The sequence below is a fragment of the Meles meles genome, chromosome 8, assembly GCF_922984935.1.
Source record: "Meles meles chromosome 8, mMelMel3.1 paternal haplotype, whole genome shotgun sequence".
NCBI lineage: Eukaryota > Metazoa > Chordata > Mammalia > Carnivora > Mustelidae > Meles > Meles meles.
The window spans coordinates 111,752,488-111,895,532 of record NC_060073.1 but is presented as its reverse complement, the minus strand read 5'-3'; the positions used below and the strand labels follow the sequence as shown (position 1 = coordinate 111,895,532).

Here is a 143,045-nt window from a genome sequence, read left to right as displayed (position 1 = left end):
TATATGGAGGACAGGTGAAAGACAATTTTCAGAACCACCTTTGAGAAACGGTAAGGAAGTGGCTTTATGGATAGAGAAGAGGGACCAGCTGTGAGAAGTTGGATACACTCAACAGTATTTGAATTTTAAGATTCTGAAGGTGATGAGTGGGAGGAATAAGTCTAAGATGACTCTAAAGCTTCTGGCTTCAGCAACTAGAATAGAGATGACATGCCTTTGACTAAAGTGAGCAATATGGGAGAAAAACAAATAACATGAAAACAAGTTCAGTTTTAGATGATCACAGACATCTAAGTGAACATGTCTACTAGGCACTTTGAAGTTCAGGTCTGGCACGCAAGAGAAAGATCTGGAGATACAAAGTAATATAATATGTCAATATAGATATTAGCATGAAGATAGAAGTTTGAACCCCTGGGAGTAATAAGAGCAACCCAATACATTAATTAAATAGGGCAGATAGCATAAGAAAAGAAGGTAGTCAAATATGGAACCCTAAGGAAGACCAGTATTTAAGGAATGAGCAAAAAAATATGGATACTGGGAGAGAATGCCAGAATGGTTGGAAGACAAGAGAGAATAGTACCTTGAAAGTTTAAGAGATGAACAAGTTCAGGAAGGAGCTGGTCAGAAGTGTGAAATGCTACCAGTCAAGTAAAATGAGTAGAACAAAGACTGAGGGAGAAATGGCCATTGGATTTGGAAATTACATGAGAAAATTGGAAACCTTAGATGATGATTCTCAATAGTGATCCTCTCTTGAAGTGGGGAGTGGATGGGGTGTTTGGATTCTCAATTGTTTGAGTTAATTTCAACATTAGCTTGTTACGTATGACATTTGATAATTAGAGACTTTAGAATTTGTATGCGTGTGTGTGTGTGTGTGTGTGGAAAATGTCACAGAGCAAAAGCCTCAACTTCAATATCTACTATGATGCCAGGCAAGTCCCAGCCCTGTAAGGAGTCCAGTTGGATTGGTGCTAACATCAGGTCTTCAGAGTCAAAAATTCTAAATATAAGGAATAATGACTACCTCTAATGAAAAAAAAAAAAAATGTGGGTGTTATACTAGATGAACTCACTCTTGAAAGGAGAGGAATTGGAACACCACAGCAAGAAGATTGTCCATTTTTAGTCTGAAACAAATGCACATGTCTAACAGGTGAGAAGTAGAGTGGAATATACCAAGAGCAAGTCAAATACAAGACCTCAACAGCCTGGAGACAAATAATAAATTTGTGTGCATGGCTCCAGGAGCAGTGCCCTGAACATCAATGGACAGGAGACTTATCCTTTACATCTGGGTGGCAAGACCCAGAGGAGACTACATCTAGGACACCAAAATCAATGAGAGTAAAAGTCACATGAGACAAGCAGTGTTGACAATGGGGACTAGAAAGTCAGTCACAATGGAGTTACAGTGATACACTGTGAACTCAAAAAGATCTCTGATAAAACTGTGACTCTCCTCTCATGGGCTGTGACAGGAGCAAGTGATTTTTGTGGCGACAACTGTGATTCAGATATACTATGAATATAACTGTCTTCATTAACTCAGCATCAGGCTGCTGTTATCTGGGCAAATGTATGTCATCTGTATAAATATATACTCCTCCACTCAGCGAACTTGAGCCACACGAGGAGCTGAGTGCTGTGGGACAGACTCTGAGTTTTATGAGGCACAAAGCATATCTGTGTTACCTGCCTTACTATTCCAAGGACAGTGCCCTGTATATAGTCTCTGAAGTCAAGGGGCTAAGATTTGGTCAGAAGTAAAGTCTATGTGGATGCAAAGAGAGAGGTAGAAGGAAGTATAATTGGTGGCTCAGATTTTAATTGGAGAGATAAGAATTGGACAATACTGGGGTGCTCAGGTGGCTCAGTGGGTTAAGTGTCAGACACTTGACTTCAGCTCAGGTCATGATCTCAAGGTTGTGAGATGGAGCCTGTGTTGGGCTCTGCATAGAGCATGGAGCCTGCTTAAGACTGACTCTCTCTCTCTCTCTCTCTCTCTCCCCCCCCCCTCTCCTGCTCCTCCTCCCTCTCTTTAATAAAAAAAGGAAAGGAAGAGTTGGACAATGCATGAAAAGAGAGAACATTGAATAAAAAGAGAGAACATCATAAAGCACGTGCTGTACCTGGCACATAGTAAACACTCAGTAAATGATTGCTCTTCCTAACATTAGACAGCAGGCTCATTTTAGGCAACTCCTCTGAAAGTAAGGTATCTTGGCGAAATCCTAAAGCTTTCAGATAGATTTGTAACCAGCCATGAATTTGGCTTTGAGTACAGTTTCAACCTCCCTAATATTATAGTCTCTTCAGATGAGCAGAGTGTTTTTAAGACAGATGGTTTAGATCAGTTACCTTATTATTCAAAAGTCTGCCCCTCAACAGGAATCCACAGAAGTTTAAACTGAAGATGAGTGGTCATTCTCAGCTAGAGTTATCCCCCGTCTTGAGAAATACCTCTTCCCGTATGTTTTGGTTACACTTTCCTTTGATGGACAAATAGCTCCAGCTGTTTCAACCCTTCAAGTGCCTCAAGCCGTTCTGGGCAGGCTTTGTATCCCACTCTTCCTATGGAGACAAGGGGATCTGCATTCCGCCCCTGAGGAGTAGAAAGGACTCACGTTTTCCCTCTGATCTTAGCCTAATTATTTTTGTAAATATAAATACTACCCCTTGGACTGTATGCTGTGGCTCTCATTCACCCAGCACAAGGAAACACCCTGGATTGCACTGAGTACAGTCCTGAGGAGAAAAAAATCGGGAATTTTAACACTCTAGTTGTTGAATATGCAAGCATTCTCAGGTGAATAGAGGAAAGTTTGCTAATAGCTGGGGCTTTTTCTAAGTTAATACTGACAGACATTCCAGGATATGACCAAATCATTAATGTCAGTTTCATTTGATTTTCTTTCACACACAGTGTTCTGGGTTTTTAAGGTCGTTATGCTTTTTTTTTATTTTTAACCTTCTGGCCTTGGTTTGTGTAAGATCAGGACCAGTTTGTAACCCAAAAAGCAGGTGAGAATTGATTCCCACCTCAGTGAAGGACAGTATGTTTGGAACATCATAATAAAGACAGATCTGATGTGACAAACAGCAGAACAAAGCTACCTTCGAATGAAAAGCCAGTCACTGCAGTTCTCATCCTATGGAATGTGGTAGCCTCCATTTTGTAGTTGGATCCTTATATTCCATTCACCCATTTGATATTTAAGATTGAAAGACTCAAGATTGAAAAGTATATTGTCCATTAGCCATGAACCTGATAGACAGACCTTGGTTCCTTTTATTCAGGTGGAGCTATGTGCTGCCTCCTAAGATGTCCAGCAGCTTGTACCAACTGTGTCAGTGACATCCCTGGAGAAAAGTGCATTTTTCTTGCCAACAGCAGTTCTACCGGAGCTAGCTTTCTGGCTTGGGTAAAAATAGCTGTTTTCATCAGTCATCACACTTCCTGCTCAGCTTTTTTATACATACAATTTCTACAAATGGAAAGAATGTGGGGAAGTGGGGCTTTCGATGTTATGAAATTCATAGGCTGCATCTGTATTGAAGTAGAGTTTATGGCAGAAATTGTAAGGGAATAAAAAAGAGCAAGGACTTGTCAAAAATGTCAAAAAGACTGCCAATTGCAGATGCTTCCCCTGATTGAGGAAGAGACCAGCTCTTACAAGTGCAATGAAATATGTACATCCCAGCTCATCACCACCTTGTGATCTCCACCAAGAGACATCACTGTTAGGGAAAGAATATGTAGAAATAAAGTATGTTGAGTTCTGATAGCTGCTTTGAGACAGCTAATGAGAATAAAAACAAAAGTGAGAACTCTAGGATGTTACTCAGGATTATCCCCTCACCCCACCAGGGAAAACACTTCTATACTGAAGATATTTCTCCTTGGTACATCCCATAAAGTTACCAAGATGTCATTGTTTTTAGATAACCTTTTTATTGAGATATGATTTAAATATAGAGCAATGCATGAACCTTAAGTGTACAGTTGAAAGAGTTTTGTTGTTTTAATTGAATACATACAGTATTACATTAGTTTCAGGTGTATAACATGGAAATTCGATATTAATGTATATTATGAAGTGCTCACCACTATAAGTGTGGTTACCATATGTCACCATACAAAATTATTGCAATGTTATCAACTAAATTCCCTTGCTGTACTTTACCTCTCCGTGACTTATTTCTTTTACACCTGGAAGTGTGTAACTCTTAATCCTTTTCCCCTATTTTGCCCATCCCCCCCACTCCAACCACCAGTTTTTTCCCTGTATCTATGAGTCTGTTTCTGTTTCGTTTCTTTTCCTTCCTTTGTTTTCTTTTTTAGATTCCACATATAACTGAAATCATATGGTATTTATCTTTCTTCTTCTGACTTATTTCACTTAGCATAATAACCTCTAGGTCCATCATTGTTGCAAATGGCAAGATCTCATTATTTTTATGGCTGTTTTTCACAGTGGCTGCATCAGTCTGCATTCTCACCAACAGCCCACGTGGAGGTTCCCTTTTCTCCACATCCTCACCAACATGTGTTGTTTCTTACCTTTTTTATACTAGCCAGTCAGACAGATGTGAAGAAGCATCTCACTGTAGTTTTGATTTGCATTCCCCTGATGATGAGTGATGTTGAGCATCTTTTCATGGAGTCAAGATGTCCTTTTTTAATGTCCTAAAATTACCTAGATATAGAATAAGGGTAGTAAAGGTAGTTCACACATTTCTAAAACATAGACCTCCTTTACCATCTAGTTTACTTGTCAACCTTTGGCTTAAAAAAAAAAAAACCGAACAGTTCAGGACTAAATGATCAAACTAGTTGTGTAGTTAACATAAACATATTTCACCCCCAGTTCATGAGGCTAGATGTTAAAATCATGGGACATCAGAGCTGGGAAGGACCTCTTAAGGTTTGAAAAGACTTAAGGTTTGAGAAGCACAGATGATTTCAACCAGCATCCGAGTTTGAGAAAGTGTTCCAAATTAGATCTCAAATTTTAATGGGCAAATAAATTACTTGAGGATCTTGTTGAGGTGCAGATTCTGACTCAGTAGGTCTGGATTAAGGCCAAAATTCTATATTTCTAACAAGTTCCAAGGTGAAGCTGATGTTATTATCCATGATCACACTCTGGGCAGTGGAGTCTTGGAGATCTCCCAGCCTAGGGTTTGCCAAACTGTGTTCTCAGAACTCTAGGACACTGTGGAGAGTGCTGGGCAATTTCTGCAATCTCAGATCTGCATTTGCTAGATGAGGCTCATCTGAGCTCAAATCTCTCATCCATTCTCCACCATCACCATTCGCGTCTCTCATCTGTTCTCCACCATCACCTCTTCCAGTTTAAATTGTCTTTTAATGTCATTGTCTTTGAATGACTTTATAATGTGTAAATGTTATAAATGTCAACAGAAAATATATAGAGACCTATTTTACATATAACTTTTTGTTTGACAAGAGTGCACACTGCTAAAAAGTACTTCTCTGGTTCCTTCCATTATACAGATAAGGAAACTGAGACCCAGAGGAGACAACCAACCTCATGGAAATCACACCACCCTTACATATAGCCAGCACAATTCCCTGCCTCAGCACACAGTTTCCTTGTATAATTTAAGAGAGACCCATCCAACTGAGGCCAAAGCAATGGGAATGCAATCTGAGTTGCATGTCTGCCCGTTTATATGTCAGTGTTTGTGCCAAGAAAGCAAAGAAACTCAGGAATGCCAACATAGCCCTTGGGCATGCTGGGTACAGTTTGAAGGTTGGTTCCAACCAGGGCTGTGTTGAAAATGGAAGGAAAACATAGAGATGCATCTATTCTTTGGAATTAGTGTTTTTGTATTCTTTGGGTAAATACCAGTAGCGTGATTACTGGACCATACAGTAATTTTAATTTTAATTTTTTAAGGAACCATCATACTGTTTTCCACAATGGCTCCAACAGTTTGCGTTCCCATCAACAGTGCAAGAGGATTCCTTTCTCCATGAGCTCGCCAACACCTGTTGTTTCTTGTGTTTTTGATACTAGCCATTCTGACAAGTGTGAAGTGTTATCTCATTGTGGTTTTGATTTGCATTTCCCTGATGATGAGTGATGTTGAGCATCTTTTCATGTGTCTATTGGCCATCTGGATGTCTTCTTTGAAAAAATGTCTATTCGAGTACTCTGCCCATTTTTTAATTGAATGATTTAGAGGATTTTGGTGTTGAGTTGTATAAATTCTTTATACATTTTGGATACCAACCCTTTATCAGATATGTTGTCTGCAAATATCTTCTCCCATTCAGTAGGCTGCCTTTTAGTTTTGTTGATAGTTTTCTTTGCTGTGCAGAAGCTTTTTATTTTGATTTAGTCCTGACATTTTATTTTTACTTTTGTTTCCCTTGCTTCCAGAGACATATCTAGAAAAATGTTGTTATAGCCTATGTCAGAGAAATTAATGCCTGCATTCTCTTCTAGGATCTTTATGATTTCATGTCTCACATTTAGACCTTTAATCCATCTTGAGTTTATTTTTGTGTATGGTGTAAGAAAGTGGTCCAATTTCATTCTCTTGTGGTAGCTGTCCAGTTTTTCCAACACGATTTGTTGAAGATACTATCTTTTCCCCATGGCATATTCTTGCCTCTTGTCAAAGATTAACTGACCCTAAAGATGGGTTTATTTCTGGACTTTCTTTTCTGTCTTATTATCTATGTGTCTTTTTTTTTTTTTTTTCTAGTAACACACTGTTTTGATTACTAACGCTTTGTGGTATAACTTGAAATCTGAAATTGTGGTATCCCAAGTTTTGTTTTTCTTTTTCAAGATTGCTTTGGCTATTCAGGGTCTTTTGTGGATCCATACAAGTTTTAAGGTTGTTCTTGTTCTGTGAAAATGCTGTTGGTGTTTTGATAGGGACGGCATTAAATCTGTAGGTTGTTTTGGGTAGTGTAGGCGAAGCACATAAAACACTACTTGGAGAAGATATGCCACACCCTTGATTTTTGCAGCATTATTTACAATAGCCAAATTATTGAAGCAGCCCAAGTGTCTACTTTGGGTAGATGAATGGATAAATGGATAAAAAATTATATATACATATATATTATTTTATTTTTTTTAGAGATTTTATTTATTTATTTGACAGACAGAGATCACAAGTAGGCAGAGAGGCAGGCAGAGAGAAAGGAAGGGAAGCAGGCTCCCCACTGAGCAGAGAGCCTGATGCAGAGCTCAATCCCAGGACCCTGAGATCATGGCCTGAGCCGAATGCAGAGGCTTTAACTGAGTAAGCCACCAAGGCGCCCCCATATATATAATTTTAAAAAGAAAATAGAAGGAAAACCAAGAGTGACTCCTCCAGAGTTCTGTGACAAAGAAGGAATTTGTGGAAGCAGAGGTCTGACTGCTCAGAGAGCTGTAGAGACCACACCTTTGGTTTGGAACCAGACTAGACTTGGGGCTAAGGCCTTGATTATTCAGACATGGAGACAGTGAGGATAGGACTCCAGTTCTCATCTGGTGAATATACTAAAGGTGAATCAAGTTTAAAACCGCAGGTGCCATTAAAGATCTGATTGTTGCATTCGCTTGTGCAAGTTACCATGGTTACATATTACAACTTTATATTCTTTTATCCTAGGATCTACTTAGAGTTAGTTTTTGCATTCTAAGTGGCTGAGTGTGAGTGAGCCATAGCACAAGGACCCCCAGGGACAGGCCGCACATGGCTAGTGAAGTGAAATGCAAAGGCCCAAATAAGGGGGTAGAATTCTAGGAAAGTCCCCTGTCATTTGGCTGATAGCAAAAAGAATCATTTGGGGAACTTTTTATTTGGGAGCTCCTTAGAGGTTTTCGTTGTTCTTACAATGCTAAACATTAAACCTAATGAAAGACATCTTAAGGTCAAAGCATGTGATAGAGATAGAGAGATAGAACATATATGTAACACATATATGTGTGGGGGTGTGCTTCTTTTTCATTTATCTGTTTCCCCAGCAGGAAGCAGATGGCACACTCAAACAGGATAACTGAGGAGACTTTAATGAAGGACTATCCACAAAGAAGGCCACAGGGTCGAGAGAAACCAGGATTAGTGGAGGACCTTGGAGCTAGCAATAGTGGAGAACTGCCCCTAGATCTGATCAGGCAAGGAGAACACGCCTTTACAGAAATTCAGTGAGACCTACAGCTGAAGACGAGGGCTTCCGAGGGCAACAGCAGCCTTGACCTCTGGTCGAGCCACTGCCAACCCACAGCCCAGCAACAGGGGCTTCCGCGGGAATAAATACCTTGATCTTTTTTTCTTCGACCTCAACTTTCTGTTGCGCATTACTGGTACTCTCATTGGGTGAACGTGACCAGATGCCAAAGGACAAGGGAACTTAGTGGATTCAGCCCAGGAAGGCAGCCTCTTGGAACACAGAGTGAGGCAGTAAGTGAATCTGGAGCACCCAGAGACCTTGCTGTTATGTCTGGACACCTGGTCATCACCGTGCCCCTCCCCTCCCTGGCACACACCGCCCCCCCTTGGTCTCCGTGCTGGAGACCTCTTCTGTGGGATCTACATCCTCTCAACCTTAAATGCTCTGGCTACACAGGTGGTTTGCACAGTAAACCTTCCATCTTTGGTACAACTGTGATGTCCCCTCAAATGACAGTAGGGCTTGGGAAGGCCGGGGCCGTGACCATCTCTAGCAGAGAAGGCACCTTCCTTAACAAAAACCATCATGTGACCCTCATGGCCCAGGGCTGATCCTTTGCAGACAATCAGCATACCATGGAATCAGAGAGAGAGACAGCACCCCCATGAGAACCCATAGCTGCCTGTTACATTTTTGTCCTGCCTGCCTGTACCTTATACCCTGCCGCCCCACCCCCACCCCAGTCTCATGATCCTTGACCATCATGGTATCAATCCAGCCTGCATAGGGATTTTTAGTCTCTACAATGCATTAACACTTGTCAATTAGCTGCCATCATTTAAAATTCAGGAGATGCCACATAATCTTGACGTACTGTTTTTTTTAGAAAATGGGACAGTTTGGCAACACTGATTCCCCGTCTCTTGTGATGACAGCCAGCTGGAGTGGCAAAGCGATGCTCCTTCAAAAATGAGCACATGCTGTCCAGTCCATTCATTATATTCCCCATCTAGCCTGCCTTCCTCCCTGACAGTAGCTGACCTTTCCTCCAACTATGCAAGTTTGCAAGCCCTGCTTTATGGGCATCTCTCTGCTGCAATTCCCCCACCCACTCCCAGCCTTCTGCCGAGTCAGCCCTCACAGATCCTCTGCCTAATCCTTTCTGTTTAATTCCATAAAGCCCTCACCCTACTATAAACAAGCTCATCTCTTCCCGCAGCCCCATTTCACAATGTCTCTTCCATTCCCTTCTATCGTGGGTTGAATTTTGTTCCCCCAAAAGATATGTTGCAGTCTGAATCCCCACATATGTGAATGTGACCTTATTTGGAAATAGGGTCTCTGCAAATATAATTATACTAAGATGAGGTCATACTGGATTAGGGTGGCCCTTATAAGGAGAGAGAGGTTTGAAGACATGGAGGATACACAGAGAAGGTCATATGAAGTTGGAGGCAGAGACTGGAGTTATGGTGCCGTGAGCCAAGGAATGCCAAGGATTGTCCACAACCACCAAAAGCTAAAAGAAGCCAAGAAGATTCTTCTGGAGCCTTCAGGGGAATCATGGCCTTGCTGACACATTCAGTATACTTCTCGCCTCCCGAACTTAGAAGGAATAAATTTCTGTTGTTTTAAGCCACTGTGTTCGTAGGTCAGTTGACCCTTAAGCAACACAGGTTTGATCTGCTCGGATCCACTTACACGTGGATGATTTTCATGAACTACAAGATAGTACTATAAATGTATTTATTCTTCTTTATGGTTTTCTTAACGTTTTCTTTAGCTTAATTTATTGTAAGAATACAGTATATAATACATATGATATAACAAAGTATGTGTTAATCTGCTGTTTGTGTTATCAGTAAGTCTCTGGTCAACAGTAGGCTATTAGTAGTTGAGTTATGAGGAAGGTCAAGAGTTATCCACATATTTGCGACTGCATGGGGGTGGGGATCAGTGCTCCCCCATGTTGTTCAAGGTCAACTGTGTTTTGTTGTGGCAGCCCTAAGAAACCATTACTCCTCTTCCTAACTGAAGGTGGGATTTCCTCTTGAGATTCTCACAAGGGTGCTTCAAGGATTGACATTTTGTTGGTGCCAGGGGTCTGAAGGTAAATAATGTGAAAGTATTTCTTGCTCCTTGGTCTCAGACTTTGACCAGGGAAGACAGCTGGAAGCACTAGGGCACTGTGAAAAGACCAGGAAGCAGGTTCTCGGCATAGATACATTTCTGTGTAGAACTTAAGCTTGAAAGCAGACACTCATGAGAGCTGTAGTTCCTGCTGTGTCTCCAGCATTTCTGCAGTGCTGACATAGAGTCCACATATACTGAATGTTTGTTGAATGAATGAATGGGTGTTAGCAATTAGGGCCTTTGAAAAGCACACCATTCTGGCTAAGTCTCTAGGCCTTGCATACTGACCAACTTGACCCAAAAGTGCGAGCTAGATGCATGGTTACTCCAGCTGAAAAATGTCATTTCTTTGAAACATTGTAAAAAGCAGTTTCATGATAGAAATACAGGAAAATTAAAGGGTAGAACTGAAGATTAATTGGACTAAGACCTTCTGTTCCCAAATGATAGTTCTCTAATTTCTTATAATAGTTTTTATTAAACCAAATGTTTGAATATTTAAATAAATATTTAAATACACATTTAAGTATTTAAATAGATGCAGTTACAAAAAATGTGTTATTTCAGTCTGGGGAGAGGCAGTAGACATTCAAGACAAGAGGCCACATGGTGACAGGCAAAATGTGGGAACAAGATGTGCCTTTCCATCACCTGATGTGACTAGGGGCACTGGGCCAAATGGGTTCCAGTCTTAACTCCTTGTCTAAAGTCAATGCTGACTCTTGGCAAATTGGAAGTCTCCACTAATTACCAAGAAATTACGAGTACTCTATTGATTTAGAAGGTTTGTGATTTGGCTATTTTTCAAATGCCTACAACTGCTTTGCTGTTACAAATTTGACACAACACAACAGCAGAAACCTTATTTTTTCACCAGCACCAAATTTTGGTAAAATGTATAAAATTTGATTTTTTTTATAAACATCGAGTAATCCTAGTAACAAATGTTCCCCACATACAGATCTTCAATTGTAGATTACTGTGCGTAAAGTAAACACACTCTACTTAAAGCAATATTCGAAGACAAACAATCTCTGGGTCACTCAGAACTGATGTTTGCATAGAATGTAATCCCAGTGGAAAGCCATGTTTAAATAATAAAAATATTTTCCTGTGAAGTTTCTGATAAAGGCTGAACTCAAAACAAAATAACTCATATTTATATAGCTAAAACAGAAATATTTAAATCCTTTTTGGGGGAGCACCTTAGTGAATTTTATTTCTAAATTCCAAATTCCTTTTGTGAACCCTACTCTAAAAGCAGAGATTATCAAGTGCTTCTGACTGAGGCTCTGGGTGTGGATAGCTGGGTCTCTTGGGGATAAAAAGCATAGGAAGTGTTGGCTCAGCAAAGGCGCCATGTTTCAGGTCCCACATATGAGGAAGAGCAGCAAGCCTACACACTCTCCCAGGAGCTGGGGAGGACCATCAGGGGAGGATCATCCCACCACACAGGCTTCTACCTCCTCTAAAAGAATCCTGCCATGTTTCATACCTATTATCCCCCAAATCTCATCTCCATCCTGTTCCCTCTATGACTAATTCTAACCAAATTCTTTAGCCCAGTCCTTGCACCTTATAATCATCAATCAGCAAACTCCCCTGTGTCTTCCATTTATTTTCTTGCCTTAAATGAGAACCTGGCTCTGTCCTAATGAAACTATCTGGCCCCTCCCCTCTCAGCCCTCCAGAAGTAGACCCACATTCCTCTGGTGGCTGATGCCCCAGTGACCTGGTGCCCCCTCTCAGACCACTTTTTCCATATCCTTGATCCTGAGACGTTCCTGACACCTTCTCCCTCTCCTCACTGTTAACATCTCCTCAACTTGTAGTCACTTCCCTCATTTTTTGAAGAATTCAACTTCTAGCCATGGAAACTTTTGCCATCCCCCACCACAGCTCATTATCATTCCCTGTTGTCTCATATGGGCTTTAACACGCGGAGGAGGCAAGAATATACGGTCAGCTGTTCAATGTGACTAATAGTCAAACAAATGCAAACAAAACCCAACAGTTTCAACACTGTGGGGTTGGCAACATTTTCGACATGATGAGCCTGGTACTATTGAGTGTGTTGAAGATGAGGATACAGGACAATCTTCGCACACTGAGGAGACCATACATTGGTGCAACCACAGTAGGAGCCATTTTGTAGTAAAAGCCAGGTTGGAGATCAACAAACCCAGAAATAATGCCTCTAGATACATGTGCATGGAAACAAACATTGCAAAGTTGATTTCATTGTTGTTTATACCAATATGACAACCCAAATGCCATCAACAGATGGATGGAGGGTTAACTCGGCGTATTCATACACTGGAATAGTACATAGTGATTAAAATACACACACAAAACAATCAACACAGAAATTTGGGTGGAGGTTATCTCTGGGGTAAGAAATGAGATAGTGTTGGCTGGGGAAGCATACAAATGGGTCTTTATCTATACCTATTATATTTTATTCATTATATTAAAAAAGAGGAGAGAAACATGAAACAGCTTAACCTGAGGAATAAGCAATTTTTTTAAAATGGGAGAAAATGTCCAGTCAATTCCTCTTGGCAACAAGATTGGAGACCTTAGATGACTTAAGAATTTAGAATAATCGTTCAGCAATACAAATGCTTTCCACAGAGGAAGAAAGAAAGATGTTTGGCTGTTATTCAGCTAATTGTATTCATGTTAGACATCTAAGCTTAAAATTTGCATGAAATTAATTCATATGAGGAATCACTTATTCTTGGGTATTTAATATTGATCACAATTACCAAAGAGCAGCCAGACCCCCACCACACTTTGTACTATATGGAAACAATCCTATGCAAGTACAAATCTCCAGAAGTGTTCAGGGGGAAAAAAAAAGTAATTTGTTTCTACACCTGGCCTTACTTAAGGAGAGCAATGCTTTATTTATTCAACATCATTGTGAAATGAAGTGTTTCAAATAATTTTACGCCGTTAAGTGCCAAGACTTTTTTTGTTGTTCTTAATAATTTTAACCACTTGGATTGAAATCACTTTTAGAAAGCTGTTACACATGTGGATGATTTTTCTCCCCTTTCTTAATTCAGTAGACAGAATATGCTTAAGGTTTTCATGTTAGCCTAGGGTCAAGATCAGTTAGGCTCCTAATCCCATTTTGTCATATAATCCCAGAGGCCCCTTGTTCACCTTTGTCTCCCAGAAATACACATGGTATTGGCCCTTGGGGATGCCCCATGGTTGGAGCGTGTTTTCTCCAGAAAATTGCTCGTGTTCATAAGCATTGAAGCCATGACTTCAGTCACCTTCGCTGTACCTGAGTCACATCTATTCATAAACACACAGACATCAATACCCCGTTATGCCCTGGATGCTTCTGACTGATCTTGTCCATATTTCATAATTATTGTCGCCAAAATCAATAGCAGTCATCTGTGTGTAAGGACGGTTGATTCCCGGCAGTAAATGACTACAGGGCTGGGGGTTTGAGTTGTTGTATCTGTTTTAAGCTCATGTCCTCCTTTTCTTGCAGGCTGTCAGCCTCCAGCAATGGCTTCTCACTCCCCCTTCCTAATTTGCTGATTGTCATCCATCCAGGACTAAGAAATTAGGTAATGTATTCTAAAAGAACAAAGCCACTCCTGACAGGGTAGAGTCTTTCCTCTGAGGGAAATGTGCAAGCCTGAGTGTGTGTGTGTCTATTTCTCACTGCACGTTATCATTTTGTCTCTGATATTAAAGTGAGAGAAGAGATAGAAAATACCTTTAAAGTACTTGTTCCATTCAGAGTAAGACATAATCGATGTAGTGTTAGAGCCACAATTTGGGAAAATTGCAAGGCCTGAGGAATGGCTGGCAATTAAAAGGCTATAATTTTATTAAGGAAATCTAAAGTATATACTTTTAAAGAGAATAAAACAGAAACATTATTTGGAACTACTCAATTGTATTTGGGTTATATCTTAAAACATTAAGAAAAGGAAATTCAGCATAATTCCTTCCTAAGTGTGGCACCAGAAAATAGAATTAACATTTATAATTTTTTATACTTGATGATACATTTCAAGTATTTACTTGTTAGAAATACTTGCAATGTTTGAGCGTACATGATTTGACCCACGCTAACCCAAGTGCATGAAATAACTATTTCAATGCTATATGAGTTCTAATGTATTTATGTGTTGGATGCACGTGTTTAGTAGGCCCATTTAGTGGGATTTCACTGAAACTCAACTTTATTTTTAACTCCCCGAGGCCCTTTGAAACTATTCAGTGAATGAAGTTTTGCCCCTGCACTAGATAAAAACTCAGCAGGTCACCTGAGTTTTCTATTCATTCTAAGGTAACAGACACTGCCATAGTCACTTTAACAAAATACAGTCAAATTTCAAAAATTAAGAGTCCAGGTCAGGACATTAACCAATACTCAATCTCCACTCAAGCTTACACACGTACCTTATACTCATCTAGTCCCTCCTAAGGACAGGTACTGTGGATTCCACCTAAAAAAGAAAAACTACAATAATCAAAACAGCATGGTGCTAGTGAAGGAACAAGAACACAAAGATCAGAACAGAATGGCAAGTCCAGAAATAGACCCGAACAAATGCAGTCAACTGATCTTTGAAATACAAGCAGCAGTTCAATAGAAAAAGACTAGTCTTCAACAAATGGCACTGGAATCATTAGATACACACACACACGTGCACACACACACACACGTGCACACACACCCACTCACCCGTGCACAATGTGTGCACAGACCTTTTATCTTTTACACAGACCTAGACACAGACGTCTATCTTACAAAAATTGATTCAAGAATAGACCTAAATGTAAAATGGCAAAATACAGAATTTCTGGAAGAAAACAGTAGAAAATCTAGATGACCCTGAGTTTGGCAATGAATTTTTAAGTACTGCATCCAAAGCAAAAATTCATGAAAGAAGAACTTGATGATAAGTTAGAACTTACTAAGCCTAAAAACTTTTGCTCTGTGAAAGACACTCTTAAGAGAATGAAAAGAGAAGACACAGATTGTGGAAAACAAATCTCTGCAAAACACTATCGGATAAAAACTTTGTGTTCAAAATAGAAAAAAAAAATTCTTAAAACTCAACAATAAGAAAACAAACAACCCAAGTAAAAAATGGGCAAAATATCTGAGCAGACACCTCACCAAAGAAGACATATGGATAGAAAATAAGCATATGAGATGTTCAACTCTCTTTGTCATGAGGAAATTGCAAATTAAAATGATGAGATACAAGCAAACATCTATTAAAATGGCTAAAATCCAAAAAACTGACAATACCAATTGCTGGCAAGGATGCAGAACAATAACAACATTTATTCATTGTTGGTGAGAATGCAAAATTGTAGAACCACATGGGAAGACTGTTTGGCAGTTTCTTAGAAAGCTAAATACAGTTTTTTTTTTTCATACACTCTTAAGTATTTACCCAACTGATTTGAGAAATGTACGTCTACACAAAGACCTGCACACAAATGTCTATAGCACTTTTATTTATAATTGTCAAAAACCGGAAGTAACCAAGATGTCCTTCCATAGGTAAATGGATAACTAAACTTTGTAACATCCATACAATGGAATACTAGTCAATGATAAAAAATGAGCTATCAAGACACAAAAAGATATGGGAGATTCTTAAATGCATATTACTAAGTGAAAGAAGCCAGTCTGAAAAGGTTATATTCTGCCTGACTCCAGTTACATATTTTTTTCTCACATCTCATTCTGGCAAACAGCATTTTGTATCTTAATGCCTTCACTGAAACTTCATTGTTAATGTACTGCTATCAATTTATATAAGAACTTATTCAGGCCAAGAAATATTTATCCATAAGATAATTTGAAACATAAACTTACTAACTTTATATGTTTACATGAGCCAGATTACAGTTGATCCTTGAGCAACCCGGTTTGATCTGTATCCACCACGTATCCACTTACACGCAGATTTTTTATGGTACAGTATTATAAATCTATTTTCCTTAAGATTTTCTTAACATTTTCTTTTCTGTAGCTTCACTTATTGTAAAAATGTCATACATAATACATATAACAAAATAGGTGTTAATTGACTGTTTATGTTATCGGTAAGGCTTCTGGTCCACAGTAGGTGATTAGTGGTTAAATCTGGGGGGAGTCAAATTTATACCAAACTCTCTGCTGGGCGGGGTCGATGCCTCTAACCCCGTGTTGTTCAAGGGTCAACTGTAAAAGCTCCTCAAGGGCTGTAATCACATCTTCTACTACTTCGTAGCATACATACATACCCAAACACATTCTTGCATGAAGAAATGTCCTTTTTATCCCAAAATAGACTCAATAAATCCTGGTACCTGACTTGTTGATGATATATCTGTGTATACTTAATTCTGCAAAAGCAATCAAGCCTGAGTCTGTCATTGGGACACATAATTTGAAGCCAGAGCTTGAATTTCTGAGTTTCCAGCAAAATCATGGGTTGATTACTTGAAAAGCTGGTATTGGCTAATACAACCCTCATTAATAGACCCAGATCAGACAGTCAACGCTGAAGATCAACAGGATGACCAATGCCACAGTCAGAGCAAAGTGAAAGTGTGAAGAACTATCATAAGACCCAGGTAGGATATTGTCTGTAAAATATAATCTGTAAAATTACCATTTTTAGTTAAGAGTTTAGCCCCTCTAGAATTAGCAGACGCAGAACTTAAAACTCAGGTGAAATGCATCATTTTCACCCACAAGCTAGCAAACCAGCTCAGCTCATCTTGAAGTATATAACAGTGGGACCTCGGTCTTGGTTTCCTTGGGTCAAAGGGAGCTCCAACAGGTTCTAAACAGTTCCTCTTCCGTGGGGGATGAAGTTTTCCCTTTATAGCCCCTTCTCTCACAAGGTGTCCCAAATTCTTCACCTTCTGTTCACAAGGTTGGCAGGATGCAAGACTGTGGGACCACAGGTTGTGCATAAGCAGTGGGCAGATTCATGGATGACAAGGACCAACCGTTGGCTCCCTCAAGAATGCTCACTGAACCTGGGTGTCTTCCCCTCCCCCTTTCAAACACATCTCTCTAATCTGCCTAGTCCCTCCGCCTCCTCTTCCCTTTCCCCTGCCTCCAGGCTTACTTTGCCTTTGGGAGTGGAAACTCTAGTTAAATATAAGTTTGCAGGGGAGTCTCCTCTTCCTGAAATAGGCCAGCAGCTCTTTTAATCTTTGCTTCTGCTTCTGTGTGGGAGGGGGAGGGGGAGGGGAAGACAGCCCCCAGGGCACCAGTGAGAGAGCAGAGGGAGAAAGATATACTGAACTTACATCAGAAAACACAGATTTAATACTGTGAGATACAGCCCTGCCGTAAATGCTTTCCGACTAGTATCCTTTCCTCTTCCCAAAGTCTGCTGTCCCTAGTCACCTCCCATGTTGTGTTCTTAAACAGCAAAACAGTTTGAAAACAAACCGTGACAGTGTGAAAATATTTCACCAAGGCAGACAGCAGAGCTTAACAGGCAGAGCAAAGGTCTCCACCAAACAGGAGTATTTAGTAAGTTAGACTAAGTTGAGGTTATGGTCAGGGGCAATGAGAAGGGGAATCTTAGTCTAGCAGAACTCGGGTCAAAATTGATGGCCAATGACTAGGCAAGGAAAGCCTCATAGGCTGAGAGAAGGCACAACGAGTGTTCAGGCAAAAGTGATGACCAACACAAGGTTTTTCCTGACTTTTTCCTGACTTGTCTTTCTTTCCTGACTTTTCTTTCTTTCCTGACTTTTTCCTGACTTTTTCCTTTTTCCTGACTTGGTCGCGGGGTTTAAGGGACGGTTACTCAAGTTTCATAGCAATCACTAGTCCTAAGAGAATGAATTGAAGCTCTAGATCCTGAGTATTTGGACTAAACCAATCCAAACGGATGTAGATTCTAGAATAACTCCAGAGATGTTCTGATAATGTAAGCCTGCTCTGAGGAATGTTTAATTGACATGAGTTTCAGAATGCTTGGTGGGTGCTGAGCCTACTCTAAGAAGGCTAACAAGAGAAGTTCAGGCCAATAATCCTTTTTTTTTTTTTTTAATTGCAGTACAGTTGACACACAATCAATAATCCTTAATCCTAACCCTCAGCTCTTACCTCAAAGTGCGTGGAAATCTATTAAGACCTGGGGACTGTCTTCCCCTCCCCAACCAAGTGGCCTTTTATAATTCGCTTTTGATTAAGATATTGATGTTAGGAAAACTTTGTGTCTTATAACAGAAACTTTTGCCGTTTCTTGCTAATAAAGGCATCTCTAAATATTTGTCTTAGAGATGCCTCTATCTCTTTTAGGACAAACCATTTGTAAAGGGCTTGTAATTAGTATAATACTCTGTCTCCTCCACTCTAACCTCAAACTGGATTTGCATATCACATCTCCACCCATCAGCATGGTTTTAACCTGAGACCCAAGGAGCTGAGAAGAGGGCAAGGGCATGGGAAGAGCTAAGCCGCCTTCCCGGGCCCTGCAGGGCTTGGTCTCTCCAGTATGCCGGCAGGAGGGAGGCAGAGAGAGGGGTCTCTCATTGAACTGGTCTCAGTGCTTCCTCCCCCCAAAGGCTGCTCCTTTTCTCGGGGTGACACCCACTAGCTGTAAACACGCCCCATGTGGTTGGCCTTCAAATCCCTGCTCTTCAAAAAGCCCATGTGGGAGCGCTGGCTGCTCTGACTCGGGAGACCCGACCCTGCCTCCCCCTCTCCCTCCCCTTCCCCCTCACCCCCACCCCTGCCACCCACAGCCTGCACCTGCAGAGGACGAGCAGACCCCGTCACAGCGCCATGCCCCCCTCTCAGAGGCAGCTCTTTTAAGTGGCGCAAGCGCACTTACCATCCAGGGTGTTCTCCAGGCCCACTGGAGGCACGTGTGTCCTCACCACGGCTATACCTCTCAGCACCCCCAGTCCTCATTCCGCTGTTCCAGTGAGATCAGATGGGACCAGCCAGCGCATGTCAGCAAGTCACCCGCTTGGAGACCAGGATGCCCGCCTCCCCTTCTCCAGCTTCTACAGGTAATTTCCTGGGCACCTCCGTGTCACTGGGCTTGAGGAGGGGAGTGGCGTACAAGTCCTCCTTCCCTTGCCCAGAGAACAGAGAGGAAATAACTTCTCAACACAAATACTGCACAGCTATGGCTTCTGTTCTCTCTTTCTTCAGTCCTTAGTGCTCTTGTATAGATGTGGGTACAGGGGGTGGGGGGTGCGGGGCGAGTGGCTGGTGGTAGAGGGACTATTCATTACTTCCTAGTAAGCCTCGAGGAGATGGCTTCCAGGGGCTTCCACGAGTTGGTGGCTCTCTCCACAATGGCGGATAGTTCTCACCTGTTGTTGTCAGCTGTGGGCCCTGGCTCGCATGCGGGGTATCAGTATCAGCAAAAAGATCGCTCACAGACCTCAGCAGCCTTCAGCAGAAAAATGCACAAGCTTTAAAACAAACACACTAACAAAACACACCCAATATTTTCACCACCGAATCCAAGGCACAAATCTGTCTGTCAAGGATGAGAGGGACAGTGCGTCTTGTTCGTGTGGCAGAAATCCTCTTATCTGAAAAGTCATTGTCTTGTGAGCCAGTCCGGAAGGAAGGACTGTTTGCCCAGCTGAAGAAGCCAAACAGCTGCTTGTTGACAGGGAACAGACCCCCAGGGCTTCAGGACCCTCCGGTGCCTCCTCTGATACCTGAGGGAGGTCATGCTCAGAATTCCTGAGCCCATGGAGAATTCAGTCTCTTCTCAAACTCCAGTCCCCACTTAAACCCAAATTCGGTGGATAAGCCACTAATTGGAGGACCAATCTGAAGAAGATAAAACACAGACAATTCAGATAAGTCTGAGGTAAGGAGAATCATTATCAATAGAGAGCAGGATATTCCCTCTGTGATTTTCCGAGTAGACCCCTGAGGCGATGTGGGTCTTATCTTACAGCCGGATAGAGAGAAGAAAGGGCTCATGTGTCAGAGGACTGTCCTCTCCCTTCACAGCTCCGTGTCCCCGCGGTCACCCAAGCCCGGATGACACTGATGACGGCTTTCCCCGCTGCTCACTAGGAGCAGAGAGTGGCCAGAAGACACACTCCAGGAGTGGTGTCCCAACAGCTAGAAGACACACTAACCAGTACGTGGCCGAAAGAGCCATTGAGTAAATGTTTTTAAATGAAACTGACTTCAAAAGTTTCATATCAAACAGAGGGTCCAAAAATGTGAAGAAAAATACCAAGCTAGATACACAAAAGTCACAGAGAGAAGTGCCCAGGGCTAGCTGACAGGGGCAGGAGGACCACCCTTGAGTTGGAGTCGTGGCCCATGGTCTGGGCACTCTGCCTCCAAGGGTGCGGACAACTAGAAGCTCAAAAGCAAACGAGCAGGCTCACTGTCTTCCACCAGCCCTGCGCTCAGAAGTAGGGCTCGCCCAGCCCTAGGGGCAGGAGGCTCACCAAAGTTCCCTCTTGGAGAAAAGACTAGAAAATATCTCTCACCAGAGCCAGCAAGTTGGCAGATTGAGGCTACCAAAACCTGCAGTTTGCTTGGTTTGATCTAGTATCTAACCGGTAACCGGACAGTGTTAATAAAGAAAAGCTACAGTACCGCAATGTAACAGTCCTGCAGCAGGTTGCTTTCTTTATCCCCATTTTATAGATGAGCAAACTGAGGCAGGGAGAACTTATGTGACTTGGCTGTGTTTACATTGTTTATAAGTGGAGTCAAGTCTAAATCTGATCCAATAAATGGAGAGCCCGTGCTCTTAACCACTTGGTTTTGCTGTCTCTCCTGAGCATGGGAATAGTTCCCACCCCAGGACCACCCAAAGAAAGAAGCCTCCTCCTGAATGTGCTATTTCCTACTCCTATTGGCCCCAAAGGGCAGGTGGAATGACTCAGGGGGAAAAGACGGAGACGTTGGGAAATGGCCTCCTTCTTCCAGGCAGTCATGGAAGGAATATATAGGTTGACTTCCAGGGTTTTCAGGAAGAAAGGAATAGCATTCCTTCCATCTCCCTGCAGGTACCCACCCCTCCACCCCCCAAAATCCTCGCTCATAAACCCAGCTACAGCCAGCCCTTTGGTGAGTGACTGATAGGGTTGAAGCACCACCTAGTGGCATAAACTGAAAATACCCCCAAAGGCTGTCCCTTGAGAACCCGAGGCAAGGAGGGAAACCGTGATCTGTCCCAGGAAGGAAAAGGGAACTAGAAAGCAAAAACTACCACCGCTCAAAGACTTTCTGCCTTCCCTGTAGCCCATAGCCACACATCATTAAAAGGCAATTTTTTGCCAGCCTGTGCAAGGATTTACCCAACATATTGGGAAAAAAGAAAGAGCTAGAATCCAGGAGACCTAAACCCCAGACCTTGGCCATTTACCGTCCAACAAATGGGAAAACTGAGTCTCCTAAGATCTCTCCCCAGGACCGCGCCCCCCTGCATATCTGTGGGTCGCATTCAGCATCTGGGGGAGACTCAGTAGAGAGGTTAGTGACAACGAAGGTGCTGGGAAAGAAAGGGAACGTGGGAAAGAGAAGTTCTTCCTTCTCAAAGAAGAGTTTCCGCTGAGTTTCTGCAGAAAGCTCCAAGTCACAGATGGAAGAAAAACTCCAAGTCACAGACGGGAGGAGAGCAGAGGGCACGACTGCAGGGGGGATCCCTCCTTCCTTGTCCTTCCAGGAATTGTTAGTGGGTGTCCATCCCTTGTCCCTTCTTTCGTACATGTTAAGGAGCCCTCCAAGGAGACCAGACCAAGTGGGAGCACGGCTGCCCACACGCCCCTGCAGGAGAGGGTTTGGCAGGTCAGCTCAATGCCCCCAGCAGAGCTCTAGTGTAGATCAAGCATGTGGAAAGAAGGGACAACTAGGAGGTCCGGTCTGAGGGAACAGAATATAAAGATATCTTCTAGAGCACTGAGCAGTGTTCATGCCACTTTGGTGCCTGGTACAGCAGAGGCTGATAGCTGGTGAAATCAGTGCAGAGAGGTAGGGCCCTGGCCCAGGAAACCAGCCTGCTGACCGGGCTCCCTCTACCCTGCCTCTAGAAACTCGGGGGATGGACAAATTCGAAGCAAGCAAAGGATCAGACCGGAGAGGTCTGCACAGACCACAGGAAGCAGCCGAGTGCAGTGTCCGTCAATGCCAGGTTCAGCCACGGTCCATCTACACAGATTGGTCCCAAGGCCAAATCATTTAGGATAGCATTGAGCTTGGTGTAATAGACTCTTTGACTCACAGGACCCAAGGTTCTGGTACATTTTCTCAGAATGAGCCTCCAAATGATCATTTTAGTCCCTGGGCTTTATTACATATATATATACATATATATATATATGTATGTATATATATACCTACTCTCAGGTACCCGAGGACAAGCCCAAGACTCACACCAAAGCGGAGGATAATATTTCCCCTATTTGAGCCTTGAAAGTTCTTGCCCTTTGGCACAATTGAACTGGAATCATCCACCCCTTCCCTTCCTGTTAGTCTCTCTGCTTGAGTTCCTGAAGCTCCAGGCTCCCCCGACTCCATTCTCTCTCATCTATTTTGGTTCACCTTTATTTTCATTTTTCAATGTTGTTTCTTTTTTTTTTTTTTTTTAAGATTTTATTTACTGGGTGCCTGGGTAGTTCAGTGGGTTAAGCTGCTGCCTTCGGCTCGGGTCATGGTCTCAGGGTCCTGGGATCGAGTCCCACATTGGGCTCTCTGCTCAGCGGAGAGCCTGCTTCCCTTCCTCTCTCTCTGCCTGCCTCTCTTGTGATTTCTCTCTGTCAAATGAATAAATAAAATCTTTAAAAAATAATAATATTAAAATAAAAAAATTTAAAAAAGATTTTATTTACTTATTTGACAGACAAGTAGGCAGAGAGGCAGGCAGAGACAGAGGAGGAAGAAGGCCTGAGCAGAAAGCCCGATGCGGGGCTCCATCCCAGGACTCTGGGATCATGACCTGAGCTGAAGGCAGAGGCTTTAACCCACTGAGCCACCCAGGTGCCCCTTTAATGTTGTTTCTGTCACTTGGGTGAAGTGTGGCTTCTTCAACTGTTCTAACCTGAGCTCAGGGCTTAGTCTCACCAGTGGTCCTGTGGCCTTACTGGTCAGGGATGTCCCATCAGGAGCCTCTCCCGTCTCCATCTGACCCCTCCCACGGCTGCCAGACCACTGTATCTCCCTATTGCAAAGGCTGAGACAACCAAAGATCTCCCTAAACTCATTCCAACCTGAGAAGTCACCCCAAGGCCATCATCTGTTTGTCTTACAGATCTGATTTGCATGCCCTCAGATCAGCGAATGGATGAGCTTTGCTCTTAGAGGCCAATGGCATCACCTACTTGTATATGTCCCCCACGGGATTTGTGTGAAAGACTGAAGTGCTGTAGAAAAGACCTTGAATTCCAGTGGCTTAAAAATCAAGTTCGCTTCTCTTTCATGTTATAGTTCGGAAAAGTGGCAAGCCGTTTGCTGCACACGGTCATTTGAGGATTCTTCTAATTTATTTCTTCCCCACGTTTTTGGGAATTCTTACATATTCAATAAATATTTGAGCACTTGCTATTTAAAAGGTGCTGGGTTATATTCTGCAGGAGACACAGTGTGAGCCTCCTCGGAACTCATGATCTAATGAGATGACAAAGCCAATCAATGAGGAAGTGTATTCAGAAAAGAGAAACAAGCACAGTAGAAACCGTAGGAATGAAAGGAGCGAGGAATCACTTTCCAGTCAGAGCAACAGGAGATCCTTCACTGAGGAAGCCTACAGGCTTGAGATTAGAAGGACTTACAAAATCTGAGGAGATAAAGAAGAGGAGAACAAAATGTCACCAGGGGAAGAACAGGGAGAGACAAAGCTCGAAGGTAATGAAACTTGGGGAAAACCAGGAAGCAGTGAGCATGAGAGTTTAAGGTTCGAGCCCAACAAGATTCCAAGGGGCAGGGCAGAGCCCTGCAGAGGACCAGATGAGGGACCTGTCCTACATTGGTGGGCTATTGGGTATCTTTTGGGATTTGAGGTTGGGGATGAATGATCATAACTCTGAGGTTGGTTGAAATCGATGGAGTGAAGGGTAAGCTGGGGGTGAAGAAACACCCAGAAAGTCAACACAACAGCCAGGGAGGGGAAAATGGGCTGGAACAGGCTAAAGGTACAGAGAAGGAGCCTGAAGGGAACCCACAAAGGAGGCGGGACTGACAAGACCTGGAAGCTGGTTGAATGCACAGTGCACAGTGTCCATGACACACAAAATCATGGAGTGTCTTATAGTCACTGGCGCTTAGCTTCAGTGAAATAGGACACGTTGTCCAGATAGATGCAAAGACCTTCTCGATGCTACAGGCTACCTATCAGGAACTCCCATGACCCTATCCTTGGATTTACTAATTTGCTAGAAGGGTTCACAGAACCCAGGGAAACCGTGTACATGCCATTCCAGGTTTATTGTAAAGGATGCAACTGGGGAATGGTCAGATGGAACAGATGCATAAGCCAAAAAGTGGGGAGGGTTTATGCCCGCTCTGTGGTCCCCTCTTCCAGGCACCTCGATGTGTTCACCAGCCCTTCAGCTTCCCGGACTACATAAGTTAGGGATTTCCATGGAAACATCATTATGTAGGCAAGATGGATTATTAACTCAGTCTCCAGTCCCTCTCCCCTGCCCAGAGGATGGAGTGTGGAGCTGAAAATTCCAAGCTTCTCATCATGTCTTGGTCTTCCCAGTGACCAGTCCCCATCCTGAGAATATGCAGGAGGCCACCAAGTGTCACCTCGAGTAGAGCAAAAGATGTTCCTGTCATCCAGCAAATTCCAAGGGATTTAGGAGCTCTAGGCCAGGAACTGCAGTCAAAGACCAATATTAGAAAAAGCAAAATGCTCCTAGCACCCCTGTCATTCAGGAAATTACAAAGGTTTGAGGAACTCTGTGTCAGAACTCAGGACAGGGACCAGATACATATTTTGCATTATGTCACAGTACCCATTTTTTTTTCTCCATTTAAGAGGCATGTGTTGCTAGCACGTTTCTCCTCTGTCTCCCAGTAGAAGCCTCCCTGGCCCCTGTAATAAAGGGACCCCTGGGCTCCTATGCATTATGTCAATGGAGCTCGAACACTGACTCACCTGCTCCCTTCAACCAACCCTCAAAGAAAGGGCAGAGAAATAGGGAAGTCCTGGAATAAAGGAAACGGGGTGCCTTGGTCCCCACTTTGGCATGCCTGCTCCGGGGTCCCTCACACCTGCCACATACACCCTTACCCACCAGAGCCACCTTATAGCAAATTTATCAGCAAAGTCCCTGCCAAGTTGTCAGGAGCTACCCAACCACACAGCAGGTGCCCAGCCCTGGAGTGAATAAAAAAGCTGATACAGAAACATTGTGGTTGGAATATCTGAGGGGTGTTCCCGGTACAAGATAAAGGAGACAAATACTAATCGTGCCTGTGCTATGTGGATTTGTGTTTATTCTACCAAAACATACCCTTGTTTCACCCTCCTTAACGGGCCACCCCAGACCATCATCAGACCTCACTTTGACCCAACAACCTGCTTCTGTCCGTGCCATGTTTCTGAAGCCACCAGCAACTGAAGCAAACACAGAAAAAGCTTATCGCCAACCCACACCCTTCCAGCAACAACCATCCACTCCAATCTGCAAAGACTTGTTTCCTCGGAATAAGAAAACAACCTTTCTGGGAACTTTCTAAAAAGTGTGTTTAACTCTATGTAAACAGTTCTGGAGTTGTATGCAAATACAGTAAGCATCCGAAATAAAGGTTATTTTAAAGCAGAAGCAAGTATCTGTTGCGAAAGAAAGCATTCTAGCTTTTCCAATGACATCTAATATCCGAAATGCCACTGCAGGATTCTGGACATTTCTACATGAACTTTGCTCTAGAAAATCATGATGTTGTTGAGTTATGAGTACAGGACCCCCTAAAGGGAGATGGTTACAAACTCCAGTGGTGTGTTCAGCTCATGGAAAAAGAAAGGTATACTCCTAGTGACTTTTCTTTACCATGCAAAACAATGCGATCCCCTCTGATACCCTTTATGTTTTTTGTCTTGCTGCTTGTCCCCAGAAACTGTTGTTTCTGATGGATTTTACAACCGGGTTCTGCGTGGCCGTGACCTACCACAGCAGCAACCTACCCGAGCAACCACTCACCATCTACACAGCTGACTGCCATGGGGATATGGAGAAGAAGAGAAAGACAACCTGGTCGGGGATGAAGGAGGAATATGCAAACCACCGACTAGCGTGGAAAGCAGCATGAAATTAGTGCCATTAGACAGATTCAAGCGAGAAGCACCATGAAATGAGTCGTTAAACCCATCTTGGCAAAGGTAGCCTTGGCATTGAATCTTGAAAAATTTGTAGAATTTCAATCACACAAGGTGAGGGAAGGGTGCTTGGATTTGAGCGAATATACCATGAGCAAAGGTAGACAAATGGAAATCCCCACCACTTATTTGAAAACCAACGATTATAGTGAGAGCCGGGGGCCCCCAACCTTCAGTATTTATTAAGAATCGCATGGAGGCAGGGAGCTCGCTTAACATGAAGATGGCCCGGCGTGATTTCCAACTCAGCAAATCTAGGAGAGACTACATTTTCTAAGCGTTGCAGGTGATTCTGAGGCGGGTGGCCCAGGACCCCCATGGAGCACTGGAGTAGAGACTGGGAGGAATGCAGAGGTGATAGATATAAGAAAAAGTAGGCTGGACCCAGCCCCTAGGGAGCCTCAGATGCTGTGCAGAGAAGGTTGGGCTCCATCAGCAACGCGTGTCATAGCTGTGTTTGAAAACGGTTCCATCCTACTCAAAAGGTTAAAACCTTCCAGTGCAATGTTGACAAGAATCAACGTGCTTGCGGAATTCACTGCAGAAATAGTGAGTTCACTTAAGAGTGTCTCCTTTATTTTACTATGTTACTGTGGAGCTATTCGGTGAGGGGAGTCAGAAAGAATGAGTCGGGGTGACCCCTGCTGGGAAAAGAATGCAAAATCGCGGACCCGTGTGGCAATGGCTCTTCCTCATCTCATTCGCTTAAAGGAGTAAAGGAAACAGGTGCTAGACACTGGGGAATTGAGGTAGATTTTGTCCTTTTGGTTTTGTTTTAGAAATACAGAGACGCTCCCCCTCCCTCTCTGCTTGCCTCTCTGCCTAGTTGTGATTTCTCTCTGTCAAATAAATAAAATGTTAAAAAAAAGAAATACAGAGACCCCAAGAGGTGTATTCTGTCCATAAGAGAAGCACAGATAACAAAGTTCTTATCTCTGCATTAGAACACTCTAGAAAATCATTTATACTACAGGTGCTCTTCCAAAGGATCAGGTCTCAAACCATGTGGTCTCGGAATTCCTTTACTCTCTTATAAATAAGTGAAGACCCTGCTTTTTAAAAATATGACTTGTATCCATATATATGTATGTATATATATATGTATGTATATATATATATATATATATATTCCAATATAAGATATATATATATCTTATATTGGAAATTATATTGGAAATTTAAACTAAGCATTAGGAAAGGATATTTACTATTCATTTAAAATAACAATAATGAACCGTTACATGTTGATGAAAAAAAAAGTTTTAATTAAAAATAACTATGCTAAGGGGCGCCTGGGTGGCTCAGTGGGTTAAAGCCTCTGCCTTCGGCTCAGGTCATGATCTCAGGATCCTGGGATCGAGCCCCGCATCGGGCTCTCTGCTCGGCGGGAAGCCTGCTTCCTCCTCTCTCTCTGCCTGCCTCTCTGCCTGCTTGTGATTTCTGTCTGTCAAATCAATAAAATATTTAAAAAAAAAAATAACTATGCTAAAAAAAATAATAACTATGCTTCCCAAACAAACAAACAAATTTATTGAGAAGAGTGGCATTATCTTATGATTTGGCAAATCCCTCCTGAATGTCTGGCTCCACAGAAAACAGCTAGACTCTCACATCTGCTCCTCCATTCATATATCCCAAGTCACCTCGCCTCTAGAAAACTCCTCTGTACATTCATGAGAGAGTAAAAGGCAAAGAAGTTATTGGTTTCTGAAATTGGCTTATACTTCGCAGACCTCCTCAGTCAGTGTCCCGGACCGCTGGGGACCTCCAGATCCCACTGATCTGAAACGAGGTAAGAGCCTGTGAGGCAGAGCCAGGGTGGAGAACCACCAGGCAATACCAATTTCAAGCCCTGAAATTCCAAGTCCCAAACCAATCCAGACTGAACTGACTGTTCAGGACTGGGAGACGGAACCAAAGTTAGGTTAAGCAGCAATTCTAGGTCCTTGAAGATGAATAAGGGAAATGTTAGAAAGTACCTAAAATTTGGTTGTTTGGGGTTTTTTGCTTTTTTTTTTTTTACTCTAAAGGAGTTCATGACACTGAATATTTCTCAAAAAGACTTTTTAAAAAAGATTAATAAGGTTTTTTTTTAATTTTTAAAGGGGGAGGAGCAGAGTGAGAAGGAAAGGGAGAATCTTTTTTTATTTGAAATTCATTTAATTAACATATCATGTATTATTAGTTTCTGAGGTAGAATTTGGTGATTCATCAGTCGCATGTAACACCCAGAGCTCATTCCATCACGTGCTCTCCTCAATGCCCATCACCCAGTGACCCCATCTCTCCACTACCTCCTCTCCATCAATCTTTAGTTTCTTTCCTATAGTTAAGACTTTCTTATCGTTTATCTCCCTCTCTGATTTCATCTTATGAGAGGGAGAATCTCATGCTGGGCAGGGAGCCTTATGTGGGGCTCAATCCCACGACCCTGAGTTCATGACCTGAGCCAAACCAAGAGTCAGATGCTCAGCTGCCTGAGCCACCCCGGTGTCCCAGTATCTCAGAAACTTCTGAATTAGAATTGGCTGGGGTCGGGCATAGGTATTTTTACCACATCCACTGCTAATTCTGAGGTATTTCCAGGTTTAGGAGCCTCTGGTTTCGATCATATGCTTATGCTTTATATATAACAAGAAGGTTATCCAATTGTATTACAATGTATTCATTTTGATTTTTTTCTTCCTAGAATTCTTTCTATATCTGAGAGATGCATAGCTTTTAAAAATTATACAGTCTACAAATTACAGGCATAGAACCTATGTTTCCTACCAGGACGTAAGAGCTTTCTCATATGCACTATTTTTTTTAACTTACCTCTAAATTAAAGAAATAGAAAATGCCACTGCTATTCACAAAACAAATAATGGATTCCTTGTTTCCATAATAAACTTTTAAGAGAGTCTGTTCCTAATGGAAACTCATTGTTACTAAATAAAAATCTTGGAGAGGAAAAAAGTACCTTATATATAGTCTACATTGAGGATGCAAATTGTAGAAAAACAGACACCAGAGGATTTGCATGTAATCAAATCTAAAGCAAGTCATTGCAGAAGCATCACAACCATGCACAGAAGCCTTTCCCATCAGGATCAGGCTTACCTGACCAGAGACCAGGATCCCTTATCAAGGAGAAAACGACATTCACACCTGACATTGCCGCTGAGAAGGAAATTCACCAGAACCATCCAGAATGGAAAGTGGTGAGTCAATGTCAATTATTACAATGTTTAAAAAAATTTCATAGTCCTAGTGTTTATTTTTGACATCACAAAGTCATAACATGAAGCAAAGAACGAGAACAAATACCCCTAAACTCTGGCTAGAACATACAGAACTATAAAAACACAGACCAGAGACCGACAATTTAGAGCTCTTGGTAACATTTTCATAATTCTAGTCGCATTGAATTACTAATTGTTAGGTTTACCTTTGCTGCCTAGAGTTTGGACAGGTATTTATTTTGAAAGATCAACTCTACGGAATGTTATTTTTATAAAACAGAAACTTGGGTATTGCAGCATTCCTTTCCATGATGGTGAAATGTTGGGTAAAATGGAACAACTTCTGGAAAGCTCTCAATTATAAGGGAAGTGCAGGAGAAGAATCCACGTTTATGTAGAACCTGAAATACCTTTTATTCATGCATCTTGTTTTAGGTTCTTAGTTTAAGAATGTAGGACTTCCCACGTGCATGGGATAAGGAAGAGCCTTGGCTGTCATTTCACAAAATTCATAGAATTTCATGTCTATAGATCTTTTCCAATTTGTTCACTCTGAGGATAAAGATTTTAGTGTGAACATAGAGTAGAACCCACCTCTTCAGGAACAAATTTGAGATAAAGAAAATGAGAATTTTCAGTGTTAATAAATAATGACCGAATATTTCAAAAATGCCTTGTAAAGGAACTTGAAAGAAAAATTAATATTTTTAAAAATGCCCCAGCTCTTCAAAGTCTGATCTCAAAAAATAAGATGATAGAGCCATCACATAAGAGCATCTCTGCACTGCGGCCTGGAGTGGGTAAATGACAGGAGTGCTAAGTTTTAGATCCAGCTGTGATACTTCAGGTGAGGGGAGGGTAACCCTAGCAAGGGGGTTGTGGGTGCCTGCAGCGAGCCAACCAAACCCCTACAGAATCCTAACACACTTAACTAACTTGACCTCACTTTAGAAAGTTCAGTCTTTCCAGTTGAAACTTTCATAAATAGTATATATTATTTCCTGCTTAGTAATTAATATTTGCACATATTACTATTAATCGTGGAGCTTGCCTTTCCCGGTATTCTCCTGGAGGTTTCCCGTACTGAACCTGGTAGGACATCTACCCCACAGGTCAGAAGTGGAACCACAAACACCAAGCCTCTAGCGGGTGCAGATCGAGCAATTTGTATTCCTATGGGGGCATCTGCCTCCCTTCTCATCCCAGCAAGACAGGCTGAGCTGGTCAGCAGGGCAGAGAGGAGCACTTGGGGGACGGGGGGTAAGCCAACACACCGACCGTATTGACACCTGACCATCCGGGACCTCATTCTTGGCCCTTCCTTGACAGGCCAAGACATGGAACAAAGATGGACACTGTCCATCAATAATCCGTCATTCAGGATTTTATTCTAATTTGTCTTGACTGGGAATGTGTGAATCCATACCACGAGGGACTTCACCCATTATCTTACTTTGTCCATTGTCAGATGGTGGGGCTCAAATATGAATTGCTGTTTCCTAAAGTTGTGGGAGAGTTTTCGGTTCTATTCTTTTCTTCTTTCAAGCTCTCTCCATTCCCTCCCCATAGCTAGCAAGCACCCTCTTAGGAAATGCAAGGAAATGTATTCCAGAGAGTGTCATCAAAAATAGTAAAATAAGGGGCACCTGGTGGCTCAGTGGGTTAAAGCCGCTGCCTTCGGCTCAGGTCATGATCTCAGGGTCCTGGGATCGAGCCCCGAATCGGGCTCTCTGCTCAGCGGGGAGCCTGTTTCTGCCTGCCTCTCCATCTACTTGTGATCTCTCTCTCCATCAAATAAATAAATAAAATCTTTTTAAAAAGTAAAATAAGAAAGTGCTTCAAATAAACACCATAAGTGTATTTGAACTAGAAACAGTTGATAAATCACCCACATTTTAAATATTCTATTTCAGAAGATATGGGTTTGTTGTGATGGAGAAAATGTTTAATTTTCAAAAACAATAGAGCAACAGCACTCTTAAGCATACTATGGGCTAAATTCTTTATCAAAATAAACAGCGGAAAGGAGAGGATGTGAATGAGATAGTTTCCTGAGTGTACATAGTCACAATACGGCAGTACAAATTTTTTTCCCAAATTCTAAAGGATAAGTTGATTCTTCTTAATAAATTTGCTTGTGCTTTCTCTCCGGAAACACAGGTCTTTGTTTTCTCAACAACTGATCAGAATGCAAGTTTGTATCTAGAGTATTTGAATAAAAACTCTTAAGCAGCTCCTGGTTTATGCAGGTGTGGGTTCTTCAAATAGACACAATGCACGGGCTGAAAGAAATGTTTGGGAAAAGGAATACTGGTAGAATTTTTAACTCCTCTCTATAAAGGGAGGACAGAACAGGTTAAAGAACTTTCAGATTTCCCAAAGCATAAAGAATACTCTGGGTGATAGTTTAAAGAAATTGTACCAGGTTCCATTGCTTAATTAAAACATACTTGGAATTCATTTTTTCGTGCTGTGTCAAATGTAAGTACTTACTTTTTTGTAGCTTTGTAGCTCTGCTTCAGAGCAGGACACTGATGTCCCTGTGTCCCCGTCTCCCTACCGTCCATACCCCCGTGAAGCCCTAGGGAAAGGATTTCATCCACCCCTCCTATGAAAACGCTGTGTCCCACATTCTGAAAATCTCCACCTTTCCAAACCCTATGGTCTTTCTGTGCCTTCATTTTCCTGTAAGTCATATTATTTACTCCAAAAGTATTTATCAAGCATGTACAAGGTGCTAGATTCTTGACAACACCAATAATTCCTTGTATTATGCTGTCTTTTTTTTGCACTTCCTGATGCTAACGCTCTGATATATTACATACCTCCATTTCTGACCTCTTGTCCCCACTCCCACCTTCCCTGTCCCCTGCCCTCCCCTGGGCATCAGAACTATAGCAGCTTCCAAGGCTCCCTGCTTGGATGTCTAACTTTCTATTGCCACAAAGTCTTCCTTAGAGAACTTTACTTTTATAATTCTATTTACAGTAGTTTAAAAGGAGTTTCTTAGAAGTGCTGGTCAGAGCCCCTATCTTGTCTGTAGGATACTTGAGTCTGATAACGCCCCCACAATCTCAAAGCCAGCACGTTCGATACCGAACTCTTACTTCCCCATGAAAACTGAGTCTCTTCCCTGTCTTGACTTTTTTCTTAATCCTGGAGGTCATTTTTATTGTGTGTATGCATGTGTACGTGTATGTGTGTTTTCTTTCAAAAGTTCTCTTAAATCTGTGCTTTCCTTGTCATTTCCACTGTTTCTGGTTAGCCTCTGTTTTACTTTTCCCGTCCTCCCCGCTGCCTCATCCCCAACCCTTCCTAGGACTCCAGCCTCAGATTAATCTTCCAAAACGGTATTCTAAACCTTCCCCCAAAATGACAAAGACTCAGTACTCTCCTCTTCAAAATGTTTAGTTACAAAATCATAATTTTTACCCTCTGGTTTTCAATCTTCAGCATGTGCCGGAAGATTACCTGCCCCCCACAAAAGGATGCTTTCGACAAATAATTACGAGAGTCGACTACACACCAGGTCCCATTCTAGGCATTGGCACTTGAGATGGTTCAGTGAGTAAAAACAAGCAAGTATTCCCACCCTCGTAGAGCTTACATTCTAGCAAGGAGCAGGCAGACAGCAAGCAAAAAAACTTAAGGAAATTATATAGGTCATTATAAAGTGACAAGCGCTACGTAGAAAGAAAAAGTAAGATGGGGTGAGGGGAATTAGGAATGTTTTATGGGAAAGATGCAACTTTAAATATGTTTGACATTTGAGCCAAGACAGGAAGGGGACAAGGGCACATAGCCCTGTGGATAACTGGGGGCAGAATAATCCAGATGGAGTGGACGGCCAGTGCACAGGTCCGAAGGCAAAAGCGGTGTGCTTGGCGCATTTCAGAGACTGGTGGGAGTACCATGAGCAAGGGGAGATTGTTAGGAGGTGAGCTCGGCAGGATCACGGATCATTCTGGGAGTTTGACTTTTACGCTGAGCGAAATGGGGAGCCATCGTCTTGTTCTGAGAGGAGAAGTGACACAGTTGTGCTGTCCTGTCTGGCTGCTGGGTTGACCATAGACTGGGTCTAGACTGAAGGGGGCTGAGGACTACTGCAGTAATCTACATGACAGATGACCCGAGACTGAGACCCGAAACTAGCAGTGGATGGGGAGGAGTCAGCTGCTTCTGAATCTGTTTTGTAGGTTTGTAGGTAGCCCTGTCACGAATTCCTAAAGAACAGTTCATGAAGAGGGACAGAAAGAGAAGAAGCCAGGATGATGCTTATAGCTTTGTGACCTAGCACCCTAGAAGGGTAGAGATGCCACCAACTGAGAACAGGGAGGTTTCCAGATAAAGCAAATGCGGAGAGGAGATAGAGTTTAGGTTTGGACATGAGGAGTTTTCGATGTCTCCTAGACATCGGAGTGAAGATAAATATCTAAGTCTAAAGTCTGGGCTATAGGATATCAATTTGACATTCATGTACATGGAGATGGCATTCAAGTCCATTAACTCCATTTACACTTGTTCCTTCCCTTTCCGCATGCACCTTGTTCCTTCCCACCTTCTGCATTTGTTCATGCCATGCCCAATGCCTGCAAGACCTTTGTCCCTGCTCCTAACACATCTACATCCTTCTGCGTCCGACCTGAATCCCCTCCCTTCCCACAAAACTGTCATCGACCACCCAAAGTGTACTCTTCCCCTCCCCTCCCCTTTCACACGTGAATATCTCATTTCTTTCCCGAAAATAGGATCTCTTTGAGGACATCTGCTATATGTTCTCATCTTATTTTGCATCCCCTGTGGCATTTGGCCCATACTTTGTACCAAGTCGGTGCCAACTGGTACATAAGACTATTTGTTGATGACAAAACTTCAGAAGTTTTGATCTGGTTATTTGCCGTCTCATAAACTTTATCCCTCTATCAATTACCATGTGGTTATTTGTTAAACTTATTTAAAATAGGTATATTTCTCCTAGGCTTCTTGGCATGCACACAAAGTATGAATTGATGAATCAGATTGAAATCATCAACTCAAAAGCCCTGCAGGGGAAAAGTGAAGCCAAGCCCGTCTGGAGACAGACAAGGGATCTGGGCTGGACCTCTTCAGCTCCCACCCCTTTCTCTCTCTCAGACTTGTACCCATGCCCACCGTCAGTCACCAGCTGTTCCCCCTTTTCACTCCACCAGGAATACCCACATTAGACTTGGCCCCCACCTGAACAGGAACCCTATGAAGTCTTCCCTGTTATGTGTACCTGTGGTTCTCAAACTTCAGAAAACACTAGAATCACCTGGAGGGCTTATTAAACCATGGCTTGCTGAGCCCCAGCCCTGACGATTCTGAGTACATCTGGAGTAGGGCGTGAGACTCTGCCCATCTAGCAAGTTCATCTAGCAAGGGATCACGCTGTGAGGATCACTGGGGTGCCTTCACTCTTTGACCTGTCTCTCTGGCTTTGCCACCTGTCTTATTCTATTAGTGCTTGAGTCACTCTCCCAGTCCAGGCTGCTTCCAGGCACACGGGAGCTGTCTCAGCCATGGATCAGGCTACCTGGCCACCACCGCTCTCTGGTCCTTCTTTATCCTCATCTCAAGGATTGCGAGCCAACCTATGCCCTTGCCCCCAGTTTCTTGCTTTATCTTCAACTTCCTTCCATCAAACTCTCCCCTTTCCTAAATCTTTAATTCCTTCCTCTGACCTGTTCAAATTTCCTCAAATCTCTGCCATCCATAAATTGATAGACATAAAAATATAAGCAAACCTCTCCTTGACCCTGTAGCTCTCTCCAATTATCATCCAATACCTGCTTCCCTTTCTCATTCAAACATCGAGAAGAAATCTCCATCCCTGTCTTGACCCTTGACCTGGCTTCTAGCTACACTTCCAAAGCTTCTCTTGCTAAGGTTGACATCAACCACTGGACTGAAAGCAGTGCAAGTCCTGCTGTCCTTGTCTTCCTGGACCACTCTCTCCTGCCTTTCATGCTTTTCCCTTCTTTCTTGAAATCTCTTCCCCTGAATTCTGTGGAAGCCTTATTCCCCTGGGTTTTCCTGATGCTTCTCCAACTGTTTCTTCTACATTATCTTTTTCATTTCTCTCTTCCTCCTCTGACAATGCTTCAAATGTGGATGTTCCCCAGGCTTTCATCTGTAACTTCCGTCTTTACCCCAGAGCTTCCCCAACCAGTGTGTTGGGAGTTGGCGTTAGAGGAGTTTGCAAGATATTGATCCTCTGGGGCCTTGGGAACCGCCTGGCCTGCTTCTCCCAGTGTACCAGACACCTGGTATTGTTCCTATGTGTGCCATCATGTGACCAACCTTTACTCCCCCAGGTAATTCTATCCTCTTTCCTGGTTTCGTTACCCCCACATCATGTTGGCTCCAAAACTTACATACCCAGACCAATCCCATGGGGGAAAATTCGAGAATCACCCTTGAATCTTCCCTTTTCTTTCTCTCCCACATAGAAATAATTTTCAAATGTCTGCTCCTTGCCCTCCTGTCTCCCACTACTCAGAACCATTATCTCCTGCAGTGGGGAGGGTTCAGTGGCTCAGTCGGTTAAGCATCAGACTCTTGATTTCAGCTCAGGTCATGATTTCAGGGTCATGAGACTGAGCCCCATATTGAGCTCTGTGCTCAGCATGGAGTCTGCTTAAGATTCTCTCTCTCCCTCATCTCCCTTCCCTCCCTCTCTAAAAATCAAAATAAAACAAAGACGACAACAAATATGAACCTATTACCTCTTGGGTGAATTCTTCTAGAACCCTCCTGACTGATCTCCCTGTGGCTTTGTGATTCGTAAATCCACCCCCTACACAGCTGCCAGAAAAGTCTATCTAAAATGCAAATCGAACCATACTAGAGGCTTAAAAGCTTCCAGTGACTCATTGCCCACAGGATGAAGTCCAAACTCCTTTGCCCACCAGAAACTTCACGACTGAGCCTATTTGTTTCCTCTTCCAGCCTTGCTTCCTCCATCACACATCTTGCTTGATTTCTGCCTTCAGGACTTTGCCCCTGAGGTCCTCGATGCCTGGAATGTTCTTGCCCACTTTACCATCAGCCTCCCCAGTCCCTCCCCACCCTCACAGGGAATTGACACGTCTATGTTTTTCAGAATGTCCTAGGCATAATTTTGTTGTTGCCCTGAGAACCTTTGCATTGAAATTATCTTCTAAGTTTCTCTCTCCTCCCACTAGATAGCAAATTCTTTCGTATCCCCAGTTCGGACGCCACGCCTGACACATAGAAAATACTTCGATAAATCACCAATGGATAAATGTGGCCTTAGGCTTCTCCAAAAAGGAAAGTATCCCATACATTCTAGAAGCAACACCTAGATTCCTTCAGAACAACCATAAAGTCCTCAAGCTTTAAACTGGAGGCCAATTTGAAAGAAGTACTCCAAGCCTCTTTCATTAAAAGATATTTAAACCAAAATTAGGTCCTGTTGAACTTAGACCCAAGGGACCATTCAAATAACTTTATTTTGGTGAAATCAGGTTTCTGTGTGGCTTTATTTGAGCTAAAGAATACGTTGCCTTGGAACCTCCATTTCTTTTCCCCTCCTTCATTTTATCCAGGCATCTTGTATAAAACTTGGTAGTTTGGCATATTTTCACATGGCCATCTTACAAAAGGCTGCAGAGAGATTTTATGGACAAAAAAGCTGGGGCTAAGAGGTTGTGGTCCTCTCCCGTCCGTGAGCAGAGGAACACATGGTCACAGAGGCACTGGCTGCTGAGCCAGCAGCCTCCTCCCTCCGATGGGTTCCTCGGCCTCAGGTTTGGGCTGTGGTTCTTTCCTTTCTTCCTACCGTTTATTCTCTTTGTAGTGAGGTTTGACTCAGAAGTCAAATATATCCTAGACTATCCACAAATTTTACCAGATTCGAGAATTTTTTTGGTAATATGCCCACGCATATACGTGTGACTACCTTCCGCCATGCGTACTGATGCTGAATTCTGTACCAGCTGAAATCGCTAGTGAGTGCAACAGCTCAGTTAAAATGAACTGAAACCATGCAACCTACTACAGAACCATGATCTTGGAGTTAGAAAGTATCTTCTAGTTTCTGCCGTTCGGTGCTTGAATGCTTCTATAATTGTCCAAACAGAAGGTTCTCCTGTCGTTGCTTGACTGTCCTCCATGACAAGGAACTCACCATCCCTAAGAGCAGTGTTGCCAGTTTCAGAACCTTGGGGAAAATTTCTTCTCTATAGTCTGTTATCTCTCTGTAATTTCCTCATGGTCAAAATAGCAAATGTTCCCAATTATTAGAGCTACAATCCAACCTAAGTCTGGTTCCCAACTCCATTGCTTATTAGCAGCTATGAGACAATGGCAAATAATTCAGCCCCAGACCTCAGTCTCTTCATTCATAAAATGGATCAAATGAAATAATACAGGTAAATTACCGAGCATACTAATATGTTTGATAAGTGCTCATTAAGTATTTGTTAAGTCATGAATGACTCTTCCCTTATCCTTAGCCTAGTTTCAAAGCAGTAACTCTTCATATTGAAAGACTGTATTTTCGGATGCCTGGGTGGCTCAGTGGGTTAAAGCCTCTGCCTTCAGCTCAGGTCATGATCCCAGGGTCCTGGATCGAGCCCCACATTGGGTTCTCTTCTCAGCAGGGGACCTCCTTCCTCCTCTCTCTCTGCCTGCCTCTCTGCCTACTAGTGATCTCTGTCAAATAAATAAATAAAATCTTTTTAAAAAAAAGAAAGACTGTATTTTCAATAATAAAAACTGCTTAATTTAGTGCAGTAAACAGAAACAGATGACTTTCTTCTTAGGAACATAATCTTAAAGCAGTCTGGTTGACCAGCTCTCCCGCATCAGTCTGGTTGACCAGCTCACCTGCATCAGTCTGGTTGACCAGCTCACCTGCATCAGTCTGGTTGACCAGCTCACCCGCATCAGGTAGGAATATGATATGGCAGGAATGCTGTCACTCTGCAAACTGAATCATGCAAATCAAACTTTTGCATCAGGTCATAAGAAGCATTATTTCAAGGTGCATCCGATTCCTGATCTTGCAACTGAAGCATAAATTGTAAGCCTTCCTGGAATAAATCTTGACAAATCAGGATACAGAAACAGAGACATTCTGAAGAGTTGTTGTGTAGAAGGTGGAAGGGGGTGGGGTGTTCCAGGTAAGTAGAGCTTGGCCAAGTGACTAAGTGACTTCTACTGAAGCCAGTTCAGATTCAAGAAGTCTGTCATTCTAATGGGCAAACCGCTCACAATGACCAGTCCTTGAATACATCTCCTGGGGAGGTTAACCTATCATTTCATCCACCATTCATCACTGGTTCCATTTGCTTAAGTCCCAGGAGACTACAGCAAACGCGTGTATCAAGGCGTACGAGTGAAGCACACAGTCAAAGATCTACTGGCAGAAAAACGATCCAGGCAGACAAGTAACTCAAGATTTAATGTAAGTCTCGATTTAATTCATTCTGAAGTCTTTGCGAGCCGAAGTCCTCTTTCAAGGTTAGTTGTTCCCCTCTCCCTTCTCTAGACACCGGGTCTCACTTCTCCAGTCTGATGTTAAGGGTCATCGACATGTTATTCTAAATCTGGTAGAGACAGCCTAGAAAAAGCCTCTCTGTAGCACGCAAAATCAGATTAAAACATCCTAGTTGCAGACATCTTCCATCTGAAGCCCCTGCCTGCCCTCCTTGTCTTCCTAAATAGCTCTGCCTTGCTTCAAATGTTTCAGGAGTTGCACCCAGATCTCCAAAATTGATTCTAGAGCATGAGTAGTGGTTGGCTACCAAGATGGGTTTGTGATTGCTTAGTCTGTTGGTAACACATAGCCACATGAATGTCATGTGTTGTCGCGTGTTGCTGGGTGCAGGACGCAAGAGCAAACGTGGTAAGCATGTACAGCACCGAGAACAGGGGCTGGCATAGAAGGGGCAATGGTTCTTGGGGGCGGGTGGCTCTGCTCGGAATGTGGGCTCAGGGTTCAACACTGCTCCACAATCAAACTGCCAGGGCACATTTCAAGTGAATCAACTCTAGATTCTATTCCCTCCCACCCAAGAACTTTTATCGCACAGCTTCTGTCTTCCTTTATTTTAAAGCACCTCCTCTCTTCTAGTTCAACAAATGGAGCTTAGTTGATAAAAATACAATTGGAGTAATTTGCTCCTTGGCTATCCCTAGAGCAGTGTTTCTTACTGTCCGCACAGAAGTCATGGGGGTGTGCGTTTCAAATATCCATACCAATTTAGTCTCTTGAGGGAGAGAAAGGAGGGGATTCAATCTTATTTTTTCAGATTTTATTTATTTATTTGAGAGAGAGAGCATGAGCAGGGGGTGGGAAGGGCAGAGGCAGAGGGAGAAGCAGACTCCCTGCTGAGCAGGGAGCCCGTTGCAGGGATTAATCCCAGGACCCTAAGGTCATGACCCAAGCCAAAGGCAGATGCTTAACCACCTGAGCCACCCAGGCACCTGAGAGAGGGAGGGAATTCAGAAGCTATTCCAAATGAACCACAGCTTCGTGGAAGTAACGTGGATTGGGCACAGCTACAGCCAAAATTGTGAGATCTAAGGACGTTCCAGTCATGTTGTCAATGGGGAAGGCGAGAATCACAGATCAAAGTCATAGTCAAGGAACAGATGTTGTATCTGCCCAGTGCGAGTGAGCTCTCACTCACCCCTTGGCATCCTTGTCTATACATCATTCGGTGACAAGGCACGATGCCAAACAGAATTACAGAAAAAGACAAGAAAGCATAGTATTTCCAAATGGGAGCGATAACTATATTCTTCTTTGAAAAATTACCTAACATTTTTTGCTTAAGATCTGTGACTATCACATAATATGTTTTCATTATTTTTTTGACATTTCACTCTTTCAGAGATGTAACAATATAAACATAATTCATAATGGGCCATATTGTTTGATTTTTTTTAAATTGCAGATTCCAGGTCTCTGTCCCATGTCTTATTAATGTAGAGATTTTGAATGGGAGCCAGAGAATGGTCATTTTTAACCAGCTCCTTGGGTGATTCCTTTGCACATCTGAGTTTGAGAACTTGACCAGAGAGCAAAGAACAGAGGTTTAAGCCTCACACAGCCAACGTTCTTATCTCTACCCAGATCACAGTTTGTTGAGCTAATGCTGTTGGCCCAGTGATGCTGACAATGTTATAGTGAAAAGGAGACCAAAATCTACATTCAAAAAATACAAGACCGCATAACAAACCCTAGACTAAAGACAAAGGACCAGGCAGCACAGCCATTTGATATGGAGAGTAGAGTACTATTTGCATAAAGACAGTTTAAAGTGCACTTCCCTGTGTTGTCTCATTGGATGGACACACTAGTCCTATGAAATTGATATTTACATGATTTCCCATTTTACAGATGGAAACATTGAGAAGAAGAAGAGGCAGGAAATGATGGTTCTCAGGTTGCACAGTTAACTGGTGGCAGGTCTTCTGGCTCCGAATTCAATATTCCTTTAAAAGGGACAGATTGATGTGGACTATGTAGAACAATCTATGATTCATGCTACCTTTTGGAAAGACACAAACATTCGGACCATAGCCCATGCAAACAAGGGAAATTAAAACACAGGAAAATATATCATGTGGAAAAGAACTTCCAGAATAAGAAAGGTATAAACCCACCCTAACTATGGTACTCATTCTCGGGAACCGAGTGCATGGGCAGCATGAACTTAGCCTTGTCTACAGGTTCACATATATTTCCTGAGATCTCAACACTCATGCCTTACTCTCAGCCTTGCTCCAATGCCCTGTTAAATTAAGGTAATTAAATGCATATTTTCCCAAAATATGGTTATTTGGGCTTATGGTATCTCCATCATAAATTGATTTTACTGTCCACGTGTTAGCCATTATTCTAGAAGATCTATATATCTCAAGAAGGACACCATATTCCTAGGAAGACCTGTTTCTGTCCTTGTGCAAGTGCAACTGGTCAGCAGAAATCATGGAGAATCAGTTTGCTGGGGGGCACTCGGGGTTCTAATCACATGGGTAATACTGAACCTCCCTTCTCTTTTTCATGCCAGTGTCCAGAGAACAGTGAGTTGAATGTCTTAAACAAGCTCAGATGGGAAGCCATCCTTAGGCATTCAAACTTTGCTACTGACAGCACAGGTAATAACAAATGAGAGGCCAGCTTGAGGAGACTGGAGACCCAGAGCTATATGGTAATACAGTTCTGTCATATAGAGCATTCTAGGCCAAGGGCCCAAATCCTGGAACCTGTTCATGTTCCTTTCTATGGCAAAGTCAGTGATTCAGCTAAGGAACTTCAGAGGAGGGACCTACCCTAGTTTATCCAAGTAGATACTGCCTTGCCTTACTTGAATGCTAGCACCTGCCCCTCATGAGAGAGGCTTTGAGAGAGAGACATACATGGCACAGAGGAGAAGACACACCAAACAGCAAGGGGCAGGGCAGTCAGGAGGCAGAGGTTGGAGTTACGCAGACACGAGCCCAGGAATGCGGGCAGCCACAGAAAGCCGGAAGATGCAAAGGGTAGACACTGCCCTTGAGTCCCGCAGGGAACGCAGCCCTGCCGACACGGTGACTTGGGCTCCCAGCTCCCAGAACCATACAGATAGATATTTTAGTTTCTTTAAGCCTCCTGGGTTGTGGCAATGTCTCACAGAAGACCTAGGAAGTCAACACACATATATGACGGAAAGTAAGTGCCTCCAGATACGTCTCCTTCAGGAAGTATCTACTGATGCCCAAGTTGGTGCTCTACTCTCTGTGACAACACTTCGACAAGCTTACACAGGCTGTGCTAAGGCATCTTTACCACACTTTCCTTCCAGAACATCTGTTCCTGATACCATGAAATATTTTTCACATCTTTGCAGTAGGAATCAAAAGGAAAGAAATTCCTTTCACCAAAGAGATTTTCACCAAAGACTGGACTTAAAACCACTTCTGTACATCCTCACCATGAGACTGTGGTTTCACACTATTACTGTGGACATCTGGTTTTAAATCATGGTTTTTCTCTTTCTTGCTCAGTTTTTTCTGTGTTATTCTTTACCATACTACTCGATCTTCTACCAGAATATTTAAAATATGAGCCATTCACCCACAGCGAGTACCAAAAATACATTATGTGTATACACCTAATTAGACTTTTGATGTAGATTTTTGTTACATGCTTTTTTCAATTACATTATTTCAGTTGGGCTTCATAAAAGCAAATCATTGAAAAAGTCTAATAACATCACAAAATTCAGTGAACTCTCAGTTATCTATAGTAAAGAACAAAAAGGGATAATAAGAGGAAACAATAAGGCTAATAGCCATAATTTTTTCATTTTGCTTTGAAATTGAGTGAATGATTTGCAGGCTCTTGAGCTTTCTAATCAAGTTTTTCTTAAGCTATCATAAAGATTAGTTTAAAATCATTGAGTACACAACAGCTGGCATGAGGGTAGAAATTTTAACTTACAAAGTCGGAAATGGAGATTAGTCTGGAGATAAAAATTACTAGTAGCACAGGGATTTACAGGGCACTGTGGAGGACATACCGATGAGCCTGGGATCAGCGTCTGTTGTTCAGTTTCTTTTATTGGTTTATGGGCATGCTAATAACTATCTTGCCTATTCATCAAAATGCTATAGTGAGGGACAATAAGGAAATAGACAGGAAAGTTATTTTAGATTAATACTCTACATAAACATGAAGGAAAATACATGAAGTTTTCTAGGTTGTTTGGGAAGGCCTGAACTGAAGAACATGTTAAGACGAGACAGCCCAAGTGGGAAATATGTTTGGATTATGTCAGTCTTAAATTATAAATATTATATACACGTACAGACCGAAAGTTAGCCGTTTCTGTTGTCACAATTCTTTTACATCAACCTTGATTGTTTGCTTTCCAAGTCATAACGACTTTCCTCTCCTGTATTTTCCTAAATCATTACACTTAAATTAGCTGCTGAAATCTCCAGGCCAAGAACACATAAGATAGAGCCATATTGTCAGCTGGGTGTCTTGGTTAATAGTATTTCCTAATTATTTCTGGAAGGAAAACATTGTAAACACAGAGAAGTATGACAACAGTAACTATTGATGGAAGAATTTGGAGTAACAGAAGGTAAATGGATGCCATATAGTACATTTATGGCCTAGAGTAATTGAAAGTGTTTGATCTTTGTTGAGAGATGGCGAAACTCTATGAGACAGATGTGTATTGCCGAGCTCCGTCTGTAACTGTCTGCCTCTCTATCAGCACTGCTGGTTACAGGTTTGTTTGGTTACATACCCAGCTGCTGTTTTGCAGCTCCAATCATAGGCACACATCAGTCACCACAGAGTGCAAACATAATGATGTTCGTATCTGCAATTTGCATTTGGATTTCTCATGAAGCGTTTAAAAGAAGTAAGGCAATTGGCAACTGTATATTATAGCAGCTCAAGATGTCTCTGATTCCTCTGAACATTTGAAAAACACATCCAAGACATCTCTTCTGCACCAAAAGTAAAGCTCCTTTCTCAGTCTATTTCAACCCTTCCTTCTGGCTCGAAGTGATCATGGGTAGCTCCTTTCTTCTCACTGGGCCTCAGAGCCCTTGTGAATACAAGGGCTATATTCTCGCCAGAGTAATGTTCTTCCCATCTCAGGGTTCAGTTTGCCTTGATAGCTTTTCCTGACCTCAGAACATGTCCCACCAACTGCCAACACTATCCCCAACTTCCAAGGCCAAGCTGAAGCCCTCTCTATTCTGAGAAAGATGAATCGCCTTTCCTCTAGTTCAAGTTGAACTTTGCAGATTGAGTTTGCGAGGGAAATGAGGAGCAGAGACCGATTATGTGGAGCACAAATGTGCTGACACTAACTTGACGTCTAGTTGAAGATGGTGCGGGTGGCACCATGGAGACGACTTTGAAGCCTAGGTCTCCTCCTGTCACCTCAGTTCTCTCTGGGATAGATAAGAATTCTTACTAACGATTGTTACCACTTATCGTTAAGCTCTGATATAGGGACTTATGAATTTTCATTTATACACTTTACAACACATGCCATTTGTCAACACGAAGCACAACAGACTTGAGAGGGTGGCACTCATAGCTATTTTTCAGATGAGGAAAATAAATATCAGGTAGAAAGCACTGGAGCGGAGATTTGACCCAGGTTTGCTGGATTGTCTTTGTTTTACCTTCTTAATTTACATCTCTGGTCAAGGAAGGACTAACACTGGAATAACCACTTTGTCTCAGGCCCTCCACTCAGTGCTCTTGTGACCCTTCGGTTCCAGGCATGATGGTGGGTCATGACCTTTGCTGCGTCTCAACCCTCCTGTCCCTGCAGTGGTTCTTATAGGTTGTTTATATGATGCCACACCCAGTCTCATTTAGAACCATTACCCTCCGTGTCTGTGATGCCCAGACATCCCCAGAAGAACTAGACACAAAAAGTTCTTGATGTCCTTCTAGAACCTATCTCTAGCTCTGTCCTAGAACTTGCTTCCAGACTGTCGTTCCTCTCCATCATTCCCCACCACTCCTGGACCTCTGATCTCTTGGGCTCACCATAGCACCTGGCCTCTCTATCAAAAGAGGAAAACACTTCCTGAACCAGAGTCATACCACATCACACTGACCTTGTAGACTCTTCTCTGCTGCTCTCCTAGAGATCTCAAGGCCCTACCTACTGCTCACTGACCTTTTCCTCTTGCCTGTAGCTTACTCTCGTGCTGTGCCTTTTGATAAAGTGTGGTTTCATTTTTTAATATTACCTAACTACCTGAGAAGCTGGTATCCCATGGCTCACTCCATGGGAACAGATGCAGGATGTCACTTCACCCTTGAGAAGGCAGAGAGCATATCGACTCCCTTTTGAGGGCTGGAAGAGACAGAACCCTGAGCCCAGGGAATGCAGAGTTTATCAGCTCAGGTGACCTGCTGTCTCTGGTGATTCACCTCTTATATGTTCTCCTAGTCTCCGTGGTGTTCAGCATTCTCTCATAATTTCACACACTAAAGACTCATATGTATATTCCTGGTACATATAACAGCCACTAAGGAAAAGAAGAGTAATTTCCTTATGCTCTTAACTTCTCATGAAATGTTGGGAAAAGATGAAACAAGGTAGACCACCAGTACACTAAGCCAATTTTTAGTGTTCAATGCTAAAGACAGATGGAAGTCTTTACTTCCGATTTTAATCCAATAAAATCCGATTTTAATCAAGGTATTACCCCTCCCCCAAACCTGCTGAAACTTGGACAATATATAGGTTGTGCTACTTCTCTTTGGTATTCTAATGGTGGTGCCACAATAATGAAGAGGCTAAAAGAAGAAGACTACAAAATGATTATCCATACTTTCAATTTAGGGAGTCAGCTATACCTTCCTTTTTCAAGGAAGAAATCCCAGCCATTGTACCCCTGACTGTCTTGTCAAATCGAAAAACAGAGCACTTGTAGGTGAAATTGAATCCACAGTTAGAAGAAGGATAAGATTTGGGCAGTGGTCCCAAGCTCTGAAGACGTACGAGTGCAAAAATGCCTGTACAACTATTACAAGAAATACCCATGCTATTCTCTGATTTCTTAAAATTTACTATAAAAATTACTTTTTGCCTCAACTCTCATAAACTGAACCCACCCTACCATGTGATTTGGCTTTATGAAGATTTTCCTGGTGCCTGGACTCAACAGATGGTCATCGATTGACCCAGTATGTGTCTTCTTGCTTTGCTAGTGTTTTGTTTTTCTTGTTTTTTTAGAAGTAACTGTCCCTCTGTGTTTGATTGCTAAATCTCTTAGGAAAGCTGTTATTTTTCTTTAATAGGTACATGTTACTTTTTTTTCTGAATTGCCAGCAGAAGGACCCTACTTATTTGCAATGTTTTCAAGGGAATCAGTGTCTACCCTGGGAGTGTCTCCCCCACACCTTTTGCTCCCTCTTATATTTCAGGGCTTTGCATATTCTTTTTAAGGTTGCCAGCTACCCCCTTTATGAGCCCAGAAAGAATTAAAAAAGAAAAAAAAATGTTTTCTGAGCAGGCAATGCCTTGTCAACTCAAAATGCCCATGTTTGAATACAGAGGTACATATTATGTCCTTGGCATTCATTTGAATGGATGCTTTATCTATGCCTTTCAAAATAGCCCATTGTCTGACTTTAATTAGCCCACTATCCTGCCTTGTTTATAGAACTGAACCACATTTCCAGGGCTTTCCACGTTCCCCACCCAACCACCTGCTCTTTTACAATTCCAGAAAATTTTTAAAATAATAATAATAAAGGCGAACCTTTTCAAGCAACTTATTTTTTCAGCTGCTCTAGTAGTTCTGTAGGTTTTTTGTTTTTGTTTTTTTTTAATACCACGAAATCTAAAATATTTCCTGGTGGTGAATTCTTTCCCGCAGCTTGCAAAAATCATCATGCTCTGTGGTGAAACAGCCACGGCGAGTCCACGTGGCTGGGCTGAACTTTCTGCATATTCTCTTCCAGCTGCGGTACACAGGACCATTTGTCCCCAAGTAGCCAGGGCTCCTGTTGTCCTTACTTAGCTACAGAAATACAAATAGCATTCCAAAGGCACACCCCGGGTAAAAGAAATGCATTTCACTTTGTAACTTAGGCAACAGAAATCACTTTCTCGCAAAGACAGCTTGGACGTCATTTCATGCCAAGCAGGAGAGTTTTAACAGTAAAATGTCAAGAAACTGTCAGAAAGTTGGAATTCTGTAATCGTGTTAGCTTTCCAAAGGACATAAAATGGTTCATACACCAGAAATGTAAGACACTTGGAATCATAGTTTGTTCTTTTTTTAATTTTGAGATTTACCATAAAGATATGCCCTAAATTCTGGGGCGCCTGGATGGCTCAGTGGGTTAAAGCCTCTGCCTTCAGCTCAGGTCATGATCTCAGGTTCCTGGGATCAAGCCCCGCATCAGGCTCTCTCTCAGCAGAGAGCCTGCTTCCCCCTCTCTCTCTGCCTGCCTCTCTGCCTACTTGTGATTTCTGTCTGTCAAATAAATAAATAAAATCTTAAAAAAAAAAAGATATGCCCTAAATTCTATTTTTTTAACTTTTATTAAGGAGCTGTTTTAATTACCAAAGAATGCACAGTAAAATTCCAAACAGACTAAAGGATATAGAGTAAAAAATAGAAGTCTGCTGACCTCTCCTGCTCACTCATCCCCTTGTCCTACTTTCCCAGGGTCAGAACACTGAGTTCCATGTACGATCTTCCAGAATTTTGCTATGACATTTTATTAAAAAGAAATTATGTTGTTGTACCAACAAGTCAATGAACATCAAAATCTATGTTCAATATTTACCCACACTATTACAAACATGCATAAATTCACGTTCTCGTGGTAAATTCCCTTCCCCCAAGAGAGAGTCTAAAGACTTTAGGTCTTCAGTTCTAGCTCTATACATTTGAAGGCTGTGAGCAAATGATTTTAACCCTTTTACGTCTCTGTTTTCTATCAACTGTGTAGTACTCACTTTACCAGAGGCTGGTGATAATGGAAACCAAGGGCACAGAACCAGATGAGTGATGTCTTTGTGAGATAAATCCTGGGCAATCTAGGGCTTTGTAGACAAAAGGCAAATGTTTTCAAGCATAGATGTGTCAATATTCCTTCCTCACAAATGCTTATTGGACCTATACAATATACTATTAAATCATTTCAGAATGTAGGGTTTTTTTGTTTTGGGGGGATTTTTTGGTAAATAGTACAGTCTGAGGGAGACATGCCAGCCACCTCTTTACACGCAAGCATCAGCGGGGACGTTGGTGATAAAGAAGAAAAGACAGAAAGAGCCCCGGGAATCGGTGCATCTGGGACAGGTAGCCAGCAGCCTTCAGCGGCACTCACACGGCAAGTGTCAGCCCTTGGCAGGCTCTAAAACAAAGCCACCTTGAATTTGATATAAATGTTACATGCTGACCTCCTGACACTCCGCCCCAAGGACAGCCCATCGCACCCCCTCATCGCTGGATCTCTGTTCAGTTGCAGCAGCCCGTACACTCATCCGTCATCCATTCCTGACCCACCATTTTCGGCACCAGATTAAATTTGCTGGAATGCCAATACCACTGTGTCCACATGGCTATTGAGTTTCTAAAAGACCATTGCCTGCTACAGGGCAAAGTCCAAGCTCCTCAGCATGGCTCATAAAAACCCTTTAAAACCCGGCTCCTACACCCTCCACCACTTCTCTTCAGCCTTCTGTCTGCCTGCTTCCTGCCATTTCCATGTCCATGACACACTGGCCACACATTCAAGCCTTTGCTTTTTCTCCTCAAATACAATGGCCCATATCCTGTCTGCTTCCTGATTTCCTCTCGTCCTCCAAAACCAGACTCAGCTCTCTCCCACAATATAGTGTGTTCAGCCACCTTCCCCCAGGAAGGCAGGAACTCACCCCCACTCCCTCCCTGCACTAAATCGGGCTCTGACACTTACTAGCTTTGTGACCTTGGACAGGTTCTTTATACCATCTACTTACTTTCCCAACTTGTAGTCTGGAGGTGATGACTTACAATGTCTTTCATTAGTTAGTAGTGAGGGTGTGATGATGATGCATGTCATTTAGCACAGGGCAGAGTACAGAAAGCACATAAATATGAATCCTTAATAAAAATGATGAAACACACAGATACACGCAAAGTGCCTGACACGGAATCTGGCAGAGAGTGAGTATTCATAAAATGCCAGCCCTCTCCATTTTAAGTCCTCTGTACCTCAGTTTCCCCCTTGTCTGACTTCCAGAGTGTGTAGAGCATGGGCCACACTCTAGTGCATGGGTGCCTGGACTCCCGTATCTCCCCCTGTAGGATGTGCTCAGTTGCCTCCCTCCAGGCAGCAACTCAGTCCACCCCACCCCCACTATACAATCTAGCCTGCGTTGGAATTCGTGAGCTCTGCACCATGAGAGACTTTCTCCTGGGTATGTCTGCACCAGTTACTTGCTGCTGCGTGAGAACCCACCCTATCCTTAGTAGGTGATAATAACTGTTACCTATATTTCTCACAGTTCTGTGGGCTGGCTGGATGTTCGGCCGATGGTTTCCCCGTGGCTCAGTCATGCAGTGGCCCCTAGCTGGAGGTTCATCCGTGCTGGGAGTCCAAGATGGCCTCCTTCACATGTCTGGCAGTTGGTACTTGCCATCAGGAAGAGCACTGGAATTCGCTTCCACGGTCACTCATCCTCCAGAGGTTGAGACTGACTTCATTAAGAGATGATAAGGCAGTATTTCAAGCAGGAGAACGTGAATGTTACACGTCCTCTTGTGACCTAGACTCTGAAGTACACACCACATCACTTCTGTTACATTCTGTTAGAACAAGTGACAAAACCATCCTAGACAGACTTCACTTCTGGGTGGGAGAGGCCGCGAAGCAATGGTGGCCATAGTTAATCTACCACAGACGTCTTATCTCCCAGAGTAGATCCTGATCTGAGCTCTGGAGTTGCATTTTGTCTCCAACTTGCAACACTCAGCCCCACGCCTCGCCCATCAGAGGTGCCCAGGAAGTGACGTTACTTGCTTGTTACATCACTGAGGAGAAGAAATTTGGTAGTCAGAGACTCTGGATTAAATCTGGTTCTGGAATTTACTAGAAGGGCAATATTGAGCATAGTACTTAACTTCTCTGAGGCTTGGCTTTGGTTTCCTTGTTCGTACACCTGAGAAGATAATATCTAGTTTATAATAAGATAACCTCATCGAAAGGACCTGACACATGGTAGATACATGCTTCCAACTGTAGTTCCTATTCCTCATGGATTGTTTTCTTATTTATGGTTAAATTACTATGCAGCTCAGATAAGTGGCCCATAAATCAAAACCTGCCTCAAACATTGCAAAATGAATAAAATTAGAACAGGTTTGGCATAGTTCATTCATAGTATAAGATTTCACAGCAGTCAGAGTGTCCCTGCTTCTGCCACACACTTTAACATTAACAGAGGCGTCTGATTCTCCCTGCCCATTTCCTTCTGGAAGAAGAAGGTATGCCAACCCAACACGAGTAACCAAGGCCTCGCCGGGTTACCTCCAGCATTGACATCACATTCATTTCAAAGTTGCAGGAAAATTACATGACCGATGGTAGGTCTAAATCCAGATCTTAAAACCTGGTTTTAGGGGCGCCGATGTGACTCACTGGTGAAGCGTCTGAACTCTTGGTTTTTGGCTCAGGTCATGATCTTGCACTCAAGGGACCCAGACCCACGGCAGGCTCTGCACTCAGTGTGGAGTCTGCTTCAGATTCTTTCTTCTTTCCCTCCTGCTCATTCTCTCTCTCTCTCTCTCAAATAAATATATAAATCTAAAACAAACAAACATGGTTTTAGAATGTTGAGTATAGTATCACCAGCTTGACCCGTCTCTCGACCATAGGTGTTAATGACAATGAGATATTAAATATATAAAGTGCTACAGATTCCTTTAAAAGGGAGCCCAGCTATTCATAGGGGTCTGTGATTATTATTTTAGCATTAGTAGCAAAAATTAAAGAGACGCTTTTTAAACTATGTCATTAGAATTTAAAAATACACCATATACCAGGGTGAAAAACCTTACGCCAGTCAGGGATCCTTTCCTTAGTACATTTCAAGATATTTCTTTAAATAGGCTGGCACCCAAAATATTATAGGGTCATAAAAATGATGACAAATGTAGTCAAGGTGAAACTCCTAATCTTATCACTTTACTGCCTCGGTGACCCATTAGTTCAAATTAACTCATTTTCATGGAGGGGCTTTGGGGCAGCTGTGAGGCTGCTGTGTTAGCTACAGGAAGTTGCAGACTGGCAAATTTCATTCAAATATAAACCTCTGAATTTGGCTACCTGGCATTGCAGGATCCTGTTGTTTGCAGTATGCAAAATAAAAATTATATACCATCTTGCTTGGTCAAAAGTTATGGGCTCTTCAATACTATTCCTGAAGGATTCATAGGATAAGAGGTAAATGTGTGAACATAATATTTTGAACAGGAAGAAAGGAATGTAAGTTTTCCCTTTGTATGTACAACGACAATTAGTGACATGCTAAAGACTCATATTTTAGGCTCTTCTTTCTCAACCTATAAAATCTGAGAATGAGATGGGGAAATAAGCACCAGCCCTGAAATCTGTCCAGTGAAGTCCTTCCCAGTCCTTACCCAGGGCCTTTAGAACTCAACTCTGTGTTGTTCTCTGAGGCAAACTGACATGGTGCATTATCGTTGCCTTTTATATTTACCCCCCTAAATATTTCCCAGGCCACCGGAGAGAGGGCAGGATGCATTAGAGCTGACTAATTTGATGAAAATATTTTATGTCATAATTATAGTAGTGGGTCATAGGAGTCTGTCAAAATTTGTCAAAATTCATCAAATTGTACGTTTAAAATTTGGGAATTTAATTATATGTAAGTTGTACCTCAATAAAGCTGATCCCCCCAAATAGTATATTCATATATATGTGTGTGTGTGTGTGTCTGTGTCAGAGAGGAGAGTATCAATCTCATCAATTCTTCTTTGTGAGCTTTCATATAATTACATACTCTCTCTGGATGTCCCTAAGTCTCCTGTATACCAAAAAAAATTTTAACTATATATGATATGCTCCTATATTTGTTTTTGAGACATTAAAATGCTTGGGAGGCAGCATGGTGCTTTAGTTAAGAAATGAGTTCTGAAATTCCAAAGATGCTTTTGGATCTCACCCACCACTATCCCTATCAGGTCCACCTACTAAATAACGTGGGGGTATTTCTCTGTTCTCTAGTCCTTCATCATTAAGATGAGAATAATATTACCTATCTTTGGGGATTGTGGTGATTATTAAATGAGATAATATGTATAACACATGTGGGCATGTGGTTAACAGTTTGCTTATGAAATAACAAGTATGGGTTTATGAATTATTTCTGTTATAATTTAAATCCCTATTAGAGAATTCAAAAATTATGAGAAAATAAAATATTTTTTGCTAGAAAGATATCTACATCTAGTTGCAATATTTAGCTATTCAATTGTTTTGGTCAGACTAGATGGTCTGGGGGTGGGGAGATCTCACCCACAACAAAACTGGGTACTGCATAAAACACATTTTAATCAGTTGTTGACCTGGCAGGAAATAAGGGAAATCTCTGAAGCAGGGGGGACACTGGGGGAGAATTGTTGGCATGGGAGTCTGGAGAAAAGTTTGATCAGAAATTAAGCCATTGGGTGATGAGAAGGTGATCACACCAAAAAGGCAAATTCCCCTGAGAACAAGTGTCCAAATCAGCTTTATGCACGAACTGGTCCTTGAACAGTAACCAAGGTTGGGGAGCTGAACTTGGGACTCCAGGATCAACCTGGGGAAACTGGAAAAGAACTGGCTCCCTCGAAATATAAACATAAATCTTCTAGGGGAAGCAGTCTCAAATTAAGACCCCAGATTTTTACAGATTAAGGTTCATCAGATGTAATCTTCAACCAAAGACCACCAAATGCATAAGGAACCAAACCACTATGAGTGAGAGTCAGCATAAACAATAAACAAATTAAAATTCCTAGAACTTTTAGATAGTAGAATTACCAAATACAAAATATACAGTAACTTAATAAATAGCAAACAGTCAACTAGAGACTATCAAAAATTGCCAATCAGGTTTTTTAAAAATCAAATGGAATTTATAGAAATGAAAAAAATATGTATTCATTGATCATTTTTAAAATGCAGTGTATGAGTAAACAACCAACTAACTATATTGAAGAAATAATTAGATAACTGGATGTAGATCTGAAGAAGTCTGTAGTCATTTACACCAAAATACAGAACAGAGACTCATGGATATAGAGAAAAATATTGGGAAGTTTGGGATATAGAGGATAAAGGTAAAAAGTTTAACATACATCTAAACAGAGTCCCGGAAGGAGAGAATCGTGATGATACAGACAAGGCTATATCTAAAGAGAGGACAGTTGAAAATTTGCAGAGGTAAAATGAGGTTAATTTGAAGAAAACTGAAGACAAAAGGGAGTATATGAAAAAGTAGAGATTTTTAAAAATGGGCAGAAGACCTGAATAGAATCTTTTTTCCAAAGAAAATACTACAGATGGCCATTAGACACATGAAAAGATTCTCAACATCACTTATCATCAGAGAAATGTAAATCAAAACCACAATGAGATACCGGCTCACACCTGTCAGAATGGCTACAACCAAAAACACAAAACAAGTTTTGGCGAGGATGTGGAGAGAAAGGAACCGTCGGGCACCATTGGTGGGGATGCAAGCTGGCGCAGCCCCTGTGGAAGACAATATGGAGCTTCCTCAAAAAGTTAGAAATAGAGCTACCCAGTAATTCCATGACTGGATCTTTATCCAAAGAATACAAAAACACTAGTTCAAAGACATACATGCTACAATACTCAGTTTATGACAGGATTATTTACAGTAGTCAACTTATGGAAGCAGCCCAGGTGTCCTTCAGTAGGTGAATGGATAAAGAAGATGTGGTGTATATATATACAATGGACTATTCCTCAGTCATAAGAGAATAAAATCTTGCCATTTCCAGCAACATGGACGGAGCTAGAGGGTATAAAGCTAAGTGAGTAACAAACAGACTCTTAAATACCGAGAACAAACGGGTGGTTGCCATGGGGAACGGGTAAAATGGGTAAAGGAGATTAAGAGGTACAAACCTCCAGCTACAAAATAAATGTCACAGGGATGGAAAGCACAGTACAGGAAACACGGTCAACAATCTCATAGTTACGTTGTATGATGACAGATGGTGACTGCACTCACCACGGTTGAGCACTAAGGGATGTACAGAATTTACAGATCACCAGGTTGTACATCTAACCAGTAATAATATCGTGCATCAACTACACCTCCATAACAATTTTTTTTTAAAAAAGCAGTCAGAAAGGAAAGAAAATTGTCCAAAGTGTAACTGCAAGGTCAACAGCAATCTTGGAAGCTGAAAGACAATGAGGGGGTACCTTTGAAATGGGGAAAGAGGGAGCCCCTGGGTGGCTCAGTGGGTTAAGACTCTGCCTTCGGCTCAGGTCATGATCTCAGGGTCCTGGGATCCAGCCCCGCATCGGGCTCTCTGCTCAGCGGGGAGCCTCCTTCCCCCCCTCTCTCTCTGCCTGCCTCTCTGCCTACCTGTGATCTCTGTCTGTCAAATAAATAAATAAAATCTTAATTAAAAATATTTTAAAAAAAAAAGAAATGGGGAAAGAGGAATAGCCATAAAGTTACAGTTGTGGACCTAGCAGTATTATCTTTCAAGTATAAGAGAAAAAGACACGATATTTTCAGACAAATGGAAACTGAAACATTTTACCACCAACATCACCTACAGGAAAGGAATTTTCTGAAGGATTACTTTAAGAAGATGGAAAATGAATCTTTAAAAAAAAAGTCTCGAAGAAGAGTAAGCGAAGAAAATGATGAACATAAGTAAAGCTAACACAGATTTACTTCGTAAGATGGTGACAATTATGACATCTCAGTTGGGAAGATGTAATACAAAGAAACGAGCTAAAACACAAGAGAACACATTCTCGTGTAGGTTAGGAGATGCACGGTGAGGGTTACCGTTCTAAGGATGTCGTCCGTGTGAAGACTGAATGCCAGTTTAGTGCTATGAACTGAATGCCTGTGCCCCCTCGGAATTCCTATGTTAGGGACCCCTGAGTGGTTCAGTTGATCGACCTTCAGCTCAGGTCCTGATCCCGGGGTCCTGGGATCGAGTATCACATGGGGCCCCCTGCTCAGTGGGAAGCCTGCTTCTCCTTCTGCCTCTGCCTGCTGGTCAACCTGCTTGTGCTCAGTCAAGTAAATAAATAAAATCTTGAAAAAAAAAAAAACAAAAACAACCTTTCTTTAAAAAAAAAAAAAAGCATTCATGTGTAAAGCCCTAAGGCCCAATGTGATGGTGTTTGGAAATGGGGCCTTTAGGAGGGAATTAGGTTGTGAGGGTGGAGCCCTGGTGCATGGGATTAGTGCCCTCCTAGGAGAAGACACAGGAGAGAGATGATCTCTCTTTCTCCCACATGAAGACAGAGTGAGAAGCCAGCCATGTGTAAAGCAGGAAGAGGGCCCCCACCCAGACCCCGACCACACGGGCGCCCTTTCAGCCTCCCGCACTGGGAGAAATGTTTCCTGTTCAAGCCACCCAGTCTATAGTATCCGGCAAAGCAGCCCAAACTGATGAAGACAGTTGGGGAAATAATGGGTTCTCTTCAAATATTTGAAGAGCCATGTATGGAAGAAGGGATGAACCCAATTGTGTATGGACCAGAAAAGATGAGAAAGAAGAAGGTGATTCTTTTCTGCCTGCTTTGTGGCAGTCAGAAGTGCCCAGAGAAGAAGTGGGCTTTCAGAGTGGGCGCTGGGCTCAGCAGCCCTGGAAGCTAGCTGCACCCAGTGTTAATAACGTGGGCTTTGGATTTTGGCCCTGGTGGGAGGTTGCACGAAGCTCTCTATAAAATCTCTTCCAACTTTTGAGAATCTATATCTCTGGGAGGGTCGGGAGCTCAGATCCAAAGAACCAGATGTTGAGGACTCTGAATTTCTGCAACAGCCTTTTTCCCTGTATCACTTTGTTCCTGGGCATCGTGGAGCTAGAATTTGCAACTGTGTATTTTAGGACTCAGCACACCTGGATACCCTTCCTCCAGAGGTCAGCTTCGGCATCATCCCCCCCTTCCCCGCCCCAGGATGTGTTCCCCACCCCACTGATCCCAGCTTAGGTGCCCCCCTCACTCCGTCTTTCCCCAACCCCAACATTTCCCACACAACACTGCCATGACTGCTTCATCGTCAGTAGCTGTAGGTTTCCTAGGGCTGCAGTAACAAGTAACACAAATGGAGGGCGAGGCTCTTAAAGTGATGGAAAGGTATTGTCGCACCATCCGGAGACTAGAAGTCCAAAGTCAAGGTGTCAGCAGGGCCAGCTCTCTCCGAAGGCTCCAGGAGGGCACACCTCCCCCCTCCTCCAGCTGCCTGTGGTTGCTGGTTTGTAGCTGGAGGTCAGATCCCTCAGACCTCTGCCGCTGTCTCCACGTAGCCTTCTCCCCTCTGTGTCTGTGTCTCTGTGTGTCTTTCTCCTCTGCTTAGAAGGACACCAGTCATGTTGGATTTAGGGTCCCCACCAATTCAGTATGACCTCCTCTTAATGTAGTTATATTTTCAAAGGTCCTGTGTTTAAATCACTTGATCTACATTTGATATTGCCGCGAACAATAAAAAACAGAAGACAGACTAGTCCATTTCACCTAGCCTGTGCTTTTTGGCATGTTTACCAGAATCTAACTTTGGTTTCTCTCATCTCTTGTAAAACTCGGTTCCCTAATACTTGAATTTTTTAAAAAGATTTATTTATTTGAGAGAGCGAGCGAGCACGCTAGCAGGAGATGCAGACGGAGGGAGAATCTCGAGCAGACCACCCCCGCCCCCCCCGCCGCCCTCCACCGAGTGCCTGAGATCAGGACCTGAACAGAATTCAAGAGCTGGTCCCTCAACTGAGCCCCCCCGGCACCTCCTGACATTTGAATTCTGAATCTCACTTGCCCTCCCAAGTTAACCCCCAAATAATCTTTCTTAGTATCAGAAAATAAAGCTCATAAAATGTATCCCTGATCTTTTTTATTATTATTATTCAAACTTTCAACTAAAGAAAACACTTGCGTTCTCTTTGCCTTTTGCCTTCCAGAGCGGTGTCGGCAACCCCCAGTCTCCGTTCGCTCAGATGCCCGGTGAGTACTTGAGCTCAAGGAGCAGGTGATTAATTCCCCTTTGCATTCAGGTCAGGCTCTGGGGCTTCTGTTCTCTTATAACTGCCTTACGGCACTTTGGAAATTTTACTTTTTCAAACTAGGCATTTTTAAAATGTAAAATCAGTGAAGACAGACCTAATTCAGAGTTCATTCTGTCTTGAAGGCAGCCTTTCCATCCCTTGCCCAGCAGAAGCTTACTGAGCAGAAACAGTAACCATTAGGTCCTTGATACAGTTTTAAAATGTATAAAATTCCAGCACCATGATCTGATAGATTGTGCACCTGCTTTAAAACAGAAGGAGAGAGGCCAGTGGGCAGATGGAGGAACTACCATTTATTGGGTGCTCTCTAGAGGCCAGGCGCTTAGATAAGCATCTGGTCTTCATTTCAGCGCATATGTCTGGTTACGTCCTCCCGCAGGGATGGGAAAGGGGCATTCTCGTTCTTACTAATAGGGTTGGGGACTCCCATGAACATGCGTGAACACACACACACACACACACACACACACACACACACACACACACTCCTTTCAGAGCCTAAACTCAGAAGTGGCACAGGTTTTCCCAGCAATCTCAGTAAGCTTCGGAGCTGGGTAAGAAGAGGAATGAGAACCAGAGGAGATGCCGCTTATCTGAGTGCCTCGTGCTGTGTTTCCCCATCATGGTTACCATCCCTGGAATCTGCTCCCTGCTATAGAAGGACATTTTTGCAGCTTTTCTCAAATTATCCTTCCCCTTTTTAAGGAGAAAAAAATATATGCTAAAGAGAGCACGGGTTTTGTTTTTGTTTTTTTCTTGGTGATTGTTTTTATTTGGAAACTGGAAGTGAACACGTGAGATCCTGGAAGCCTCGTTTACATCTTCTTCATTCTCTTCTCAGCCTTAATGAGTCCCATAGATATAAATTCATGGCATGAAACATTTTTTCTATTAATTTTCCACGTGCACATGTTTTTTTCTTCTGTGGAAGTATGCTTATGATGAAATCCCTAACCGCAGCTTTCCAATTCACGAGCAAATTAGAAGTTTGGGGTTAGGGAATTTAAGAGGAGAGTAGAGTGAGTAGAATTTGATGTAAGTTTCTACACGGAGTTTTGATTTCCTCTGAATGAATGAATAGATTTACATATAATTATTGAACCCAGTATTATCCTCCTGGACTTACAGCAAATATATGAGACACAAGCTCTGCCCATGGAGGTGGCAGGTGGTTTAGAAAGAGGGTTGTAACTCCGGTGCAGGAGTAGTGAGCATAACATCCAGTACCACACCGCGTGGCACGGGCCAAAGAGCCGTGCGGGTAGAGTGATGTGTGACGGTGTCCCAGCAACCGGGGAGAGGGGTCTCCTCTCGCTGTGGATGAGAGAGCAGAGTGGGCGGGGACAGAGTCCGCAAGTGGCCCGCTCTGTTTGGGGGAAGGTCAGAAAGGCACCTGCATCCTCTCCCAGCTCAGCCTTCCTGTGACCTAGGGGTGTAGATCTTAGCGAATCAGACCACATCCACCAGCAGCTGGAACAATCAAACCATCCACTTGACCGAGCTAGGGTCTACGTCCCTGAACGTGTTCTAAATGGTCATGTGTTTCCTGCTACAGCCGAGCTGCTGGGCCTGGAGGGCTGCGGCCAACACCTCTCTTCCTTTATGGGACAGTTGCCCTGGCCTTGCCATACACGAGATTCTTCTTAGCTTCCGCTTCTTCCCCTCTTTTCCCCAAGGGAACCTTTTCGTGCGAGGTATTCTCTTCCCCAACTCTCCAAGGGCCCAGGTGAACTGAGTCAGGGACTCGGCATGGACACAAGAGGGCAGCAAATAACACGAGACTCTTCGAAGCCAGAAAACACATTTTTTGAAGTCCTCTGATTCGGTGGCACAGACGCTCCACCATCCCAAAGCAGGTGAGCCATTATGCTGCCTGCTGGGTACCAGACACATGTCAGAAGGTCAGTACACCAAGGAGTAGGAGCTACTCTGATGTGGCATGGGGTTACAGCACCACCAGGTTAGACGCCCAGAAGCAGCCTGTTGTTAACAGTCCTGTGATGCCGGCACAGAGCTCGGACGCTGAGAAAAAGACATTTTCTTTTCCCTTTAGGGCCAGACTTTTCCTAGAGCAGTAACTGGAACACAGGGAACGCACAGTGTGTTGAGTGAGTGAGTGAGAAGAGTTTCCGCACCACGCCCAATGAACGCTCTCCGAAGGCAGAGTGAAGCCGAAACACCTTGGTTATTTGTTTGGGCTGAACAGGTTAGAAGAGGCAATGCAGCAATACTTAATGCTTTTCAAGACCTCGCTCTGTTTCAGGGCTTGCCCTGGGATCCAGCCCGCGTTACAAAGACCATTTCCCTCGTGGAGAGTCTCAGCGGCCACAGATAGGCCCAGACTTCCCGTGGGGACATTTTTGCCCATTTGTTTTCCGTTTGGCAACAGGTTCACCGGTAACGTCGGGTTACTACGGGGTCAGAAGATCGTTCCTCTCTGACTCGGACTTCCACAACACCAGACAGCTGGCGAACGAGGTCTGCAGCTCAGGCCCAGCGGGCAAGCCCTTTGCCTGCGAGGCCCCCGCGGGGCAGAGCCACCCGGGCCTCCTGGATTCCTACTTCCCAGAGCCCTATGGAGACCACCGGCCCCCGGGCCTGACCCCCAGCACGGGCTCTCTTTTCGGCGCCTCGCCCCTGCCGCCGCTCCTGCCGCCACCCTTCACTGGGGACCCCAGCACACACTTCGTGCTTGTGAGTATGCCTGTGGTTCACGGTTAGGGAGCAAGGCGCGGCCCGGGATCGCGCGCATCTGGCCAGTCCTTGCGCCTGGGAACCAGGTGGAAGCAAGCTCTGGCTCGCCCTGCGCACCCCTGAGGCTGCTGGGCCAGAACACGCTCGGAGGGGCCTCCCTCAGAGATCCACGCTGGCCGTGATGGCGAGCGGGTCTATCCTGGGGCTCGGGAGGGGACGACTATAGGGTAGGATCTCTACCCATTTTGTTAGTACTCTGCTAATCTTGCCAGATGTTCGCCCATCTTCCTCCCGCACGCAAGGAAAGAGCACTGAGGTCCCATCTCCCACAGACCAGGCTGTAACCCGTCAGGGCAGCACATCAGGCCGTTTTCCCTCCCAGTCCCCAGGCCGCCCCTCCCACGATCTTTCTACCCTATAGAATCTTGTTCTCCCTCAATCCTAACAAAGTGGTGAGTTCATAGAGATCTGAAGAATACTAACACCCATCTTAGAGAAAACTGCAAAGTCTTCATCTACAGGATTCAATCTCTAAAAATGGGACTAAAAGGGGGGGGGGGGGTAATTTACACGATCATCGAGTACCTGCTCCAGCCAGGAACTTCTGTGTGCTTCACTGAACACTTGCAACAACTCCGGATAGACTTTCTAAAGCCCCATTTTACAGATGAACAAAGTGAGGTACTCAAAGTCAGGAACGGAGTAACGGGCACAGTCAGGGACTGAACCCAAACCTTCCTAGCTCCAAGCCTACGGAAGCTCCTACCTTTTGGCTCACGGAGGGCAAAAGCCCACCACATGGTTCAGAGACCCCCTCCCTCGTGGAGGAGCCGGAGCTGCCGTCCGCAGGGTGGAAAGGGCATTAGGACCCCATGTATTGTGAGGCTCAAAAGGAATGCAAGACATGGAATGTTGGAAATGGTAAAATGCTGTGTAAACGTTCATTCTGTTGTTCTCTCATTTTGCTCATTTAATGTTGTTTTCTGGGGAACGGGCCGTGAGAGATCTAGGGAGTCCAGCACTAACAGTCAGACACTGCTGGTGTCAAACCCCAGAGGGCAGAGCTGCCTGGTAAGGAGGCTGGAACAGCAGAGAGGGGACACCGGGTCCGCCGGGGAAGCTGCGTCTGCCGGCAGCCGGTGTTGGTGAGGAAATCTGTCTGCATCCGAGTGTCCCCTGGTGACTAACCGCAGGCACCTTTCCATTCTCCTCAGAGGGACTCGTGGGAGCAAACAGTGCCCGATGGTCTCAGCCAGCCCGACCCCGTGCCCACTGACACCCTGCAGACCCTGTCGCCCAGCGCGAGTTGTCTCTCCCAGCTGGAGTCGGGGAGCGCCACCCCGCACAGGAGCTCCAGCTGGGGGGCCCCCCTGGCCGGAGCTCAGCCCTACTCACTGCACACGCTAGAAGATCTGTACCACGTGCCGGGGTACCCCACGCCACCCCCATATCCCTTCACCCCTCTCATGACCATGTCCAACGACCTACCACACAAGGTGGTGCCCCTCTCCCTGGAGGAGGGGGCAGACACATCCGGCCTTCAGGACCCTTCTTCATGGACCAAGGAAGACGGGAGCATGGCATGGGGGTCGTACGAATGCCGTAGAGCTTACTGAGGCGTGTGCCACGGGACTCCGGCCGTGCTGTCCTTTGAGCTGGCTTCCGGATTTGACAGATTGTTTCCAGGGTGTTTCCAGCTCATTTGGAACTGGATGTCCAGAACAGGCCATCGTGCCACCCTTTGTAAAGGGACCACGGCATTTATTCATAATCCTCCCTCCCACAACCCCACTGAAATACAGCCTCACGTTAATTCAGGATGTCAGGGACTATATTCTAGTGAGACAGGGGCTACGCGAGTGCCATTGGAACTGTAGTAACCCATCACATTTCTGAATTTCTGTTACCTTTGAAATATCATCATTAGCACTCATATTTTTCTCAAATTACATTAAAAGGTTTGTGCAGATCATGAAATAAACTGATTTTCCTGTTCAGTTTTTCTTAGTTATGAACTAAGTGTGTTCTATAGTGAGAGAAAGCATAGGACATAATATAGATTAGGACACATAAAACAAACTCGTTTTATGCCATGTGATTTTTAAAGAGGAAAGTATTGGGGCATCTGGGTGTCAGTCAGTTGAGCAACTAATTCTTGGTTTTGGCTCAGATCGTGATCTCAAGGTCATGGAATCGAGCCCCACATCAGGCTCTGTACTCAGTTCTCTCCCTCTTCCTCTGCCCCTCCCCCCTTTCTAAATAAATAAGTGATAAATAATAAATAATCTTTTTAAAAAAAAATTTTAAAGAGAAAAATATTACATACATTTCTTCCTTCCTTAGTGACTTGTGAAGGCCCTGTACAAATATAGCACTACATACAAATGCTTTATTGTCTTTAAAACAGGACAAGGTCAGGAGACTACGGCTTCATAAATACATAGCTTTGATTCTGCCGTAAAGTCTGGGATGTCCAAAAATGAGTCTCATCCAAAAAATGATATGGGCCCAAAACTTTCTTTGATCCGTGGTAGCCTTAATCAAGCCAGACATCGTTTCTCTGGTGGAAAAACCTATAGTCGTCAGAGTGGATTCGTAAAAGGATGTCCTGTAATCAAATAAGAATAAATAAGGAAAATAGTGAGAGCAGAACTGGGATGCTGGCAAGAAACAGCAAACCGCAAAACACCAAGACGTACAGAGGCCTTGGAGAAGGACTATGGCCAGGTGTGCACCAACAGCATGATACACAACACAAACCATCTGAAGGAAGACCTTGCTGATGGCTCATTGCTCCAAAACATACAGCTCTTACCATATATAAATGAAGAAACTGATATCTGATGCTTCCCTCTGTCTCACGTAAGTTTGATGGGGGTACATTCCTCCTCCAGTTGAGTTCCCAAAGTAATTCCCATCAAGCCGTGGGCCTGGCTACAGGCCAAGCCCATCATAAGAGCCTCACACACACTTTCACACTTTGACTTTGCAAAGCGTGAGTCCAGGCCCACAGGTCCCACCCGCACTCCTTCTAGTACTTTCCTGACACCTTCCTTTCTATATTCCCTTATCACATTTTCCTCGCCCCTCTGGTGCCTCTTGGCCCAACACCTTTTCCTTCCATCTCTTGGGGGCCTGTTGCTCTCATTTCCACCGGTTGTCTAAAGCCACTCAATACAGTTTCCATCACACCCTCTGTTACAGTCTCCCATGCTCTACCATCAAACCAGGACATAATTTAGAAGTGACTGATACTCTTCCTTCTCTGTGCCTTCATGTCTATTTTCTGGTTAAGCAACTGCACTTCCAATTCATGGAGTGCCCACAGAAATGCTTGGGTACGGAGCCTCCCACGAGAGAGCATCCCCGAAGGAGCAGATCAGGAAGGAGCACTGACAGTCCCCACACGCTGGGCTGCCCTCTCCCGGGTCCCCTGCCCTACTTCCTCCCTCTCGCCACACCTTGTCACAGCCTGATCTTTGCTTCACTCCATATTAGCTCTTCACTAGAAAGGGGCAACTCCCACTGTGGGCAAGAAAGCTGCTCTTTCTTCTCCAGTGAGACTTGAGGCCTCAGTTGTGGTCCCGGGATCTTCAGCAGAGCCATCAGTCATCCAGGTCCCTGCGCCTGAAAGAACAGATTAGGGTCTCAAGAGTCATTTTTCTAGGTGGGTTGCATACACTTCATAATAATTCCAGCCACCTGCTGCTGATCATTGTTACAGGGTAGCACACAGCACAACACCAGTGTGTCGACCATCAGAACGTGTCCACATGGATTTAACTTGGGTTCGGTCATAATGCTCAATGTTAGACATGCTCCCTTCCCTTAGTCTGCACTTGTCTTCTCACAGATTATGTTCATCTCACAACCTAAAGACGCACTGGCCCTCAGGTAAGGAAAGCTTGGCAGCCAGACCTCAGAATGGAGGGAAATGCAGGAAATGCACTGCAATGCACATTCTTCTTAAAGCATCTCAGCCCTTTGACGATGCTTTGCAAAGCTGGTTTATAAGAAAGGAGACATACACGGGCCTGTATGGCGTCTAGTACCCATTTCAGCTACCTGGTCTAAAGGGGGTGGAGGTGTGGGAAGTGATGTTAGTAATTCCAAGTGGTAAATGAGTTTTAGGCATTCTAGTTAGTCTGACAATGTGTTTCTGTGTTATTACATATGTTTCGATTTGGTTCTGGTTTACTGTTCTGGCAACTGACAATACTTTGTCAAAAAGTGAAACCAAGCTACAAAATTATGACATGGAAATGAATCCCATTTCTCTATCCCATTTCCCACTCGAGTGTGCTCTCTGTCCCTCTGCACGTCGGAGACTTACTGCATCTGGGCACAATAATCCACAATGTCAGCATCAGAAAAAAAAAAAATGCACATCCTCCTCTCCCTCTGCTTCTTTAAACCTGCTATCCTCAAGCTCATAACTTTGCTGGGGAAAGCAGAGAAAATCAGAGAACTCAGGTTCAAAACACTATCTCTTTTAGGTCCTTTAAGGTTGAAAGTAAGCAGAGATGGTGATGGCAAGTTCAAGTCACCCAAGAAAGCTAGCTAGATAATAAAGTCAAGAAGAACCAAAAAGTGAATTTGCCCCCTGCAAAAACTGTGATACACAGTTTTTGAGACCAAAATTTTGAGACCAAAATCGCTGGAAACGGACATTAACAGCATGTAGCTGAGAATGTTTGTGTTCCTCTTGTAATGTTATGCAAACCCCAAAGAACGAAAGAAAACCACATCTTTACCTCGTTTGTTTTATAAATGCTCTTACATGAGCAGTATGATTTGCTACAGTTCAGCTAATAATAAAATATAATGGTACTCTTGTGGGAGGGAAGGAAATACTCTAGTACTCTGAAGTACTAGCATTCTCAACACGAAATTCCACAAAGGGAGAAGAATTCCTAACCCTTAAAGTAAAATACACATGTACCCATGTACAGATGTGTACACACACACACACACACATGCACACGCATAAATACGTATTACTATTTGAGCACCTGGGTGGCTCAGTCAGTTAAGTGTCTGCCTTTGGCTCAGGTCAAGCTTCCAGGGTCCTAGGATAGAGCCCTGCATCTGGCCTCCTGCTTAGTGGGGCGTTTGCTTCTCCCTCTACCCTTCCTCCTGCTCGTGTTTGTGCTCTCTCAATCTTGCCCTCCCTTTCTCTCTCACACACATAAAAATAAATCTTTCTAAAAATAGGTATTACTAGTATCTTTGTGCTCCTTTCTTTAATATGTAAATCTAAATAATATAGTCATAAGAAATAAAACATCAGGAACACTTAAAAAACTGAAATGACTATGATAGATCCAAGGTTGAAGTTGCCTTAAAATTACAGTGATTCTGCCAACCATTCACCAAAATCATACTTTCTTTAGGTCCTATCTTTGGGTTCTGTCTCAAGTATCCTTTGTATTAAAAAAAATACACTGTTCCTTTACAGACCATATTCAGTAAGTACTGACTCTAGAGAGCCAAAATGCGAAATCAGCCACTGTAGCTAAAAAGTGAGTCTCTGACCAGACTCGTCCAGCCGGGACTCATGAATGGCTCAGCCATGTGCCCACAGCATCCAGCCTAGTGCCCAGCATGTTCTAGGTGCTCAACAAAATCTTTGTTAAATTGAACTTAAAATTATACCACAAAAAAGATTGACTCTTGAGACCCTGACTCTATGGGCGACATCTCTCTGGGACTGATGTGTGGGAAAACCCTACCAAGTTTAGTATTTCACATCAGATATCGTCTCTGCAAAAGCTGAGAGTAGCAGTGGTAATATACTTAAGATGGTTGGCTTAGTGTTTTTAAATATCTCCAAAAAGGAATACTACTGAACTTCGACGTAGGTTACATATAACCATATAAAAATGGTTATATATTCATTTAGTAGCTACAATAGGTTGTTAAGAAATCTTACAAATAAAAGATATTCAAAGTTGGGTGTTATCTCTGCTGGAATTAAAACAAATAGGACAAATAGATACGGAGCCAGAAGCCCTAAAGATCAGGTTAAAGAAATAAAAAGGAAATCTTCTAATATTATCTGTAAATGATGACACGATGTTATCTTTGATCTTTGCTACAGAAATGTCCTCTACTCTTAACCTCTGATAAATAAGATGTGTGGGTTTGCAATGGGCACTACCATTGTTAGCGTATTACAGACCAAAAGAGGAGGCCAGTAAAAAATCTTCACAAGTTCCAAAGGGAAGAAAATGTGGACAAAACAAGTAATAGTTAAGAATGAGCTCTTCTGCATTAGGAAAACTGATAAATATCCCTAGTGACCTTCTTCCTAATGAATTATCTTGAGTGGAAGCATCCAGAAGTTTAATTCTTAATAAATTAATTTAGTCTTAAATGAAAGGTCACTCAATTTTCTTTTCTTTCTTAACCTTGGTAATATATTCCTAGGCTTTTATCACAGTCATCTTTATGTATTTCTGTATGTCTCAAATATTGCATAAGAAAATGTTTTAAGTAAAAGGTGAACTTTTCAAACAGTACCTGACAGTATTTTCCTTACTTGAGTGATAAATTATCAAATGCTTCTTCCCTACAGAAGCCTCTTGAGGAAAAGTTAAAACTTCAGATGTTTTATGGGAAGAGACCGAGTTACCACAAATCATTAAACAACCTCCATCTGTGAGTCTTCCTGGTCATTTTCCTACGGACCAAACATTCCCTCTGGGCCCAGGGAGGATTTGGCTCTGCCATGTTTCTGGAACTTGATATGCCCCTCAAGGTTTGGTAACAGTGTCCTAAAGTCAAAATGACAAAGGAATTTTGCATTAATAAAGAGAATTTTAGAGCCATAGTCAAATTTGGAGGAAATAAACTCCCCCTTTCTCCTTATACTGAAAATCTTTTCATATTCATGAAATCTCCTACTTCGGGGGGGGGAACCCAATGATCTACGGTGTCATCTGCATAGGAAAGCCTGCCCCAAAATTCAGTTAAATATTCCATTTAAAACTTTCAAAATAAATGTATTCTCCTCCCATTATTCTGGGTGCTCGGTAACTCTAAGAAGGTCAATGACAAACTAGAGAGTTTCTGAGCTCAGTGGCTCAGAGACCTGAAAAACTGTAATAAGTGAAAAATTAGAGAAACTACAGATAATGAGCTTCAAAAAGAAATGGCTCAGGGCAGAGGCAGGGCTTGGGCATGACCCCTTTAGGCTCAGCACTGGGCCTGGTCAGAGCAGGTGATCAGTGTATGTTGTTAAAAGAGTGAATCAGTGAAGGAACCAGACAAACCCATAGTGGAGAAAGAGTGGAATGGAAGGGGGAAGACAGGTATCCCATGTTATTTACAGAGCAGTTGATGGTAGAAACAAGGATGCTTGATATCATGCTCAATACATAGTAGTTGCACAATTAATACCTCATTGGGTTTTGACTCAATCAGTGATCATTACATTTAAATGGCGGAACGGGCTCCCTTATGAAGACAGAGCTCCCATTTCCTCCACGCATGTCCCCCATGGGCCAGGAGCTCAGCCAAGCAGTGGAGGGAGCCAGAGGCTGGAATGCTGGGAGAAGAATCGAAGCCTCTCTCACACCTCAAAGGTCCCTTTCAACATCCAAACATCAGGACCCTGTGTTATGTTTTGAAGCAAGTGAACCTGTTAAGACCCGTTGAAAGCTCACAATATTTTTTTTTCCATCTTTTATTAAAACCCCAGATTGATTATCAGGACTTCAGGGCAGACACCTTGGAGGTGACTGTGCCCTGAGTGAGAGGGAAGAGTCCCTAGTCTGAGAAGCACAAACTGTAATTAATTACCTTAACGAGCAGCTCACCCTCTCCTCCAGCCGGGCTCCCCTTCAGGGATTCTGGTGCCCCCCGTCTCTACAGAATCTTTCCACGTCAGTACGCCGCCCTGCCTTGGTCTCCTCGCACGCCCTGCCAGGAACACAAAGAACACATCGAGACACTTCCACCTGCACCGTGGGGACGGGTGCGCTTGCCTGTCTCACAGAATTTTTCCAGCGCTGCTCACAACTCGTTCGTGGCTCGGCAGATGATCTTCCTGACTCCCAGCATATATTTCTCACAAATATATTTTTCACAAATAGAACGAAATGGAAAAGACAGGACAGAGTATGTCAGAATGCCTCATATACGTAGGTGAACATTGTTGCATGAGAAATTTGTTAAATAAACATGTGAAAGTCGTTACATCGTGTGTGAACGTGTAAAGTGGATTCATGATTGCGGGTTGAAGTCAAAATGTTTGCAAGCCTCTGGTATAAAGGGTCAGGAAGACAACACTGAGAGTTAAGAGAGAGAGTGTTAGCATCAGATTTACCAGAGTTCGAGACCCAATCCTGCCATTTATGTGCTCAAGAATCTTGGGTGCGTTACTTAACCCTCCGAGCCTCATCTGTGAAATGCGGAGACTGTACAAGACAGCGCCTCATGTCCAATAAACACTCACTAAATGACACCTTTAAAAAAAAATAGCCTCCTGGGAGGACCATCCAACTCTGTGGGGTCCTGGGGTAGACCTGGTTGCTCCAGGCCTCATGACCCACGCGGAGCTGGAGGAAAGACTGATGGGACTCTCTAGAAAGGACTCTCCCTTTCACCCACAAGCGTGATGATTGGATCCTAAGTATCTGTGCTGGGGTTTTGCAATTATACAAATTATAGCAGCCCAAACTCCTTTATATAGAGGTAAAAACTGGGAGATGCATTTCTCAAAACAGGGCTGAGGTGTGAGGAAGCCCAGTTTTCTGAACTTGCTGGCTAGTGCAGGCGTTGTTACATCCCTCCCAGCACAGAAACCCCCAGAAAGGCTGCCACGGTCCAGGCAGGGCTTCTCAAGGAAGGGGCAGTGTTCTTCACTGTCTCTACAGACCCTGTGACTTCCAAGGATCTCGGGTCTTGCGGCCCCCAACCTCCGCCTGGCTTCAGCAAATACCACGTAGCCGAACCTCAGCCTCAGCCACAGGGATGTCGCCGAGGGAACTCAGTGGCCTCCTAGCACCGCTGTCCGTCTCCACGCAAAACGAGAGGTTAGCGAGGAAAGGAAGCCTGAAAACATGAGAAAGCTCCCCAGAATAGACTCAGGGGGCCAGGGAGAAAAACAGCAATGCAGGCAAGAAATGGAGGAAGGCAGTGACAAGAAGTGAGAAAGAAAGAAAAAAGGAAGAAAGAGGAGAAGGAGGGCGCCTGGGTGGCTCAGTGGTTTGAGCCTCTGCCTTCAGCTCAGGTCATGGTCTCAGGGTCCTGGGATCAAGGCCCGAATCAGGCTCTCTGCTCAGTGGGGAGCCTGCTTCCCTTCCGCTCTCTCTGCCTACTTGTGATTTCTCTCTCTGTCAAATAAATAAATAAAATCTTTTAAAAAAAAGAATATTTCATAACACAACTTCATAGAGCCCCATTAAAAAGAAGGCAGCTTTAAAAAAAAAAAAAAAAAAAGAGGAGGAGGGAGGCAGGAAGGACGGAAGCTGGAGAAAAGTAAATAGGAAGTCCAAAAGAAAGATCTTAAGAAGCAAACAAAAAATAAGTGGAAAACAGAAAGGAGGAAGATAAAAGAAAAGAACGAACGAACGAAGCTTGGAGGACAAGAGACCCTCCCGCATCCCCAGTTTTGTTCACTATTCCGTCAGAAGGAGCAGCTCCCAGACGGGGCAGGGCAGGGAGACAGGAAACAGGGGCTCTCTGAACTCCCGGGGTCCTTCCCCTCCTCACGAGTCTGGTCCCCAGGCCCGACGCCCATCAGGGAGACAGGATCCAGGCTCAAAGGCCTCTGTGGAAAGAGACTGCAGAGGCTGACGGAGTCCAGAGGGACTAGAGACAGACACACCCCATCCTGCCCTCCAGGGCCAGGTGCCATCTCAAGTGCTCCCAGCCCAGATCCGCTGCCAAGCCTAGCTCCTCCCCATCCCAGACTCCCAGTGCCTTGTCACCTCGGAGACCCCCATTCCCCCATCTGGGTATCCCACCCTCCAGTGGACACGCTCAAGGGAATTCAGATTATTTTTCTGGTGGCCTACGGGGCCCAGCCCCACTCCTGGCGTTGCAGAGAACTCAGGGAACAGGGCCGGTAACCATCGCCTGGACTGGCATCCTGGGAGTGTCTTGGCTTATTTGCAAAGGGAACCCCCTCCTGCCTCTCTGTCTTCTGGGGCTTCCTTCTTCCCCCAGGGGCTAGAAGAGGATCTGGCCTGGCACTGACTTCCTCTCTGGACACCACTCCTGTTTCCCTGATCTTCCAAATCACACACAACACGTGCTTGGAGAGCATAACCCAGCACAGTTACATCATTTGGGAGGGGCTCAGCTTCTCCAGCCCCGCAGCCCCGTGACCAGAATCTCCCACCTCTCACGCAGACTGTGAAGGCCTGAACACAGAGCCATGTCCTTTCAGCTAAAATGAGCAAGAACCAAGATCAAGTTTTCTCAACCCATACTCGTGCAGCAAAACGGGCGGGGATGGCTCAAGCCAGAGCGAGAGGAGAGCAGGGGGAGCTTCCCAGGGCAAGAGACGCCAGCCTCAGAAAATCTCGAGGGTGAGGCACCACAGACATCCCAGCTCCTGGTGGACGAGCAAAGGGTCTTACTGGGCAGGCATTGTGTCTTGAACCGGCAGGGTCTGGGGCCCAGTCAGAGAGTCCACCAAAGGCAAGCAAGCCGCTGGTGGCCAGGCGGGGCCAGGAGGAGATGAGGCATGAGGCAGAGGCCTCTGTGGGGCCTGCGGCCTGCAACCTGGGGCCAGAGGGGCTCCCTGCTGTGTGGTACCTACTGGCTGCCAGGGTCACTCCCCAAAACCTGAGATTTTCCCTTAAATTGAAGACTAGGGATCCAGGAATCAGTCTGGTGGGCCACCCTGGCCCCAGGGGTCAGGAAGAGCCCCCTAAGTCACTCGGGGCTCCCAGAGCTGCCTTTGAGGCAGAAATACAGAGCATCTTTGAGGACTCCTGCTCTGTCTGTGGAAAGGTGGGCAAAATGTTTAAAATACAATAAAAGCAAGGCCCGGGACCCAAAGGGGTCTCACTCCCTGTTTCTTTGGGCTGTCTGTGGGGTGTCTGTGTGCAGGATTTCTGCAGAAGATAGTCCATTTTGTTAAGCCTTTGAATATTCAAATTGAAAGTATCGCGCAATCATTGATTGTCAAATCATGGGTTTCTAGAGGTTTTAAATACTTGGCATGAGGGGGGAAAAACTCAAACCTATACCCGAAGGTATAAAACATTAATTCTGTTTGTCTCCTGCTCTGGGAACCTGGGTGCAGCTGGATGCTTTGTGAAACTTTAAAAATGTTGCATCTCTGCTTCTCTCCCTGCACAGGGGCCCTGGGAGGCGCCGAGTGCCTGGAGCTCCAGCACCCAGCCAGCGCCCCAGCTGCTGCTGACCACGATGTCGGGTAACTGGGCTGCTTCTCCTGGGGTCGGGTCACGCGAGCCAGGGGCCTTGCGATCCGGGTGCCTTTCCACGGCCTTTCCTGCATAGAACAGAGAGGCACAAAGTCAGGTATTGCCAAGTAGGAGCCGGGGATCCCGAGAGGGCACGAGCCACGCTGTGGCCGCTCCCAGCTCGGGGCCTGCTCCCCAGGACAGAGGCCCAGAGGCCGGCTTGGCCGCTGTGGACGTCCGCGTACCCCGATCCCCCAGCCGCCCTTCCCCTTGGTCACGGTTGTGACCCTGGGATGTGGCGCTGCGGACTCGGCGTGCCCAGAAGCGGCGGCGGGGGGAGCTAGAGGCTCACGGTGAGCCCGGGACGCGGGCCGCACGCGCCGCCGGCCGCTCAGGGGTGGGCGGTGGCAGCCCCTCTGCGGCCCCGGGGCCGCACCCCCTGCCCCCGAGCCGCGAGGCGCTCGGGAGCGCGGGCGGGCGAGACGGCACCGCCACGAGGGCGCGGAGCCCAGGCCTGGCGGGCCAGGCGCGGGGCTCCCCGGGTCTGCGCGGCGAACAGCGCCGCCTCCTTTCCCCGGGAGACCCCCTCGGCCCCGGACCCGGGCGGGGGTCGCTGCCGCGCGGCTGCGCTCTCCGCAGTGGCCAGGCGCGGCGCTGGCGGCCCCGCACGGGGACAGGCGCTGGGGCTGCCCGCCCGGCCGCCCGGAGTCGCGGGGCCCGCCCCTCCCGCGCGACCGCCCCGGCGCTCACTCCAGGGTCGAGGTCAGGGCCGGAGCCGCCGGCGCTCCCGCGGCCACCCCCACGGCGAAAGCTCGCCGGCCCGGCCTCGCGCGGCCCAACAGCCCGCGAGTCTCACCTGCTCACTGCGGCTCCGCCGGGTCGGCCCGGGGCTGCGGGCGCCCCGCTCCCGGCGCGCCCGGACTCCCTCCCGCCGACCCTCGGGCGCCGCTCGGCCTCCCCGCGAGCCGGGCAGTGCGGCCGGGCCCCGCCAGCCCCGAGGGCGGCCTCCCCGCCGGCTGCACCGTCCCCGGGAGCCCCGCTCGGCGTGGCCGGAGGCTCGGAGCGCCGCCGAGAGCCGCCTGCACCAGAAAGGGAGGGCGTGGGGAGCGGCGGGAAGGGAGAGCAGGAGCGGGGGCCGAGGGGGGAGGAGGGAAAAGATGGAGAGCGGGAAAGGCGGAGAAAGGGGGCGAGGGTGACGGGGCAGGAGAAAAGTTCGGAGGTGGGAGTGCCCCGGGCCTGGTCCCGTCCCTGTGGTCGGTCGAGCAAGTTCCTCAGCGGCCCGAGGACAGGGCTCTCCAACGCGCACCCCCACCCACCCTGTCCGCCGCTGCCCCGGGGCCGGCTTCCAGACCGAGGGCATGTAGAGGTTAGAGCCTCCCCAGAAGCCTGCTTGGCCTGGTGAGGCCGGGACGCAGCGCTCCCTCGGCAAGCTGGGGGCATCACGGTGGGGTGGGCTGGCAGCCGCTCCTGCTTGCGCCGTGGGCCCCTCCCAGGCCCCTAATACCCGCTCCCACGCGGCAGGCTGGGCCCAGAGCCGGAGGTTCCCCTGACTGAGCCAAGGTGGTGAGCTTCCCTAGGCTGCTCTCCACGTTCCTGAGCAGAAAAACCCACCCCTGTTATTGGTCTAGGGATAGGGCCTAGCCTGGGATGCGTGGCCCCACAGATACCCACAGGTTCTGTTCCCACTAAGGCCCTGAAACCTGCCCAGCTCCTCCTCATCCTTTGAAGGTGGAGAAATGTGGGGTTCCTTCCCACCTGTCTTTCAGCATTCTCTTTGCATTCTTCAAACCTAGAAACCTGGTCTCCTGCGTCATAGCCTATAACGAGGACCCCTCCCCCACATCCCAGTCTGCCCTCCAAACCTCCCGTTGGACCACTGACTCAGTCGCTTTCCCCCTAGAAAAACCGAAGGTGTATCAAGGTGTTCGGGTCAAGATCACGGTGAAGGAGCTGCTGCAGCAGAGAAGGGCGCACCAGGCGGCCTCAGGGGGAACCGTAAGCATCAACCCTTCCCCGGCTCCCCACCTTGCTTTCGGCCTCATTTAACTCTGTGTCTGGAAAGATGTTGGAGGCCACACTAAGCGCAGTCACTGTCCCCAGACCTGGCCTTCCTCGGCTGTCTTTATAACTTTTCTGCCCCTAACCCCCTCCCACCCCACTCCCCGGAAGCCCCAAAGAACAAGTAGGGAATGTCATGGGGTTCAGGATTTGGGGGGGGAGCTCTTCCCTCACTGATCATAGTTGAATATAAAGGGCTTGTTGGCCTGGTGCAGGGAGAGGAGCCCCCGGCAGCTAAGTAGGTTGTTATGCTGGTGGGAAGACAGTGTATGGCCCTCACACGTGCAAAGAAAGTCTCTCCCAATAATTCATGTCATTTTAGCGAGCCCTTCAAGGAGAGAATCTCGGTGCAAATGCCCCCTGCTTCTCAATCGTATGAAACCCAGCCTCTGAGGTCATTTATCTGTAAGTCACCAGGAATAGAAGGTTCCCAGCAGAAACGGGCCATGTGTCTGCAGAAGAGACCACTCGGGGTGTAGGATCACCTCCTTCGAATGAAGCCTTAAGCCAGCCCCGGTTACCAGGAGGTGACGGGGGCAGTCCTCAGGGCACCCTGCCACTTTTTGTACTTTCTCAAGCAGACGGTGCTGCCAGGACTGCTCAGGGCAGCAGCAGAACCAAATGAACTAGGCGGGGTTCTTCTCCAACAGAGGGTACTTCATTGCTGAAAGCCGTTGATCGTACCTCTGCCGGTGGGTTGCTTGTGCGCCTGCGGGATATGACGGCGGAGCCCATATCACCAGCGTTAGGACCCGTCCCGTGTCCAGCTTATTGCCATCCTCCTGCAATGGTTTTGGAGCCTGGTGCTGTTTGTGCGCCATGTTCGACTTTCTGAAATGGGTCTTTGTGGGAGGAGGCAAATGATACAGGAGTGGGGAGCACAGGTTCTAGAACCAGTGGCCTGGGTTCAGACCTCGGCTCCTCTGTGGTACGTGTGGCTCCTGGAGCAATTACTCGGGGTCATCAGCTGTGTCCACATCTTTAAGCTGGAGATGATAGGATTTTAGGAGGGTTAATTGGCATATAAAGCACTTAGACGAGTGCTTTCTATTTAGTAAGTGCTCCATAAATGAGAGCTGTCATTATCATGATTTGTGAAAAACAACTAAAATTACAACCAAGAACTGAAAGCCAGCCCCGCAGTGATGTCCATTCACTCCCTTTGCTCAGAGTTTCAAGTTCAGGTGCAAGCGTGTTGTGGTTCAGCCTGCACGGCCCAACTTTTACCCTCATTGGAGAAGCTGGTACATCCAGGTACAGAACTAGCCTCCTTCCATTTGCAGAGGGTTTGTGCAGTGCTTAAAAGACAGCACTTTTGCACACTCCTTGCTCGTTTCGTTCTTATAACAACCAGGTGAGGTAGATAGATGGGGATCTGCGTGCTTCTAGTCCAGCTGAAGTTCAAAGTCTTACAGTTACTTTAAAGGCAGAGCTAAAAACATGGCCAGGTTCTTCTTAACTCTTCATGTAAAAACAAAAACATATTCCTACCTATTAGTTCTCTAAATTCATCCTTCTGGTAGTCTCAACCATCAAGTCCTTCAGTTCAGAGATGGTTATAAAATCAATAAAACCAGGAACAGAGAACTGGGAAATGCCTCTAATGCACATTAAAAAAAAAAAATTAGGATATTCATAGCAAAGTATAATCTTTCATTAAGGAGCTTTGCTACATGGTAGAATTCTGCTTCGATGCACCTGGAGAAGTCCCACTGGGCATGATGATTTTATGGCTGTTGGCCTCTCGCAGGTTGGTTTGGCCACCATCCCCCCATCCCCCACTCCCGTGAGCTAACTGCAGGAAAAAAAGCAAAGGATAAAACGTTTCACTTGTGTATCTGACCAGTATCCGTTTCCTGGAGCTGTGTGATTTATCTAAGTTTTTTCTGAGTGCTACCTGTCCCCCAACCACCCCCAAGAAAAAATAAAGCAGTCCTGAACCAATGCCTTTTGGGGACACGTACAGCAAGGTTCGCCCTTCTTGGCTTCCTGGAAGATTATATCGGCCCAAGTGCCCTCACAGGCACAGGGAAGTAACACTGATGATTGAATCATGAGAGCCAGCTGTAAAACCCCTCACTCGGAACCATCAGAAGGATCTGGGATTCTAGGAAAGCGGTAAGGGTGTACGCGGCAGGCAAGGACGGCGGCTCGCAGGGGACGGTGTATGCCTGCTTCTCGGTAAAGACCCCTTGGTGTAGCAGAGATGATCTCCAATTTGTTCAATGATCAAAGGACACCTCTAGGAAGCCTCAAGGCAAGGAGAGGGTTAATGCTATCAACTATATAAAGCAGGAAAGTATTTATCTTAATTTGTTATACAGTCACAGTTGTACCCACCATTTGAAATCTTGAAGGCAATCATGAATGGAAGTCACAGGTTGAAGCAAATGTCAGGCGACGAACAGTGCCAGGAGAAAGGTGTGCATGCCAGATTTTTAAATTTGATTAAAAAAAACTTATTTCGGCCAGATCAGTTTGTAAACAACCCCCCCCCCACACACACACATTCTTTTACCTTTAGGAGAAAGGGAAACTTGAGTTAGTATTTATGAAAAGATATACATTACCCTTTTTTAACCATTCCCTTTTTTTTTTTTTTTTTTAAGCAGCCTGGATGTGTTTTTATAAATTGTAGACTGTGGATTTTTGTGCCGTTTTGAAACCTAAGAGAAAGGTGCCTTTCTTTGTATTCTTGGGGTGAAGGAGAAAGTGAACCCATGGCTGGAGAGATAATATCGAGCAGGAGACTGTAAACAGACCTGAGGGAGATAACGCAGGTAGGCAGACACACAGACCATTCCCGGAGAGGAATGGGGTTAATGTGAGCTCAGCCATAAAGCAGATATTTAAAAACCCACTCCTTCCAAGTCCTTCAGCTCAAGGTGCAGCCAAGTATTTGCATAAAGAGCTGGTGAAGGATTCCAGCTTCCTGGTTCATGACATTACGGCATGGATCGTTTTCAAAATTAACACCACCTCCTGCTTCAGCAGCGGCCGACAGTCCCAGCGGCACGCTATATGGGAGTAAGTGTGCCTGTAATCCAAGAGAGAGAGGTGCGGTGAACTTGGCTTCCCAGCACAGATCACGGAGCAGTGCTGGTCCCTTTAAACTTTAAAGGCACCATCTGGAATTTTTTTTTTTTTAAAGTCCTAAATTACTCAGTACAATTACCGGTTCAATTGGAAGGTACAGGCTGCTTTACTTTAAACAGTTAAAAGGGATAATCTCATCAATTTCACTAAATCTCAGGTATTCGGACAGAGTAGTGAAAAAAAGCAACTCACACAGAGCTGAAAGACTGCCTGAGCGTTACCTAGAATGTAGAGGGCTTCAGTTCACGGACATCAGCTTTAAGGACATATTTTCTATCGTAACATTTCATAGCCAGTAGGCATGCATGCCTACTTTCAGCTACCCAGGATTAGCAAAGTTAGGAATTGTGTCCTTTTGGGAAAACAAATTCTTAGGCTAAGCCTCGAGAGAGTATATGACAATTTTGAAGAAAAGGATGGACTAAGTCACAGAGGGTTGGGATTAAATAAGTTTAGCTCTTATTACTTTAAAATTAAATTGTTTAATAGAAAGGCTGTTTACTGGGTATACTCAAACTATTCCATTCCTCTGTAATCTACAAATCGTTTGAATTCATTTTTATCTACACTTAAATTTAAAATTTAAGTGAGAAAATCTATTGGGGGAAAAAACCCAAGCAAACATAAAAAACTGAATCGAAATGAAGTTGGTTGTCACGACAGCCACCCTTTTTTTAGAAAACAGAATCTGGCTTACCTTAGAGCAGAAGACACCCAAGTTCATGGAAATGGGAAGTGTTCATGGGAGAATGTCTTTGCTGTCTCCTGAGAGCACTGAGTCCACGGTCATGTTCTTGCTTTGGCAGCTGCCTGGAGGCAACGGCGCCCACCTTTCAGAGCCAGCCCCACGGTCCTCTGCAGGTCAGTACAGCGCGCGTCACGGTTCCCTCAAAACCTCTTTCAAAAGTCCATCTCGAAAAAGTCTCTCAGTGCTTGATGCAGGGGTGAAGATAGACACCACCATTTAATTGGAATCTGACCAATCAGAAGGGGAACCAGGCATAGGGAGTCCCGAGCAAGCCCAGCAAGGCAACAAGGGCACACTTTTGTCCTTCTTGCCCGAAACGTCTATTTGCTGCTTCCTGTTCTGTCCCGAGAGTTAGTTCTTTACATTTGCTCCAGTTTCTCATTGCCAAGTCACTGAACTTGACTAACAGATCAGAATTGTTTTCAGAAACTTGTTGTCCTTTTATTGGGACTGTTAGATGGAATACAGGACACCCTCAGATTCTCGAATAATGCCTTTGCTCCTGTTGATTTAGTGTCTAGCCGCCGACAGGGGCTTCCCTCCCCTTCCTCCCTCTCTCCCCGGGAAGCAACTCAAACAACTGCACAATTTCTCAGCCCAGTGCGAGTAACTGTATTACCCACGCCAGCCAGCAGGTAGGTGTTTCAGGAGCTCGCACACAAGGAAACCTGTGCTTATGGTGGCTCACTCCTGAATGTGCCACTTTCTCGTAACCTGAAGGAACCTTGAGACTTCAAGAAACCCAGTGTTCTAGTGTCCTCTAATGGATACACTCTAAACCTGTCTTCTCTGAGCCTTTAAGGCTGGTGATCAGAAATCGAACCTATTCATAATAAAACGGAAAAGGAGTCCCGTTCACAGAATTCGGCGTGATGGGTAGCTAACTTATTTTAATCCGTTCGCATGTGAAAATATTTCCTAAGGACACATCTTTGCTTTTTGTACTTTATAGCAAGCACTACTGATTCACTTTACATTCTTGGTTTCTATTTTTATCATTTGCGTTGCCATTTGTATCACTCCTCAAAATTTAAGTTCCTGAGAGAGTGTGAAAAGTTTAGCAAAGCAACAAGCCTACCTCAAGAGACTTGTTTCCCATGACCTCAGATGTTTTCCTAAGGCCTTCCTTCTGAGAGGTGAGACTCGCTTGAACCACAGATGGGATGTCGATGCCTTATAGTCCAAGAAAGTAGAGTCTTGAGCCATTATTTGACTGGGACCATTAGACACAGGTTGGACTGTCATCCTTTTATTTGTGCCCTGGTCATATTTACAGCCACTTTCCACATTATTAACCAGATTCGAGCAACTGGGACTCGAATTCACTAGGGCAACAAAAAACATCCAAATTGCCTGCCTGTTTACTTTTCTAGAACTTCTGAAGCCCCACTCCTCCCTAACATGGTAAAATATTCTGAATATTTTAGATAGAATAATACAGTAGATAGAATTCTGAATATTTTAGATAGAATAGTAGGGATATTTAGATAGAATAGACCGAATATTTTAGATAGAATAATACAGTATTCAAAGTCATAAGTGCAACTTTTAAACAAACAAACAAAAAAAGTCTCTTTTTTTTCCCTTTCTCTTCTAGGGCTGTATTTGGAGTCTGAACCAGTTTCTTCCACGTCCAGTTCCTTTCAACCCCGAGAATTTTCCAGTTGTGTTTCTTGTGAAGAAAATACGAGCTGCATCGACCAGGTGTTTGAGTCCTACCTTCAGACAGAGACACACCTGGACCCCTTGCTCAATTCCACGCAGAGCACGTCACCCTATTTCCCTGACAGCTTCCAAGCTGCCCCTTTCTGCTTTAACCAGAGCCTGGTAATTCGTCTCTGTTCTTTGCAAAACCTGATTGTTGCCTCCTCTGGGGTAGTAAGGCTTTGTAAGAGGGTTTGCATCATCTCATGAGAAATCACACAGACTAAGAAGTCATCCAGGAAACAGCCCAGAAGCCACTTAAAGCTCAGTGGGGGTCAGAGTAAACACACATGGCAGGGGGCAAACCTTTGGGCACACATAATTATGATCTCCCAAGGTGGCTACGCCCAAGTAAAGTCGGGTGTGCTCATAAAAAGGTTTCCTGGCAATATTCATTGAATGTTTTCAAACTGTAGTGAAGGCATCTGTGAATTGGAAATCCTTGACTTAAGTGATGTTCCTTGGATCTTCAAGTTCTGGAAAATGACATTAAGGCTTCGTCAACACTGTACCAAACTGTCATCCCGATAAGGGGTTTTTGTTTCATTTTGGCACTGAGCTGGTCCCACTAACCGCTGTTTTGGGTCTGGTACAGGCATGAGAACTCATTTGGGTCTGAGACTGCTGATTAAAAAAAGAAGCCCTCAAACTTTGGAGAATTTGGATTCTCTATTCTTGGTGAACCTCACATGTCTGAAAATGTGGTATCATTTAAATGCAGTAAGATTTCCATTAGTAGACACCAGTTGTTTGAGATGCCTTTTAGATACTCCTATAGTTTTTTAAACTGTAAAAAGTAAGTTTTTTTTAAATGTACATACTTTTTTCTTTTGGTTTGTCAAAAGTCCACGTAGGTATCAGACTAAATTTTCAGGATATAAGAAATTAACTTCAAGAAAATACACACCAGACCCCAGTCACCCAGCTCCCTTCTGGCTTCCAAAGGCTTTCTCAGTAATAACTGTAGACCAGCTTAAGAGAAAGCAGAAGGTACATTTCTCCTCTGGGGATAAGACTTCAGTGAGAGTAGTTGTGTGTCTTGGAGTCTCCCAGACACCCGTGCACTGAAGAGTCCCGTGGTACCTGTGTCTGGTTCTTTGCTCTCCACAGTTAAGGGTGTGGAGGAACATCCACGGTGCCACCTGTAGCTTCTCCTGGGACCCACAGCAAGATTTGTCACGCAGGTGACTTGAAGCACAATGGGATTTTGTGGTTTAAGAACAAAACGCCCTCTAAAGTAGGGTTACAACAAAGGAAGGCAGTGAAGCAAGGCGATTTATTGTTGGGGAAGAAAAAGGCAAATATAGAATAAGGTGTCCTGAAATCATGCAGTCAGCAAATAAAATTACTTCTGCAACCCTGGGTTGGACTGGGTGTTTTGTTGTGTTGCATTGTCCCCTCCCTACTGTTCTTACTCTTGAGTTAATAAATCCTCTCTATTCAGCTTTTTGAATCCTGCCTAACTGATCAAGCTCTTTGTTCCCCGGTTTTCTCTAGACCCCAGGATCGTGGTCGGATTCCTCCCCTCTGTCTGGTTCCTTAGACTACAGTTACTCGCTGGCTCAGCTACCTGCGTGTGCTCCGGAGAATTACAATTCTCCCCCTTCCCTGGACCCCAGAAACTGTGGCTATCCCTCAGAAGAGTACTCCTACTCGCACTTGCCCTCGTACACTCAGTACGACTGCTTCCCCTCGGCCGGCCCCTCGGTCTGCTACTGCGCGTCCTGTGAGGCAGAACACGTGGACACCCTCAGAGCAGCGGAGTGCTTTTCCTACCCCAGCACAGACTATGTGAACTTGGCCCCCTCAGCAGCTGTGGCCAGCGAGTTCTATAAAAGGGGAACAAACTGGGACATCTGCTATAGTTAATAGCAATTACTTTACACTGGGACACAGCACGAGTATCTCGGTCCTTCGGCCACACCAAATGACAGCTCGAAGCATGCAGCCTGTTAACAAAGTATCACAAAGCCCCGTTCCCGTGTCACATTTTCAATGTTCTGATGCTCCCTTAGGCATTAGTACGAAGTCATCAGATCTGGTCATCGTGCAACTCCTACTCTGTATGCTTACAGTTAAAATTGTTATAGGCAGTGTTCAGTTTTCCTTTTCTATGTAACGAACAAATTCTAATTTTTTAACCAATAAATTCTGTATTATTAAACGTTGGCTTTTTTTTTTTAATTTTCTGATGAGAGTTTCCAGTTACTTTGAATAATGCCAATTCATTCTGGAAATCACCAATTACTTCTCAATATTTTAATCTCAATAATTATGAATTTTAAATTAATTTGGCAAGATGCCTGGGCTGTCATAGGGATGGAGGGTAGACACAGCTGTGATGGCTGAAAGCGAGACGCAGCCTCACCTCCAAATGAGGGTGTACATCTTGGAGCCACATCAGAGAAAGACATTGATGAATCATTAGCTTCTTGTATCTAACATTAGTCGACGAAATGTTAATATGACCAAAAGGCACATTTTGCCTACAGCAATATTAACCCATAGATCATTCTTTTTCATGTCCAAAGTGTTGTTTTGTAAACTTTCCGGGCAAGTACTCGATCTTTTTTTCTCTTGAGAACCACCGTGCTGTTGATGGACCACAAAGTCTGGAATTCGTTGTTACCTTAGATTTCCAAATTTCCACAGTAAGTCCTTAAACGTGCGCTGTTACTCGTTTTTTACAGGTTGGTTGAGACGATCGACCACATTGTTCGTGACTGAATTTCAGAGTTCACTTCCTCTGATTAATCCATTTGAATGAGCCCAACCATCGTTCAGGGTAAAGAGGAGTTACTTAAGTTACGCATGTCAGAGTATTCTATTCCATCCTGTTTGCTGAGGGCATTGAAGCACAGGACCTAAGCCCTGCAGTGAGTCCCTGAAGTCTGGGGGTGGTTTTCCGTGTCCCAAGTTTCCACACAATGGCGGCCATACTGGTACCATTGGTCCCGGGCACGGCTACCATTTTCCAAGCCCTCCCTGAGCACCAGAGTTGCCTTCGGGTTTTCTCAGTCCTCTCTCCTCTCACGCAAGCTCCACAACGGCACTGATGGCGAAATCAGGAGTCTGAGACTCAGAGAAGTCAAGTCACCCAGCCGATGTTACCCAGTCAGGAAGTACCCGGGCTTGGGTCTGAAGAACACGGGAGCTGTGCTTTGTACCCGTTCTCTGGAGGTGAAAAGTCTGAGCCATCGTTGGTGGAAGACTGCTCTGGAACCTGTGAAGTCGCCCCCCACCCCATTAAACTCCCACTTCCTCCTACAAACAGGTGTGTCCCCCACACAGCCAGTCAGAGTTCTCCAGAAGGGCCGACTGTCCACAGATATAAAGATGCCAAGCCTTCATATCGAGAGCCGAGGCCCCCACTCTGGGGACTGAGGGGGAGAGACTGACAAACCACCACCTCTGTGGGCCTTGTTCTGTCAGGAAGCAGATAGGCTTTCAAAATGACATGCCAAATTGTCACCTCCCTGGGGACTCCACTAAGGCTCGGGCAAACAGAACAAGTTGCAACCTGCCTCCTGGATAGTTGTGCCCAGGAAATAAAACAATCGCTGCCTTTCTGAGATGCCAATAAAATGAAAAATTTTTTTAATAGCTTCCAACTAAATGGAAACGGGCCTGGCATCGAGAAACATCTGTTGGGACAGACGGAAACCGTGGCATGCCATCTGCCCCACCCCACCCCGGCTGTCCCAAGGGACAAAGAGCAGAGAACCCAAAGATGACCAAGGGTTGACACAAAAATATCCTTTTCCTGTTGCCATTCCTCTTTCTTTCTTTCTTTCATTCATTCTCTGCTTCTGTCTTGCGCCTTCCGGATCCGCTATCTTGCAGGTCTCACAGGGACCGCTTGCTCCTTGCTTCTTGTTCTTTCTTCCTATGTCCCTTAGTGTTGGCCTAAATCTAGTTTGGAAGAAGATTCAAAAAAGACTGTGACACACGGGCTAACATAGCTCACGACACCTTAAACTGGTCTTGAAGAACTGAGCAGCTATTTGGGCCAACAGGTCGACCGCGCACGAGGAGGTGAATGAACACGGCCCGCCGGTCTCCCGGGCACTAGCACTCACACTGAGCAGCTCGGGAGCCCTCCAGCAGCAGGGAGAGCGCCGCCCGCAGTGCTGGCACAAGCCCGAGGGGCTCTCACCACGGTGCACCCGGGAGGCTGCAGAAAATCCCGACGCCTGTGCCTCGGAGTCAGAAAGGAGGATTCAGTAAGTCTGTGTCCAGTAGGATTTCTTTAACTCTTTATTTTGAAATTATAGGAAATTACAAAAATAAGGCATAGCCTTTATCCAGCTTCTCTCAGCGGTGACTGACCCTTGAATAACTATTGTATATTATCAGTATCAGGAAGGTGTCATTAGTATGATGCTGACCAGACCATGGACCTCATTTTTTTACAGCATGCATTTATGTGTTGTCGGTGTCTGGAGGTTTCTATGAATAAGCATCAGTATTTTTTAAACTCCCCTTCCCCAGAAGAGCCTAATACACAGCCAGGGCTGAGAACCAGTGGCGTTGTCCAATCAACCCTCATTCCACTGGTGAGGAAATCGAGTCCAGAGTCGCTAAGTGACTTGTCCAAGGACACAACTGTCTTTCAGCAGGGAAGGCTGTAGGGTAAAGACCCACAGATTTTTACTGTACAGCAGTTGTTACAAGTCAACAAAGTGTTATTTAAAAAGAGCAGATTGTCTTAGGGTTGAAGCAAGAGAGGAAGGGGCAGGTGCCTCATTTTTGAGGTCACGTTAAGGGACACACACAAAACACAACCTTGGGTAGCTCTTCCAACCTCGTCAGGTTGTTGACAGGCAATTGTTTCAAAATTCCACAAAAGCATGGGTCTTGGACAATAGTCCACATCCCCCCACGTTCATTATCATTAATGGACTACGACCTGAAGGGACCGCAGGGTGGGTGTCACATGGAAATTCTTTGACTTTCTCTCTGCGTGCCTCCTGCTTTCTTCGTGCTGCAAAGGGACTTTGCATGTTTGGGGACACACACCAGACTTAAAGCCACCTCTGGCCATGCTCTCCCTCTCTTCTCATCTCCACTCGAGGCCCTGAGCTGCACAGGTGGGAGAGATTGCCTACTTCCTGCGGCACTTGGTGTCTCTACTTTAGGTGTTTTTTGGCCTGAATAAGGCACAAAGCTGTTTCCTCCTTTGCCCACTGCCTGCTCCCACGCGGTGAGCCTCAAACTGCTCCCTGTGTCCAACACGGCACATTCTGGGAGCAGAAGCAGACGAGCACTCCCGGAGGTCTCCCTGCGGCTGCTTTCAGTCTCTCTGCTGACGGTTCTATGTGTTACTTGCAGCCGAGCTTTGCGAATGAGAAGATGAAGAGGATGAGGTCTGCCCCCGACATTCTTCAGGGGTCAAAGGAAGGAGCAAAGCTACAATGGGCTTGCCTGCCCTTTTCTGACACTTGTCTTCTTTCTCGTGGAAATTTCTGGAGAAGCGAGCGCTCTACAATGAACTGTAGGGGGGTCCATCTGCAGAGCATGTAACTGAGCCTTCCCGTCTGGTCAGTCACAGGCAGCCCGAGCCTCGGTCTGCCCTCCCAATTCCACGGCGGGGGGGAAGGCGCAGTCCCTTCCTGCAGCCCAAAGGGGAGGAGTAGGAGTCCAGCATCCCAGACATTGATCCCATCGTCTCCACACAAAACAGTAGAGCCCAGACTTCAGAGCCCTCCAGCCAGACAGACCTGGGTTTGAATCCTGATACCGCCGCTTACTTGCTCTGTAATGTTGGACAAGGACCTTAATCTCTTTGGCCTACAATTTAGTGCCCAAACGCACAAATCACTGGGAGTAAAACCTACTCTCATTTTTGTCCTGGGGATAGCTGGTGGAATGTTACTCTCCTTGATCACAAGAAGCTCACACCACAGGCATCATCCCAGGAAGTCCAGTGACATGGCATGGCCAGGCCCTCCAAGACCTTTCCAAATCCTCCAAGTTACTGACACAAGGGCCACCTGTCTTGGACGGAATGGGGATTCTGGGAACACCGTCAAGGGCACAGAAGTCTAAGAAGGGTCATAGTCAACCCTTTGGGAAAGCCTCTCCTGCCTTTCTGGCTTTTATGTTTTCTCTGCACTTTAGGAGAAAATCGTGCTTCTGCTGACATCAGTAGGTCACAACTACAGATGGGGTTCCCCAGCTACTTTGGGTCCACCAGACCACCCCCCTGCCCCTGTCTCACTTGGCCCCCATCATCAACCAACAGACTGAGTATTGTTATTCCATTTTATGGACAAGAAAACTGAAATCCAGAGTTGGAGTCAAGTGCCCAAGCCTGTAAGTGAGAAGACCATAATTCAAGCACAATCTGTCTAATCCCACAGTTTATGTCCTTGTCCCCCAGGGGAGATCCTAGATGCTCCTGAGTGAGGAGTTCACGCCGCTGACCCTGTTTCAGGTGTCCACGGCAATGACCTCCATCCACGTTCTGCATTGTCCATCAGCAGAATGAGGACATCTTTGATTCTGGCAACAAAATGCTGAATCGGAAACGTGCAGAATGAAAGAGTAACCGAGAGACTTCGGTCAGATTACCAGGGCCGCTATGGGGAAATGGCTCCAGTATAGCTCCATTTCACATGATTCCTTGGAGCTGTTATTTTAAATGTCCTAAAGCGCAATCAGATGGCCCATTTAGGAAGCATTCTTGGGAAGAGCCTGGAGTCGCTCTTCCACATTCCAAAGACATTAATTGTGCAGCTACTGTGTATAAAATGCCGGCCCAGGCTCTCCGCAGGCGGAAAGGCCATGAAGACACCGTCCCTGTCAACAAAACCTCCCAATGCTGCGTGAAATTCTCCTTCAGAAAATAAGCCAGAAGAGACGCAATCCTGGAAGTGCCAAACAAAAACATAACAGAAATACAAGTGCCACGGGCTGGCAGGAGAAGCATTTAGCGACAGCCAGCCGTCTTCATTCTTCCCCACAACGAGTGCGCGCAGGTGACTAAATGCGTTTGTTGAGCTCTGAACTTTCAAGGACCTCTTCCAGGGAAGTGACTCGGGAAAGGCTAAGACTGAAAACAGGGGAAGCTCAGTGGGCGAGATACTTGAAATGTGCCCGGGGATTTGGTTTCAGCTCAACTTTACCATTTGAGGGAGGCGTAGAAGACAGGACCAGCCATCCAGGGTGGCGACAAGCAACCATCAGCTGTGGAAGGTGCCCCAGCGGCCGCTTGAGCCACAGCCAAGGAGAGCAGCCGGAAGGTGGAGGGAGGAAAGCAGGGTCCCTGCCTTGTCTCTGCAGCACGGACACAGGCCACAAAGGACATGGCCTCACTGAGAACGAGGCTGACACCTGCCTCTAGAAAGTCCCTGCATGTGCCCGGTGGGGTGCAAGTTCAGACATGGTCCCTGTCGCGGAGCCCACAGTTTTGTCAAGGAGGCAAGGTGTCAGGGGTAGGAACCAAAATCAATGCCTAGAAAGGGGGAGAGCTGGGGACAGAGAAGCTAGAAAAAAGGGAAATAGAGGAGGCAGAGGAAGTTGAAGGAAGGAAGGGAGAGAAAGAGAAAGAGGATGAGGGAAGGGAGGGAAAGAAGAAAAAGGGTAAGGAGTCAATTCCGAGAATGGGTCCCAAATACAGACTGGACAGAAAGGACGGACGTGGGGATGCTGGGGCACCCTGACACCTCCTGGGAAAGGAGCCCCCTCCCACTGCGTGAGAAAGGAGGAGGGGCCGTGCAGTAGCCCCCTCCTCCGCAGGGGACCTTGACACTGCAGGTGGGGGGACCCAGGAGCACTCAGAGGGACTTGATGCATTTTGGCAGCTTGTGCTGGGAAGGGCAGACCAGGTTCCCTGCCCCTTTCTTTTTCTTTCTGCTGAAACTTTAATGAGCATATGAATCACCTGAGGGGGGATCTTGTTAAAAATGATTGTTCATTAAATAGGTTTGGGGTGGGGACTGAGCCACTGCATTTCTGTTTTTCTTGAGGTATAACTGACATATAACATACCCATTTCAGGTGTCCAAGGTGATGATTCAGTATTTGTATACATTGCAAAACAATCACCATGATAAGTCTAGTTAATATCCACAGCACACAGTTACCAAAAGAAATTTTTCTTGGGTGAGAACTGTTAAGATCTGCTCTCTTAGCAAATTTCAAATACGCACGGGAGTATCGTTAACCAGAGTCACCATGCCGGGCACTGCGTCCCCAGGACTGACTTCTTCTGTAACTGGAAGTTTGTACCTTCTGATGGGCTACCTTTCTTTAAAGGAAGGCTTTGAGAAATTCTTTTTGTCCTCTATTCTTTCTACTTCCGCCTGTGAAGCTCAGGGGTATGGCACCCCCTGTCAGGGCTGGAGGGTCGGAAGGAAGAGCCAGCCAGCTGCCGAGCCCCAGCTGGATGCCTCCGAGAGGGCCAATCCCACCACCGTGTTTCCAGCCCTGGACCTGGTTCGTGTGACCATCCCCTGCCTCACCCTCTCCCCGACCTCCTCTCGCAGAGGGGTGCAGGGCTTTCCGTGGCTCTCGGGCTGGCCGCTGGGCAAGAGAGGAGTAAGCTGAGGTCTCAGACCTCCACGAGGCCTGCTTGCAGGAATCTGCCCCTCCTGGTCCCATGCGGTCCACCAGGAGGCCCTTGCTCTCTGGCAGACCTCACCGCCATCAGCTTCCAAGTGCTCGTGCGGACAAGTGCAAGGCCAATGGGAGGAAACAGTGCTGTTTCCGTTTTTAGAAGCCACAGCTTCTCCAGGCACACTGACTTTTTTTCCATTTGCTGGAGAAAAATACAATTCTTCTTCGATCCACTAGAACACGGTTCTAGTGTTCTAGACCACGAAGTGGAAGGGGTCAGTCCGCTTTCTGAAACTCGGAGGAGAACCGCGAGTGAACCAGAACTAGCCGCCCGTCTCCCACCCAACCCTGCGTCGTGTGAGCGGGACTAGGGCTTTGGAGCTACAGGCTGGCCAGCCAGGGGTTTGAGAATAAAGTTGATTTCAGGCTGAACTGATCAAAATCAAACCCCCAGGCCAGTGAAGACTGTTCTTTAGAGACTCTCCCTAAAGTCAGACCCACCTTCGCAAAAAATGTCTCCATAAAAACACTACACAGTCCCTTGAGGGGTTTTTTGGCAATAACTGTCCAGAGAAGTTTTACAACCCTCTGAAATCGTCAAGGTAGCCTCTCTGCTCCATGGCAGGAGACCAGCAGCAGTGCCTCGTATAATTAGTCAACTTCTCATAAAACGTCAGACTTTTGGCCTGAGATTGTTTTCAGAGATACACTATGCAAATATCCAGCTGGTATCACCTGAGAACAAGAATTCAGTTTGGGAAAACACAGTGATTAAGAAGCCAAAGGATGGGCTCAGGGTCTCCACTGGCCCAGAACATCTTTGCGAGGGTCCCAGGAGTCCCGGCTGAGGTTTGCAACACGGGAGGCTCGATCCCAATGTGACACTTTGTTCTCAGGCTTGGTTCCTTAGAAGTGATCTTGGGCAAGTCCCCTAAGCAGACTGAGCTCGTTTGCTCGCCCGGATAATAATGCTAATGACGCCAACCTAACGGGGCTCCTACAAATGCCAAGGGGAAAGGAGGGGTCAAGGGACGCAGGCCTCCTAGCGTGAGCAAGGCTCAAAGAGTGGGGAGGGGCACCTGGGTGGTTCAGTGGGTTAAGCCTCTGCCTTCGGCTCAGGTCATGATCTCAGGGTCCTGGGATCGAGCCCCACATCCGGCTCTCTGCTCACTGGGGAGCCTGCTTCCTCCTCTCTCTCTGCCTGCCTCTCCACCTGCTTGTGATCTCTCTCTGTCAAGTGGATAAATAAAATCTTAAAAAAAAAAAAAAGAGTGGAGAAGGAACCTGCCCAAGATCCCACAGTGGAGCGCTTCAGTTAAATTCAGGGCGGCCACACACACCGAGCTCTCTCCACTAAGCCCTGGATACAATGGGCAAGAATCACCTGCCATCAACTTGCTACGGTTCCCAGCTGGGTCGTATGTGTGAGCTAAACCCCCCTCAAGCCCCATGTCAGCCCAGCGGTGACCTCTCAGGGGCAAAGCTGCGTCACAGTCACACAGCCTCTCCGAGCAATTCGGTGAAGCACAGAATTTCCACCTGTTCAAACTCAGCACACAGTGCTTCGGGCAGCTGCAGATCTGGAGTTGGGGCTCCTCCAAGCGTAGTGAGGCAGATAGCATCAAGCCCCCCAGCACACCCTCGTACTCATCCCTGTGTCCTCCTCTCTGAGCACTGTTCGAGAGCTTGGAACTCTCACTATTCCAGAAGCAGCTGAAACCATTGAAAATGGTGATTATTAATTTTATGCAGCATGTGGCAACTAGGTCAGGCTCTAGAATATTTGATACTCAAAATGAAACTAAAGGTAAATAACTTTTTTTTTAAAGATTTTATTTATTTATTTGACAGGCAGAGATCACAAGTAGGCAGCGAGGCAGGCAGAGAGAGAGAGGAGGAAGCAGGCTCCCTACTGAGCAGAGAGCCCGATGCGGGGCTCGATCCCAGGACCCTGGAACCATGACCTGAGGCAAAGGCAGAGGCTTTAACCCACTGAGCCACCCAGGCGTCCCAGGTAAATAACTTTTATCCGTCCCATTTTATGGTAAGGAACAGGAGGCCTCGAGAGTCAAGGTGACCTGCCCAAGGACATACAACGGGGAAAGATGGGCAGGATTCAAATTCAGGTCCTCTTACAGCAGAACCAGGCTTGTCCCAAGAGGCCCGAAGCCCGGTTGGTGCTACAGAGCCAGCAGCCGCCGAGGCATCGCCCCGAGCACGCCCGCCACCCACTGCAGCCAGGCCAAATTCTCAAAAATGCAAACTCGAAGGATGGGCAGGATGCAAATGTGTACACAGCTCCAAGTGGATCAGCCCTGACCGAGACACCCCAGGTGGCCACTTGGCCGTGGAATGTGCCCAGCCTGATAAGAAGGCAAATGCCTGGCACCTCGTGCGCCCCGGGGGCGCGAGTCAGGTTTCACCGCTGGGCTGTGGCAAGGCAAAAGTCACCCGTGGTCTCCACCTGCCTGCACTGGTTGGCACCGATGCCCACAGCCTGTCAGGCATGACAAGCCCAGCGGTGGGTCCCCCAGGGGGCCACCTCCAGCCCTAGGCAGCATTCCCAAAGGCTTCCTAGTGAGGAACACTTCCACAGCCCATAAGGCAGCAAACCAAGCCTCCACCTCTCTGAACCCCACCCTCCTTCGAGGTCAGCTCACGCCTGCCCTCCATGGTACAGACTCCAGCGCCAACCAGCCGCTCCTGGCCGTGTGCCCTTGGACAGGTCATTCCATGCCTCTGAGCCTCGGTGCCCTTTTATGAATAAAGCAGGAGTGAACATGTTCACCTCCCAGGGCTCTGATAGGGACAGAGCAGTCCAGCCCTACGGAGCTGGCGCATAGTATGTGCTCAGTAAACGAGAAGTGTTTCCTCCCTCCTCCTGGGGGCCCTTCTTCCCTGCATTTCCGTTCCTCTCACCACCTTACCGTTCTGTCACACACTGGCTGGGATCTGTCATCTTTCTCTAGTCCTAGGTTAGTCTTGTCTCTCCCAGATTGCCTTAGAGCCAAAAACAAAAAACAAAACACACACACACAAAACAAAAAGAAGGAACCAAGACCAACCTTTCTCTTACGTCTGCGCCTACACAACGACCCACCATTTTGCGGGTGGCTTGGGGCGGCTATTGGCCGGTAACACATCGGACGGAGGAATCGGCACTCTGTGAGAGTCTGTAAGTACAATGTACTGTACTGTGTGGTGGGAGTTTCATCCCGGCAAAGTGAAACAGGCGCTCTTCTATTCCATCTTACAGGTAACCGAGTTATCTGTAGGTTAGGGACGTTTAAATGAAGCACCCAGAGTCACAAGGACAGAAGGAGGGGGAAATCAGGACGTGAATCCAGAGGGCATGTCTTAACCTTCATCTTCATTAAAATGACGTACAGCCTATTCTGTTGGACCAGAGTGTCCCACAAAGAAACCCACAGGAACTGAAGGAAAAATAGACCAAAGGAAGAACCAACATGAGTTCTGGGGGAGCTCCAGAGTTGCCTGGCATCTTCCTCTCTGACCCAAGATGGACCCAACTGTCATCCAAGCAACATCCCCCAACCCACTCATGCTAAACCCACACACAGAAAGCAAAGTGTCATATCCAAAAGCAGAGAGGAAAAATCCTCCTACTTAGAATTTTCTCTTTGTTTTCTTCTTTAACGCCTAAAAAGACTTGATCGCCTAAAAGGACCACAGGATGGAGGAGACTCAAGTGATTTCTACAGGGAAAAAATAATCTTGCTTTTTAGTGATCAGCTTTATGGCAGGAACTGCCAACGAAGTGCGGGCTCTGGAGTGTTAATTCCACCTGTCTGTTACACCTCAAATTAAAACCATTTGCATATTGGCTAGAGGGCTTTGGAATTCAGAAATTCGTGTGCTGTGACTTGAAAGCCAAAATAAATCAATCAAAGCCAGTCAGGACATGTTCCCAGGAGAGAGAACTAAAATGCACAAGAATCCATCCACCCCAGCGGGTTCGGGCTGCTTTCCCTGCACAGGGACCGTCACCGCTGGCTGGGTCTCAGCCAAGTGTGGCCTCCCCTCTCCAGAGTGCTGGACGGGGACACTGGCCTGGCTTTGTCAGTCACTCTATGCCCAAGCTCTAAGCATGGGGCCAGTCGAAGGGGCTTTGGGCCCTCGTCGATGCTTATAGGCTCAAGGACGACAGCAGACTGTCAGAGAAGGTAGCCGCAGGACCAACGTCTTCCTCAGACAAGGAGTGATTCCAAGATTGAGACAAGAGGAATGTGCTCCTGTTCTAGACCACGACCTCTGACATATGGGAGCACCTTTAACTGAACCAGACAGCAGCACCAAGATCTGTAATATTATCCGTTTTATAGATGAAGAAACTGAGTCTTAGAGAAGTAAAGCGATTTGACCAGCATCACGAAGCTAGTAAATGGAGTCAGGATTTGCACTCAGGGCTGCTGGCCCTAGGGCTCACTTCCTTGCACTGGGTCATTTGCCCCACAGAGGCCAGTGTGAGCCGCCTGCAGACGTGAGTGGGGGCCTTATCTGCACATACCACAGCCCGGCAGCTCGGCTGCCCCCTCCTGGGTGGAAAGTCAGATGGGACGATAACTGGGGTTGAAGGTCAAGTGAGATGGCCCCAGGGATCACGGTCTGACCGGTTCCGCATCCTCACGAGGATGCTTGGCGCCTGGCAGCAGAGACAGGGGCTGGGTGCGGGCCAAGGCCACAGTCTGGGACAAAGGACAGGCTCCTAAAGGCCCCCAGAGCCCCCCAGCTACTACCTGCCTGCTGGCTGCAGGGCCCCGGGCTTTGCAGGTCAGCCCCAAGCCCTGTTCTCTCTCTACAGGCTCCTGGCCTGTCCAGAGCTCGGCCCCAGTCTGGCGTGGCGACACACAGAGGCATGCAGGAGGACCCCCACGGCCGCCAGCCACCCCCCACCCCCCCACCACCACAACTTCACGAACACACATACAGCACGTGCTCCTCTGGCTCAAAATCCGCTCCTGGGTATGGAGGGATCGGATCCAAAGGGCGATAGCTGCGGCCATGTGCCTCATTTTTAATAGCAGAAGAAGCAAAGAGAACAGAATCATCAGCTGCAGAGCATCTCCTCCCTCCCAGCCACTGTGCACATACATATCTTTTTTGAACCTCTCGAAGATTCAGCAGGGGAACAAATACAGTAACAGCCTCCCCGGACCCAAGGCCACAGACGAAGCAGTTAGGGGCACAGGCTCTGAAGAAGAGTTTGCTTGGGTCCAAGTTTCGGGTCCACTGATGTTGCCCTTGGGCCAGTTCCTGTACCCCCTGTGCCTCAGTTTCCACTCTCATCCGATCTTCCCTGGTGTCCAGCCTGCTGGCCCACGCTGCGGATTTTGGATCTGCAAGCTCCCTTCGTCACGTGAGCCAATTCCTTACAATAAATCCTGCCCTACCCCACCTCCTTCTGGAAAGCATGAGCCCTTCTGCTTCCTCTCGAGCTGGAGACAGCCAACACAGGTACCATCGACCCAGCCCAGAGTTCGCTCCTCAGGAGAGCTGGCCCAGCCCTGGCACTTGGGGTCAAGCATTGCTCTCATGGTTGTATCTACCTTGGTTGTCACAAAGGCCTTTATCTCCCCGACTTCCAGCCCAAAACCAGGGTGGCACCTGGTAGGGGCATCATGGTCGGGGGGTGCTCTCACACCGAGATCCCGCGGGCTGTTTCTGGAGTCTTGTATATCAGTCCGTTATCCTTCTCTACAAAATCTCCTGAGTCTCCGAGACACTCGGTCACTTTCCCAAGGCTCCACGGCCAGCGGATTTCAACCCAGATTTGCCTCCAGGGACCGCCTCCTACTTCTACTTATTGTGAGCATTAAATCAGGTAATAAACCAGTAACACACCTAAAGGGATTAATAAGCGCTGCGCCTGGCACATTTTAACTGTCCCTAAGCACTGGCTGCTCTCATGGGCATTTTTGTCATCCACATTTTACAAAGGATGGAGGCTGAAAGCCTTCCACGGTTTTCTCAGTGTTATTCATACCAAGTGAAGGTCAGAGCCAAGACTGTGCCATGCTGATAGGAAAGTGAAACCCACCAAACGAAAGCATGACCACTTTACTGCAGTCCCTCGATGGCCTCGAAGCCCGCATACTTACCACACAAAATGTGAAAGAAGTTAGGGCCGAAAAGCGATTTCAAAGTATTTCAAAGGCAAAAACAGAACCAAAATAGTATTTCAAAGGCGAAAGTTGACCACTCAAAAGCATAAGAGTCTTGTATATACAAGATGCCTAGACATCTTGTAAATGTCTAGTTGGCATAAAAAGATGATGAATGTCCACACTATATGGCCTTCCCCTCTCCTAGGCTGGCCTGTCAAGGTAGAGGCCATGGCTTGAGACTTCTAGCTCTGCTCTGAAATTGGCTGGTCACTCATAGCCTGTCGTCCAGTCTTCTGCCTCCAGGAGATGACGCCTGGGTCCAGTCCAGGTGTGAGCTCGCTGTACTTAAAATTTTCCAGGAAAGACAGCTCTGAGTGCCCCCAGGCATCATTTCTTTCCCATGTAGCTAATGATCATTGTCATTGATTCTTCATAGGTACAAGGCCATATGCTATGAGCTTTTCATATATCATCTCAATTAATCCTCACAACAGCCCTCTGAGCTAGTGAGATTGTTGGCTCCATTTTGCAGATGTGAACACTGAGACTCAGAGTGGCTGTCATCTCCCCAGCTTTGAGGCTGCAAAGCCACAGCACATATCACTCACTGCCTGCTGCCCATTTGTGCTGTTTCCACTGAAGTCCATTTTCTCTTGCACTGTCCTCCTGGAGAAGAGGTACTTTTCCCCTACATGGGTGTAACCATTGTTAAAAAGTAATTTATTGGTGCAACCATTTTGGAGAATCATTTGTCAGTATGGACTAAAGTTTTAAATTTGCATACTTTAGCACACAGCAGTTCTCCTTTGTCTGCCATAGAAAAATACTCCACAAAAGCACACCAGGAGCCGTGTCCACGGATTTGGGATAAAACATCGCGCGATGATGGAAATTCGGCAACAACGTAAATGTTCACCAACTGTGGAATGACAAACAACACAGAAACCAGACAACAAAGGCGTGTACCCGTAATAGGAAATTCTAGGCAGTGGCAGACAGCAGTGATCGAATCCCCTCGCTTACCTGGAAAGAGAGTCAAGACGTGAAGTGAAGGAGTGTCCAAAATGATGGTTATGAGCACAGCTCTGTGTAATGACAAGTACCGAGCAATGCTGACCGTTTCTATGCACGTACTCACGTGACTGTGAGATAGGAAAAGTCCTGATATTACACGAGCCACACTGAGAATAATGATCCCCTGAGGAGGGGAAAGTGACAAAATCTAGGGGATGCTGAGCGAATGGGATTCCTGCGAGCAGTTTTAACTTGTTCACAAGAATTCCGTATTCCTGAGCTACTTATGCAATTATAGTCAATTGCAAATAAAGTAGCTTTAAATATTCACATTAGAGGAACAGTAGCATATGGCGTTAAAGGCTGCAGTGTAGACTCAGACAGACCCTAGCTTCCAGGAGGACTTGACCACTCAGTAGCTGTGTGGCCTTCAGTAAGTTTACTGAACCTCTCTCTGTCTCATTAGCCTCATCTATAAAATGAAATGGATAATAGCACGTCGCTCAGAAGCTGTAGTGAGGCAATCAAAGAGGTAAAGGGGAAAGCACTTTACGCCCAGAGCCTACAAGCTCAGTCATTATTGTTAGCTCGTCTTGCTCCTGAAGACCTGTGACTTGTGCCACGGAGCTGGCAGGGGTCTCCTGGGGAGCAGTAGACATCCCAACACCACTGCAGGATTTCTACCAGGGAGCTCTGGAGAGCTGGTGCCGCAAACCCCTTCCCCAACACACACACACACACACACACACACACACACACACACACACACAGAGTGAAGACACAGAAGGACAAGTGATGGTCCACAGGGGAGCTGAGTGGAGAACAGGAGTGACAGCTCTTGTCCATTGAGATTAGAGGATGTTCATGGAAGCAGGTCTGGGGACTTGGGACTCATCAACCATCCTACCCCTGGCATGGCTGAGCCCCTCAGCTGATAGGGCAGGAGATTCCCCCGGGGAGACCAAATCTCTAGTATAAGTCATTTGGAAATAGGAAGGAGGAGAAATGCTTCCTTTAAGTCCACCACCCAGCGGACCCTGCGGAGAGCTGGCTGAGCAGGGAAGCCGGACAGAGCAGACCAGGATCATAATGGGGGGCGGCGGGGAGGTCCAGTGAAGAGGATGGGAGGGAACCTCTCCCAGAAAGGAAGGGCTAGAGCCCCAGGCTCTGTCCTACCCAGCCCAGCCCAGCTCAGGCCAGACGCAGACTGGTTCTGGGAAGGGGGCTGCTTCATCTCCATCCAAATCCCCATGACCGCCTTTGGGAAAAACAGCTTGGTCATCTTGCCCTTAAAGCGAGGGGACTCTCGTTGGCACTTAGCCAGAGTTCACAGACACAGGTCCTTGGCGTTGCTTCACAGAGCCAGTCCTGTATGGCCTGATTAAATACTGGTGATCGTGCTGCCTGCCTTATCTCGACTCCGCCGCCCTGGTCCCCAAGGAGCCGTGCAGTGTGCAATTCGCCTCCCACACTGAACACCAAGAACTCTTTCAAGAGCCCATCTCTGCAAAGAAACTGCTCTAAAATACATAAAATCCAAATGCGTACACCGACAAAATCGGTTTTCCGACTGTTAAACCCTAAATAAAAGTCTCCTTCAGCCATCTGGGTCTGGGAAGTGAAGGACAGGAATGTCACCTGTGGGAATTAATAAATCACTCATTAACTTTCTCTGCCCCAGGTGACCTGGAGGGGGTGGGGTTGTGAAGGGCGTGACTCGTGGGATCCCTGTCGCTGGTGCCCGAGGCTGCTGACCATCCAGGCCTCCCGCACCCAGGGGCTCGGGGCCTGCTGGGTCTGACGGAGGGTCAGAGCGCCAGACCAGAAGTGGTGTTTGGAGGGGGCAAAGGCGATCCTTGATCTGGCCTTGTCAAGTCCACCCGGGGCCGCAAACTATTCCAGAACCCGGGCCTCTTCGCTGTGTCTTCCCTGGAACATCCCAGACCCCTGCTTAGGACTCCTGTGGCTCCCTACCCAGCCCACCACAGGGGCGAGATTAGACTACGATGATCTCCCTGGAGATGAGGAGGGGCGATCCCATCGATCCCATTGATCCCATGGATCCATCGATCCCCGCCCTCGGTCTTCTGTGGACAGAGGTCATCGGGCGCCCCCTCACAAGGAGGCTAAGGAGGGTGGGCGCTCCTAACTCCCCCAAGCAGGGGCCCGGCTCTGCAGGGGTTAGCCAGAGGTTCTCTCCCCCTCACCCACGCCCAGCCCCCCAGAGAGGTGAGTCTGACCGGAGGCACGATCGCGCAGGACTGAGTGTTCAGTTCGCACGTCCTGAGCGCGGATTCACTGCCATCCCCCGCCCGCTTCACCCCTCCGCAGGCGGCGGATCGCCCAGGGATGGAGTCCGGAATGCAGTGAGAGAGAGGGGACACGTGTCTCTAGAAGATGGTCTTCGGTTCACGGGAGAATGTTTCTGGTCATCGCATGAGAGGATCCCATGGGCGACAGAGAGGGACCTCTGAGACACTGGTTTCCCTCACACTTCTCGGTGCTGGCAGTCACTCAAGACACCAGGCCCCAGGCTAAGAGCTTTGCGTATATTGCATTATCTCCCCTAATCTTCGCGGCAGCCCTTTGAGAACCCCCTTTACAGCCGGGGAGCTAGGGCGGAGAGGCACCAAGCCACTGGCCCTTGGTCACTTGGCCACGAGGGGACAGAATCCGGATTTGAAACTAGATCCATCCGACCTCATAGACCCTGCTCTCAGCCGTTAGGGGAGTATGAAATGAGTGAATAACCATGAAGTTCTTAGAGCAGAGCCTAGAACACAGTGCGCACTGTGCGAGCGCTTATTAACAAGTCTTGTGGGACCACGGGAGAAGATGACCTTGAGCATGGTGTGGCCAGGACAGAGCCCACAAGCTCAGGAGTCATGGGACTGGAGCCAAGAGCCTCCCAGCTCTCTCTGCCCCGTTCAGACTCCTGCCTGTACCCCCAGCCCCATGTGGGGAGGAGGAGGTGAGAGTCGCCCCCAGCACCATCCCCACCCCTGACATAGGAAGTTCCACTTGTACTTTACTGTCCCTGGGGCTGGAAAGGGCAAGAGTGATCTCCCACCAGGGCTCCCAGCAATGGCACCATCAGCCCCCTGAGCCTGGGACGTTACTACATCTGGAGTTCGTTTGCATCCGGATTGCGGCTCCCTGCATCATCCCAGAGCTAAATCCGCATTATGCAAATGACTAGTGCCAGGACTCCCCCAGAAATTACCGAGCCACGGGGGATTTGCCTGACTGCTTCACCCTTTCCATCCAGCTCCAGACTGAAAACAGATACCGTTGGTCAATGCACAGTTTCAGGACTTGACAAGCCAGGTGAGCAGAGGAGGACCGCTCAGGACGGGTGTGATGGGTGTGACGGGCACACACTCATCCCCTCCTTCGCAGGTTTGCCCTGCAGCTGCTTTGAAGGCCAAACTCTGCCTTCCCACACCTCTTGAGGGGGAATGTTTTTCCTCTAGGGGATCCTTGGGGATCACCTACAGTGGGAGGATTCCTACAATGGGCCCTAGGGGCTCAGAGTCATTTACTCTGACTGACAAGGCTGGGGGGCAGTTCTCGGAGAGGGTGGTATTTGAATCGGGCACCGGAGGTGAGTCAACAGAAAGAAAGGGCATGTCAAGGACACAGAAGCAGAAGGGTCTACAGTTTAAGAACAGCAAGTGATTGAAGTGAAGTGGACTGGGAGGCAAACAAAGGCAGAGTGCATTTTTTGTTACAGAAATCACCATAAAGCTAGGAATATTTAATAGAATCACAAGCTCATGTCCGTGAGTTATATAATTCACCACTTGTGCAAATGACTAACAAACAAACAAACAATTATCTAAATTCCCTAGGCAGATTTCCTTCACCAGGCAGGCATGTGGGCATTGGAGGTTTCAAAGCAAAAGATGAGGTCGGCACAAACTCAAGCTCATAACTGGTATTTGCATAGCCGAGCTCCCCAGTCCAGCTGGAGCAGACAAGCCCCAGGAGGACCAACAGCTTGGCCACCTGTGGCTTAGTTTGCCAGGTGAGAAGCAAAGAAAGGCTCCTTCAGAGAAGGTCAGGCTCTGCATGTGAGGGGCAGCTCAAGACATCAGCTTTTCTGATGGCTTCCACAAGGAGGAGTCATAGGCAGGTGGCCAAGCAGAGAGCATCTGATCCCTCCCTCTATCTCCAGGCCAAGCTGTACTACATATAACAAAATGCAAACACACAGCTGACACTCCTCAAATGCATCTTGGAACCGTGAGGCTCATAGCCCAGACCCCCTCTGAGGCCCAGAGACCTTAATGATTCCATTCACCCTATGGTGACCACAACTCACTGCTTTTATAACCAAAAGCTTTTTCTTTAGAGTCAGCCTGGAGCCTTGGAGAGGAACTGTGGGCATCCGTGTCTTTAGATGTTAGAAAATGGACCGCATCCTCGGTAGAGGCTTCCTACATTTGCCCTCGCTTATCACCAGGCATGCCACACTGGAGTTTTCCAATGCTCCTTCCACTTCATCTACGAGAAAAGCGTATCATAGCTGCCAAGAGCCAGACATTGGAACAAGATAGGAATCCGGCTCTGTTCCTACTCACTGACCACCATGCTCTTGGGAAAAATCACTTAATTCCTGTGGACTCAGTTTCATCTCTGTAAAATGCAGGTAACAGCATCATTTTCCCTGTAAGACTGCTGTGGAGATCAAAGGAGAACGTAAAAGCTGAATCTACTCAGAAATAAGGCAGTATGAATATAAAATGCTATAGTATTAGTTCTTCTTACAAAGGAGGGCCAACGCTGAGCAAACAGTAAGCACAAAGGGGCTAAAGTGGTTATATTAACATGAAATAAAGTAGACTTCAAAACAAACAGTATGACCAGGACAAAGAGGGATATTTTGTAATGATAAAAGAATCTTTTTACAAAGAAGGCATGACAACCATAAATGTGTATGCACCCAATAACAGAAATTCAAAATACACGAAACAAAAGTCAACAGGACTAAACACAGAAATAAATAAACTCACAGTCATGCAGATTTCAACACCCCCTCTAACAGCAATTGATCAACGAACTGGGCAAAAGTAACCAGTAAAAACATAGAAGACCTAAACAATACTATCAATCACCTTAGCTGAATTAACATGTATAGAATACAACATCCAGCAATCACAGAATTTGATTTTTTCCCCCCAGAGAACATGGTATGTTCACCAAGAAAGACCAAATGATGGTCCATAAAGCAAGTCTCAATACATTTGAAAAGATTGTACTCTCACAGATTATATTCTCTCACAATAGAGTTAAAAGGCAAACCAGTAATATTATGATACCTGGAAAATGCCAAAATACTTGCAAAGCAAACAGAACATATCCACATAACCATGGGCCAAAGAAGAAATCACAAGGAAAGTTAGAATATATCCCTGATTTAATGAATATGCGATTTATAAATGAAATTTATAAATGAAAATGCAATTTATAAAAATTGGCAAACCACAGCTAAGGTAGTGTTAAAGGGCAATTTATAGAGAAATATGTATATTAAAAAGGTATTAAAAGAGGGGCACCCGGGTGGCTTAGTGGGTTAAGCCTCTGCCTTCAGTTCAGGTCATGATCTCAGGGTCCTGGGATCGAGCCCCGCATCGGGCTCTCTGTTCAGCGGGGAGCCTGCTTCCTCCCTCTCTCTCTGCCTGCCTCTCTGCCTACTTGTGATCTCTCTCTCTCTCTCTCTCTGTCAAATAAATAAATAAAATCTTAAAAAAAAAAGGTATTAAAAGAAAACTCAATGACCTTACGATATGCCTCTAAAATATAGATCAAATATAATTCTCAACCAGGAGTGATTTTATTCCCTAGGGGTTATTTGGCAATGTCTGGAGACATTTTTGGTGTCACAACTGGGCGAGGGAGAGCTGTTAGCATCTAATGGACAGATGGCAGGTTTGGCCCTAACCATCCTGCAAAGCATCAAACAGCATCCCACCACAAAGAATTATCTAGTCAAAAATATCAGTAGTGGGGCACCTGTGTGGCTCAGTGGTTTAAGCCTCTGCCTTCGGCTCAGGTCATGATCTCAGGGTCCTGGGATCGAGCCCCGCATCGGGCTCTCTGCTCAGTGGGGAGCCTGTTTCTCCCTCTCTCTCTGCCTGCCTCTCTGCCTACTTGTGACCTCTCTCTGTCAAATAAATAAATAAAATATTAAAAAAATATATCAATAGTGCCAGGGTTGAGAAACCTTAATTAAATATGGCATCAAAAACATTCCCCCAAAGAAAGCTATAGGCCCAGGTAATTTCACTGGTAAATTGTAGCACACATTTCAGGTGAAATGAACACCAATCTTAACACAAACTATAATAGATTATGGAAAGAAAACACTTCCCAGTTCATGTTCTGAGGCTAGCATAACCTGATATCAAAACCTGCTAAAGAGAGTGCATGAAAACTACAGGCCAATAACCCTCATAAATATGAATGAAAACTTCTACTAAAAAAAGTTACATTTTGGCCTAGTGAGATTTATTCCAAGGATAGGAGATTAATTTAAATTTCAAAGAAACCTATCCTTGTAATTCACCATATTGACAGAAAGAAGAAGACTGGATGATGATTTCAATGGATCATATGGACACTGGGGAGGGTATGTGCTATGGTGAGTGCTGTGAAGTGTGTAAGACTGATGATTCACAGGCCTGTACCCCTGGGCTAATAATACATTATATGTTAATTTTTTTTAAAAAGTCATATGACAAATTCAGCACCATTGTGATTTTTTTTTAACTCGGAAAATTAGAAATGAAAGGGTATTTCTTTAAACTTTCCTCAATCAAAGGGCATCCATTAAAAACCTACAACCAATATCATACATAATGGTAAATATTGAATGGTTTCTAAGATACTCATTTAGTTTCAACAAAAACGTCAGACAAATCCAGTGGAGAAAAGAAAGGCTTTTCAACAAATGGTATTAGAAAAAAATCCTTGATTCCTATCTTATACCCCACCAAAAAATGGATCTTAGATTTCAATATAAAACATAAAACTACCAAGCTTCTAGAAGGAAATAGGATATCTTAACAACTTGGGATGGCGGAGGGTTAGGCAAAAATTTCTTAGATAAGACACAGAAATAAATACCCATAAAAAAAATTCTGAGGGGTGCATGGGTGGCTCAGTGGGTTAAAACCTCTGCCTTCGGCTCAGGTCATGATCCCAGGGTTCTGGGATGGAGCTCCCGCATGGTATGGGGCTCTCTGCTTAGCAGGGAGCCTGCTTCCTCCTCTCTCTGCCTGCCTCTCTGCCTATTTGTGACCTCTGTCTGTCAAATAAATAAATAAATAAATAATCTTTTTAAAAAAATTCTGCATCAAATTTAAGAGCTTATTCTCATCAGATAGTAATAGAAAAATGAATACAGAACCTACAGCTGGGAGAAAATATTCACAAAACATATATCGGGCAAAGGAACTGTATTCAGAACACATAAAGATCCTATAACTTAGTAAGAAGGCAAATGCCTTTTGAAAAATGAGCAAAAGACTTGAAAAGACATTTCACGAAGGAAGATAAGTGAACAATAAATATATGTCAGACAGTGCCCAACATCATTAGTCATTAAAGAAATGCAAATTAAGACCAAGAGAAGCACACCAAATATTAGCAAGGATGTGGGATAAAATGGCACAACCACTTTAGAAAAAGATCTGGCGGCTTTCTTATGAAACTAAACATATACATGGTGTATGATACAGTAGTTTCATTCTTGGGTACTTACCCAAAATCAATAAAAGCGTATGTGTACACACACAGACATACACAAAGCAAACCAACTTGTAAAAGAAAATTTTTAGCCACTGTATTCATAAGTGCCAGAAACTGGAAACAGCCCAGGGGTCAATCAATAGGAAAATGGATAAACAAATTGTGGTACATTCTTGCAATGGGATACTACTCCGTAATTCAAAGAAACAAGCTATGTGTATGTGCAACAATGTAGATGAATATAAACGCATCCTGCCGAGTGACTGGAGAGTTACCCAAGGGAGCCTCCGCTGTGTGACCCCGCTCGTATGGATTCTGCAACAGGCAGCACTAATCTATGCCGAAAAATGATTGGTGGTTGCCTCCCGGGAAGTGGCAGCAGAGACGGGCTAGGGGCAGGAGGGAATTGGGGAGCGATAGTAACGTTTTTTATCTTGATAGAGATTCTGATGAATCCGCGTCACGGCACTGAACTTTTCCAGAATAATGTACCGCATTTCCGGTAGGTCTTTGCGTACATTTTAATTTTAATAACTGGGCTCACCAGTATCATTAGGGTTATGACAACTACATTATTTAAGTACAGGAAAGATACTCTCACGTCAGACCTAAAACTGGTGATAAGCAACTGTTGTAAACAGCAAGGTAAATTATTTTGTAGCCAGGAGTTTCTGTTTCAATATCAGCTAGAAGAAAGCTAATTTACCTTTAAATTTTGTTTATGAAGTATTCCTAGCATACCTGTGAGCTGTGTTAAAATGGTAAGTGTGAGATGAAAGATGATCTTCTCACCTTCTACTCAGGAGGAATGAACATTTATGGAAGCCTTCTGACAGAAATGTCAGACATTACAATGGGCACTTTAATTATATTAGTACATATATTATACCCATTCCAACCTAGTTTTGTCTGCTCTAGACTGTTCTTTTCACTATGTACCACTCCCTCGGATGAGATTACAATGGCTTTCGATGTGTGAAAGAGTTTCTTATCCCATTTCGAAAGTGCATGTAATCAGAACACAGCCCTGAACACAGAGCCTCAGAACTTGCCCTTGTGAGTTGTTGCTGAGTCACCGCGGTGAGCTGGCAGGTTAGCTCAAAAGCCGCTTCAGCATCATGGGAATCTCCCCTCTGCCTGCTTGTTTTCTTTTTCTTTTTTTTTTTTTTTTTTAATATTTTATTTATTTGACAGAGAGAAATCACAACTCGGCAGAGAGGCAGGCAGAGAGAGAGGAGGAAGCAGGCTCCCCGCAGAGCAGAGAGCCCGATGTGGGGCTCGATGTGGGGCTCGATCCCAGGACCCTGAGATCATGACCTGAGCCGAAGGCAGAGGCTTTAACCCACTGAGCCACCCAGGCGCCCCTGCCTGCTTGTTTTCAAGTTCAAAGACCAGCGCCAGTGTTCCTCCAGGGTCAAGAGGGCTTTATCCTGACTTGCTTCCCTAAGCAGAAAGACAGAAATTCAAGTCTGCAATGGCAAGTAGGCATTGTTAACATGTCTTTCCCCAAAGCCCTTGAACTCTTTCTGGGCTTTTCCGTTTAGTAAAATGACACGTAGATTTCTGTTTCAAAGGAGGAATGTGGATATGTAAGTCCAAAACAAAACAGAATCTCCTTCAGCAAAAGGGAAATACCTATTTCGAATGATCTCATAAAAACGTCATACCGACCACGTCTTTCTTTCCTCTGAAATGCATTTTTTAAATCAAATCTACAGGATAGGATACTCATAATTTGCAAGAACTGAATTCTATGTTGAAATTGACCAAGGCGTTTAATACATTTAATTTCAGCCTCTTAGATATTCTGAATTGTGTTAACTATGTCAGGAAACAAAAAAGAAAGGCAAGAAACTCTTGATTTATCAAGTTACTCACTACAATACTGTGATTTAAAAAACCAAACAAACAGAAATTCAGCCTTCATCCTATTCACAGCACAGTGCTCCCAAAACCCTCAGAATTTCCTGAGTGAGCAGGATAAGGTGTTTTTTGTTTTGTTAATGAAGCGATTTACGAAAGCTCCCTAGGTAACCTGAGGAGGGGCTCCTTGCAGGAGGAACCGACCTGTGATTGGCGGCTAGAACCTCCTGAAAGGGAAGAGGGCAGGAAGTTGGATTGATCTCCAGGACTGATGATTTTGTCCATCAGTGACAATGTAAGGAGCCTCCACAAAAAGACGAAAGCATGGGGGCGCCTTCGGCTTGGTCAATTAAGCGTCTGTCTTTGGCTCCTGTCAGATCTCGGGGTCCTGGGATCTCGCCCCTACCCCCTTTAGTCTTCTTGCTCAGTGGGAGCCTTGTTCTCCCTTTGCACTCCCCTAAATAATTCTTTTTTAAAAGGTGGGGTTCAGAGAGCTTCTGGATTGCTGAACACTTGCAGGTTTGAGGAGAAGGGTGAGCCCCCCGCGTTTGCTTTGTGCACCTCCTCCAACTGCCGGTTAAGTAAAATACGCTGGATTCCAAACTAGAGCCGGTGAGGTCAGAATTTAGGACTGGCATCAGAAGGGCGGGGGGGGGGGGGGAATTCTTGTGGGACTGAGCCCTCAACCTGTGGGATCCAAGCCATCTCCAGGTAGATAGTGTCAGACTTGAGTAAGGGGATCGAACCCACTAAAGCACCTGGTGAATGGGTGACTACTCTACCAAAACAAATGCAAAAAAAGGAGCATAATGAACATGAACCATCATGGCGTCCTTCGCTTTGGGAAAGCACCACGCAGAAGCTTGTGTCGAGGGCTTGCGGCCACAATCCTGCTAATTCCTCACCCTAAGAAATGATACTCCCCTTGACTGAGAGAGGAAACAAAATCTGGGCCCACAGGAGCCATGGAAGGCTCGGAATCTTGATGGCAACTTTGAAATTGAAGACGCCCGAGAAACAGCCTCTGTGCAGGCTATGTTGCTCTTCTGCGGACACACCCCTGGACGTGGGTCACTTGAAGGACGAAGCTTCATGGAGCCCACAGAAGTACAAAAAGGTAAGCATTCTGTCTTGGGTCTGTGTAATCCGTGAACTATATTTAGTTCTGTAAGTCTACATCCATTCATTTACCTATCTATATCGTGTATGTACCACACATCCAAAATGGTTTATCTCATTTAGTAGCAGAAAGCCAACAGGGTTTGGATATTAGCACATAGACAAGATAGGACCCAGGAGGGAGACAAACTATAAGAGACTCTTAATCTGGGGCACCTGGGTGGCTCAGTGGGTTAAGCCGCTGCCTTCAGCTCAGGTCATGATCTCGGGGTCCTGGGATCGAGTCCCGCATCGGGGTCTCTGCTCAGCAGGGAGCCTGATTCCCTCTCTCTCTCTGCCTGCCTCTCTATCTACTTTGGATCTCTCTCTGTCAAATAAATAAAATAAAATCTTTAAAAAAAAAAAAAGAGACTCTTAATCTCAGGAAACCAACTGAGGGTTGCTGGGGGGAGGGGGGGAGCGGTAGGGAGAGGGTGGTTGGGTTATGGACATTGGGGAGGGTATGTGCTTTGGTGAGTGCTGTGAAGTGTGTAAGCCTGATGATTGACAGACCTGTACCCCTGGGGCAAATAATACATTATGTGTTAATTTATAAAAAGTACCCAGGTGAGACCGATGGAGAAGGCTCCAAACATTCTACTCGTGCCTTTATGTTTCATTCTTGCATTTGCTTAGGGGTCTACACACAGAGAAAGTCTCTGACTGTCAGATAATTGACATTTAAGACGGCCTTAGCTGCTGTCTCTCAGCAGAGCCTGTCCACTCGAGGAGGCTGCTGTAGTGATAAGACCTTTGGGCTCTCCCTCTCCAGTAAAGAGCTTATGCAGTACAACCTGTAGCACTGCCTGGTTTGGTAGGAAACTGGCTCCGATTAAATAGAAGAGCATAGGGGCGCCCAGATGGCTCAGTGGTTAAGCATCTGCCTTCCGCTCACGTCATGATCCCAGGGTCCTGGGATCATGCCCCCCGCTCAGCGGGAAGCCTGCTTCTCCCTCTCCCACTCCCCCTGTGTGTGTTCCCTCTGTCAAATAAAATCTTTAAAAAATAAGAATAAATAAATAAAGAGGGTTGATCCTAGGGGTCACACACACATTGCAGCTGAGATCTGTTTTTCAGCATTCAGGCAAGAGAATTATCCCCAAACCACTGGAGGGGAAAGGCTGGATGAGCCAAGGTTCTCAGCTCTGGCACCATGTTGGAATCACTTGGCGAGCTTTAAAAACTCCTGAGGTCTTGGGCACCTGGGTGGCTCAGTGGGTTAAGCCGCTGCCTTCAGCTCAGGTCATGATCTCAGGGTCCTGGGATTGAGTCCCACATCGGGCTCTCTGCTCAGCAGGGAGCCTGCTTCCCTTCCTCTCTCTCTGCCTGCCTCTCTTGTGATTTCTCTCTGTCAAATAAATAAATAAAATTAAAAAAAACAAAACAAAACTCCCGAGGTCTTGTGCCCACTTCGAGCAATTGTTTGAGTTGGGCGGAGTCTCGGTCTGATGCAGGGATTTTTAACCCCCTCAGGTGGTTCTAATGTGAAGTCTAGGAAATGATGTATATTTTTATTTTATTTTATTATTTTTTAAAGATTTTATTTATTTATTTGAGAGACAGAGATCACAAGTAGGCAGAGAGGCAGGCAGACAGAGAGGAGAAAGCAGGTTCCCCGAGGAGCAGAGAGCCCGATGTGGGGCTCAATCCCAGGACCCTGGGCTTATGACCTGAGCCGAAGGCAGAGGCTTTAACCCACTGAGCCACCCAGGCACCCCGATGCATATTTTTAAAAAATAGAATCATACTAAATTTTTGGTTCTTTTGTGGTTAATGAGTTGACTGCCCAAAATAAGCTACCTGCAGATTTTTAAAATGTTTTTATTTTTAAGATTTTATTTATTTATTTGACAGAGACCACAAGTAGGCAGAGAGGCAGGCAGAAAGAGGAAGGGAAGCAGCTCCCTGCTGAGCAGAGCAGAGAGCCCAATGCGGCGTTTGATCCCAGGACCCTGAGATCATGACCTGAGCCGAAGGCAGACGCTCAACCAACTGTGCCACCCAGGTGCCCCTCCATGAATTTTTTCAATTCTTCTTTAATTTCCTGGTTGACCCATTCATTCTTTAGTAGGATGCTCTTTAGTCACCATGTATTTGTGTTCTTTCCAACTTTCTTCTTGCTATTGAATTCTAGCTTCAGAGCATTGTGGTCTGAAAATATGCAGGGAATGATCCCAGTCTTTTGGTACCAGTCGAGACCAGATTTGTGACCCAGGACATGATCTATTCTGGAGAATGTTCCGTGTGCACTAGAGAAGAACGTGTATTCTGTTGCTTTGGGATGGAAAGTTCTGAATATATCTGTGATGTCCATCTGGTCCAGTGTGTCATTTAAAGTCTTTATCTCCTTGTTGATCTTTTGCTTGGAATATCTTGTCCATTTCTGTGAGGGGAGTGTTAAAGTCCCCTACTATTATTGATTGTATTATTGTTGATGTGTTTCTTTGATTTTGTTATTAAGTAGCTTATGCAGTTGGCTGCTCCCATGTTAGGGGCATAGATAATTAAAATCGTTAGATCTTCTTGTTGGACAGGCTTTAAGTATGATGTAGTGTCCTTCCTCATCTCTTATTATAGTCTTTGGCTTCAAATCTCATTTGTCTGATATAAGGATTGCCACCCAAGCTTTCTTTAATGTCCATTAGCATGGTAAATGGTTTTCCACCTTTCATTTTAAATCTGGAAGTGTCTTTGGGTCTAAAATGAGTTTCTTGCAGACAGTATATCAATGGGTATTGTTTTTGTTTTTTTTACCCATTCTGATACCCTATGTCTTTTGATTGGGGCATTTAACTCATTTACATTCAGGGTGACTATTGAAAGATATGACTTTAGTGCCATTATATTGTCTGTAAGGACTGTTACTGTATATTGTCTCTGTTCCTTTCCGGCCTGTTACTTTTAGGCTCTCTCTTTGCTTAGAGGACCCCTTTCAATATTTCCTGTAGGGCTGGTTTGGTGTTTGCAAATTCTTTGTTTTTATTTGTCCTAGAAGCTTCTTCTCTCTCCTTTATTTTCAATGATAGCCTAGCTGGATATAGTATTCTTTGCTGCATATTTTTCTCATTTAATGCTCTGAATATATCATGCCAGTCCTTTCTGGCCTGCCAGGTCTCTGTGGATAAGTCTGCTACCAATCTAATATTTTTACCATTGTATGTTACAGATTTTTTTTTTAAAGATTTTATTTATTTATTTGACAGAGAGAGAGATCACACGTAGGCAGAGAGGCAGGCAGAGAGAGAGGAGGAAGCAGGCTCCCTGCGGAGCAGAGAGCCCGATGCGGGGCTCGATCCCAGGACCCTGAGATCATGACCTGAGCTGAAGGCAGAGGCTTAATCCACTGAGCCACCCAGGCGCCCCTATGTTACAGATTTCTTGTCCCGAACTGCTTTCAGGATTTTCTCTTTGTCACTGAGACTTGTAAGTTTTACTTTACATGATGGGGTGTTGACCTATTTCTGATTTTGAGGGGGTTCTCTGTGCCTCCTGGATTTTGATGCTTGGTCCCTTCCCCAAATTAGGAAACTTCTCTACTATAATTTGCTCCAGTATACCTTATTCCTCTTTCTTTCTTTCTTTCTTCTTTTGGGATCCCAATTATTCTAATATTGTTTCATCTTACGGTATCACTTACCTCTCAAACTCTCCCCTCGTGGTTCAGTAGTTGTTTGTTTCTCTCTTTCTCAGCTTCTTTATTCTCCATCATTTGGTCTTCTTTATCACTAATTCTCTCTTCTGTCTCATTTATCCTAGCAGTAAGAGCCTCCATTTTTTATTGCACCTCATTAATAGCTTTTCTGATTTCAACTTAGCTAGATTTTAGTTGTTTTATTTCTCCAGAAAGGGATTTTATTTCTCCAGAATGGGATTCTCCATGCTTTTTTCAAGCCCAGCTAGCACCTTGATAATTGTCATTCTGAACCCTAGATCTGACATATTACCAATGTCCGTATTGATTCGGTCCCTAGACATCAGTACTGCCTCTTGGTTTGTTTTGTTTATTTGTTTGGGTTTTTTTTTTTTTGAGGTGAGTTTTTCCACCTTGTCATTGTATCCAGATATATGTATATATAGACTAGATGAATATATATATAAAAATATATATAAATAGAATATATATATAATATAAATGGAATATATATACACATATATATGTGTGTATATATATATATATATATATATAATAGATGAATGAGAGAACAAAATACTAAAAGGGTAGCAACAACCCCAGAAAAATATACACTGACCAAATCAGAAGAGACCCAAAACCAGGGGGAGAAGAAAAGAGAAAAAAAATTATTAAAAAAAATATATATGTGTGTATGTTAGACTAGTTAGACTAGTGAATAGGACAGAGCCACACACTTGACTTTGGGTGTATTTTGGGCTGTTAGAAGAAACTGCCTCCCAATATTTTAAAGAAGGAAGAACTTGTATTATGTATATATATATGTATATATATATATATATATATATAGGCAAATGATGAAGGGATGGAATATGACTATAAAGATGAAAATTTAAAAAGAGTCTAAAAAAGGAATTGATAAGAAGTTGGTTGAAAAAAGAAAAAAAAGAAAAGAATGTTATCAGTCTGGAGACTAGAACAAAGTCATATGCTAGATTTAGGTTATATTTTGATCTGTTAGAAGAAACTGTGTCTAAAAACTTTAAAGAAAGAAAAACCTATATGTATACCAAAAAATAAGGTTAAATGCAATGAAGGAATAGAATATGACTATAACAATGAAAATTTTAAAAGATTTTTAAAAAGGTATTGATAACATAGTTTAAAAACATTAAAATAGAGGAAAAATTTTTAAAAATAGAATAAGAAAATAAAATTTTAAAAATTTAACTTGGAAAGAGTAAAGAATCATGGGGGGAAAAGCCATGAATTCTATGTACTCTATTTCCCTAGTGCTGGAGTTTTGCTGTTCTCATTGATCGGTAACTTGGTCTGGCTGGATGTTCTTGTTGATGTTCTGGGAGCGGGGCCTGTTGCAGGGATTCTCACATGTCTTTGCTGAGAGGGAATTGCACTGCCCTTGCCAGGGGCCGGGCTAAGTAATCTGTGCGGTTTTGGTCTTGAGAGCTTTTGTTCCCTGATCGCTTTCCCTACCGCTTTGGAGGACGGGAATGAAGATGGCGGCCGCCCCGTCTCCAGCTTGGAGGCGCTGAGAGCTCAGGCCCCACTCCTCAGTGCGCTCTCAGAGAAAAGCCGTCAGTCCCTCCCGTCTCCCTGGTCTCGGCTGCACTCCGAGCTCACCAGGCCTGTGACCGAGCATTTCTGTCTCTGGCGCTGGCCCCGTTTGGAGTCTCTAAACCCAGCGGATTCCTACGGTACCCTCCGGGGTGCCGCTTCTCCCAGAGGAGGAAGGTGAGTCTCCCCAGATCTCCCACTTGTGGGTCCCTGTTCTAAGAGCAGTGGCCCGACTGTGCCTTGGATCACAGTTTAAGGTAACCCCGAGCTGAGAGCCCCCTTCTTGGCTCCGTCTCTGCAGCGGCTTCCCTGCTCTGATCCCTGGGAGCTCCACACACCCCCAGTCATTCTGTGACCCCTGCAGGTCCTGAGGTCACACTGTCCCCGCGAGGGTGCCCCCCCCCGCCCCCCCCCCCCCCGCTTAGCCTCTGGAATGATGTCCCTCAGTGGAGCAGACTTCTAAAAGTTCCAATTTTGTGCTCTGCTGCTCCACCGCTTGCCGGGAGCCGGCCCCTCCCCCACAATCTCTCTTCCCTTATGTCGCCTCGGATTCACTTCTCCGCACGTCCTTCCAAAAGGGGTCGCTTTTCTGTTCTGGAATTGCTGCTTTTCTACTCTTCCATCTCCTGTTGAGTCTGTAGGTGTTCAGAATGGTGTGATCACTGATGAGGGAGCAGGAGGCTGGCTGAGGACAAAGCAAAAGCTGGCACCTTGCACCGCCTCTCCACCCGCTCCCCTTGGTAATATGTGTGACAGTCCTCAGGCACCCCGCCTGCCCTAAAGGAAAAACAAATAGTTAATTTGCTGAAATCACAATCCTGCAAGACAGGAGTCTCCCTCAGTTTACAAATGTCCCAATGCTAAATCTCACTAACAAGGACGCTTGATAGGAGGAAGGTGACATTCCACCAGGAAACTCCCAATTGTCTTCATTAGAGGGAAAGATGGTCTTGGCTTGATAATAACCAGGTCTTCAATATCCTGACAGTCTCTTTACCCTGATAGCCCTTCTGAACACCCCCTTTGTCCTCACCTACCCAATTCCTGTGTATATAATCAGCCACTCCTCAGGATAGCGGGGCAGCAACTCTTTCTGCCCATGGGTCCTGTCCCCGTGCTTTAACAAACCACCATTTTGCACCAAAAATGTCTCAAGAATTCTTTCTTGGTCATCGGCTCCGGACCTCACCCCACCGGACCTCGCCTAGAACTTCCTCAATAACTGTCTCGCTGAACTCCTGGGATGCGATGATATTTAGTCTCCTGCTCCTCTGCCATCTTGCCCCTCCCCCTTCACTTCTTTTTTTTAAGTACAAGCAGATTGTTTGAGCTTGTTGAAGAACTTTCCAGATAAAGATTTTGAGTAGTTTTATTTCAGTGTGTTAAAAATACGAAAAGGCAATATCTTCTATGAGTTTGTCAGTCTAGTTAATGTCAGCTAAGGTGGCGTTTCACTCTTCAGATTTAAAATAAAACTGCGGTGCTTGGGTGGCTCAGTTGTTATGTGTCTGCCTTCGGCTCGGATCATGATCCCAGGGTCCTGGGATTGAGCCCCACATCAGGCCCCATGCTCAGTGGCGAGCCTGCTTCTCCCTCTCCCTCTGCCTGTCATTCCCCTGGCTTGTGCTCTCTCTTTCTCAGTATCTCGCTCACTGTTTGTCAGTTAAATAAATAAAATCTTAAAAAACAAAATATTTTGCAAAACCAAAGGAATGAGTTAAGAAATGATTTTTGTAATTCATTTAGCATAGCCAACAACATACTATTTTTATTTGGACCACAGGATCTTTGCACAGTATCTTTTTCAGTTATGATATCCACTCAAAGTACTTAAGTCAGTTGAACTTCGACCCAGATCTTTAAATTGGAGTATCACAAAGATGTAAAAAATCAATTTAGACATATTCAACAGTACTTCTCCTTCTAAATATAGTTAATGAGGTTAAGGAACTTTTATACCTGTAATAAATGAAAATAATTAAAATATTATCTATGTTATATTTACTTCATCTTTAAAATTTCTATTATTGTGACCATTTATAACAGATACTCATAGACTAATGCAGAGATATAATTTATCAATAACTACATATACATGTGTAGGAATGGACATGCATACCAAAAAGAGATCACTGGTCTTGTCAACTACTTCAGAGTAGAAATCTACAATAGTTCATGATGACTGCCTCGCCCAGAGTTGCCACTCAACATGGATTCAGTGAGTGAGTAAATGAACCCCTTTATCAGTGTTGTCGTGTATTGTAGGATTGCCCTTTTTAAGGCAGAATAATATCCACTGTATGTATATGCCAGTTCTCTTTCTCCAGAACATTATGCTAAGTGAAATGAGCCAGTCACAGAAGGACAAATACTGTAGGATTCTACTTACAGTTTTTTTTCCCCCTATATTAGTCAAACTCCTAGAAGCAAAGAATAGAATGGTGGTTGCCAATGGTTAGGCAGAGGGGGGAAAAGGGAGTTGCTAATCAGTGGGTATAAATTTCAGTTATGCAAGATGAGTAAGTTCTAGAGATCTGCTCTGTAACATTGTACCTGTAGATAACAATACTGTATGATGCGCTTGGAAGTATGTTGAGTGTTCTTAATGAAATTAATTTAATGAAAAATTTTAAAGCCCTTCCACAGAAGCTATAGCGGTACATGGAAGAACTAACAAATAGATTAAGAACACCAGCTTCTGGAAGTTTCTACGCAAGCATTCGGGGTGGGGGGAAAGGCATCTGAGACGCATCATGTGTCTATGAGTCTAAGAAAGGAGGCTTCACTGTAACCCACTGTCTCATCCATATCTGTATTCCTTCAACGGAATGTCATTAATTCAATTCAGTGAGGAACTACTGAGCGCCTCGTATCTGACTCACAAAGGAAGTTACTGCAAAATAAGTTATCTACAATTCCTGATTTTAAGAAATTCCTGTTCAAAAAAAAAAAAAATTCATGTTTAGCTTTAGAATAAGTCTCTAACTTCCACCTAGAGGAAGGATCAGAGAATTTGAGCCTCTTGGGGATGTTATGTTATTTGGTAGATGACCAGATCCTTTGTCTTAACACATACTCATCTTCTCCTTGTTGCCTCTTTCCGGCTAGAAATGGGCAGCTTCGTGGAACACCGTCTGGCAGAGCTCCCACCAAGACCAAGCTAGCCTCGTCTTCCGCACTGCAGACCAAGTGGCTCACACTTCAATCGCGAAAGCTGGTAAGAAATGCAAAATGCATTTTTAAAAGATCTTCCTCCTTGGTAAAACTGGGGGGGGGACCCTAAAAGTACCCTACTTTCATGTCTTTTTTCTGGATTATGATCTACATAGAGAGTAAGAAAGAAGACAACCATGGAGATAATCTAAAGTGAGCTAAGTAGCTAAATGTACTATCATCCCTCAAAAGCTGGAAACAAGATACATGGCCAAATAAAGTAGACTATTGGGGCACCTGGGTGGCTCAGTAAGTTAAGTGTCTGTCTTCAGCTCAGGTCATGATCTCAGAGTCCTGGGATCAAGCTCCGCGTCAGGCTCCTCTCATAGTGGGGAGTCTGCTTCTCCTTCTGCCCCCAGTCCCACACCCAGCTGTGCATTCTCTCTCTCCCTCAAATAAAATATATAAAAAAAAAAAAGCAAACTATTAAAAAAAAAAAAAAAGGAATGGACATTGTAGGCAGTGAACTCAGAAGTTGTTAGTAACTCAGAAAATCACAGGAAAAGGAGATCTTTCCAAACTGTTACTCACTCCAAGGACTCACGTCAGAGGGGACGGCCAGTTTTCTTGAATTTCCATTTCACTGTGATGACTGGCCCTGCGAGAGAGCTTCTTTTGGGCATGGGCTCTGCACCGTGTCCTAGGCCCCTAGGTTCTGACGGAAACACCAGTGGTTGAACTGCCCTCTGGACACCCAGCATCATGGGACTTTATGCATGTAACAGGAATAGCACCAAGGGCAATAGTGTTAGAAGTTTTCCTTCATTGCCTCAGATCCCTGCTGTCCTGGAGACCCAGCCTCCTGGCCGCCTGTGTTCTGCCCCGGGAACCGAACAGCGGGCAAGTGGGGCCAGTTCCATCTTCCCTTGCTGTAGATCAACTTGCAAAGTCAACAAGACTCATGTAGGCTCCTGCCTGCACTCCCCCTGCCTGACGTGGGACTGCAAACTAAGGGGGATTAATTTGGTAAGAAATAATACACTCCAGCAAAGAAAAGTCTGAGCAAATCTTTATTAAAATGTTTCCATCTTAGCAGGAAAAACCAGAAAGAAACCTAGAGAGACTATTACAACCACGACCTTGTACCCCAAGCTAAGGAGGAAAAAAAAAGTCATCGTATAAATCTTAGCAAATACTTAAAGTACTTAATTTCTATGCTAGTTTGTGCCAACTTAAGCTCCCTCATGGAGATTGCTTCTGTGTCATCTCAAACCCTCAAATAATAAGCTGAAAAATCTTGCATAGTGTTTTCTGTAGGAAACGAAATGGGCCTGAGGCCTCCTCTTTGTCTACTCAACATCACTACTAACAAAGATGTGAATTTGGTATCGAAAATTTTAACCTTTTAAATCTAAATATTAAGTCCAAATACAAACAATTCAAGATATTTGTAATAGGATTTTTTAAAGGCAGATGCTGAGAAATGTGGGTCCCGATAATCCCAAAGCAGGAAAAAAAATCCAATAAAAGGCAACTTTCTGGAGTTTTTACTGAAGATGGGAAAGAAAATGTGCCCATGAAGCCATCATTTCTGAGAAAAGTTTGTCACTTGGACATGGATTCCACCAACTAGCGTGTTTGCCTGACGCTCATGCTGGTTTTGGCGGACGGACGTGCCGGTTCTCAAAGCACAGCGCCAGTCGGTAGCCCTGTACCCCCTGCGACACCTGTGCCCAAGCACCTGCAGATCTGCATTTCCCCAGCAAAACAATAAAAATCTAAATGAAACCTAGCGGTTCTTCCAGCTGAGGCTCTAGAAGGCCCCAGGAAGGACGGTGCTTGGGAAGGAGGCCTTGGCTCCACATACTGGTGGCTTATGGAGTTTTTTAAGACACACAAGAAGCATAGTGAGGCCGCGAGGTTGCAGTGACCCCTGGGCTTTGGTGGGTCTTGGCTCCCCACCCAGCAAGCACCACAGAGGGTCTGCCCATAGGACGAGGCAGTCAGACCTGTGCCTCCTGATTACAGAAGCCCAGCTTTCCTTGCAGGTATCCTCAAGGACAGCAGCAAAACCGTCCATTAAACCAATATTTCTGTTAAGTTTATTCTCCTTAATAACCCAGTAATCTGGAGTTAAACGGGTCCTCAGCCTCTTCTTTCAAGCCAACCCAGCCCTGCCCTCTGCCCCCATATACACACACCCCGTTCCCCTCCCTCCTCTGTCCCTTGACCCAGCCCCGACCCACTCTGATGTTCCCTTTTCTCCCAGGACCGCCACCCCCACTGCCTCCCTGAGCCCCAGGCCTTGAGACTCTACCGCCTGAGACTGTAAGTCTGGCCGGCCCTGAGAACAGGAAACGAAGGAGCAACTGTGGGAACAGATAGCTCAAGACTCTGGCGTGGGTCTGCCCGTGGAGGTACGGTAGGACACCCCATCCATCTCAAAACGACAGAGGTCAGGGCAGGGCATCACAGGCCCTGGGACAGCTCAGTCAGGCTGCTGCTTGCTCCAGTGAATGAAATGAGGCAGAGAAAAAAAAGCACCTGGGCCATAGGTCTGTCTGCAACAGTGGCATCAGTATCATCACTAAAATCCCTATAATTCCTTCTCCAAAAGGAACAGAAATGGATAAAGAAATGAGAAAGGATAGAAGGGAGGGATGGAGGGAGAGAGGCAGGGAAGAGGAAGAAAGGAAGGAAGGGAAGGAGGGAGGAGGGAAAGTCTCTCACTCTAGTTTGGGGTGCAAAGTATTGTCATAACGTGACCATTCCAAATTGATGTGAATCCTGTTCCCTGTTTTAAATCCTGTTTTAAATCCCAGCATCAGGGAACAGGATTCCTAGGCAGGAGCACACCCTAAAAGCCTTCCACAGAGAGCGTGTGGTTGAGTGCGTAGGCATCACCATCCTCGTCCTCCAAAAGCAGCTTGTCGATGGTCAGAGAATTCATGGCTCTCCTGGGGTCCTCCATGTCCTGAAGGACTGGCTCGGGGATGGAGATGGGCAGCTGTACGAACTGGGGCCCAGGCAGGGCTGGGGCCGGAGGCTGGTACTGCAGGGTGGAGGTGGGCAGCGTGGACAGGGGCTGAGGCCACGGGAAATAGGTGAGAGGTGCCTGGTGCTCCGGGCCGTCCAGCTGGGGCCCCACGGTGGGCGCAGCTGCGCTTCTCGTCTGTGATGGGGAAGACACAGGACCAAGGGTTAGCAATGCTGGGGGGACCCACTTATCCTTGCCTGTCTTTGTCCTCGTGGGGGTCTCTCCATCCCCCTTGCCTGCTGTCTCCCTCCAGGGGCTCTGTCTCCACCTGCTCAGAGTCTCCCCCAAGGGAGAAGCCACACAGACTTCAGCTGGGTCCCTGACTGTGTCCCTCACTAGCTATGTCCTCACTCATGCTCCCTCCCCAAGCATCCGTGTTCTCCTCCGTAGAGAGAGTTAGGAATAAGACGGGGCCGAGCTGATTAGAGACACGTTTCCAGATCTTACTGAATATACATTCCATCCCAACTTCAGGTATACTAAAATGTGGGTGGGGGGACCTGTACATCTTAAAAATCAGTGGAAACAAGCCTGTCCTGTGGCATAGTAGCTGTGTCCCAAAAGTGGTCACTGTTCTGCCTAGACACAAAGACAGTCCTGGCCCCATACGGCACCTCTGACATCCTGGGGTCCACCTGGTCTAACACAGCTCCACTCCCCTCCTTTGTGCTCTGAGCCAGACCTGGGTGCTGGGGAAGCACCACTCTGTTACTAGACAAGACTTTCCTTAGAGCTTCTAGCACCTTCCATATCCTCATCCTCCTCCGTCTCTGAGCTGGGCCCCCCCTGGTTGTCCCAGGGCCATCTTCTCAGGTGCCCTGCAAATAGTGCCTCTCCCCTGTGCAGCAAGCTGAGGTCAAGCCTGCACGAGAGGCAGGGCCTGGATCCCTACTGTCTCCTACAGCTGAGGAAGCAGGTGGAAGAGGAAGGTCCCTGCATGAAATGATGTGAGCGAGGCCCAGATCTCCCCCTGCTGCCCCTCGTTGCCCCTGTCCAGTTGCCGCTGTGTTCTGAGAGCAAGCCATTAGAGTTCACTTTAATGGGATGAGCTTATTTCAGTTTCCTGGGAATCTTGTGACAAGGCAGATTTCGGTCCAGGAGGTCTGGGGTAGGGCCTGGGATTCTGCATGTCCAGTCAGATTCTTGGTGATGCCGGTGTGGCTGGTCCAGGGGCTGCAGTGTGAGTAGCAAGTCTCTAAGGTATTTTCCTAGAGAATGCTGGAGCTGGAAAGGGTCTCTGAGGCCTTCCAGCCTCCCAACAAAGCCTTACTATTTCCAGTACTTTAAAAATGCACAGGGCAATCCTTTTTTTGAGTCATAAACCCATGCAGGTCACTGCGACAGCACGGTTTCTTGGCTCAGAGATGGAATCCGTCAACCCAGTGCTACACAAGGTCTTAGCTCCTGCTCTTCACGCGTGCTGACTGGTAGCTTGAACCAGCTTTGATGGATTCGTTTACAAAGCAATAAAACAAATAAATTATTTCTTAATAAATAGAGATACATAGAGCCTTTCAAAGTAGGAGGTGGGGCTAATGAAAGATAATAATGAAATCCTTGAGATCCTTGGGACTGAAATGACTGGGGCCAGTTAGATGGGCCCCTACCACCCCACCCAAGGCTCCTGATAGGGAAATGAGTTGCTTGGGAAAGGAGTTGAATTCACTCCGTCCTAACCAGCATCATGTAGGCCCCACAACTGGTTCACTGGGTAGCCAGGGGGCATGGGGTAGGAGGGCTTCTGGGGGCCCTTGCCTGGATGATGATGAAAAGGTGGGAGCGTCAGAATGACGCTGAGCCCTTGAAGGAGATGGGTGGGAGGCAGGGAACCCAAGCAAGCTCCAGCATCAATGTAGGCATTGCAGCTACTCCTGAGTCTACCTGCCCCAGTCTTCCCTGAACTGAAGCTGGATACAGCGGTACCTGTAGGCCTCTTCTCCTCTGAACACTTGGGGGATTCCCATTCCTTTGGTCAAACAGGTACCACTCATGTAAAAGCATCTCTCGTGCTTTCTTCGTTCCTTTCCCATCTGGTACTTGGAGGCCGCCCTCGGTTAATGTCGCTGGCTGACCTTAGCCAATCATAATAACATTTATGGAGTGTTTTCTGTATGCCAGGGATGATGCCAAGTCCTCCGTAAGCATCATCCCAGTTGATCCTGACATCAGCCCTCTTGTTAGTATTCCCAGCTCACAGATGATGACACCAAGGCTCAGAGAAATTAAGTCACCCAGTCTCGGGTCTCATAGCTCCTAAGTGAAGGTGCAGTGATACGAACCCAGGCCATCTGATGCTAGAGGCAGCACTCAAAACATTGCCCTGCGGGTGGGTCTGACTTCATCAGCAGTAGTTTTCTGTGGGGTCCCTGGGTGCCTCAGTCGGTTGAGCATCCAACTCAGTTTTGGCTCAGGTCTTGACCTCAGGGTCATGAGATGGAGCCCCGCTGAGCTCTGTGCTCAGTGAGGAGTCTGCTTGAGGACTCTCTCTCTCCCTCTACCCTTCCCTCCACTCATATGCGTGATCTCTCTCTGTCTCTCTAAAAATCTCTTTTTTCCCCCAAAGATTTATTTATTTGACAGAGAGCAACACAGTGAGAGAGGGAACACAGCAGGGGGAATGGGAGAGGGAGAAGCAGGCTTCCTGCCAAGTGGGGAGCCGGATGCGGGGCTCAATCCCAGGACCCTGTGATCATGACCTAAGCCTAAGGCAGACGCTTAACAACTGAGCCACCCAGGCACCCCCCTAAAAATAATCTTTAAAAAAAAAGTCGTTTTCTGAAAAGTTGTATCACCTGTTGCTTAGCCCCAAGCTCACCTGGAAAATTCCATTGCTAAGTGAACAATCACCCCACCCCAAGCCACCTGAACAGAAAGAGAACACGGACTCTGGTCCAAGGCCCTGTGCACACCTCCCTGATACCCCATTCACTGAAAACTTAAACTTCTAACCAAGACTTGCTGCTTTGGGGGCAGCAGAGGAGATTTAGGGCAGAAAGGCTGGAGAACACCCAAACCCTGAGGTGCCTGAGGGATGACAAGGGTGGCCCTAGGCCTTCTTTGTGGAAGCTCTTTTAGGTCACTGGGAACAGGAGCTGGCCTCCCTGCAGGCGGGGTGGGCTTGACGACTCCATTATCCTGCAGGTCAGTAGCAGGAATGATTGGGGTCAGGAAGTCAGCCCGCGTTCCACGGGGGCCCTTGGCCTGGGTTGGTGCAGCCCTGCGCTTGTCAGACCTACCGTGACATTGGTGATGAGCGGCTGGGACGCGTAGGTCAGCACGGAGGAGGGCCCCACCACTGTGTAGCTCGGGCACATGGGCTGCACGTACATGTCCGCTGAGTAGGGGCAGCTGACAGCTTCGTGGGACACGTATTCCGTGTAGGGTGTCCACGGGGCCAGGGGTTGGAGGGTCGCCGGGGCAGGCTGGGAGAGCCAGCCGGCACACAGGGCGCCCTCCTCGGTCACCGTGGAAGCAGAGACCTCCATGTCAAGGCAGGAAGGACCTGCGGGAAGAAGGAAAGAGCAGAGCTGCAGGTGTCTCCGGGATGGGCCTGCGGGGCATCCCCAGGGCTGCGGGCGCGCTTACCCACTGTGGTGTAGGTCGCCAGGGGCTGGTGGGGCAGCACCACCTAGAGGGAGAAGGGAAGACGCGGATCAGCTCTCAGCTCTCTCCAACTGGCCCTCCTCAGGAAACAGCCCACCCACCAACCGTCATCCCCGTACTTAGGGGGATTCGTGTTTCCATTTAACAAGAATCTGTGCACTTAGGGAACTGGCAGGGTCCCCTTCCTGTGGGAAGCCTCCAGCTCAGGCCGGGATTGTGGGAGTTCTCCTCCCCCCCCAAGTCCCCCTGCCCCCGGCTGAGCCAGCCAGCCCCAGCCAGCCCCTCCCCTTCCTCCTACTTTTACGGGGATCCCTGACTCGTTCCACCCCGGGACTGTTCTTCATCAGCCACACCATGGTAACGTGTCACCTGCCTGGCCCGAGAGAGCATCCCGTACAGCAGGGAAGCACACTCCCATCCCACCCCGTGGGGCACTAAGCCGCACACGCGTGTGCACACACACTGGCCGCGGTGGCCCGCTCACCGCCGTCGGTGTGACAGCCGCCCCACTGCTCGCGTGGCCACGTTTCCTCCGGAGCAGTTCCTTCACCGGCTCCTTCACGCGGACCCCCTGGTACGGCCGGGGCGGGGCTGGGGCTTGTTCTGGAGCTGTGGCTGGGAAAAGCAATGTCACTGGTGCTCATGTCCCTCCGGGGCAAGCCCCCAACCCAGGGCGCCCGCTGCCCTCAGCTGTGCCTGAACATGGAGGACCCGTGAGATTTCTGGACAGTTTACCCCCATATCACCCCTCCTCCTGCCCCAAACCTTCTATGGCTCCTTTTCATCCCACCGATTAAGGCCTGCAAACTTCATGTGCAATGGAAAGTCCCGGGCTGTGTTAGCTCAACCCATTTTCTCACCACTTTGCACAGAAGTGCTACGTACACCCCAACTCTGGCCAGGCGTGAACCCCGACTTCTCTTCGTGTTCCTTGCATGTCTCATGTCCTCATCTTTTTTTTTTTATTAAGATTTTATTTATTTATTTGACAGACAGAGCTCACAAGTAGGCAGAGAGGCAAGCAGAGAGAGAGGGGGAAGTAGGCTCCCCACTGAGCAGAGAGCCTGATGTGGGGCTCCATCCCAGGACCCTGGGATCATGACCTAAGCCGAAGGCATAGGCTTAACCCACTGAGACACCCAGGCACCCCTCATATCCTCGTCTTTACTTGAGATTTCCCATGGTCAGGATTCCTGCTTACACTTCTCAGCCTCCTGACCAGTCCTGGCTGAAGACCTAGTACAACCGTACTGGCCGCCCACGGCTGCCCACAGAAGTGGCTTCCTCTTCGGTCTCTTAGACCCGTGGGGAGGTCAGCATAGGGGGCGCTAGAGACTGGCCTAAGAGTAGGGACTCTGAGTCCCTATGGTACAGGCCTTGACAACTGCCCCTGCCCCGTTCTAGCTATGTGAACCCCTCAAGTTACTAACCCTCTCTGTGTGATTTCCTATAAAGGAATGTCATAAGGAGTCACTGGCCTAGTGAATGAGGACCGTAGTAGGTGCTTGGTATAAAACCAGGTGCAGAGTGAGCATGTCGTAAGTTTGCAGTTGGCTGTGTAATAACCAGTAATAATTTGGTTGTAAATTTCTTGTGCCCCAGCTAGATTATGAACTTGTCCAGGTGAGCTATTGTGCTTCTTTCTCGATATCCTCCCAGGGGGCTTGTCCATAGCAAGCTCAGTAAGGTCTTTGTTGATTAACGGGTTGATGGTGATTTGAAATGTGCTGCCCTTTAGAATGTGCCCAGACCTTTAGAATGGGCTGTGCCGAATGGTTCCTGGGGTTCTCTGCAGCCCGCAGGACAGAGGACACATACCCGATGCTGAGCCACATACTTGGGACCAGAAGGTGTCCAGCCTTGTGGCTGTGTGAAAGTTCACTGTGCCTTTTGTCATCAAAGCTGGGAAGCCAAAGCACTGGGCTGGAACAGGGCACCTCCTGGCCAGGGAGAGCAAGCCAGCAGGAGTCATGGCTGGGCTGTGACTGTCTACCCACCCAGATGGCCCACAGTCTAGGGCCCCGGGCCTTTAAAGGGCAGGCTTCGGTCAGCCAAGAAGAGTGAGTACCACTGGCCCTGGGGACTCACACGGGGAGTCCATTATCATCCAGTGATAAGGGCTCCAGGGACCTGGGCTCTGATCAAAAGTCTGAAAGCCTGGGTACCTATTAAACCCGGAACCACAGTGCAGCTCTGGCTGAACTTTGCTCAGTAAATACCCAGCTGATAAGAACCTAGGCCTGACCCAGCACAAACCTCCAGCCATGCTCCAGGCACACACACAGCCTGACCTGGAAGCCTAGCAGGCAGAGAGAGGCAGCAGGAGAAGGGAAAAGGGGCGTGCAGAGCCCTAGAGACACACGATGCAGAGAACCCCTGACTCAGGTGCAAGGCGGCTTCCTGACCCCGGCGAGCAGCAGAACTGACCAGGAAGGGATGCACAATGCGGTTACCCAGGCTCCCAGAGAGTTCTCATTCTGAGGGATGTTGATGTGGGCCTAGGAATCTATATTTTAAAATACAGATTTTTAGCTTCAGATTCTGAAGCTCTGCTGGGTTAGAACCACTGATAATTCATCCTCGATCTCATACCAGAATCCCTCTCTAACGTCCTAATAGATTGATTATCCTTTTCTTGATTTCCCCCATTGTAAGGGATCTCTACCGATGCTCATTCATTCTCTCAACTATCCTAGGGCACTAAGAACACATTACTGAATGGCACCACAGTGGGCCCTGCCTGCCTCTTGCATCTCCTGGGGGAGACAGCAATGGAACAGCTGTGAGGACGTGTGACATGGACACGGACGCCAGGATGTGGAGCCGAGAGACCCAGCCTGCGGCCAGAGCCCCAGGACCACCTGTGAGCAGGTACTCCTGCCAGCAGTGTGAATGGACTTGAGAGCCAAAAATAACCAGTATTCCAGTCGGGCCGTCACTTATAGGTGGGAAGTTCTCAGATGATTTTTTAATGCCCCTGGGCCTCGCTCATTCATGTCCCACAGTGGTGGCGAGGACTCACTGCCATAACACGGGGTGCTCCCAAAGCCATGTCCACCTATGTTACGGGTTCTCTTCCTTCCCCGCCCCAGCCACTTCCGCCTTCCTCTGGGGAGTGACACCATCTGGAAGCTCTTCCGCCGGCTTGACCTGCCACATGGTAACAAGCACCATTTTTCCTGGCATTTGCCTTCTGATGCCGCTCACCATTCATAATCCGTCTACGGCCTTCTCATCTGCACAGTGAGGATCCTAAAGGTACGTGCCAGTTAGGGTAAATGCTTAACACAGAGCTTGCACTGAGGACGCATTAAATAAATGCGAGCCAGTATTATCTTTTGTGTTGGTAGTAGTATCCCTTTCCAGCATCCGGAGACAGATACCAGGTCTCCTGTAGAGTCTGAATCAACATCCCATCCTTCCAGCTGTTTCTTAATGACATGTTCTGAATCCTTGTAACTCTCCTTCTGGGTGCCTCACCCCTGCATACGTCCCATGTGCCACTTCCCCTCTTGATTGTGGATGCCCAGCATTTGCCCCAGAGCCCAGGTGGGGCCTGACGGCCCAGAGAACAGGGCCACCCGCCCTCCCACACTCTGCTCACTCATTCTCAGTCATGCACAGCCACATCGGCGTTCACACCCATCACTCAAGCTGTGTGCCTGCCATTGGGGTTCCAGCTCTCCTGAGGCACAGAGTACAGCCTGAGGTTGTACTTGGGAGAAACTCGGGAACAGGGATATTTGTGGGTCTCAGCAGTGTGGTCACACTCCTGATTCATCTGGGGGACAAGAAAGGCTCGATCCCACAGGCAGGCATTTCAGACCAGCTCAAAGACCGGAATGAGGCTAACCCCCTCTGATTTGCATGTACACTTCTGGGGAAGGGCCCACAGGACTCCCAAGCCCACTCCCTCCCATGAAGTGGACACATCAAACACTTGGCTGCAAAGGGCCCAGCTGGGCATTTCCAGGATCTTGTCAAGTGTCAGCTTCCTGCCTCCTGTTGTTTTCGAATCAATGAACAAAGAGGGCTTGGGGGAGGTGCTGTGAGCAGAGGGTATTGGCCTCTGATGTCTGGACTTCCTCAGAACCCACAGTGTCAACAGGTGTGCCCAGCACAACGGCCATATGGAGACTAGTTTCTAAGTCCCCACCTCTTCCTGCTGCAGTCACAAAACTCCCACAGCTCTCAAGGATCTCCTGCCTACCCACCTATGAGTCCACAACCTGCCGTCAGGGAAGCCTGCAGCCGACGGCAAGTGTGCAGACAGGAGCGAGGGTGCTTCCGACAGTGTCTTTGCAAAGGGACCATGACCCATCGGAATCAGAAGCCTCAGAACAATTCCCAAAGGAGCCCCACGGCCAAGTGTATTTGCAAAGCCAAAACTTGGAATCGGTGCCTTGCACACCGACCTTTGGGAAGCAACAATACACATTTCTAATTCTACAGTAAACACTGTACTCCCTACCAGCACCAGCCTGAGGAACCAGCCCACAGATACAAATTTGGAACAGGAAAAGAACTTTGTCTGAAATGATGATTGCTTTGCCTCGGGGCTTCTGGATCCCTGAGCTGAGCTAGTGTACAGACAACTAAACTAGAATGTTTAAAAGAAAAATTTTAAGATTCTTAAAATAACTTCTCAGAGTAATAATAAGAGGCAAAGAAAATAAACCAGAAGGTCAAGGTGATAATACACGCATAGAGAGGATGAAAGCCCCGTGTCCCAGAGCAGAGTTGACCAGAGGTTTTACAGCCCCTCATCAAACTGCAGCTCCAGGCAGCATGTCCTCCAAGACTGACGCCTCACCATTTCTCCTGCGGTTTGAAGGCCCGTTAAGTCTCCTGGGAGCATCCAAGTGTCCGCCACTGAGAAAAAGTCTTTCCACCTAAACGTGAGCCTTGCTAGGAATCTCCCTTACCACGGCGAGAAGTTCAGCCACGTTACCTTCCCACCACTGGAAGTCAGTCACCAGTGGAATTTGGGTGAAAAACAACAACAAAAAAAAACCCTCATTTACAGAAAAACCTATAAATTTGGCCCCAGCGAGGGCTTCCCTTTTCCAAAACGAGCGACAAAAAAATCTGAAGGTATAAAAAGTCAGCAGAAGACATTTCAGTTCCCCCTGCCACACACCCAGACATGCTCCACATCACAAAAATAAGAGTCCAACAGCTGTTGTTCTTCTGGAGAGCACAGACCATGACAGACCAAGCCGACTGGTCACTCTGCTTGTGTGTCTTTGCACCGAGCTGAGGGAATGTATGGATTCTACTGATTTAAATAAATGTGGCCCTCCAGTTCCTTGAAGAAGGTATAATAAATATCACCAAGCACATATGCAAAATTGTCGGCACTTGTTTATTTAATGACCCCATGCAAACCACATTCATACCACAGTGAGGGAGCTACCGGGCTAAGGATGTATGTCCCTCCTAATGGCTCCTAGTGGAGCCAACACCCCGGCATTTTCACTGTAACTTCCCCAGGCAGCTTTCCGAGTGCCTCGTCAGATGGGTGTTACTTAGAATAGCCTCCAAGATCCTCTGGAAAGAAGACTCTTCTCCTAGCCGCTGTCCTGTTGCAGATTCCCCATGAACCACCAGGGTCTGGCAGTAAGTTGAACACCAGTTAAGATCCCTGCTCTAAAGACTAATTGGAATTCAGGGTGCATTTCTCTCCTCAGGGAGCCAGGAAGAGGCACCCATCTCACCCATCTTGACAATCTAGCTCACTGAAAGGGCTTTCCATTTATAACTGACTGGGTGAGCTCAAGCCTGAAGTCACACAAGACCATTTTGAAAGACAAAATCTTCCTATAGCCCAGAAGGACACATGACACACTGTGGATTCCTCCACGTAACCACAGTAAATATTATTCTCTTTTGCTGCTGAAACTTCAGTATTATTTTTTTTAAAAAAATGACTCTAAGGAGAAAAACAAATAATTTTCTCTTTACGTGTAGCAAAACCAAAAACAAATAATTGAACAATAGGAGTTCAAGCCTAGGGCTAACAAACGTGTCCTAGCTTCTAACTGAAAGCAAAGTCATAAAAGTTGCTGACACTTTTCACTTTAATGTAAAGAAGTCTGTTTGTGTTCTCGGACCAAGGTAGTTGAGGGCATCTGGGAAAGTTTAGCTCAGGTCAGCCAAAGGATTATCCACATCCTTAACTGAAAAGCTAATGTGAGCATTCGTCTTCTGCTGAAGATCTCAGAGTTTTCAAATTTGTTCTTTGCATTCACGGACAATGGCTGATTTTTTTCCAGACAGGAAGAAAGAACTTGGGCTTTGGCCAAAGGCCGGACTTGACACGCTACAGAAAGACTCTCCCGTCCAATTTACACTAGATTGCAGTTTACTTTTTTTTTTTTAATGGAGGCCAACAAAGAGATCTCATATGCATGTAAATGCGGGCTTTCCATCCAGTAACGTTTGAACTGCAAAGGCACTGCAGCCAGGAAGTATCACCACACCACTCATATATTCTAGCAATCTGGATAACACCCAGGGCCGAGTGGACAAAGATAGATCAACAAAAAAGTGCCTTTAAATGTGTTCAGAGGAATGGTGCCTGGGTGACTCAGTCGGTTAAGGGTCTGACTCTTATTTTTGGTTCGTATTGTGATCTCATGGGTCCTGAGATGGAGCCCCTGGACATCTCCACGCTCAGCAGGAAGTCTGCTCGAAGATTCCCTCCTCTGCCAATCTCCCCTCTTGCGCACACACACCCGTGCACACGCACTCTCTCTATCAGATAAACAAATCTTAAAAAAAATAAGGGTGTTCAGAAGATACAAGAAAGTGGAACCTCAACTGAATTACAGCTTGATGCTGCTTGTAAGACTGCTGGGGCAGCCAAAAAGGAACAAGCCATGGGGTCTTGATATGTAGACTGGTGTGTCTCCATCAGGAGAACTCCAAGATGGCGGGTGATCCCAGATTCTCTGGTCTGTTCAGAGAAGAGAAGGGGAAAGTAGTGACATTTCCCCTCTTTGTCCCCATCCTAAGAGCCCCAAGGAGCTCAGTGTCAACCATCATTTGATCAATCATCATTTGATTAGAACCATCAAGTGACTGATCTGCCATGATCCCAGGTGGTCACTGGGAATGGATAGAGAAGAGCTACAGACCTGGGTGGGCCTGAAGGGAACGACCTGAGAAAGAAGAGCTAGGGGAGGATCCTAGAGTACATCTGGGGTGACCACAGAGGCTTGTTCAGTCTTAGAACCACAGAGCCCCAGAGCACAGGGTCTAGGAGCCAAGCGATCCCTGTTTAAGGGAAGTCCCAACCGGCCTGGAATGGCCACCCAGGGTGGTCACACACTCTTCTCGGATTATGTTGGGCTTAAATAGCCAATTTGCATCCACCAAGTTTCCACTCCACAACCTCAGGATTGCCTGGATTAATCGAGTGAGGTCAGCCAAAAGGCCACTAGAACCAGAGCCTTCAGACTGTCTTCATGGGCACTGCTGCTGAGACAGCCTTCCCCCAGGGGCTCTCAGTGCATTCCGCACCATGTGTCCACCTCCCTCCAGACTTCCTACAGAGCGAGCAGAGCACACAAGGCTCTTGGATTCCTCTCTCTACTCCCGGGGACAGTGTCTGTGTTCTGCCTCTTCTTCGTGAAGACTCAGGCATGGTGAATGCATGCACGCTGAAGGTCCCTGTGTTTCCTGGTCACAACCTTAACCCTCAGGAACTCAGCTTTGCACAATTTTCTATGACTGACATGAATGATTTCGTCTGAGGCCTCGCCACAACTTCTGAAATAGGCAGGGGAGGTCTTCACCCTCCTTTCCACTGATGAGGAACACGATGCCCAGAGACGTTAAGTGGCTTACCCAAGTCCACACTTGTAAATAGGTGTATCATCAGCTAAACTCAAGACCTCTGATTCCAAGCTCAGTTCCTCACCGCCTGCCTGACCCTGGCCTGGGCAAGTCCATGTGTTTCTCTGGATAACCCCAGAGATCAGTCATCAAATGTCCCCTGCCTCATTCTGACCCTCATTCCTCATGTCAAAGTCCAGGCTTGGACCACCCTGATCCCGTCCCCTTGACTGCCAGTTTCCCCAAGAAATAGTATTTCCCATCCGAGAGAGGAAAAAGAAGTCAATGAGAAGGTTACCAGCAGTCTGCTCACATGAGTGACGAGAACTGAGAGACCTGAGCAATTCCCCGCAAAGTTTTATTTTTGGTACTTTTGACTGAAATGACAGTGGATAGGTCCACCTGAGAAACCAGCTGCATCTGCCCTTCTCTTACAGAAACTGGGGTCACCGGAGCAGAAAATGCTCCCATCTGAGATACACTGACTCCCAGACTAGGGGACAAGACTTGGAGAGCCCTGGCAGAATATGCCCTGAACAATTACTGGCTAAGCAGAGTCAACCAGGTCCCTGCCATCGTGGAGCTCACTGTCTAGTCAAGTGGGGGATAGACAGTAATTAAATAAATGCGTCAGCAGATCTAGAATCACAAACCATGACAGAGCTCTATCTACCTCATGGCTCAAGGGTCCTGGCTGGTTGGGCTGGTTTCCACCTCCACTTGGTTCAGTGAGACTTACATGAGCAGAAAGCAGGGGTTCCCCAGTCTGTGGGGGCTGCATAAAGAGGAGAGTGCATGAGGCACGGTGGCTCCACCCCCAATGCAGGGAGTCTGGTCTGGGGGGAGGCTCAACCCACACCATGAACACATAAAAAGTAGTCCCGATGTTCAGGGTTCACCCCCAGCCTAGGGACCCTAAATGAACCCCAAAGATGTTTCACCAGCTGGTCCTTTCCTATCTTGGCCAATTAGCCCACTAGAGGAAGACCAGCCCTAGGAACTCCAATTCCAAGATGGAAATCGGCTGGCCCCGGAAGTTCTATACTGTCTCAGATCTAACTTCCTGAGATTCATATTTGTAGGAGCGTTTGAGTCAGGCTACAACTGCTCTCAGGGAAGTAAGAACCCACCTCCATCTAAGGGTGGATTTATTTCAACTGGGAGTGGGGAGAAGCATCTAATGGAACCCTAAAATCCTTGGCATGGAAAAGTGGTATGATGTTGTTGGGACTCAAGCAGACCTAGTTTGGAAAGCCTACTACGTAGCTTATCACTATGTGACCCCTGGCAAATCGCTTAGCATGTATGTGCCTCAGTTTCCCTCTTTGCTAAATGAGAGTAATGACATCCATCTCACGGGATGATCATGAGGATTGTTTGAAATTAACATAGTTAAGCACCTAGTGCATAATGGGTACTAGCAGACAGGTGTATTCCCTACGATCTCAGCCTATCACTCATCAGAGAAGTAGCTAGCCCTGGTGGGATTCTAACTCACCCTTGTCCTGCTATATCCTGATACTGAATTCCCTGAATTCCCTGATACTAAATTCCTGCTATATTCTGATACTGAATTCCCTATCAACACACCCAGAGCCTTCTGCTGCCCGCAAGGCCTGTCTCAGCCTGCCTTCATTGTGCTCTTAGAAGTCATCCCTCGGGCCTGGGCCTGGTGTCCCCAAGCAGCAGGACAGCCATGTTTAGGAAATAGGGGGCCCATGATGGTGCAGAGAAACTAGTCAAGGACCTCATTTGCAAACAAAACAAGCCTGGACAGGAGACATCGGAATCCTGGCACCGGTGTCTTACAGAGATATCATGAACTGAGCAGAAGGACTTCTTTCTTTAGAAGCCAACAGAGGAGTAGGTTTGGGGCAGAGTTAAATTTTTAAAGGGCAACTCCAAGAAGGAGCAACTTAGAGATTTTTGAGAGGCAGACAGTAAGATGGCATGCCTTTGTCCCTGACCTCAGATAGAGCCCCTCAGGGAACTTTTATGTATCTCCCAAAGGACAGGGACAGAGCCATGACTGAGGCCATAGTCATGGTACTTCTCCAAAGGCCTACAAACCTAGGAGCACATATCCCATATGGGATGGAACATGGCAGTATACACGGGAGGGCTCTTTGGCAGTCAGGGAGGGAACTTTTATCCCCTTTCCGAGTAAGGCAGAATTCTGGCTGACATATTGGGCATTGCCTTTACTTTATCAAGAGCAGCAGGGATCAGAATGGGGAAAGAGACCGACTACACTAAGAGCAAAAGACCTTATTGGGGGTGAGCCCACCCCAAGGTGCCCACCCAAATTCTATAGCAAGTTAGCACCAGGGTGAGGACACTGAGCAGAGGAGACAGAATATCTTTCCTTATTAGATTAAGACCCAGAGCCTGAATCCAGAATTGCCAGTCTGATCGAGAACAGGAAAAACCTCTGGTCAGGCAACTGGAGGAGAAGAAACGCCCTTGTTTCTTCCTTGATTTAAACAATATCTAGTTTGGGATTTTCCATACCAACGACATTCTTAGTAAAGAAATCAACTTTTCCTGGTGCCAATTCCTTGGAGGAAGGACTCTTCAGACCCAGCACCAGCTCTATATTCAGGGTCAGATCTCAGTGCTCCAGCCCCGAGGATTGTGGCGACCTGGGGCATAGACTGTGTGAGTGAAGTCAGCCCTCATGACTGATTCATGATGTGAGATAAACTGCCAATCAAGATGAGCTTTTTTGCCAAGTCTCTGGGTACTAACCAATGGTCTCAGGATGTGAGGCCATTTCCCCATGAAGGACTGTGAAGACGTTGTTAGACTAGCAAGCCTGGGAAAGGAGTCACCAAGTCAATCTTTGAGGAACATACCCCTTTCTTTGTTCACAAGATACTGACAAAGACTGGAAACATGACCTTCACAGCTTCAGAGCTTTATGGAGCCCAATACGACATGCTTCACAGTGACTCACTTTGCTCCAGGAGTGTGGGCTTGACCCCAGAAGCATTTAAACCAAGGATCTGTGACTGGCTCTCGGGATCTGGCTGAAGGAGTAGAGGACTGGCCCGGGTCTTGGTTGTCAAGCTGTGATCTAAAAACCTGGAATACAGTGGAGGCACCTGTACTTGCCAATAAAGAGAAGGGAGCAGGGGAGTCTGGGTGTCAATGAGCAATCAGAGCTTCAGAATCCCCCCCAAACTGCTCCATTTTTATTTTCGTATTGGAGTTCTACAGCAGGTTTGGCTTGAATAAAGACATTTGTGTCAGAAAATGTTGTAAACACCAGCCTAGACATCCTTGGGTTTCCTTCCCAATGTTCATATGTTATGTCCTAACATGCCTCTTCATCTCCCAAAATCTAAGCAAGAAGTCTAACTATCATTTATTCTTGAGTGTCTAGATCCAATGCCATATACCCTGGAATACCCTCCCTGATTCCATCTTCCCCTCCCTCCCACTGAAGATAGCGTCTGTCACTGCTTGATTTCTCTACTAAGAATAATCCCAGATTATACTAAGAACGACCCATTATCGGGTTGTTGCGCACATGCGTGGGACAACGGAGGGATGATCGATTTTCCTTCTATGCCTTTCTCTCCTGAATCAGTGTTGCCTTCATCCAGCATTAAAACTTGCTCCTGCTTTCAACTCTCCTTCCTCCCTTTTTTTCCTCTCTCTTCTATCTCCCCAACATTTAGCAGTCCTAGGGAAGTGGTAGCAATCTTTGTACACTTCCTATCTTCCTGTTAAATCTAAGAGTCTTTCTAGAGGATTAAAAAGTAATTCGGCTTTTCTTAAGGGTGGTCAGATCCTTTGTGGTCCCAACACCTGGTCTGAGAATGACTCTGGTTTATCATTCTTTGGCTGCCAGCACTTCCCAGAAAGTGATACTAATGAAACCATTACTAAGAAAGGCAGCACATGGCTGTTTCAGTTTTCAGTATCATTTGTGCTATTTCTTGCAAAATTCAAGGGTCAGTCTCCTGACAGCTAGATCATAAACCTCAAGTCCGATCTCGTGAATTAAAAGAAAACAAACACAGTTTGTCAGGCAGTACCAGCCTGCTGCCTCATGAGGCATGGTAGAAAATGGTGGCCCAAGTTCCCGCTTTGGTCTCCGAATGGCCATCGCAGCCATCGGCCTTAGCCCTGATCACGAGCCCCACCACAAGTTACAAGACTGGAAATGTGTGCCCTGCCGTTTCACAAGAAATGCAGAACTCAGAGGCCACACGAATCACCATCTATAATTAGCTGCATACGTTTTATTCTCAGAGGTAGAGAGAGCGGGAAAATAAGAATAGTAACTAATATTTATGATTGAGCGTTGACTTCATGCGAAGAGCAGTAGTAAACACCTACCACAACCCCATGAAGCAAAGAAGTAAGACCTGTGGTCCTGTTGCATATTTAGGAAGCGGCAGCAGAGTAAGGCAGGAGGGCTTGTCGGGACCGTGCGACCAGTGAGGCCTGGGTCTAGGATTCAGACTCAGATCTGCCTGCCCCAGAGGCTAAGCTTTAAACCACCAACGGCTCAGAAAGAACAGAGACGTCACCTTCTGGTTCCAAATAAACCGCTGTTCTCTATTTGTTGCTTTCCACGCCACAGCACTCACAGGCACACACACGTGCACAAGTGTGAAGGGATCGTCTGACTCTTCCAAAGTCTAGACGCTTCAGAAGGAAAGAAGCACCACGGAGCCAGAAGCCTTGAGGGGTCCCGCCTCAGGCTGCCGGATGGGCTGGGCTTGGGGGGGAAAGATTCTAGGTTGCTCTCTCGCCTCCGAGCCCTCCCACTACAGCTGAAAAGTCTGCGAAAGAGCCCAGTGGAGGACGTATGGACGCAGGGACCTTACTCCTTGCAGTAAGTAACGTGAAACGTCAGGCCGAGTCTGCGAAGGAGGCCCTGGAACCCACCAGCTGGCCACTTCGTTGCTGCCATTGGGTTTCCGCTCCTTGACCTGACCTGGAAGGCCTGTGCCTTCACCCAGAGCACCCTCCCACCCCTTCGGGGTGAGCCAAGGCCCCCAGCAGAGACACGGGACAGCTTTGTAAGACGATATTCAGGCTGACTTACTAACCTAATCTTCAAGCTTCCATCTTGCCATCTGTGAAATGGAGCTTAACCCAGAACCTACCTCGTGGAGCTTAACCCAGAACCTACCTCGTGGAGCTTCTGTGAGGATCACAGGAGAGAATCCATCCCCAGTGTGGTACACGCTGGCAGCTGCCTCACCCCACATCAGCCCTCACCTCTCTTACTACCGAGCCCCACCTTACGAGGATGGGTGTCCGTGTGCCCACGACACAATGACACGATCCTCCCTTGCAGATCCAAGCGGCCGTTAGGTGTCAGTGGTCGTGGTGGGGTGGCAGGAGGTGTGACCTCCTTGCCTTTCTTTGCTCTTCTTCTTCCTTGTCCAAAACACAGATGTGGCTGGAGCTAAAGTGGCATCTTCGAGACTACTTGGAGAGGAAGAGCCCCGTGCTGAGGACAGCCGACCAGAAAGACAGAAGTCTGCACAAAGTCCTGCCCGGCTTACCGGGGACTTCGGTGTGAGAGAACGTGCACCACAGTCTAGTTTAAATCCATCTTGTTTCAGGTCTCTTCACTAGCAACCAAATGCAGTTAAACCAGTGCAACAGATCACTCAGTGCCCTTGGGGTGCCAAGCAAATGCTCGTGCCCCACAGCTGGGATTGTCCCCATGGAAAGGAAGGGCTGGGTGCACAGGCAAACCGTTCAAAGGTATATTAGAAGCCCTTCCCTGCAACTTCTAGGTCAGTAGTTCTCACCTTGGCTGCACATTCGAATTGCCTGGGAAGACTGGAAAATCTAATGCCCGGGGCACTTTAATGAGAACCTCTGGGTTGGGACCTGGACATTCGTATTTTTTAAATTTCTCAGAGGACTCCGACCTGTCGCCACGGTTGAAAAGTACTGCTCTGTGCAGAGGGAGGGATGCTTTCTGTTAGACTAAAGACTAGTGTTTGAAACTTGGATTTATTTTGTATAAGCCTTCAGGAAAGCTCAGCAGTTATAGCTGGAAAAGAACTTGGGTCAAGTTCAATCTCCCTGCCTCTTAGCCACGTAAAGTCGATTCCCTTTTTACAGCCAGAATGCCGAGACCCAGAGTGGATAGGTGGTTTGCCGGGAGCCCCACACGTAATAACCTGTACATTGGAAAGTAAACTCCGTGTCTCCTGCCTCCAAGAACAGTGCTGGTCCATAGCATTACACAACCAGGACAAGAAGATTCCAGTAAAGGCCTCTCCATCCCCGGCAGGCCCACTCGCATCAAGCAATTGTTCTACAAAAATGAGAAAACTAGAACATCGGTAAGTATTCATACTTATAGATAAGTATATTGTACTTATTGTACTTATTCATAACTGTGAAACCTACGTTGATAATCAATCAGCCAACTTTGGTTTGTATGGCTCAAAGTCAGAAATTGGTGGACATAGTAGGAAAATAAACTTCTTTAGAAAGAAGCCAGAGTGGGGGGAAAGAACCTCATACCTTTATTTTGTAATGGAAAGGTTTAAAAGCAAAAATCCACAGAACTTCTAAGCAAATTAAATGAGCAGATTTTTAGCCAGTAAGTGTAGGCCACCTTAGTTCTTTTTTGTTCCTCATCACAGAACGGATTTGCAGATATGAACTGGAAGAGAGATTTCCAAACCTCTGACTTGTGGAGAAAAACAAAGTCGGAGATAAGAGAAAAACAAAGTTGGCATTTTGCTTTAGTAAATACAGGGAGGAGGAAGTAAAGTGTCCACCTTGAAAATGACTGCTCTCTTACCAGCTGATCTGTGTGCCTGGTAGATGTTTGTCTCTTATTTCACTTTCTTCTGGGCTTATGAGTCTGTGTCTGTCCTTTAGACCTTACTTGTCCTTATCAGCAAGAACCACAGAGTCAGTAAATAAACTCGGAGAGACGTAAAGATGCTTACGAAGGGGACAAAGGCTGTAAGACACGATAGAAATGTGAGCGGTGCTCCATAGAACCTGTATTACTTTTTCCTGAGTTTCTGCAAGAGATAGGGTTTCAGATATTACAGGGTTATTACAGGTTTTCCTTAGGTTTAACTGATTTTTTAGCTTCCCTACAAAAATCGGCTACTCAGTGGAACCCTGGAGTAAATCCAGAGTTCTACATTCGTGAGAATTTTGAGACCCTAATTTGTCTATCTGGGAACCTCTGCTCCATTGACGTTGTCTGGGAGCAAAGGCACATCTGTGCTGTGAGAGTTCAACAGTTACTGTTTCGTGTTCCTGTTGTGCCTCCCCGCTCACTGGGGACACGTCTAGGGGACATCAAGACAAGCAGCCAGTTCAGAAAAAAATCAGTCAGCCTGCCTCTCATGATCACGTTAAGTCTTTCCCTTACACAGATAACAACAATAAAAAGCAAGGCGTGATCCATTCATTTTCTAACAAAAGTTAGAAATGTGTTGAGGTTATTGTACACAGTTCCATAGCTATTACAGAATAAGTCAGTCAGATCAAATTTTGGTTTTATGCAAATCATTTAATCAATGGACTGCAAGTTTTATCTCCCACTGGTGTTGGCCCTGTGCATAGGATACAGAGAAACCTAAGGAAACGAGCATGTAAAGTATGACCCATATCATTTAGCCCAGAGGACTGAACTTTTTCTCTAACGGACCAGATAGTGAATATTCTTGGCTTTGTAGTCCATATATATATTCTCTGTGGCACCTACTCAATGCTCCTGACATAGCAAAACCAGCCCCGGGCAATATTCAAACAAAGAGAGATGGCCAAGTTCCAATACAATTTTATTTGCAAAAACGGGTGATGGGGCCAATTGGGCACGCAGACTGCGGTCTGCAGACCTCTGATTTAGACCCTTGGAACACCGTTTGAAAGATTCTGTCACTCAAGAATATTTTGACCAGGCCTTTTTAACTGTTCCAATCAAAGTGTTTGGAAAAGGATAGACCGGAAGGAAGTAAGCAGAACTTTGATCCCTCCAGATGGGCACAGGAGACGTGCCGGACGATGGAAGGTGCACCCTCCCTACTACCCAAAGACTTGATGACACTACCATATTCCCTACTTTTGCTCCGAATAAAACCTCGTAAGGCAGGCATGAAAACCCCCATTTTGCCGAGTTTTCAGAATCGGCAAAGGTTGAACGATTAAGCTGCAGAGCCAGCTTTCAAACCCAGACCTGTCCCACTCCGTTGCTCCTGCCACTCCTGCTGCACTGTGACAAGTTGGCCTGAACGAGGGCCTCTGGTTGGAGCGGCTGTGCCTTCACATCCACGCAGGGCCGGCAGGACCAAGTCCGGGACCCAGAAGGAGAATCTGCCGGCCAGAGAAGCAAAGCTCAGAACCACGAATGGGGCTTGCAGATTTCCACCTCTGTGTGCCAGCAGGTCGGAGCTGATCTCAATCAAAGTCAGTGCTCACGTTTAGTCCACAAACAGGGATCCTGGACCAGGTAGGGAGGAGGCAGCATTTACAAAATGGGTGTTTTCTTAACCCTTTCCAGAACGCCATAGTACAGTCATTTCAGATCATGGCCCGAGGGTGTTTTCTCAAAAAAGAAAGTGCCTTTTCAGCACTCTTGGCGTCTGATTTCAAACTGTGCCCTTCCATCAGGTGATTCTAAGTGGGCTGATGATGCCTCCCTTTTTTACTGGTTCCCCACAGGATCCAGGCACGCAGGTCCCCCCAGTGCCCGTGGCCAAGGGTCTTACTTGGACCCTGGGTAAGGGGATGGGTCCAGTGCCCGGGCCCTTTCCTAATTTCCTTTGAGATGCCAAAGGACAATTAAATAGAATTTTGACGGTGTGCATCTGAATGTGTCGAACTATTCACCCACTTATTCCACAGATGAGCTTACAACGTGGTCTCCCAAGGATGGAGTTTTGCTGGACCCGACTGGCGTCCAGGGTGTGAGCAGGAAACATGCCTCCAGCATCTCTTTTGAAAAACAAAACAAGGGGCGCTTGGGTGGCTCAGTGGGTTAAGCCTCTGCCTTCGGCTCAGGTCATGATCTCAGGGTCCTGGGATCGAGCCCCACATCGGGCTCTCTGCTCAGCGGGGTGCCTGCTTCCTCCTCTCTTTCTGTCTGCCTCTCTGCCTACCTATGATCTCTCTCTGTCAAATAAATTAAAAAAAAAAAAAGAAAAAGAAAAACAAAACAAAACAAAACAAAACAAAAAAACCTGCTACTCTCTTCAGAGGAATTAAGGAAGGAAGAATGTAGTGCATAACCAAGAGTGGGGAACACGGGAGCTCATGAAGGCAGGAACGCAGCCGGTATATCTCAGACACTGAGAGAAACCAAAGCCATCCATACCATTGCGGAGGCATCTCAGCTTACCAAGGTAAGGGTGGCTCTGAGGAATGGGTATAATTTTTACCCTACTTTACGCATGTGAAACCTAAAGATTTTTAAAAAATAAAAATTAAAAAGGAAAGTGACTTGCTCTGAATAAGTAGGAACCAAGGCAAATGTTCCTCAAGAGCTCACATAAAACCCACCAATTCAGCTCTAAGGGTAAGGGCATATGGGCACTCAGCAGCTCCCAGTAAAGACAGGAGTGCCCACCTGCCTTTAGCCGTATAGCTCTCCCTGGGGCTGGCTGCTGTTCCCCTCTCCTTTACATAGCCGTGCACACTGCCCTTGTCAGCGTATCTCTGATTCTCTTGGAAGGAGTCCATAGCTCTCAAGCCCAAATTAAAGTTCATCTCTTTTTATGAAAAAAAAAAAAAATTGCATCTTGCCAGTATCAAACAAAGAGACTTTACAGTCAGAGAAATTTTGAAATCACGCCTCCGAATTATATATTAACAAGCTTAATTCCAGAGAATTTACACAAGAAATAAAGGAAACAATGAGTTGGTGATAAAGTGGCTGTAAGTTATGTTTTAATCAGTGAAAGTATATTTTCAGAACTTGAAGGCCCCCAAGAGAATATCTTTTTCTAAAATAAAGAAACACTCCCCAATTTATCTTTTTCTGTAAATCTAGATTCTCTTACATTAAGTTTGCTTGAAGCAGGGTGTGCATAAACTCATTAAAAGGCATTTTAAAGAGCTAAGCCCCTTTGAAGAGACAGAGCAATTTTTTGGTAATATTTCATTCTTGAGGAAGTACAGAACCAAGCCCCCCAAATGTTCGACTCTCGTGAGGCTGTTGAGTTGACTTTGTTATTTCAAGAAAGGAATGTTGTAGATACTCTCTGTATGCTTTCAATTATTAATAACACGAGTCTCTGTTTGATCCCACATAATGGAAAATAAAGTTCACGATTGTTCCATCCAACCCCAGGGATAAACACGAAGGTTAAAGATAAACCCGCTGCCCCCTTACGCGGGGACACACCAGCCTTGCCACAGAGCACAAAGAATGACAAGAGGCAGGGCAGCGGAGCGAGCCAAGACATGCCTGGCGAAGCCAACTTTGCACACGGTCCCAGGGCACCCGCAGCGACAAATCCTGCCCTCAGCAGAAAGCCAAGCAACCCAGAGAGAAACAGGCCCAAGGAGTAGCACCTCGAGTTCAAGAGCAGCTGTTTGCGAAAAATAAAGCCAGTCATGGAAAGGACTCCATGGCTTCCCCCTCTCGGCCCCAAACCGGTGTCCCATTTGGCTTTTCAGTGTGTGACTCATGAGCTGGCCTTTCCTCCGCACGGTGATTCATGCCTCACAGCGGAGACACGATGAGCTGTCCCACCTTGGAACACTCGTTCGTTCCCCTCCAGCCTGGAAACTTAGCATCACCTCTGACAGGTTGGTTTCTCCATCGGGCTCCGTCGCCCACCTCACCCCTGAGCTGCCCCCCGCCCCCCCAGCTGGGGACCCAGACCCCGGTGGCCTCCATCACGACCACATCCTCTCCGAGAAGTCCCAGGCTCGCTGGGGAGCTCCCGGCGCCTACCTGTGCTGACAGGGCTCTGACAGCCACGGCCGAACCACTTACGTTTTTGCCAGAGCATGGCCTGTGACAGGATGTTGCCTTTTCTCTTTGAAGCAGACAGTTTGGCTTCTTGAATGTGAGGCCTGGGTGTGCTTTCCTCCAGTGTAGCCACGGCTTTGCTCACAGGCTGTTTCCTCAGCTTTTTAAAGGCCCGAGTTCCCGCGGCGCGGGGGCCACCGCGTCATCACATCCTCCCACCTCAGGCACGGGCGCACTTTTTCTTCAGCAAGGCTGCCTGTCACCCCACTGTGTGCGCCCTCGGAGGCCCCCCGGCTACAGACCGCTGGACTCACGGAGCCAGCCAGCTGGATCCGAACAACAACTCAACGCAGAAGGCCGTGGTCATCCAGACACGGCCCCACAGTGCGGTGTGATGCGCGCGGGGAGGGTGAACGTGTCTGTGGGCGTGAGCTGTGTGAGCACGCGTGTCAGGTCTCGGGCCCCTCCACACCCATGATGAGCCCAAAAGACCCCTGGACACCTCTGGGTTCCTTGTGGTGCCCATTCAGCCTTCTCTACCACAGGCATGTCAGCAGGACTCAGTCCGCCATGGGCCCTGCTCAACAGGAAATGCAATTCCCAGGGGTCACTGGTTCTCAACACAGGAGGAAACACCTGTCATCTCTTCAAGCCTCACTAAACAACCTCTTCATTCTTTTAATACTGCTTTTCTGTTTATTCCATTTTGAAACACAGTAGTCCCTCCCTTGTACCCCAGCCACTACCAAAATGGCGAAGCTTAATCATGCCTAAATATGGGGGATACTGGTTCCAGCGGTCCATACACCCATGGAGAAAGAGGCCAACTCAGGGAAGAGAGGAGAAGACACCCGTGCTCTTTAATGATACAATATGAACAGGGCCTCCTTCCTAGTACCCAACTACCTGCTGGCACGAAGCTTCTCAAAGGAAAAGTAGTGAAGCTCACGACTTTATAGCAAATGGGGGTTAGGCCACAGACTCCCTCCCAGTTTGGAAGCTTTCTGCCACTGCATATCTGAATCCACGTGCTCAGGCCCCAGTGACCCAATCATCTGACCCCCGACTATGGCCCCTAGTGCAGGCCCCTTGCTGCTCTGCCCCCCACACTGCTTCAGAGCCCTCTGATACAACTCTGTCCATTAGAAACCAAGGCACGCCCAGCCACCCTGGCTCAGTCATAGGAGGGGTGAGTTCCTAGCAAGGCTGTGCCACTCACTGGTTGTGTCCTCTTCACCAAGTCCTATAACTCTGAGTCTCTGTTTCCTTGCTTATAAAATGAAGAAGCAGTTCTCTGAATGTCTCACAGGGTTCTTAAGAGGATATGCAACCTCACTGGTCCTGCCTCACATTGTTCTGCGTTTTGTCCTATTTCTCCAGGTTCCACGAAATTAAGAAGTTTTTCTTGTTTATCTTGGTCTCTTCTCATGGCCTTGCATAATAATTTCCATGAAGCAGTAATAGCTACTTACTAGGCACCAAGCACTGTGTGAAGCCTTGACTACATCATCTGATCAAGTTACCACAACTCTGTGAGGAAACTTCTGTCCATATGGTTCAGAGAAACAAATGCTCAGGAAATTTAACTGGCCCAATGTCACGGGGCTATTAGGTGATAGGCCGGCTGTCAGACCCAAGTTCATCTTACTAGTGCCGGAGTTTTAAAGAATCACACTGACAGATACTTGTTAAGTTGAAGGCAATGAAAGCCAAATGTCAGCCATGTTTAAAACTTAGAACAGATCAATGGAAAATCTGGGATAATTCTCTGTCCTCTGGAAAGAAGGGAGAAGACAAATCTAGAGGTATCTGACAAGTCAGATCTTATACAGCAGCAGGTAAAAAACAAAGGTCAGGAGATAAGCCAACCATCATGCCCAATTCTAAGCCCTGTGGCCTCTGACAGCTTTGAAGCTTGGGAACCAGATGCCAGCTCAGTGCTTCCAGCAAAGACTCTGGATATCAATGACTACATAGAAGCGGGTCTTTGGGAACCAAGACTTCATCAAAATATCCAATATTTGTTGGGAAGACATTTTGGGTTGCTGAGAATCCAAAAACCAAACTGCATGGCATAGTTCAAAATGGAAGGAGGTGTCCACGTGTATGCAATGCTTCAAGAAATTGAAGAAAACATTCTTTTAATGCCTCTGGATGTCTCAAATTGAGGTGTGCTTACATTTTTTAAAAAGTTTTCATATATCAGAATTAAAACATCTAAAATAATTCAGTAAAGAGCACTGATTTATACTGCAAAAGAATCCTTAGCTTTGCAAAAAGGATTTACAACAGACTTCGTTCCTTCCTTCATTCAACATTTATCTACTCGTACTCACTATGGGCCATCATCCAGACTAGGCCTTATTTCCCCCCTTATCATTTGGGCCTTCGTCATCCTTTACAGCTATGGCATTTTATCACCATGGGTCTCTTATTCTTTCATTCACTCATTCACTCATTCGTCCATTCATTCATTCATTCCCTACCCACATCTTCCATGCCTAGTCTTTCTCTTGTCGCCACTCAACTCCATCACATGCCAGTCAAAGCAGGTTTTCATATAGTTGATGTCAGTCCCTTTATTTGTAGACATTTGTACCTGTCCTTATAAAATGTGTACTGTTTTGCATGCACGGATTTTTTAATTCATGTTAATTTATAAACACTTGCACTGTTCCCGAGCTTGTCATTCAGCACCATGTTTAAGGTCCATCCACACTGCTGTGTAGACATACCATCTGTCTCTTCTGATGTCTTCAAAGAAGCCCATGGAATGCAAACAAGGCATTTTACTTAATGAGATTGTCTTCAGCTTCTCTCTCCACAATCAAAGTATCGATGTCTAGTTTGACGCATCATTTTACAGACATGAATGCTTTTGTGGGTTATATGCCCAGAGGTAGAATTATTATGTATGCATATATTTAAGCTGACAAAATACAACCAGATTGTTCTCCAGGACTCCCACCAGCTTCATGGTTTTCCATTTCACAACCCAATTTGGCACCATCCAGCTTCCCAATTTTTGCTGACCTAATAGCTGTAGTGATAGCTCATTGTGGTTTTGTTCTCCATTACTAATACTAATACATAGTAATATGTACTCTTCATATGCTTGTTAACCTTCTGGACTTCCTCCTCTCTAAAATGACTCTATTCCTTTGTGAATTTCCCCAGTGGGGTTGCTGTCATTTTCTTGTGGAGTAGGAATTCTTTGTATATTCTACATGTAAAATTCTAGATATTATCTGTTTTACTCAATATAGATTTCTTCTCCTCACCTGTAATCTCTTCTTTTTTTTTAAGATTTTTTTGTTTTAATTTGACAGACAGAGATCACAAGTAGGCAGAGAGACAGGCAGGGGGCAGGGGGAGCAGGCTCCCTGCTGAGAAGAGAGCCCGATGCGGGGTTCTATCCCAGGACCCTGGGATCATGACCTGAGCCAAAGGCAGAGGCTTTAACCCACTGAGCTACCCAGGCACCCTG

At 46.0% G+C, this 143,045-nt stretch overlaps 3 protein-coding genes and 1 long non-coding RNA gene across 13 annotated transcripts; 2 read left to right on the top strand and 2 right to left on the bottom strand.

The window, feature by feature from the left end:
- The first annotated feature begins 29,674 nt into the window (after window positions 1-29,674).
- Window positions 29,675-62,547, top strand: C8H11orf53 (chromosome 8 C11orf53 homolog). 3 transcript variants are annotated; one of them, XM_046014104.1, is made up of 6 exons: window positions 29,712-29,810; window positions 38,639-38,765; window positions 39,173-39,282; window positions 57,540-57,582; window positions 60,034-60,338; window positions 61,553-62,547. In XM_046014104.1, the coding sequence occupies exons 4-6, from the start codon at window positions 57,576-57,578 to the stop codon at window positions 61,952-61,954; spliced, it is 714 nt and encodes a 237-aa protein (XP_045870060.1). In that variant the 5' UTR covers window positions 29,712-29,810; window positions 38,639-38,765; window positions 39,173-39,282; window positions 57,540-57,575; the 3' UTR covers window positions 61,955-62,547. The 3 variants fall into 3 exon arrangements, with proteins under 3 accessions (XP_045870057.1, XP_045870060.1, XP_045870058.1); XM_046014101.1 differs by lacking the exon at window positions 38,639-38,765 and having other exon boundaries at window positions 29,675-29,810; XM_046014102.1 differs by lacking the exon at window positions 38,639-38,765 and having other exon boundaries at window positions 29,714-29,810; window positions 39,179-39,282.
- Window positions 62,548-62,671: 124 nt separating this feature from the next.
- On the bottom strand, window positions 62,672-77,605 carry LOC123949705. 3 transcript variants are annotated; one of them, XR_006820071.1, is made up of 6 exons: window positions 77,571-77,605; window positions 71,720-71,808; window positions 68,142-68,261; window positions 66,991-67,114; window positions 63,800-63,965; window positions 62,672-62,946 (listed from the first exon to the last, which is right to left on the bottom strand). It is a non-coding gene; the product is annotated as an uncharacterized LOC123949705 (long non-coding RNA). The 3 variants fall into 3 exon arrangements; XR_006820070.1 differs by lacking the exon at window positions 77,571-77,605 and adding an exon at window positions 72,576-72,707; XR_006820069.1 differs by lacking the exons at window positions 71,720-71,808; window positions 77,571-77,605 and having other exon boundaries at window positions 68,142-69,587.
- Window positions 69,722-81,458, top strand: COLCA2 (colorectal cancer associated 2). Of its 4 annotated transcripts, none has more exons than XM_046017285.1 (5): window positions 69,722-71,730; window positions 73,620-73,714; window positions 77,680-77,734; window positions 79,219-79,448; window positions 80,823-81,458. In XM_046017285.1, the coding sequence occupies exons 1-5, from the start codon at window positions 71,724-71,726 to the stop codon at window positions 81,192-81,194; spliced, it is 759 nt and encodes a 252-aa protein (XP_045873241.1). In that variant the 5' UTR covers window positions 69,722-71,723; the 3' UTR covers window positions 81,195-81,458. The 4 variants fall into 4 exon arrangements, with proteins under 4 accessions (XP_045873241.1, XP_045873239.1, XP_045873238.1 ...); XM_046017283.1 differs by having other exon boundaries at window positions 73,513-73,714; XM_046017282.1 differs by having other exon boundaries at window positions 73,486-73,714.
- A 33,753-nt stretch (window positions 81,459-115,211) lies between these two features.
- Window positions 115,212-140,340, bottom strand: POU2AF1 (POU class 2 homeobox associating factor 1). Of its 3 annotated transcripts, none has more exons than XM_046016467.1 (5): window positions 139,541-140,340; window positions 121,280-121,410; window positions 120,778-120,820; window positions 120,429-120,694; window positions 115,212-117,327 (listed from the first exon to the last, which is right to left on the bottom strand). In XM_046016467.1, exons 1-5 carry the CDS (start codon window positions 139,596-139,598, stop codon window positions 117,013-117,015), a joined length of 813 nt encoding a protein of 270 aa, XP_045872423.1. In that variant the 5' UTR covers window positions 139,599-140,340; the 3' UTR covers window positions 115,212-117,012. The 3 variants fall into 3 exon arrangements, with proteins under 3 accessions (XP_045872423.1, XP_045872424.1, XP_045872425.1); XM_046016468.1 differs by having other exon boundaries at window positions 139,583-140,336; XM_046016469.1 differs by lacking the exon at window positions 139,541-140,340 and adding an exon at window positions 122,614-122,870.
- Window positions 140,341-143,045: the final 2,705 nt, after the last annotated feature.

Excerpts from the sequence above, each read along its gene's own strand:
- POU2AF1 (XM_046016469.1), bottom strand. The coding sequence starts at position 122,767 with ATGACTCCTGCTGGCTTGCTCTCCCTGGCCAGGAGGTGCCCTGTTCCA. Across the intron at positions 120,821-121,279 it reads CGGCTGTCACACCGACGGCG|GTGGTGCTGCCCCACCAGCC; the intron begins GTGAGCGGGCCA and ends TTCTCCCTCTAG. Across the intron at positions 117,328-120,428 it reads CGCTCATCACCAATGTCACG|ACGAGAAGCGCAGCTGCGCC; the intron begins GTAGGTCTGACA and ends TCCCCATCACAG.
- C8H11orf53 (XM_046014101.1), top strand. Across the intron at positions 39,283-57,539 it reads CAAGTAACTCAAGATTTAAT|AGCGGTGTCGGCAACCCCCA; the intron begins GTAAGTCTCGAT and ends TTTGCCTTCCAG. Across the intron at positions 60,339-61,552 it reads CCAGCACACACTTCGTGCTT|AGGGACTCGTGGGAGCAAAC; the intron begins GTGAGTATGCCT and ends CATTCTCCTCAG.
- COLCA2 (XM_046017282.1), top strand. The coding sequence starts at position 71,603 with ATGCTTTGTGAAACTTTAAAAATGTTGCATCTCTGCTTCTCTCCCTGC. Across the intron at positions 71,731-73,485 it reads GCTGCTGACCACGATGTCGG|CATTCTCTTTGCATTCTTCA; the intron begins GTAACTGGGCTG and ends CCTGTCTTTCAG. Across the intron at positions 79,449-80,822 it reads TCTGCTTTAACCAGAGCCTG|ACCCCAGGATCGTGGTCGGA; the intron begins GTAATTCGTCTC and ends GGTTTTCTCTAG.